The 144179-nt window shown below is 34.9% G+C and overlaps 5 protein-coding genes across 8 annotated transcripts; 3 read left to right on the forward strand and 2 right to left on the reverse strand.

Moving 5' to 3' along the window:
* The first annotated feature begins 18782 nt into the window (after nucleotides 1-18782).
* LOC144443600 (myosin-IIIa-like) lies at nucleotides 18783-43669 on the forward strand. The gene is made up of 30 exons (XM_078133140.1): nucleotides 18783-18948; nucleotides 20271-20336; nucleotides 20891-21021; nucleotides 21962-22064; nucleotides 22930-23032; nucleotides 23493-23649; nucleotides 25008-25113; nucleotides 26783-26905; nucleotides 27696-27804; nucleotides 28111-28230; nucleotides 29125-29225; nucleotides 30162-30248; nucleotides 30461-30526; nucleotides 30830-30946; nucleotides 31768-31879; nucleotides 32417-32484; nucleotides 33089-33151; nucleotides 33970-34089; nucleotides 34593-34678; nucleotides 35085-35180; nucleotides 35902-35993; nucleotides 36682-36846; nucleotides 37145-37284; nucleotides 37917-38101; nucleotides 38371-38460; nucleotides 38765-38882; nucleotides 39049-39096; nucleotides 39540-39659; nucleotides 40329-40439; nucleotides 41624-43669. Exons 1-30 carry the CDS (start codon nucleotides 18838-18840, stop codon nucleotides 41681-41683), a joined length of 3174 nt encoding a protein of 1057 aa, XP_077989266.1. The 5' UTR covers nucleotides 18783-18837; the 3' UTR covers nucleotides 41684-43669.
* LOC144443601 (aldehyde dehydrogenase 1A1-like) lies at nucleotides 42838-56799 on the reverse strand. 2 transcript variants are annotated; one of them, XM_078133141.1, is made up of 14 exons: nucleotides 56634-56799; nucleotides 54415-54526; nucleotides 53812-53916; nucleotides 53016-53156; nucleotides 52655-52781; nucleotides 50197-50387; nucleotides 49338-49451; nucleotides 48896-48998; nucleotides 48244-48428; nucleotides 47829-47993; nucleotides 47033-47190; nucleotides 45987-46061; nucleotides 45508-45547; nucleotides 42838-44884 (listed from the first exon to the last, which is right to left on the reverse strand). In XM_078133141.1, the coding sequence occupies exons 1-14, from the start codon at nucleotides 56693-56695 to the stop codon at nucleotides 44852-44854; spliced, it is 1611 nt and encodes a 536-aa protein (XP_077989267.1). In that variant the 5' UTR covers nucleotides 56696-56799; the 3' UTR covers nucleotides 42838-44851. The 2 variants fall into 2 exon arrangements, with proteins under 2 accessions (XP_077989267.1, XP_077989268.1); XM_078133142.1 differs by lacking the exon at nucleotides 54415-54526.
* Nucleotides 56800-57530: 731 nt separating this feature from the next.
* Nucleotides 57531-63279, reverse strand: LOC144443602 (putative peptidyl-tRNA hydrolase 2). 3 transcript variants are annotated; one of them, XM_078133145.1, is made up of 7 exons: nucleotides 63208-63279; nucleotides 62679-62832; nucleotides 61804-61974; nucleotides 61195-61287; nucleotides 60462-60658; nucleotides 59989-60103; nucleotides 57531-59805 (listed from the first exon to the last, which is right to left on the reverse strand). In XM_078133145.1, the coding sequence occupies exons 3-7, from the start codon at nucleotides 61966-61968 to the stop codon at nucleotides 59719-59721; spliced, it is 657 nt and encodes a 218-aa protein (XP_077989271.1). In that variant the 5' UTR covers nucleotides 61969-61974; nucleotides 62679-62832; nucleotides 63208-63279; the 3' UTR covers nucleotides 57531-59718. The 3 variants fall into 3 exon arrangements, with proteins under 3 accessions (XP_077989271.1, XP_077989269.1, XP_077989270.1); XM_078133143.1 differs by having other exon boundaries at nucleotides 63104-63276; XM_078133144.1 differs by having other exon boundaries at nucleotides 61804-61977; nucleotides 63104-63276.
* A 169-nt stretch (nucleotides 63280-63448) lies between these two features.
* On the forward strand, nucleotides 63449-65209 carry LOC144443727 (zinc finger CCHC domain-containing protein 24-like). Its single transcript, XM_078133270.1, has 3 exons — nucleotides 63449-63610; nucleotides 64186-64317; nucleotides 64701-65209. Exons 1-3 carry the CDS (start codon nucleotides 63596-63598, stop codon nucleotides 64821-64823), a joined length of 270 nt encoding a protein of 89 aa, XP_077989396.1. The 5' UTR covers nucleotides 63449-63595; the 3' UTR covers nucleotides 64824-65209.
* Nucleotides 65210-66061: 852 nt separating this feature from the next.
* LOC144443583 (zinc finger CCHC domain-containing protein 24-like) lies at nucleotides 66062-70531 on the forward strand. Its single transcript, XM_078133122.1, has 3 exons — nucleotides 66062-66208; nucleotides 68432-68593; nucleotides 69346-70531. The coding sequence occupies exons 1-3, from the start codon at nucleotides 66200-66202 to the stop codon at nucleotides 69466-69468; spliced, it is 294 nt and encodes a 97-aa protein (XP_077989248.1). The 5' UTR covers nucleotides 66062-66199; the 3' UTR covers nucleotides 69469-70531.
* The last annotated feature ends 73648 nt before the right edge of the window (nucleotides 70532-144179 follow it).

Below are 144179 nucleotides of genomic sequence, written 5' to 3' on the forward strand. Positions count from 1 at the left end.
TTAAACTATGGGGTTGGAGCTTTCAGATACCGACAAAGAGCTTTAGATACAACGGATTTCGATTTAGTAACACAATCACCCAAGATAGCAACAACATCTTTTCTTGTTGTTTGAACCTCGTACACGTCAACATTAGATCAGCGGTAAAAATCAAAGTGCACAACTAGAATTTGATGATGATAAATAAATACAATGTATACAACTTGCCCACTGCTTTGCACACGACTTCATACACATCGACCATTCTATAGCTTTTATAGATCAAATCACACTCGTGTAATTTTTCGCTTGAAATTTATTAACACGAAATACTTTTGAAAGGTGAAATCTGAAAACTCAATTTTTGTCAGCATACAGAGAATGGCGACTACTAGTGCATTCATGGCTGTACTGGTGTAACTTCATTATAAAGTATAAAACTGGTGTAACTTCATTATAAAGTATAAAATGAGTTTACTTCCCGTTATGTTCAGTCTAGAGGGGAAATCACGATATTAATAGCATATATGTACGAACACTAAAATACATGTAATTAATTTTGGTAAGGAGGAAATATCAAGTTGATTCGTATCTAATTTGATCCAACCCTGATTAATATTTATTGGATTCTTTAGAATGACATAAAAAGACTTTTTAGTGGTCCATGCTGACTTAGCGGTTTTGAAAAAAGCATTATCGTAATAAAGTATCGCCCAAGCTTGATACCGCATTTTAAACTTTTCAATCGATCATCAATACATAGACTAGTAACTTTAACTGCAGCATCTGTTGTGGGCCGTCACAAGAAAAGTCCTGTGGATGTCCCGATCGTACACGTTATCAAATAAAAAAAGCCAAGTACTACCAACGAACCATATGTTACCTTACAACCCGAAAACGACGACGTCGCTATTGCAGTGAACACCACGGTGACAACTCTACCGTTGCAAAAAACTCGGCAACACCAATCTACCTACAGCCCGGTGTTTTTCAGCCAGCCTCTTACAACGGATTTCGATTTAGTAACACAATCACCCAAGATAGCAACAACGTCTTTTCTTGTTGTTTGAACCGCGTTCACGTCAAAATTGGATCAGCGGTAAAAATCAAAGTGCACAACTAGAATTTGATGATGATAAATAAATACAATGTATATAACTTGTCTATTTCTGTACATGGTTTCATCTCTCTCTCACACACACACACACACACACACACACACACACACACACACACACACACATATATATATATATATTTGGTAGTACTGGAACTCTTTCTTGGTTGTAACTCGGAGTTTCACGCATTGTGCGATCATCAGACAACAGCGCATTGGCAGCAATACAAGGCGTATATAAAAACTGTTTGACAGTGAAGAGAAGATATAGTTAAAAAGTGTGACTAATGTGACTTGAATTTATATGTAGTTTAGAAAATAGCATGTAAGTTTAAGCTTTGACTTTATAGCATGGTTAATGGGGTGGCATGTCAAGTTCTTATTGAACTGTAAACTGACACAGGGTGGTGAACCTTGTAATCGATAGGTTCAGTAAATTACGCAAATAGACACTTACATGTATGTACACCGGCTGCCTGTATTAATTTAAAAACAGTTGTATGAGTAGCATGTAAGCCCATGACATTATTTGTTTCACGATGTGGAATTATTTGACAAATAACTATTGTAATGTAGTGTATGAAATTTATGAGAGTATGTCGATTGATTGATTGATTGATCGATTGATCGATTTATTGATTGATGGAGTAATTGAGTGAGTAGGGAATGAGTGAGTGATCACAGGAAAAAGGAACTGTGAGTGTATGTATTTATTTATTTATGTATGTATGTATGTATGTATGTATGTATGTATGTATGTATGTATGTATGTATGTATGTTTCTGTGTCTGTCTGTCTGTCTGTCTGTCTGTCTGTCTGTATGTATGTATGTTTCTTTGTCTGTTTGTCTGTCTGTCTGTCTGTCTGTCTGTCTGTCTGTCTGTCTGTCTGTCTGTCTGTCTGTCTGTCTGTGTGTGTGTGTGTGTAACTGACCGCCCATCGATCGTTGTTTCATGTTAAACTTGCATTTTTCAACCTATAATGAGTCAACGATACCTACATTAATGTCACAATGTTTTCAAAATATATAGCTATAGCTATTTAGTTACACATGTAAAATAAACCTAAAAGGCCTTGGAACACCCTAGGTGCCTGTATAATACGTTAGATATGAAATGCTTCATTGGTTACATTTGCCCGCTATGGCTGATTCTATCTGTTCATCTGCCAGATCCCTATCGATGATACTGAAATACAGCGTTGCCGTAACCCTATTGTGGCTTGTAGGTAAGTAGTTACAACTCATACTTTATCAAGATTTTGTTCCATGAACACATAGTTTATCAGGATTTTGTTCCATGAATGAATGCTAACTAGTCACAATCGGATTCATCAACCATACTGGTAATTACCTTTTTATGTAATTCTGTTTGCCATGTATATTCTACTCTGTACTTCATTATGTAAATAGAACGAGAAGATTTACATCATTTATTTACAAGAGGCAGTAATATCATAAAGAACTACATAACATCCCACATACGTGTAATATAGCCAATAATTATTGTCGTAGATGGCCTTAAATTAGCTTGATCCACTGTCAATGCACCAACTATGACTGTATAAATACCACTTGTAGCGTTGAAAGTACCAATACTTTGGCTATGGTCTATGAATGGTCAATGACTATAATATAATCATGGAAGTGGGTTATACTTCCATGATATAACTAAACTACGCCGCAGCATGTCTCCACTTTGATAAGCAGTCGGCTTTTGGTTTCAAATCATTTTAGTACAGTTATGTTTCAATAGTAATGTTGGCATTCTAATTAGATGAGTGTGAAAGAGGGAAGAGTCCGAAACATTTAATCAGCAGTACTTGAAAGAAACAAATGGGTCATATTGCTCGGAATCTTGAAAATGTGTCTTACCTACTTTACAAAAATACACACATACACTATGCATGGATAGCATTTCACACGCGATTTATCCTAGCATAATGTGAGCATGGGAAATATATTTTGGATTGATTTGATCCCACTATGACTGACAAGTATCATATTTTACAAGATGCATGAATGGTCATGTGTAATATATCTTATGATGACATGCATGTTGCTTTACAAGTCACCGCCTATTTTTATTGATATCTTTTGTGTAAGAGAATATAATTTTTTTTAAAATCTCATTTGTGAAGAAAATATTTCCTGACGGTCTTGTGCAAAACTTGTGATTGTTATAATATTAATTCGTGTGATTTGTTTGTGCATTCTTGTTTATGACCAATTAACAATAGTAAATGGACAGTTTATATATCTTATCTATTTATTTAGTTACTTTTCAAATATGGAACTTCTGTAACAATCAAACATAGTACATACATACATACATACATACATACATACATACATACATACATATTACATACATGCATACATACATACATACATACATACATACATACATACATACATACATACATACATGCACATAGAGAGACAGAGAGACAGCCCAGACATAGAGACAGACAGATAGACAAATAGTTATGTATGTGTGTATGTTCACTCGGAGTTTCACGCATATAATTCCAAATCGAATGTACAATGGAAAAGCAAGCAATCAATTAATGTAGTCATGGGCCCAGACGGTAATTCTGTATAGACAGGTGTCACCAGTGCTCAAGTCAACAGAAAATTAGAACGCATGATTTAATACGTACGTGTATAATCTATAGCGCAGGTGTATTAAATTAACGATTACTAGTTATTGTAATAGGTACAGTATCTAACCCGAGGCAAATTGACGTAAACGATACTTTCTCAAAAACAGTCACGAATTACAAACAGACAAAAGAACCATTACGCGCCATTGAAATTCATCATAACCTGTATTTGCCTTATTTGCAATAGTAAGTTCATATATATATTCACCGTCATTCTGACCTGGTTGCACATATACATACTATGCAAGTATAATAGTAAGTATTGCTTACAGATACATGTAATATAGTTTTTCCTGCGTGAAGACCATAGAGGGTATTTTTCAATTGTACAATGTAAACACGATCCAGAAGTATTATTTTCAGGTAGCATATGGCTACTTATAACTGCTGGTATAAACACATAATCGCATGCGACAGAAGTTTGATTTCACTGCATATGTGTATCCAGTTATAAATGTCCAGGTATATCGTTCAACTGGCACTTACATAAAGTTTAAATGAAAAGGCAGGGAAGTTTCTCGAAAGAAAATGTACTTTTTGTAATATTGTTTACATACATACATACATACGTACGTACGTACGTACGTACATACATACATACATACATACATACATACATACATACATACATAAAAGCATCTGCATTGCTTTAGAAATATTATACTAATACCTAATTCGGGAATCAATTCACAGGTACTTTGAGAATCAATCAATATGATTCAGGTATATCGATTTAATGATATAATCAAAAGGCAAGGATGTTAGAACAGGTGAAAGGTTAATGATCTGGCTTCTCACCTGCCAGGAAGAAATAAAGGTTGTATTTCAAGATGATGCATCGAATCTACTAGTTTTAGGTCAGTTAGTTAGAACACATTAGAATTTATGGGACTTGAATTTGACTTCTAGACTTCCATATTTCTTCCATATATATATATATATATATATATATATATATATATATATATATATATATATATATATATATATATATATATATATATATATATATATATTTATATATATATATATATATATATATATATATTTATATATATATACACACATACTTATATACACACATGCAATATATATATATATATATATATATATATATATATATATATATATATACATATATATACACACACATACAATGTGTATCAGTAAGAAGAAAGTGGGGCCGCGTTGACTTTATAGATAGCTTGAAGCTCTCAGTATCATTAATACGTTTACATACACCCACACTCACACACTATTGACTACGGTAACTGACAACAACAGGGGTCGGAGTCTTTCAGATGTTATTATTGCGCATATAGGCCTATAGCATTCATTAATGGAAATGTGTGTATTTGTATATATCTATACATTTCATCATAGTATGTCCATGCAGGTTACATTGTTAAGAAGTTCGTTTTAGGCATAATCCTTGTAAATTTCACATAACCATATCTTTACACATCTTGTATGCCATTCGTGGCATTTTAGGTCACGGTTCAGTTTGACCTGTTTCTATTATTTATTTGTTGGCAATTTAAGAAGTTGTATTCAAAATTGAACTTTGTCATGTCAGTACCTCTATATATTCAATTTGATACTGCTGCTGCTGAAAGCAAATACGTTGTCACACCTACGTGTCTAACCTTTGGCTATCTTCTCTAATGTCAACATAAATAACTAATCACGTCTAAAGTAAAACATTACGCGTGATACAGAGCTAGAGACGGATTAATGTCAGATTTAACGTAACCCGATCTCCACGTCGTAGGAGGCGTGCATTTTTTATAGTATCAGAAACGACGATGACCCAAATTCATTTTTTCTAACTAGATAAATGTTAGTGATTTCACATCATCTCGACGTCACATTTTATATTTCGAAAGTGTACATTTTAATTGTTATGGTTTAGTCTCGGGCCATCCGACAACTGTCCCGTAGAAAATGCTGTATTTGTATTGATCTCCACAATAGAAATGTCTTTGTATTTGTAACCTAAGGTTGAACAAATTGTTCTAGATGTAACATAACTTAGGATTTTAAATTTATCCTATACATATCAAATCAAGCGGAAAGTTGGTCAGTCATAGGCCCATGAATGCATTTGTTCATTAATATCCAATTATAAATTCAAAGCACATTCGTATAATTAATTGTAATGTCCTTCCTCAAAAGACAATTACCATTCGGTGAATAACTGAACATTTTCAAGGACAACAAAGATATGTAAACGTAGTAAGTCAAGTAGGAGGTTCTGTTCAAAATTGTAAAAATATCCAGTATAAATAAATGGGTCTTTGTAAACTTATCAAATGCAATGAAGAACAAGGTGTAGGCAACACATCGTATGTAATACTATCAGATTGATGATATACGTGAGCTAGCTTTATGCAGCGATCACATGAGAAAAAGTCGCACTGAAAATAAGAACTTGCGATGTTTGATCAACTAACTTGATGGTCGCACCATTCATCAAATGGTAATGTTCCTGTGACAACAGCCATTGCAATGAATGATGAATGGTATCAAATGTCTAACCGGTCATTGCCCATCTTTGCATACAAAACGCATGCGTCATCGATTAGTAGTGGTCATAAGGGAATGGTTATCTTCATTAACTGAGTACCAAATTTGGTTTTGATTTCTGCCTAGCTTCGCACCTAATGGGTATGGTTAATGACAGTTGTCAAGTTCAGCATAAGTTGTGCAATAAACCTGGACTTTTAAATTACACATGTAATAATTTGAAATCTTTGTTGCACGTTGTCATGCATGTATATACTTTGGTATAAACCTTATTTTGTTGACTAGATTACTCTGGTTTAATATTTACTCGTTTGTTTTATTACCAATGGAATACTTATTGCAGAAAATTCAATGAAGAAAGGTAGTTTTCTTAGAGGATGCAATAAAGATTGTATTGTATTGTATTGTATTGTATTGTATTGTATTGTATTGTATTGTATTGTATTGTATTGTATTGTATTGTATTGTATTCTATTCTAGTCATATACATGATACAGGTTAAAATATCGTATGAGAAAATTCGAATCGTCCTTAAAGTACAACTATCAGACCAAACCTGCTCAGTGCTAACTGTTTACTTCCAATGGTTTCAATGCCCATCATCTACTCTGAGTGCAATCTTCGAGAGTAAAATCTTGTAAAATGAAGACCTAACTACATACGGCATGATAATGGTCAACTGGTTGTTGTATAGAGTTGCATCCGATATACAGTATTTACTGTATAACCCTGACAGCCCCCGAGTCATCAGTTCAAAAGTTCCCTAATAAAACCACAATTGGCATATTTACAACCCGACATTGATACTATCCCGTGTTGGGAATTCAACATCCAAAACATACTTATACATCATGCCCACGTCTTTGAATAGTTTAGGTCTTTTAGTCAATTTATATGCCGGGTGATAAAAACAATGATACATAAATGATGCCTCGCTAAAACGCGTCAAATAAATATTTGATACGGATTCAAACACGTACTCGTGCTCTTGTATATCTCCTTTATGTTATAACAATGCCACACTTGCAAAAACATTCGTGTTATACTGTTAGTATTAAATGTGCGCATGTGCAAGTATGTTAATGTAATGTTGCTATGTAATAATGTAAGCAATGTTTGCATGTGTACAAATATAGATACACTTTGTGTAATGTTCGCATGTACTGTTATGTCCATAAAATCCCCCATTTGTTTATGTTTGCATGTGTACATATACGTCAATAAAACCCCCCTCGTGTACTGTTAGTATGTGTGTATGTGTCTTTAAAAAACCTCGTGTAATGTTTGTATGTGTACATATGTATATAAAATCATCCTCCCGTGTGAAGTTCGCATGTGTACATATATTATTCTTAATTCCTGGTTATTGGGAATCGATACACACTAATGGTAAATTCTTAAATAGAGTAACATGAACATACCGTCTCTTGAATTATTCCCCACTAGCTAGCCTTCTGCATGTATACGGTTAACACATTTCAAGGATGACACTAACAGGTGATAAAGTAGTTAAATGTCAAAATCGGTGTAAATCATAAGCACCCGGCATTGATCACCTTGTATATGTATTTCCCCAAACGACCAGTTGAGTTTTTTTATTGCCATTTAGTACTTCATAAAAGAAATGAATTATGAAATCAATTTCGTTATACATAAAAAATGAAAGCTTACAAACAACATCTTGTTAAACAACAACGACGACGACGACGACGACGACGACAACAACAACAACAACAACAACAACAACAACAACAACAACAACAACAACATCAACAACAACGACGATGACGACGACGACGACAGCAGCAGCAACAGCAACAACAAAACAACAACGTCTTCGTCGTTGACGCGACGACGACAATAATAACGACATAGCCAACTTGAATGAACAGAATTAATAGAATCGGTGCAAATGATGTAAAAGTATTGGAAAACAAAGACGGTATGTCACGATAATAACCACAATATAACATCTCCATAATGTGAGTTGTAATTAAATACAAACAAACTAACTTTAAAATTTTAGCCTTAGATGTTTTAAGGACCAAACAACACATGAAGCGGAAACCTACAAGAGTTTAGAATCTATGAATCCGTTTTGCAATTACGCAATCCTGGAATTTTGCCAATTATCTCTAGTCTAGAGTATGTTTAGTTTACCATAGATCATGCGCGGTACGGTCGAATTTACCAGCTTGTAAATTCACGCGTATAGCTATTAGGGACATACATACACTCCTTTTTCTGATGAAAAGTCGTGATTTATTTTAGATTCTTGCGATCGATACATCGAATCTTAATTAGTAAAGTTTTCCCCTAAGTTGTACTTTAACATTTCTGGTTCATTTACTACTCCATAAATTATTTGTTTATGTAATAGTAATCTCTGACTCTGGGGGACTCCGAGGAGCAATATCGTGATTTTATCCAAGTTTATATTCTACATTGTAAGTCTCCATGGATGTTATATTTTATAGTCTAGTATCGTATACTATAATTCATTGAGGATGTATAAAGTTCTAGGAACTTGTGAAATTAATGCATATCAATTAATAACTCAGAACAAATACTGGCAAATTAATGTATATACCCTGGTATACAAGCTCATCCTATATCTCAGACACTGACTAATACTAGAAGAGACTAGAATAATCATTGCAATACAACATAAAACCTCACAACCTGCGTTACTGATAAATGAATAGTTATACTTAAAAGTGTTTCTTTCATATGCAACTCTTAACAAATCTTAGTTTTTCTCATTAAACTTCTGTACAGTGCATCATACGAGTGTACAGAGCGGTTGATGCGGTGATGCGGTTGACATATCTCTTAGCTGATCAGACGTCACGTGGCATCATCAAGTTGATAGACGAGTATTATATATTTGTTTAGTTTTCGAATGGATTGCAAATGTAAATGGATTACGGTAACATAGCACGGTTACATTTACTGGTCAATAATTCAAAGACTCTTAAAAGTTTCGAAGTCTTCGTATCAAGAATAGTTTCTAATACCAGTAAATATTTATGACGGATATCACATAAATCATCAAAGATTCAGTAGACACATATAATAAGCCTGCGCCCCTAGGATGGTATATATAAGTACCGACAATACACCACCTATGTTATATCCGTTTTCCCTCGTCTTATGAGATTTCGTGAATGCTGGAAGGTTCACAACATCCTGTAGTTCATTTCTATGCAGTTTGCGAAAGTTACTGATGATTGTAATCCCAGCAGACATATATCCTCTGTCGTCATTGTGAGCAAACGGAAGATTTGTGTCGCTATTAACGTTACTATTTTATAACTCCCTATCTCATGAAAAGGCTGAATACAATTTGTCGTCGTGTACGCCGACAAATTAAGAAAGGAAATCGAAGTGCGTGTCACGATAAGAGGCATGTTGGTCGTAGAATTTACAATGAGGGTTGTACTTTGTTCATTACTCCAAATCGTTTACGTCTGAGTGCTTTATATCATCAACTATGGCATATCGTTCCGATTATTGCCGTTATTGGTTCTGATTCAATGGTTTTATCGTTTATACTCAAGCCCTTCGTTACTGTAGAACATACAACAGGATTAGAATGTGTGAAATAACGGAGCCTTCAGTAATTACAAGGGTTGACCGAGGGAATTGGGGGGGGGGGTCACGTTTTACAAAATCGGTTCGCGGGGAGGGTCATATTTTAGAACAGGGATGGGTCACATTTTACTTTGACTCATTTTAATATCGAACTTTGTATCATTTGTTTTTGGCATCCTACTGCTGCAACTGATTCCACATCGGTTAGGGTTCGGGTTACGTACCGTACTCTGAGAATATATGTATCAATAAAATCGCTGCTGACAGCCATGCACTGAATCAATTGTTAGTTGCGATGTGAGGAGAATAGTGGGTCTGAAAGGAGTAAAATAGGAACTGATGGGTAAGATAGTGGGGATAATGTTGTGGATTGGAAATGCTGACCACGTTCCTGACATGTCGACAGCGTGCATGCCCATCTAGTCTTTGGGAGTTCTGCTCAGAAAATGAAAGATCCAAATACAGGTACTGATTAATGCAGTGCCTTCACACAAATTCCCTGTGGCGGTACGGTAGTAGTGGATACAACCAATACCTTTAAAAATATCAATGTGGTGGCAGCGGTAGGATCACCTCCTTACCATTGATTCTGGGACTGGTGTCCTTTCCCATGTCTGACAAAATTTTAAAACAATTTACGTGTGAAGGGCAAAGACCATATTTCAGAGAAAGGAAATTGTTAATTGGGGAGGGTCACATTTTAGCCCGATGGAATCGAGGGAGGATCAAAATTTACGCAACAGGAAGACATGATATGCCCCCTCTCTGTAATTACTGAATGTTCCCTGCCACTTCTTTGTTATACGATATTCAAATTTTTTTTTATCAAAGCAAGAATGTTCCATCTCTCAACTGGCTGAACCTAAACTGGACCATCAACACAGGATATAATTTTGTATCGTTCTAGAATATTATGATTCTTCGTTAAATCAGTATCGTTCATTGCTAAAAAAATTGCCGGATTTTGAATATGACGAGAGATGATATGATAAAATAGGTTGGTAAAAGCTCATCTACGCAAATGTTTAGTCTAAGTTCTTTAATTGAACTACATTCTGCACCAAGAAATACTAGTAGCTCGCCAAAGCTTTCGCAAAGTATACACGCATGGTCATGACTTCCGAAAATACTGACGAAGCCATGGTGGATACCTGGCGAAAGCTTTGGTTAGCCACTAGTATTTCATGGTGCAAAATGAACTTAAATTATGAACTTAGATAACATAGGTATATTCATAAATATTCATTAATTATTGTTTGCTTAAAATTCTTGCACATTGATTGGACTATTTAGTATTCTTTTGATAATTTCCAAGTGTATATCACGAAGATTAACTTTTTGGGTAGGTGACTACTTATTTACAAAGGTACATACTAGGTTGAAAAGCAATAGTAGATCATATATCCAATAGAAATATGTTTGATAAATATCTCCATACTAAACGAAATCTGGTCCTTTTTTCAGTGTCTGTCAAAGCTTCCCAACACAGCAGTAACCTACTACAAACGCTACTCGACAATTACCCAAAATATTTCATCCGCCCAGTAAACAATGAATCTAGTGTTATCACAGTGGAGCATCGAATGACACCGGTGCAATTAATTGATATGGTAAGATATAGTCCACTCATTTATTTAAATATTCATCTGCTTGTCTGTGTCCCTATAGAGCTGTTTTCATCTACATATATTTGTTTTCTTTTTATTCTATTTTCGTCTTCGTCCATTAATGACTCTAGTTATGAAATAATATGTCCTATAGTCACATTTCTCATCACCAGCTTGGCCCTTTAACTTTGTTGAAATGGGTTCATAGATTTTGATCCTGCCGTGATCCTGGCTGTATCTTGTGTAGACATGGGTTTGGTACTAGCGTTTGGGGAATTTCCTACAGCTATCAATTGCATTATGAATTAAATGTATACGAAATGGAAAATAATTCAGGTTTTACTCAGCTTACTTATGACCCATAAGTTCAAGTAAAATTAATTAAGCGAGTGTGTTCGAAGTTAGTTATAATGCCATAGGGTGAATATCCAGACAATGCACAAGGGAGGAACACGTTATCGGACGCGGCTGGCGCCACCATCTAATGCTGACTAGTACTGATCATTATGTGTAAAACATGAAATACTATTGTGCCCCTACTGTACTATGTGATGTAAAAGTCTATGTACAGGAATTCAAAAATGAGTACATGCAATTTAGGATAAAGGCCCAGGATTTTTGAACAAATGCCATATATAACTGGAACGCAAGAATGGAAATATTCAAACATTCTATAAGCTTATGAAGCACTTCTGCCTTGAGCATAATTTCCTCTTTATGAAAAATGCCCAGTTCTACACAATAGTTTGTATTGCTGACGGTATATTATCCTGCTAGCTAATATCTTGTCCGTGGTTAATTTATACAGTTAATTGAATATACAGTACATGCATGGAGGGATGACAAGAGCCCCTTCCTCGTCATTGTCAACTGATTATTACACACTTCGTTAGCATATTACTATATCCCCCACGTACGCAAGATAATAGTTTAACAATTTCCCAAACACACTGATAGAAACACGTCATCAAAGCCATAAAGCGAATGATGACGAACTTGATGGACCGACACACACTAACACCTTAAATCAAATAAACGAAATGGAATACTTGAGTAACATATGTGTACATAAACCACTTTCTTCTCGTATTTTCGGAAGTTTGTGGATTTATTTACCTTTTTTTAAAATTTGAATTGTACTTAGGATGAAAAGAATCAAGTAATAAAGTTGAAAAGCTGGCTCGAACAGGTAAGTCAAAAATATGTAATTGTAGAATCAAATCCATTATCTGGAGTTCAATCACAGATTGTCTGTGGTTCAATACACATGTAGTAGTACTTTAGCTGCTCTAACCATGATGGTTTTAGCGCCCTCAAAGAAACATGACATGATTGCAAATTTCGGTTGTCGGTTGAAATTTTCGTACGTCTTAGAAGCTCATTGCACCCTATGCCTACCATATATACCCCAAGACTTATGTCCCTTCGACCATGGCTAGGTATAGCTAAAATGTGTCGAAATGTGATGAAGGGGGGGGGGAGGGGGATTCAATAGAGTCAATGTAAACCTACAACAGAGCAAAACAAGCAGAAAGAAGAGTAGGGGAATGCGTGATAGGAGCTATATATGTGACAAAATGTAAATATTTATAGTGTCATCCCAACCAATCGTGTAGTCTAACTGTTAGGTTTTCTGTGCCGATAAATCCAAAAAGAGATCATTTCACTCCAAAAATCGGGAGAGGTTATACCCAATTTGAATCAATGATATAATAATCACATCTTCTCTATGTTTGTACAGAAATGCACTTCTTTTTCTCCCTACAGAAATGGCATGACGATTTTTTAGAGTGGATACCAGAGCAACACGGTAGAATGGAGACAATCCAGATACCAACCAAATCTCTTTGGCAACCAGATATCGTTCTATATGAAAGGTTTTTATGTTTTACAACGTATTTTAAAACTTAAGTGGATTGTGTAGATAGGTTGAATTACATCTTCCTACCTTGTTTCAGAATTTTACAGTACACTGTCAGTGACTGGTCATACAATTTTTCTCTCGGTATGGTCTTATTTAATGTTTTACGAAGATTTTAGAAAGAAACGATTACAATCCGCCTAATTCATATTAATTTCTCTCTCTCTCTCTCTCTCTCTCTCTCTCTCTCTCTCTCTCTCTCTCTCTCTCTCTCTCTCTCTCTCTCTCTCTCTCTCTCTCTCTCTCTCTCTCTCTCATTTCTTACATTAAAGTGTGACAGGTCACTTTGGGCGTCATTACGACACCGATGGTATTGTCAAGCACGATGGTACAGTGACAGCCCTGCAACCATTCCTGATGCAAGCAACTTGTAAAATCGACGCAACGGATTTTCCCTTCGACGAACAGAAATGTAATTTTACATTTGCGTCTTGGAGCTACAGTGGCACCTATATAGACATACAACCAAGCCCTAACAGTGACACGGATCGGTTCTTTACCAATGGTGAATGGATTCTAATTAATATGACTATCGAGAGACATGAAGAGTACTATGTCTGTTGTCCTGCTCCTTTTCCGGATGTGACGTACACAATTCATCTCAAGAGACGATCAACTTTCTACGTGATGAATATCATAATACCGTCATTTCTGGCGTCACTTTTAATTTCTGTTGGCTTTTATCTGCCGTCTAATTCTGGTGAGCGGATTAGCCTATGTATTATGAGTGTTCTATCACAATTCGTATTCCAGACTGTGGTGGCGGAATACATGCCTGTGACAAGTGAGTCCGTTCCTTACCTAGGTAAGAGTAGTGGAAAGATTTAGGGAGTATATACGATATGCAGTTTTCGGATTTTCATGATCTGGATTTTATGCACGTTTGATTCTCAAAAGGTAAACAAAAAAGAAAGTAATTTACAAACGTGTTATCATCGCCGATAAATGCCCTCGATAAGCTCTTTTTTGTCGATCTGCTTTACACATTTTTGTTGTTTTGAAATCGAAAGATTTATCTCAAAAGATTTCGGAACAGACCACAAAGGAAAACAAAGTGTACTCCTAATCGTGACCACCAGGGGGCGTAATTCTCACTCGAGAACTGACACTTCGTATTTGGAACAAAGTCAAAGAGAGCAATTATATATGTTTCCGGACATTCAAGTTACTCGAGGCAAGGGTTGGTCGTGAGGGTCGCTCTTAAGAAGATGAACAGAAGATAAAACCACCTATATGTACCAATTTTTAAAGCCTTCGTCCTCTTACCAACAAAAGATGAGGGTGGGCAAGGGGGTGTTAAATTACAAATTATCAAAAATAAAGTTTCAATTTGTACATTTACAATGAAAAAACACCTAATTTATGAATTACGAAACTAAATTGGACAACATTTTACAATTATTACCGGAAAGTTGATGGAAGGGCATAATTTCAGCATTGTGTATGTAGGTCAGAGACGGGGTATGTGTCTCCCATAGTTTAAACTTTTGAAAGTTTGGGACCAACAGCATGCGCTCTTGCGTTTTATTACGTGTTAAGCTCTGGTCGCACTCGTGATCGTAATAGAAATATTGCTTATTCAATATAACATAGAAAAATGTGAATGTATTACATAGTATAATTTTCGATGCCATACCACTAAGTATCGATACACTGTATGGTGAATATAACAGTGCACGTGTTCAAGTTTAATTATATTCTATTCCATCAACAACAGTATTTCAAGATAAAAAAAAGTCAAGACGACTGTTGGCAGTCTGTGTATACATGTGCGTGTGTACTAACCTGTTCTTAATATTTACTCTCTGTCTAATTCTCGTCTATTCTTTCTTTCTTTTCAGAGAGATACTTCTTACTGGTATTAAGCATGGCAGTACTGTCCATTTTCATCACAGCATTCACACTGACATTGCACTTCCCTGGACCATTATGTCATGATGTCCCGGATTGGGTTAACAGATATGTGACGAAAGTCTTGATCAGAATAGCGTGCACTGAAAATCGGCTGAATGTTAAAGGGAAAAGTGAGAGCATTGGAAAAGACTCTTTTTATAATCTTTATTACAGCAGACTGGCAACAAGTAGTCGGATCGAAAGCGACGGAGAGTATATTAGTGTCAATATAGTTGGACTAAAGCTTGCTGGAGAGGAAGACACTGTCTTGCTTGGTAATGGTGCTGAGTACTACGGTTCAAAACATCGTAGGAAACGTTTGCAAGAATGGCGGGAGTTAGGCAGAATTATCGATAGGTTTTTTCTGGTTGCCTATACCACGATAACTGTTGGTCTCGTTGTGAGCTTCTTGTTATATTTATATGCCAAAGGCAGATGAAAAGATAATATGCTTAATCGGACAATATAAGGACAGTTTTGGTTCTTTTGTTATATTTTCTTTACGATATCGTATTGCTGATGATCTGCACTGATCGTTAATATGTAATTTCTTTGTAATTAAAAGCAAAAATAAAAAAGATAAAAAAATAAGAGCGCACACTTATAAGAAAGATAACGTACAGTTCTAGAGTCCCAGCTAGACATGTTCAGCCTTGACAGAAATATTGCAATATACCAAGAACTGACATCGTAACATCATCTGATTTCCTGACTTTGTTTGTTTGTTTGTTTGTTTGTTTGTCTGTCTGACTTATATATCACTTCAAAAGACATGTAATTCGATTGGTAAGAAATCCCGCATGGCATGGTCACATGTTGTGTAAAAACCTTAAATGGGGGAAAATAGCAAAGATTTGCAAAAATGCACGCTTTTTGAATAATATAGAAATTATACTAATCTTATTGACCATGCCTTAGAAATACTCTTTATCGATCATCTAGAAGCACATACTGTTATGTAGTTCTAGATTTTAATGATAATCGACGTCGACTTTTCAAACAAATAAGAATGTCTACGCCATTCCAGTATTATCCATTCGAATTTAACATTTTAGCAGCCCATATTAACTTATGACACAATGTCCACTTTTATGGTATGATCATGTTGCTTGTAATTGTATATATACCTTACCACATCTTCCTCTATGTAAATATGTGATTCTTTATATATGATGACATATTTTGTAGTTTGTAGTTATTAGTATCCATTGGCATTGCAAAGAAGACTTCAGCTTGCCCTTACTAGTAAACTTGTCTAAATAACCTTATTTTTATAACTCTTATACGTACCTGATTGTCTTCATCCTTTTGATCATATGTACGTGACGCCTTGTCACGGAAAGAGAAAACCCGTGTGTCATCTGCGAATAAAGGAAACAAGTGTGTACATTTATGGTGTTTCGAATTGTGCTTTCTTTCGTAATATAAGGGGATCTCTGTTATATATAGTTTATCATTTAATATATAAGTGTACATGCCAGCCGGTGACTGCGATCAACACTGTATTGATAATATGCATCCAGATATTGATAATATGCAACAGGAAAGAAAACTACCCACTGATATCAAATCGACCACCTGTTGAATACGTCATGATATCGAAGGTGAAATGTTCTTATGTATTCTTTTCAAAGAAACACATAAGAGATGTCATGATAATGGCGTTTGACTTGTGTCATCATAAATCCTATAACATTCTGGTTTTTATTTAACGTGAAAAATTACATTTTAACAATAAATCACAGTACAGTGCAATACACATGGCAATAGGGAACTTGCAAACCCGCCATGTTGAATGTTGCATCATGGGAAATGTGATAATAAATACTTATCAATTAGTATTGTAAACAATGTTGTTAAATTGTTCATAACCACGAATGATCAATTCATATTTAGCTTGACCAGTGTGGGAGGTTTATTTCATCGGTAGCTCCAGATAAGATATTACGGTAACCACGGTTAATCCCATAGTCCTTTGCATCTGAGCATGCTCTATCTGGATTGCAAGTTCCCTATTGGTGATGATAACTAAGAAAATAGCAAACGGCACTATGAGTGAGATCGCAATCGTCCCCAAGGTAAATGTAAATAAAAAAATTATTTTGATACAGACATATTATAACACAGGTTGAATTTTCAAGTCAGAGTCTTGTTTGGTTATTTAATGACTTTTTTTTTATACACTTTGAATTTCCAGCTGCACGTCACAGTGACTGCGGTCTGCTACGGTCAACAGCTGCGATCAACTCTCTATTCAGAATACGTTGAAGCCACGTAATCTAAGCTGTCAGTAAATATTGTTATGGGTTACATTTCCTTCAGCGCAAGGCTCTTGATATTTTAGTAATGTTTACAGTGTAGGGGATAATTGCAACATTCGTAACTCTAGCTACTGTGTCGTCAATATCCTGACTACAAAAGGGTCAAAATACATATAATGCTAATAAAAACCCACCAAAAAAACCAACGCTACAATTATTGCAGCTACTCGGTGTAAATTTATCACTATCAGTGTCTTTGGTAAGTGTAAGTTTATGAAAGTGAGACTTGTGATAAACTCACACAACCACATTAAAAAATGTGTGATGTTCACTGTGAGGACTTCCTGTAAGGTGACTTGATTTCAACTTACATTAGCGGTGTTTGATAAGTTTCACGTGTTTCTCAAGAAGACGTCGATACGTTTGGATAAACGTGTTACCTAGGATACATAATTATAAGCTTTAACAACAGCAAGTAGTTAAATTTGGCAAGAATACAGGAGTATTGCTTAGCCCTATATGCGTGTAAGCTTATTTTTGACAATTTTCGAGTTTGTGACGTATGTTTCTCATGAAGTTTTTACATATAGTCCAATATGCTACACATATCATCATATGCTATTTGAGTCAATAATTGTGAGTTTGTCAAAAAAAATCCATGCAAATTGTAGAACAACAAGTGTTCGCCTAACAGAACGTGACAGACGTAAGTAAGCCCTGTGCTGTGTGCATCTGTCATATCATGATGAAACTTTGAAAGTTCATCTGTGCAAACGTTCAGTCTAAGTTTATGAATTAACTTCGTTTTGCACCATCATTTTCAATGTATCATAATCACCTCATACAAGTTGCTGCTCACCGTGACAAGTCACAGCCTGGGCTTCTACTTTCAGTGAATCATGTGCACATGTCTCCCAGTAAAGTACCTACGGTGGACCCGCCTACTCTCATGACTCTTGTTGGTTCTGCATCTTTCAGCACACAAATATTGTCGTCAACTCACCTGTCAGACGACACCTCACATGTGACCTACGTCATAGCATGACGTCTACACTCGGGTCGTCCAAACTCTTTAGCCAATGACTGAATACATACCAACCCTGTCGATGAATCATATGCATTGTCCAATCATAAAGAGTGACATACGCACAGATGACCTCTATTTGCATATAAAAGGCTCACGATTTCGACCCCACCTCAAATCATCTGCAAGACGACCATAATACTACTGCTCAGCGATATTTAGGCACTGCAGTTGTGTCAACCCTTGTCAAAATGGCTCGACGATCTCTTGGAAAGATAGACGATTTGGCAACATTGGCCAATCTGGATGAAGAAACGCTTTTGGATGAGTTGAGATATCGTTATAGTAAAGACCAGATATACGTGAGTAATATATGGTCTTCAGTTATGAACTTATGGCGTCATGTAAACATAGTGCAATATCGAACAGGTGGTGACTGTACTGTACAGTAGGCTTGGTAAACATAGCACGTCGATCGGTGTCCGTAGAAATGTCTTTTACATCAATTCTGTCTGTCTTTACAGAGCAGAGCGGTTGATAACACGAAGCCCGTAATTTTCAGTTTAATGATAGACACTGTCTATTGTTTGATTATTAAACATTTGATTTATTTTCACTTGTGTTGTAAACTTCCTCATCATGTGTTTAGTAGTGTACTACTGTTATTTATTAGTCCATAGACACTCCACTGTCTATGATATATAGTCTCGGAAAGACTCCGCAGTCATGCCGACCAAATAAATCTGACTCCACGTACTCAAGTCAGAGCTTCCGTGGACTGTTTACTTGTAATCTGCATAGATAGACGAAAGACGAAATTTTTTGCAAATTGATTCTGGCGACTGTGAAATACCTTGATGTACTGCCAACAATGAAATTCAGGTCAGATTGGTGGCTATTTCAAAAATACATAAAAATCTGAATTGTCATTGTGCATAGTTCCAGGCAGGCTTGGCATCACTTTTCCATGAAGTATATTTCTATGACATTTCCAAACTGTGACATCTACCACATAAATGTAGTGTGTACTGTATAGTACTATAATATGGCATATTGAAGTTTGAATGTTTTAGTATGAGTGTAGGAGACTCGTGTGTAGTAATAGCCTCACTTCAAGATAAAAGAAATGTCATTAATGTGTATCAGTACATTGTCAGTGGCAAGGTGTTGCTAAAAATAAGTTAATTATCTACCGATTATCAAAACAATTACTCAAGGTAAAAAGTGGAGGATCGTGTCACTATAAATAGCATGGCTGTGGCTGTGACTCAGTGTATCACACCCTTTCTATTTACATGTATAATGATTGTATGTATACAAAGGTGGCAAAAACACATTTTGGTCTTGTGTTCATTATAATCTCTAGTGATTCAATGATATTATGCAACAAAACTTACAGACTGAAATAAATAACTTTAATAAGCTGAAAAACAAATAATACACAAAATAACATAAGAAATAGGATATGTATATACTTGTTGAAATGACACTAATTCTTTGTTTTTAAGATTTTGTCTCAAATTGAAAATTTTCTGTTTTGAAGTTGAATTGAAGGGATCAAGAACATTAAAACACAACGAAACACAAACTTAGAAATTCAGCAGCCCTGGTTTATATGCATGGTGGTCTGATTTTCCATCAATATATTTTTATTTATCCACAATATATTTCATTGTCATCTCAGACATATGTAGGCGATATCCTGGTTGCTGTGAATCCATTCAAGGATATTGGAATTTATACTAAAAAGGTGAGAAATATTGAATTTTGATTTTTATGTCTTCAAAAAGATATTCACGTATTCAAAAATAGTGGACCTGAAATTGAAAGTAGGAAGATTTTATTTTCTGGGGATTCATTCATTGAGTCCATTACTATTAGAATGCATTCTTCTGATGTAGCGCAATATTGTTTTAGTTAGAGTAAACTTTGTTGCATATTCTTACAAAGACAAGCATTTTGCTTTGGTAATCATCAGCTTAGTGTTTCTGCATTTACATGTACAATCTGTATGTGAGATGATTCCTTTATAGATAATATGGACATTTTATGTTTATTTTATATTACGTTAATATTTCTTTAACCATCAAATCATCCATGTGTATGTGTTTTAATCAAACTTTATTTTATTGTTAATTCAAAAAGACACTAAAAGGTGTTTTATCTGGTCAATTTTGAAGTGGTAGAATGACTGGGGGGGGGGGGGTTTGAACTATTTAGTAATATACATATATTGATACATCTACCTCCACCCAGTGTTGTCATTACATTTTCATGTGCCGTTTGTTTCTTTTTTATTCATAGTTTTCTGACATGTACAGGAATTGTATGAAGAGTGGCAAACCACCACATCTCTTTGCTATTGCGGACTCTGCCTACCAGGCTTTGACTGGCGTGATTCCCAGTAGAGCAAGGAACCAATGTATTGTAATCAGGTAACTTAATATACCACTAATAGTCAACATGGAACTTAAACTTTTGAAACACTACACTATAGTTATAGTGAAAGCAAAACTGAAGCTATCATCCAAACCTGTAGATTGGTTCATTAGACTGATGTTCTGGGTTGGTTAGGTCACAAGATGAGCTGGGACAATGTTAAAGTACTTGACAAGGACCAACATTGGTTTGCACGTTGTGTAAAGGAAGCAGTCTATATATCAGGAAGGCTATTAAAACCTGATCTCAACAGGGGCAGGGGTCGTTTTCAACTTTCACGCATCTGGGATTCCATTCTTTTGTCACATGATTCCATTGATGGCTCATGTGATCAACCCAGAACGTCAGACTGGTGAACAAGTCCATGGGTGAGGGCAAAAGCTTCAGTTTTGTTTTCACTATCGATTGTATGTGCACTATAGTGTCTGAAAAGTTTATATATCTTTGTTGATACAGTAAACTACATAGATGAGCTTGCATCAATATAACACTAATACTGTAAGCTAAGCCTTTCATTTGCTGACAAAGTCTCGAACATTTCTTTTCTGTTGGCAATGAAGTAGTCTAGAGACTAATGGCTATCTGATTTGACATACTGGCACATGACAGTTCAAGCCACATAGTCTCTTGGCTATGAACTAACCACCACCACAAGAAATGTGTTGCAAATGGCAACCAGTACTTTCTGGTATTTGTCATTGCATATGTAAAAACTGAGTAAGGGATGAATTTGCAGGAATAAAATTGACTGAAATTTTTTGACTCTTCATTTGCAAGTAGAATAATAGTATACTATTATCAAACAATATTTTGACCTAACTGAATATTTGAAAAATTGCATTTTTTTTCATTGGTTAATATTTCTGTAATTTGTATTGTTGTTGCATTTTTGCATCTTTGGAAGATATATTTGCATTGTAAACTTACTATTTTCAGTGGTGAAAGTGGTGCTGGGAAGACAGAAAGTACCAAACTAATCATCAAACAACTCGTAGAAATATGTAAAGGAAACAGTCAACTAGAACAACAGATTCTTCAGGTAGTGTTTCATCAGAAGTTGTTAAAATGATTTTATGTTGTATTGGAGGCTATGTTTGGGTGTCTATATGTTTAATATGATTTTGAATAAACAATATTTTCTTGGGAACGTTCATGGTCAAGTGGGCTGACAGGGAAGAGAATATTGACACCTTTTTTATAATCTGCAGTCTTTCATCATATCGGTTGTAGTGTGTGAAATATTTTCTTCTGAGTTTGATTTTTATTTGTGAAAATTACATTTTGTAATTTTTTCATAACTATGATTTATATATCACATATGTTATTTGATTGTTTATAATCATTATTTGACAGACATGTTTGTATAATGAAAAAAATTACATTATGGCCCTAGGTAAATATTTATCGGGTAGTTTGCAAACTTTCATACAAGGCATGTGATATAGTGATTTTGAGTTCAACAAATTGAAAAAATCCACATGGTGATACCTAAACAATTGTGGAATTTGGTAGTATTTGTGATAAGGAGATAAGAGTATTTGCACTACCATAAATGATTTATCTGTATGTGCATCTGAGTAAAATGTTGTATCAACAGTGTTGTATGTTTTGTGCATGGTTTGTGAAGTTCCACTGTGATGGAGTGGGGAGGGGGGGGGATGGGGTGGGGTGGGTGGTGAACCATGTATATTTTTCTATACCATGTAATTCAATTGTGGTTGGGGGGGGGGGGGGGAGTCAGATAGATTTTACCTAATTCCCACCCATAACAACTCTATATAATTCATACTCAGTAACTCATCTATAGAATGTTGTCAAATCGAAGCTAACAGTTTGATTTATGTTAAGTAGTTGTCAAATAAACATTACAATGGTTGGCTCTTTCTTTATTTACCCACATGTAGGTCAACCCACTGTTAGAAGCATTTGGTAATGCACAAACATTGATGAATGACAACTCCAGCAGATTTGGAAAATATATTCAACTGAAGTTCAAAGAGGGCATTTGTAAGTTACTGTCGATGGAAATTGAACAGTTTAATGAATTTAAATTTACAATCAGACAAAATATTTTAGGGAGAGGAAATTAAAAACTTTGGCCTCTACAGTGAACATTTTCTAATCGTTATGGAAATTGTTTACAACATAGACACAATTTTTGCATATATCAATATATAATACAATATCCGTTATTGTATTATTAGCATCTCCAATAAATAAAATATGAATTGTCTGGTGAAGAAGAAGAAGAAAGTGGTTGAACCCATTTCAAAGCTGCTCATGAAGTAGCTCACACTCACCTGTTATATACTGCCTAAAATGTGTGCCATCACCCAGGATGCTAATGTAGACTCTAGGCAGGGCTATTACCAACAAAAAGTATAACTCAAATCAACTGAAAGCCTAGAGTCTAGGCTAACTGGATGCATACATGTAACATTATATTAACCTGTTCTTTGTTTACCAGTGATGGGTGCTAAGATATCAGAATACCTGTTGGAGAAATCAAGGGTAGTGAATCAAAACCCAGGTGAAGAAAACTTTCATATATTTTACTACATGTTAGCTGGTTTATCTTCTGAACAACAGAATGAATACAGACTGAAGAGTGCATCAAATTACAGGTAAGTTGTGTTTAGTTGTCCTGATGACTGTATGATAGATTTTTTAATGATGGCTCATTTACGTATTGCTGTTTTGAAATGTAAATGCAACTACTCTGTTGCATTTGCACCTACCATCTAGATGAAGATGACACAATGCAATGAATTGAAAACACTACCAAAATTTGATTCTTTGCAAAATGGTCCCTTTTCTTTTAAAAAGTCACATAAATGGTCAAAACAGAAAGATACAATGGTGGTGTAAACAACCAAAAATGCAACATTTCCTGAGCATACAAATTTGACCGAAGGAATGACTCCATCAGTGACATACTTACACTGATTGTCTATATGTATGTACTTTTATCACAGTGTTATGTGTTTGCATGTGCAACATCATCATTTTCAAATTGTTCCTCTATAGTGTTGCTGTGTACAGTAATTATTGTGTTATTATGTAAACACTTGAAAGTGCATTAAAAATAGTTTTATGTAAGTAGAATATATGATGAAAAGTAAATATAAATACATGGTATCAATACTGGCACAAGGAGGGGCAATCCCAATCAAATTTAAATAATCTCGTTATAGAGATGTGAGTTAATTAAGGTGAAATGTGAACTTTAGAAATATTTTAATAACCCTTTACCATTTAATGACTATAGGGCTTTTACATACATGTATTATAAATAGTTGTCTACATGTCTTCATGTATGTATGTAGATCATCATAATATGAATACATGGTATCAGTACTTGCACATGGAGGCCACTTCAAACTGGGGGCATTCCCTGTTATGTGATTGACTTCATTCATAATAGAGATATGAGCTAAACTTGAATTGGATTAGAGAGTTAGAACTAATCTGAACAGCGCATCAGTAGATAAACATACTGTATGGTGTCAGTACTGTTAGTACAGCATCCAGGTCAAATCTGAATGAATCACCTCATTAAGAGGTCATCAATGTGTACTGGTAAACTTTAACCAGAGTACAAAGTTTATTTGTGTCTTGATAACCGTCCTACTCTGGTATGCTCTAAAAAATACTATGTCCAGTTTTTCGCAGTTGCCATACTAAGCATCATTATTTATATCATAACAAAGGTAGATATTCTAATGACAAGAAGTGTTATACTAACCTTTTTAAACTGTAAATGCAATACAATTAAATTATTTATTACATGTACACCAGAGAATACTTGCACCCTTGCATTTGCACTCATACTAGTGGTATTTGCACTGCAGTGCAATATACCGAAACATTATAGTTGCATACTTGCTTGCAAATGATATGCAAATCTAGAAAGATCCCCCCCCCCCCCCCCCCCCAGTCATAAATAATGACGGCTTCATTTCTATTACCATCATGTAAACAGGTATCTGTGTGAAGGACCAGCATCTTTGAAATCTAACTTTAACCGTCATAAGACTTACTTTGAGGAATTGTTGAATGCTATGGACTTGGTTGGATTTGAAGAACAGGTAAGATTTGGAATGTTATCATGACTTAATCTCAGCAACCATGAAATAGTTGGAAAGTTTGACATAGTAACCTTGAGGGTAATTAAAACTCTGGTCTCATATTGTCATGAAAGACTTTAGTTGATTCAGTTTCACTTGACTGCACAGCTAAACTATTGCCAAAGGAAATACAAATGGTAATCACCTCCGGAATAATTTGTATTACCTCATACATTCCAGTTTTCTGTCGTCATTTCCTGGAGTAATTCCAGGAAATGGAAGTAACCCAGGTGTTAAGCTGTTGTGTGTTCAGTGATGTAGAGAGTGATTGTAATCATTGGATTCAACTTTGACCCTTCATGTTGTTTTACCTACTAGTGTACAAATAGGAATAGAAATTAAATAGCTTTTGACATAATATAAATAATAATTTCAAGGTTGTTTGAATAAGAAAATGTACAACAGTCACTTATCTGTATGTTGCTATGAACAAAAATTTTATTGTACAGTTGCTATTAGTTCATTCCATCAATTTAATTTTTGATTAACAGAAACTTATTTTCATCATTAAATTATTTGATAGTACATTTGATTTTAGTCTGTTTACACTGTTAAGTGTGAATATCTAGATTAACTGATTTCAATATTAGATTTCCATTACTTTAAAAAAAATTAAGTTGGCTGGAATCATTTCCATTTGTACTACCGGGGTCCTAAATACATGGTTTGACTATATCCATGGACATATATAATTTATCATCCTTGAATAGAAATGTCAGCACTGCATTCATTGAGGTGTTTGATCTGTTTTGGGTCTGGTCAGACTCAGAGAAAACAAACAGCTTCCTGTTTTTAACATGCAGCTAAGAAGTGTAAATCTGTTCCAAGGAGATGTAATCTAAGATTCAAAGACCATGCTCAGCAAATATGTTCCGGATGTTGATATCATTGCAATACAATGCTTTAAGTGAAGGAAAGACATGGAGCTTAGCTTTATACCCTGAGTATGTTAACATCTGCTACAGCTAATGTACTGTAGTATATTATAATACCAAGTATATTTACATGTTTTCTATATATGCTAAACTAAACACAATAGATACTATTGTGAATGATTGAAATGCACTGAGTTTAAATGTGTACAATTACAATACCTTGCTTAAATTACAAACAGTTGTTTTAAGAAACTATTTTGTCACCTTTTGACTTTTCGCCTGTACTTGTACCTGGCAGGTTGTTGACTGACAAATGAGGGCATCTTACCAGTGTAGTTGAATGTAGGCCTGGTTGCAATCATGACTGATATTGTCCTTTCTGTGCATGGTTCATTTTTCCTGAATTTAATTCTGTTTCTAGCCGTAACAGTGATGGGGTTCCAGTATAAAGAAAATCTGATGACAAGATTATATCTGACAGCATGGCAAAGATGGAAAATTGAGTGAAAAAAATGGCTGACTATGAAAAATTTATAAAGATATATTTCAAAGATGTAGGAAATAGGAACGCTAAAGGGCATACCCAAGCAGATGTGACTCAAGTCTGACTTTCTACCCATGATGCTTACTGTATTGTTGACTGAAATGAACATGTTAATTGTTATATATTGAAGTTCAGTTGTTCCTTCTAACTTTCTTGAAAATTCCAGTCAGATGATGAGAATAACAAGACCTAATATATTTGTTTCTTATAGGAACAAACAGACATGTTTACAATTCTCTCTGCTGTTCTCAGTATGGGTAACATAGAATTTGAAGGCAATGAAAATGATGAGGCCTATATCAATGATCAAAATGGTGCTTTACAAACAGTTGCGGTAAGTGAAACTTAGTTTTATTTAAACTTTCACTTCAGTGCTCTACAAACAGTTGCAGTAATTAAACTTAAGCTTAATATGAACTTTCACTTCTTGGATCATATTTATTGATAAAGACAGTAAAATTTTATTATATATAAATTTCAAAACATTGTCTGTATTATTATAATATGTACATGACTCATGGAATATTAAAATACTACTGTAAGAGTATACTGGTTCCAGTTAGTGTAAAATCATTTTTGTACTCAGTGTACTGAATATTCAACCAGTATAATGCTTACATAGCACTCCCAAGTTTTATGTGTAGCTGTAAATATAAATCTAGTAACTTTGATACTACATACCCAGTAGTCTTCTATTTATTAATAATTGTAGATATATTATTAAGCATTGAGACCATCTGGTACTTACTTCAGTTATAGCCTGAAGGTGTAGTATGTGCCTTAGAAATAAAGATTTTAACCTTTTGCTTTGACTACATTTTATATACAGTGTTCAAGAAAACTTAACTTCTCGATTACAATGAAGAAAATAAAATTAGGGTAAAATCATACAAAATTTTGAACTAGAGGTCAAACGATAGAAAAATGAGTCATTTCAGAATCCAATATGGCTGCCGAATAATTTGACAATTTTCTTGAAAACAAGACAGTGAACCCCAAAATTTTTCAAAAAGACCAGGAAAATGTTTTCATGTGACAGAGTTTGATATATAATTTGGTCCCTGAAAAAGGTGCATTTTTTCTTCATTTTTATGTGACGATTCCTGAATGTCTTGTTTCTGCAGAGTTTGCTAGGACTGAATTGCCAAGCTATAAATGATGTGTTAACACACAGTCAGACTGTTACTAAAGGGGAGGTAGTACGAAGAAACTACACCAAAGAAAAAGCAGAAGGTTAGACATATATTACCATCCGGTTGATAGTTGAATCTAGCTATTCAGAAATGAATAGGTTATGACATGGAAGTGTCTGGGTGATACTTCCATGTTATAAATAACAATTCAATACAATGCATTTTGGAGATTCAGTGTTTCATATTGATCATTGGAGGTGATCTTGTCTGACATGTACAATAAATACAAAACAGATTATTGAGAACAATTTCTCATGTTTCATGTGAATACATCATGCAAGAAAATGCTATATCAATTTTTTTGTACATGTAGAGAGATAACAGTTATAATACTGTTACTTTTCAGATTCTCGTGATGCTATGGCTAAAGCTCTCTATGGACGTATGTTTAGTTGGATTGTTAATAAAGTCAATCAATTACTAGCACCAGTAGTAATGATGTCATCCAGTGAAACAGAGGAAATAGGTATGTCTCAGCACCAAATTGTGTTATTGAAGAGAACTTGGAATGGATTTCCCCAAACTTTGTAGGACAACAACAAAAATGGACTGTTGGATGTCACATACACTTTAATCAGCATCATTGCATAGCTTCAAGTATAGTGCCCTCTAGTGTTGGAGTATATGATTCTAATAACTATTGGTATTTCCTTAGCTGAGCAATGTTCTGTTAGAATTTTTCCGGCATAGAGACCAGGAACTCTATGTGGTTCCTCTTGTAAAGGGAGTATGAGGGGGTTTACTGGCTGTTTTGATGTAAATTTTGAATAAAAAAGGGTTTTGGAATATGATTTTCATTCTAGAGGGTGTACAGAAATTACATGATGGTGAAACCCTTAGTATTGTAAAGTCTAATCAAACACATGACTATGATTAGAACTCATTGACATACGAGTGTACGTGTGGCATACTCAAGGTTTTTGCACGAGTGCTTACAGTGTTCTGTGTGGCCATACTTTCACGAGTGCATGAAAGTACAAATACCTTTGAGTATAGACCCACACTGGCACTCACACATGATGACCATGGAGTTCTGTTATTACTACACAATTATGTTTATCCGAAACAACAAATTTCCATAAAAATTATAATGTGCAGTCACATGCTTTTGTGGACAGAGAACAATTGTATGCTTATTTGTATACAGGTACATGTATGCAATAATATTTTCATTTCAGTATTACACTACAATGCAAATACCATAATGCTTACATGCACATGGTACAAGTAATCACATGTAATGAATCATGGTACAAATTGACCTATGAGTATAGCTGTGACTATATCCAGTCTATACAAAGTCAAATTAGGCTGTTTGCTGTAGAAATGATAGATATCATCATTTGATCTGTTATTACAGGAATATTGGATATTTTTGGATTTGAACACTTTGAGAATAACAGCTTTGAACAAGCATGTATCAATCTAGCTAATGAACAACTACAGTTCTTTTTCAATCAGGTTAGTAATTTCTGCTAGCTGATGTTATGAGAGTGTCATAGAGGTTAATATATAGATTGATTATTATTCACCGGTCTCATCTGCAATATTATTTTGAAAAAAATTATCAGTATTCTCCATAGGATAGATTGCAAGGTTGGCAGCCAATTTGCATAATAATTTGCATAATAATTTACATAACATGGTAATTTGCATGATGATTTGCATAATGATCAGCATATAATGCATGTCTTCACCACTGAAACATACATTTACTCTGACATATTCAACACATACACACATGGGCATTGTGATTAGCCATTTCTCTTCATTTGAAAATATTATCATAATATCGTCATTCAAAGATTACTAAAGCTCAAGGATAGTAGAACACTGTTGAAGCATAACAGAAACCTGCCAAGCATGGTGGCCAAGTGGCCATAGGGATGAGGATTGGGTATTTATTTAGGATTTTTATTTTACAAAACAATTTTATCATGGCGTCCTACTTGAAAAATCAATGTGACACAACATATGCCAAGTCTTTGTTGTTTGTAGTTCAATGAATTGCAATAGCAATGTTTGTTATTGTACGCAAACATTTTTACACATTTTTTGTTGTTGCCTTTTTCAATGTATTAAGTGACAAATACAGACTTAGACAATGTTGTTTCACATTGATTTTTCAAGTAGGATGCCATTGTTTGATAAATTAAAAATCCAAAATAAATACCCAATCCTCATCCATATGGCCACTTTAATTGGGTGGCAAGAATGGTGTTATTGCACTGAGTTGTCTCTATCATGGTGACAACACTGAACTATCAATTTCTAAGCAAAATATTACCATCAAATTAAACTTCCTGAAAATTAAAGTCTAAACTATACAATCATCTGTGCAAAGAATTAGTGTCATATTTACTAATATTTATATCATAATTATTGATTTTTAAACAGCACATCTTTATGTTGGAGCAAGAAGAGTATGAAGCAGAAGGTATTGACTGGACCTCTATCCCGTTTGTAAACAACCAACCACTTTTGGTAAGTTCAAAGTATCTACCATTTCTTGTGCCAATATTTGTGTTAGTATTTGAGGGTTGTGTTTTGGATTGTTGTGTATGCAGGGTTCACCACAAAGGTGTGAGTTAAATGTTCAAAGTAAAAGACTTTACATTCCTCAAGACAACCAAATGTATTATATTTTGTCAAGCCATGTTGCATGTTGATAAAAACTTCCATTTCTCCTTTCACAGGACTTATTCCTTGGAAGACCTATTGGTGTCTTTGCCCTGCTGGATGAAGAAAGTCATTTCCCAAGGGTAAATTCTTACTTTGTATGTAAATATTGGGAAAATGGCATGGAAGGGGTTCAGAGTGAGATGTTTTTCATCTACCCCCCCCCAAAAAAAAACAAAAACAAACAACAACAACAACAAACAAAAAAACAAAACAAACAACAACAACAACAACAAAAACAACAACAAAAAACCCAACAAGCAAACAAACAAACCAACAATGTTATTTAACTGAAAGACTGGCATTATTGAAAATGTTGTAAATATTTACTATTTACTTATCGTATGTATGTAACAGCACTTTTATCTTTCTCTTTCATTTCACAGGCCACTGATCATACATTTGTAGAGAAAATGAACAGAAGTTTTGCTGGAAATCATTTCTATGTGAAAGCTAAAAATACAACAAGTAATAACTTTAGTATAGACCACTACGCAGCCAGGGTAAGTCATAATCATTTCTATGTGAAAGCTAAAAATACAACAAGTAATAACTTTAGTATAGACCACTACGCAGCCAGGGTAAGTCATAATCAAATGTTTAAAAAAAAAAACTTTTCTATTCTGTTGTACAACTGAATTTTATATGAGCTTGGCGGTATACGTCTAGTTGAGAACTGTGAGAAAATATGTGAGAAGGCATAGTCATCATAACTTGGCATTTTAAAGATAATTAACTAAACTTGTGTTAACTCTGCCCATTCCATACACATTGTACCTCAAAGCACATGTATACTTAACAAAAACTATTGTTACACTTCAATGACATTGTAATATACATGTACAAAATTTCCTGTCTGAGATATTTATTTTTGTATTATAAAAATCCATAAGCAAACTACAAAATTGAATACTAGTATATTAATTTTGCTTAAATACCACTTTTCGTTTACAAAAAAAAAAACATATACAAATGGGTTAAAGGTGTCAAACTTTACTCAGAGTGCATTCTTTTATGTTTATACATCAAATTACATATATCACAATATTGTTTGGGTATGAAAATACTTTTTCTCAGTTGTGTATAATAAAATTTTTGTGTACAATACAGTGCAATAGACAGAAGAGCTATTTGTTAGGCATTATGAAGCCATCAAATGAGGCTCACTTCAGTAAAAAAATGGCAAAACTATACTTTATAATCTTACTAGCAATAAAGTTGAAAGATATCATTTTCTCACGAATAAGAGAAAGGCTTCTTGTGAAACCCATGTCTATGCAAACTATTCATTAAATAGTGGGTGTACTTCAATATTGTGCTATAGGTGGAATATGATGCCAATGGATTCCTGGAGAAGAACAGAGATTCTCTCCCAAATGGAACAATGCAGTTATTGCAGGAAGGTCGGAATCATCTTCTTAGCACAATATTTAAAGGTGAGAAGAGTTTCTTACTTTTTTTGTTTTGAGTTTGCATAGATTAGATTTGAACTCCTTGCCAAATAGTTTATTAATACCCCAGAGAGTTTGTTTTAAATCAAAATAAGATATGTAATATAATTTCTTTTCTATTAAACTCCAAATAGTGGTGCAAAAGTTACTAACTCATAGATAACACAGCCCCCCAGAAAGTATACAGTTAAATCGAATAAGTGTATTTGCATGTAAATGTGTTTTTAAAAATGAGCAATTTTTTGCATAAGTGCAGGAATTGAGATCAGAAAGGCTGCCAACATCGAATGTCGAGGAGAAAGTAATTAGCAATCAATAAAATATGTGTGTAATTACAAGAGCCTGTGTTACATTCTCTGGACAGCTTTAATGTAGATTTGCCAAATGAAATTCTATAAATGTTTATTCGTACTACGGATAGTATCATATTATGCCTTAGGATATGATGCTTTGCAGTACAATTATCATCTGTTGTTTGATTTTCAAATCTGAAAACACTTGATATTTGTTGTAAATTTGTAGGCACTATCACAAGGACTGGTACATTGGCACTTCAAATGAGAACCAGTAGGGGATTTAGCAGAAGAAAGGTAAAGCATACATTGAATATAGCTGAAATCTCAACTCATTGAGGCATGACGTTATAGATTTGCAGGGATCCATTCTGCTGCAGTTTAAATGTTGGCGCAGTGGTAATTTTTCAAGTTTGAATATTAGTTTTGAAAATATAGAGGGTGTATGTAGGAAGGTTTAATACATGTTAACAAGTATGTGATGTCTGCAAAACTTGTTATATGATATTGTACTCTATAGGACTTTGATCATAAACTGAACAACATCATGTATTGTAATGTTTTCATGAAATTATGGATATAGCCTGTACTTTAACACATTAAGAATATGCGTCATACAGTTTGACAAAGTGATTTGATATTTTACATGCACCATATTAATTTTGTTTAAGAATGGGATATAGAAAATTTTAAGTTTTGATTTTCAAAGGTATATGTATCCAGTAACATGTAATATTGATACAAAATCATACCTCACCAATAAATCAAATGTATTTCCATATATAGTCTATAATTCGTATGTTCATCCATCTCAGCTGTTACTGGTAGTCATCATGTATATTTCTCTCGTTAATCATTTGTCTTTCTGTTATGAATTTCCCCTTTGTTTTATTTGTAACAGAGGACTAAAGAACTCCCAACAAAGGCAGGTCAAAAGAAGTTGACACTGGGTGCTCAATTCAAGGTAAAGACAGTTACATAATAATATGACAGATTTATGTCACTACTGGCCAAAAATGTTCATCAAGTGACTTACACAGGTTAACACACAAGCAGTTCAAAGTTTTGATCTGTTTTGGTGGACGATCCTCATCAGAATGACAAATTCCATAGTTACAACTGGCCACTAGGTGGTACATCCCTACATCATAGTACATGATTACCCAAGAAAGGTCAGGGAGGCTATCAATATCAAACATTACAATCTTAAATCAATGAAGATAGGGCATCAAACTACTTAACATCTACAATTGACTGATTATATCACCACCTAGTGGTCAGCTGTAACTATTGAATTTGTTATGCTGAAAAGGATTGTGGACAAGACATTAAAAGCTCAGTGCTAAAAAGCTTTCTGCTTCTTGTATGTCAAAACTATTCGAAATAGTAAATACATTTTCAAGAAATTAATTTCCACTGAAAACATACAACAACTGTTTTACATGTATTGATATTTTACTGAATGAGATAGTAACAATGAATTACCAGGATACTTGCTGGAAATCACCAAGCATAATGGCAAACATAAATTTAAATAAAAGTGATTTAAACAATTTCATAGATAGTATATTGACAATGTCATGTTTCTCTGAGATACATTTTGTCCTTATTTCTAAAAAAATAATCAACCAATGCTACATGTATAACCCTGGATATTTTGAAAAACAATGATGCAGATAGTTTTCAGGATGTTATTGATAGTTGTCAGGAATTTATGTGTATGATATTTCTGATTGAAGTCATGAATAACTAACTTTAGTGGACAATATATTTTTTTTATAGAATTCTTTAAGTGTCTTAATGGAGAGGATGTCAGCATGTAATCCCCATTTCATACGATGTGTTAAACCCAATACTGCCAAGTCAGCAAATAAATTTGATGATCAGTTTATCCTTGTGCAGGTAGGATGGCAGATATTATTATCACACGAGTCAAGTTGAATGAGTTCAAACACAAAATATGGTTTTGATACTCCAGTCATTCTACATCACAGCAGTTCACATCAACATCATTGGTTCTGCAGTACTTGAAATATGAGTCAAGACATTCGAAGATGACACTATTTTTCTCAACTTTTCATAAATTATGCAGGACAAAGTATCATTCTATTATTCCCAATAATTTTCTTCATTCTTTCTTCATTCATCCCCCCCCCCCCTATTTCTCTTGGCTCAAACAAGGAAAATATTGGGAATTAGTATCTAGTACTGACATATATGCACAGTGGAAATGATAAAGATGTCAGTTTAGACTTTACATAGTCAAAGCAGAATTATCAAATATTGCTTTCATAAAATGTGTGATTTTTAGTGGTTCTAAAAGTGATGTAAACCATTTCATTTTACAACAAAATATTTGAAGAGCAATTATTGTAACCATTGACACGGTTTTATCTCTCTCACAGCTAAGGTATTGTGGAATGCTAGAAACAACACGTATTAGGAAACAAGGCTATGCAATCCGACAACCATTTGCTGACTTTGTTAACAAGTAAGTTATGTTGCCGCATCAAAGTAACTTTGACTTTACAGTGACAGAACAAGAACTGTATGCTGTTGGTAATTGTATAGAAAAAACAATTTGGAAAAAGATTGCATACTTCTTCATATGAATGGATAAAGGAATACTTCCTCCTTTGACTGGATATAGTGACATATTTGGCATTTGCAAAATTAAAATGTTGATAGCATAATTTATTTCCAGACAGGTGTTGCATAAATGACTGAACAGCTTTCTTCCAAAACTACACTTGATACCTAATTTGTGTTCAGATCATGCATATACATTACACAAGTTCATGGAACACAAAGTATCAAGACTCATAGGATATTCTTAAGATGTTTTAATTTGTGTTTAGTAAACTTATAATATCCTAACTTATTTATTACCTTGATAGGTACAAGATTCTTGCCCAAAATCCAAAACTTCCTGCAGATAAGAATGGATGTACAAGAATTCTCAAAGCTGCAGGTCTTCAAAACTGGCAGATTGGGTAAGAAAAATTATGACCGTCTTTGTGCTACAGTATTGCTTTGATAACAAAGTCATTTAATGAAAGAGTGTGCATAGTACTAAACACACAAGAGAAGTCCTAGATCAAATTTGTCTTCTTAGTGCTGTTCTTTCAAAGATGTAAGTCATAAGAAAATGCTGACATTCTACTGTGGATTTGCTGTGATGATAAAGTCTTTCAATAAAAGACTGTACATAGTAACAATTAGTAACAATTGAAAGAAGTTAAATAGGCCATTCCAGAAGGCAAACAGGAAATGAGGATACAGCGCCCTCACTCAAATTGGGGGTATCATCACCTCATTGTTCTGTTTCTGAAGAGCTGTGTCCCTTGGTATTCTGTAGTAGTGTAAACCAGGGATGTTTTTTGTACTATTCAGACATTGAGGAATGCAGCAATTCTCTATGATTAACTGAGTAACCTATACCCTGTATACCCCCAAGGTACACACAGACAGGAAGTAGAGCGCCACCATGGCAAATTTTGGAAAGGCCTATAGTACATCATTATTGTCTTCCTAGGGCTGGTCTTTCAATGATGTATGTCATAGCTGTTAATGCAATAAATACATACATAATAATAATAATAATAATGATTACTGTGTAATGTTCCTAGGCTTGCTAAACTGATTTCTTTTGCTGTGATTTCAACAAACACGGATGATGAACTAAGTAGAATTCTTTCCCATTGTCTGTCATAGGAAAAGCAAAGTATTCCTGAAATATTTCCATGCGGATGAATTAGCACAAAAGATGGAACGTATGGATGAAGCTGCTGTTCATACACAAAGAGGTAGTTTTATAATATTTGACGTCATTTTATTCTACACTGTAAAGTATGTCTTTTGATATTTCTTATATTTGTGAATTCAATTTGTGCTATGTGGAAATTGGTAAAACACATGAGAAGTATAAGATTGGAAAAACATGCGACACATATCAAATATTGATAGAAACACCTGACAAGTATTGAAATGTTAAAAACAATAAAAGATTGTGATTTCAGTTTGTGCTACAAGTAACTCATATTGAAATTGGTAAAACACATCAGAAGTATAAGATTGGAAAAAACATATGACAAGTATCAAATATTGATAGAAACACCTGACAAGTATTAAAATGTTAAAAACAATAAAAGATTGCCATATGTCACGGTTCATTTGAATCAATTTTAGTCAGACGTAAATTTGTTACTTGTGTCATTGTAGAGCAAACTTTAACTCAATCAGATATTACATATTAACAAAATCATCAATGTCACTCAACAGCTGACAGGAATGTAGATAAGGGCCAATACCCAACAGAAACAACTGACTACTTCGCAATGTTTTGCCAGCTACTCACATTTTTTTTTGAACCAGTATATTTACATTTGTGGGCAGATGTCTCATTCACAGATACACATGTATTAAGGCCTACTTTTCCCATTTGACTGGCTACATCCCTGACTGACCTGCGATATTTTCTTTCACTCATTTCAGTTGTTAGAGGCTTCTTAGCAAGGAGGAGGTTTGCCAAAATTAAAGAAGAAGCCAGGAGGAGAGCAAACATAGCTCAAAGTTTCCTAAGAAGTTTAGAGAAACTGACAATCAGTAGCTATCAGAAACAACAACTACTGGTACAGAAAGACTATAACATTCCTAAAGGTAACTTAATTTGTTGGTGTAACATTAGTATGTATATTTTTCACAGACTTTAAACATCTTTTAAGTCTTCGAATGTGACCCCGCTCTCTCTTTTTTAAAAATTGTTCATGGACTTGTAAAAGTTATATATATCATCATGTCAGTGCAGAAAGGTCGTATCTGCCTATACAATTGCATAGCAGATATGACCTTTCTACACTGATGCGACGATATGTTGAGAGAAAAATAATAATTAAAGTGCTTTTTTACTGAAATGGTAAATATAATATAATGTAATATGCCTATATGATTTTCACAGATTTCTTTACAAAGCTCAATAAGAGTGATACTCCAGACCAAGTTTCTACCAATTTACCACCACCACCACTTCCTCCACACGGTATAAATGAAGCTGAATATCAAGACTTAGATTTACCTCAACCACCAAAAGAACCAGAGGTATAGTAATGTGACCAGTCTGTCAAAGAATCTTACTTCTTACAAACTGATATAAATCACTGTTAAGAGTTACAGGAAAATGAGAAGTAATACATCATATTCCAGTTATCGTAAAAAGAAAAGATTGTATAGTTTGGCCACTAGGGGTGCTATTCCACAACAAATTTCGGCCCAATGTATGATCAAGAATACCACTGACATTTACAGTGAAATATTTAGAAAGGATAATTTACATTTATGTTACAGTACTGAATGACTGCTTTTATTCTAAAAGAGCACCCCAACAGAGCACCCCAACAGAATACCCCTACAGAGCACCCCTACAGTGGCTAAACTCAGTCTCTACTCTTTTATTAGCAATGTGAGATATTATTTCTAAATAGAATACTCTAAGTTGTTATTTTTGTTCAGTACAGTCCTGTATAGTGTGAAAGGTTCAGTAGTTGGTCCACTTACATAACCTATTGCTACCCATGGATTAATTGGAGCATGTTACATATTACAATGTATACAGAAACAAGGACAGATCTTTCAGGCTAAATCCTATAGTATTGTTAGTTGTATTATGAGATATTCTTGTCAGTTGAGTTCTTTATTGTATATTTTATAACTACTTATCACTTATCTCATAGTATGATGAAGCTGCAGAAGAGGAGGATATTCTGGAAGATGAGTTTGTAAGAACTAAGAAGAATATGAGGTTTGGACCAGAAGGTACAAAACAAGCCTCTATCCGTTGGTTTAAAGAAACACAGTCAGCCAAACTTAAAGAGACAGGTGGCTTTGCTCACTGGTTTCATGGTGTGATTACAAGAAGGTGAGAGGTCATTTCAGTGAGGTCAGAGGTCATTGTGAGCTGGGTCAGAGGTCATTGTAGGTGAACTCAGAGGGATTATGAACCAGGTCCAAACAAATTTTCCATGTAGGTATAAGTACTTACAAGGAAAAAGTACAATGTACATGCACAGTTTCATAAAGCAGACTGAGAATGATACAGAAAAGACACTGTAGATGAGCAACCAAAATAAACAAAAACTGAATCAATGAATTGAAATTGTAATAATATATCATGTCCTTTGTTTTCAGGGAATCAGAACAGTTACTATGGAATAAACCCATTGGATGTTTCTTAATCCGAGTTAGTGAAAGTAGATTTGGGTATTCCTTGTCTTTTAGGTAAGTAATTACTACAACAATGAAGTAAAGATTCAGTTGCTCTAACTTCTAGCTGATCTTTGTAACTGTAAACTGCTTTTTATTCCATTTTTAATATTCAAGATTTAACTCAAATAACGGAGTTCATTTTCACCTTTCTTCATTCGTGTCGATTTAAAATCTATTGTGCTTTAATAGGTGATTAAAAAGAGTATATGATTGACTTGGAATGAATTAAACTCAATGTTAACGCTCTCAGAATTCCATTATCCGACAGTTTCATCATGATACCAATGTGTAACTTACGTATCTCTTTGTCTTTCAGAGTAAAAGAAAGGTGTAAACATTTCATGATAGATCAGACTCCTAGTGGCAAGTATGTGGTTGTTGGAGAGCCTAGAGTTCATAAGAGTTTAGAACAATTAGTACAGTTTCATAAAAAGGTGAGTTTAGATGCTTACATTGAAAGTGTGTGGTAGTCAAAGTCTTAGTACAGGTATCTATGTACAGACATTTCTTGACCTGTATCACATTTGTACCAGTGACTATAACACAAGCATGCAGGTACATATTGGTATTTACACTGCTGTGATGTATTCTATCTTGCAGACCCCTATCTCGCCATTTGGAGACCTCTTAACTGAGCCATGTGGACAGGTAAGTCATTCTGTACATTCATGTTGTATGGTACCAGTAGTATTAGTTAATAATTTCTATGCGTATAACCTATGTAACCACTGACTACAGCAAGCCAGCTGTCAACTTACTAAGATAGACACAAACTAAAACTATTGTTGTATAGGATATTGTTGTAATTACACTCGTAAACTGGCTTACCACAGTAATGCTGTCAGTACTTTATTTGTCATAATCAAATGTGTTCGTTTGCTATTTGCACCAGTATACATGTATATATCAGCTGTTGCGTGTCCTACATTTTTGTAGCTGTTATGCACTGCCAGAAAGGTTATAATTTGAAAATTCTCATATAAGCAGACATATCCCTAATGTTTTAGTGAATTATAGTTTTTGGCTCTATATTTAATACCTTTGCTGTTTTAGTCCTAAACTTTAAAAATGTTACTTTTTTCCTTTTCTAGCGTGAAGGTGAAGTGGACTATGCAGAGCTCCTTGATGGTTCAATTCGTATGCCACCAAAGAGACCCCCTCCACCAGACAAATCCAGACCTACCTCTAGTGCTAATAGACTCCACCCAAATGTTAGTCAATCTATGTTATAGAATTCAATGAAAATGATAGAAGCAAGCATGAACATTTTTTTCAATTGGTCAAATTGTTGCTGATAATATGCAGTTGTCGTAGTAACACAATGTGCAGTGTTTTTAATAAGGCCCATAAGTAGTTAAAATCGAAGTGTGAGTTCCCCCGTCATTTCATTGGGGTTCCCCACCAACTTACAGTACAGGATGTGAAAGTCTTTGTCAGTTTTACCTGACTTCCACAAGTTTAGCAAAAGGGTTTATCAACCATGATTGTGTGTGTGTAGCCTACGCTGCTATCAAATTGTGAAATATGATATGAAATTAATTGAAACATGATACATGAACACTTTAACTTTGTTTAGGTCCTTCAGCTTTAGCAAAAAATTCATTGTAGTGAATAAAAAAACCTGTGAAAAGTAAATTTAAATCAGTGCTTATTCAGTCAAAATTAGTTGTTTGCTATTGTTTACTATAACCATCTTTCTGAAGTCTTTTGTCAGATTTGCTGACTAATGCTGTTAAATCTCTTCATTGACTCTAGAGGGCAGGCTATGTTGAAATGGTCTATTATGTTCCTTCATACATTGGAATATTTTGTTGGATATTTCTCACACATGAAAGTAATAGAAAAATGTAAACTTAAAGTGTTTGTTTTCGTGCCAACAGCTACAAGTACCTAGTACAAATAGCACGGCCCCACCACTTCCCGACAGAAATAAGAGTCCAAGAGCTGTCAGAAAAGGTCCAGCACCACAACCACCAAGGCCAGGAAGCCAGGTACCTACCACAGCTGGTCAAACGCATTACCTTAGTCTTATTAAAAACCAGGCATGTATATGTGTGGCATAATCACAATGCTTTCCCCATTCTACTCTTGTAAGGCCTTAAAAAAGTTGTTTGGTTCCGGTTACCCGACCCCACCTAGTTTTCACATCAATCCTCACCCTATTTTTACATATTCAAGAAAAAAATAATAAAATTGTGAAAATTGTGAAGTCTTGCAAGAAATAGTGGATGTGGAAACTGGCATCAACTTAAAAAGACAATATAAAACTATTCTAATAATACAGAGACCATATGGAAAAGAACGGAAAACATAACTACCTGAACTACCGGTAGACACTCACATATGAAAAAAAATAAAATAAAGAAATAAAATAAAAAATCTACCTACCCCACCTATTCTAAAATTGAGCGTAATTGGAACCACACAATTTTTTTGTTATTAGGCCTAATACATGTGTACTAATTCTCTTTAGCCATAGACGTTATAGACTCTCTCCAACATCTATGGTTTCACTGATCTAGAAGAGACTGTAGAACGTCTGACCTTAATAAGTGAATTAAATTTTGTGATTGTCGGTCTCAATTGGAAAAATGACAAACAAAAAATTGTTACTGGCAGTCTCAATTGGAAACAGGACAAAGAAATTTTGTAATTGGAGGCCTCAATTAGAAAAAAAAAGACAAAAATGAGAATCTTGCAATAAATAACAGTCTATAAAATTAGTACACATGTATGCATTAAATACATATGCTTAAGTCTTCTTTCAAGTTTCAGTTTCATATTGTGTGCTTTTTACCCAGCTTTTAATGCTAAGCAGCTTGTTATATTGTCAAGTTTAGTGATATACCATCTGGTAGTTGGTGCTCTATAGGGGCGAAAGCTAATTTAAATTTAAATTTAAATTCGGGTTATTAGACTTTGTATGCAGTTGTCACAACAAAAATAAACACAATATTGAAGAATATGACAACTATTATGAAAGTTCAGTTCATAGCCTTTCTAATGCTATGTAACAACCATGTACAAAATTGATATTGAGGACAGTATCTTGCAACAATTAATGTAGACAAGTTAGGTACTACAGAAAAAGGTATCCCACTACCTTAATGTGTTTTACGACAAAAATATTTCAATTGAGTTTCCATTTAATTATATATTTCTTTGTTGTTTATAGCAAGACCAACAGATTTATCAAAGGACTGGAGGAGACATTCATGCTGGCATGAAAAAGTAACCAAGTTGAGGTTTTGAACAACATCACCAACAAAGAGAATTGATGATACTGTAAGATGTAGTTTTGAACAACATCAATGGACAGAGTTTGATGGTATGGTGTGGTATGATTTGAACATCATCATCATCAACAGGACTGGTTAAGAAACCATTTTTAAAGTGAATAATACTGTTACCCACCGTTCTGTAACTATTTATACAACAGGATTATTATTTCATCAAAATGTCCTGGTTTTTTTTATTAGTATATGAAAGACATTATGATTTATAAAATCTATTTGACTGTGAAGTTTACATTTTTATGACTTTACCAATCTCACTTCTTGTACAGAAAGAGTACAAAGAATAATGTATTATGTTGACATTTCTATGGGTGACAGAGGGATGGGGAAGTGCATTAATTGTGGTAAAAAAAACAACAACAGAACTTTCGTGAATGGTTTGATCTTTTTCTGCAATGATAATTTGAATGTGCCATAGTAGTTTGCGAGTATACAAAATTGCATTCTAAACATGTGAAATGTCTAGACTATTAACAAATCATAACTTAAATATTAATTCATGTAAACACAACTTAATGTTTTTCTCTAGAGTATTTTGTCAATCACAACTTGAGCATAAAGCTATAAAAATATATTACAAGGGTCGAACAAATATTATATTTTGATTTTTTGACCGCATTTTCATTCTATTTTGGCCACCAAAAGTGTTCACTATAATTACTTTATTTTCAATTTGTATGTCTTGGTAAGATACATTAGGTCACAAAAGACAGTACATACCTCAGAAATTTATCAAGTATATGCAAGTTCAGCATACACATTATAAGATACATAATATAATTATGTATAACATGTTTTTGTAGATTCAACTTAATCCTCTCTCTCTACATATGTGTGCATGTGTGTGTTTGACTGTACAAACAAAACTACAAGCAGTTGAGCAAAACAGGGTTAAATTTAGAAACTTACATAAATGAAAAACAGAATATGTTTTTGTCATGTCAGTGTGTTAAAATGTTTAAGTTAGTTATGCAAACTCTTTGTTATTTAGCTTCTATCAACTTTAGGAGTTATTGACATGAAAACAAAATAAATGTACTGGGCAGTCTAATGAATTATAACCTTGAACAGGTAAATTACATAGTAATGCAGATATGTGTAAAGTAATAAATTGTGCCTTCATTTAGACAAGTGTGGTGAACAGAAACATATAAACTTTTTTAATGAAATGAGATTACTGGAAACTTAACAGTTTCGAACATTGAACTTTGATGTAAATACACACAATTAATCATATTTCATATTTCACATTTGATATTCACAATTTGGTATACATTTTGTAGAAAAGAATTTCATTCCTTGTTTATTACCAAAGTGTTGATTTCTTGCAAAGTCCAATGATATATAATGTCACTAAGACTAAAACTTTTAGAATGAAATATACTATGGTCAGAAAATGCTACAAGTGCCTTGTCATCACCATGATGGTTTTTGAAGATGGAATTCAGTGATCAAAGTGCTGATTTCTTGCAAAGTCCAGTGATGTATTTATAATGTCACTCTCTGATTGTGTGAGAATGTACTATGGTCAGTATATGCTACAGTGCCTTGTCTTCACTATTGTTTTTGAAGACAACGTTTAGAGCACATTTTAAATATAATAGATGTATTTTTATTAGAAAAGAAGCAGAGACTATTATATATATAGCAAATGCATATCACACCAGAAGCTTTTCCCACACTTTCTGATCATTTAGTATGTAAGGTATGCCATGCTGGGGCGCCCTCACACATTGATGAGGATGGAACAACATGATGACATACATGTATCTTAGTCTACTGGTCATTATGTAATGATGTATTTCTCTTAACCAAGAATGGATTTTTATTTTGTCATTATTTTACTATCAGATTATGACAATCAAGACTATGAATATAGAGTATTAATATGTACATGTTGTTTGATCAATAAAATATTATATTTGCATACAATCTACACCTAATTGTGAATACTTGGGCATTTGTTATATAGTGGGAGAAATTATTTTCATCAGAATGAATATCTATCATTTTATTGAAAGACTTCAAACCCGATATCATGAATATCTATCACTGTTTACTGAAAGACTACCAGGCCCATATCATGAATATCTATCATTGTTTAATTGAAGACTACCAGGCCCATAACATGAATATCCATCATTGTTTAATGAAAGACTACCAGGCCCATAACATGAATATCCATCATTGTTTAATGGAAGACTACAAGCCCTATATCATGAATATCTATCATTGTTCAATGAAAGACTACCAGGCCCATATCATGAATATCTATCATTGTTCAATGAAAGACTACCAGGCCCATATCATGAATATCTATCATTGTTTAATGAAAGACTACAATTTACAATGACAAAATCTTCTATGTCTTATGACATGATATGTTGTATTTTCAAGGCTATACTTTTGAAAGCTTCATTTTCATATACAATCATGAATGGTAATTTGTTTACAAAACATTGAACACATAAACACCATGTCAACAATCACCCTAACTAAAATCATAACCCATATCCAGAATATAAAACAAATAGTGATAAAATACAATTAAAAATGTTAAAGTCAACACTCGCTTGTCGAGCAAAGTTCCCATTTTTAACATAGGACTCTGTTTACATAACAAGAGTTGGCATTCATATTTACCTCTTTTCAGCTCGTAGCTAATAATGATGTCATGATATAAAAAATGACTGATGGCATTTTAATCATAACAGTTATATAAGAATTATTACCTTGATAATGAAAAAATTCTAACATCCGAACAATTTATATTGAATCACTCATAAAACTGTAATGGTCATGTTTGAAAGGAAGGGCCATAATCTATGCAACAGACTGCTCTATTCTAATAATTATGTTTTTGATTTCAGCTTTTAGTGTCTGAGCTGTCTTGACATTTTTTTATCCTAAATTTTCATAAACAATAATTTTCTCCTAACATGTTGAAATTTTAATTTCCTACTTTAGAATGTTATATAAGCTAATTAAATCTTGCTTTCATGATATTATAGATGACACGATACAATTTCTGTAAAATTCATTCGATTGCTTCTGAATATTGACAGGACAGTAAACTGTGGATATTCTCATTGTTGTCATACAACACTTCAACATGTCTTCTGTGGAAGTCTTATGGTCACCTGAGAAAGAGAATGACATCATCTCAACACATGTACGAGTTTAATTAGGTTAGTCAAAGGGAAACAAAGACAATGATGTCATAGATTTCCTAAACTTTCAGTACTGTTGGGCTTTAAAAATAGCCCATAGAAGGGTTAATCCCAAAATGTCAGCGATCTATCATTCTATTGGACTAGACAGTACATGTTATCTCAAGAAGTTTTTTAGGAACAATGACCATTACATTTCAATGCCTAGTCAGACAATAAAAAGTTTTGATCGAACAAAGAATTTTTTAATAGTATCAGTAAACTGTGAATGTCATGCAAAAACCTTTAAATTAGTAAAACCATTGTACAATTTCTATTGTTAAAATTTAATCAAATCATAACGTTCTTCACAAGTTCTTGCATACTGTAAGTCAACTCTTAGAGGTTAATCTCTCATATATCTGATTCAGCAAATAAATCAGTAAATATTTTATTTTCTCAGTATCTATTCCTTGCATTTTGAAATATGTCAAAGTTCAAATACCATTTTTTTGAAAGGTGTATATAAGACCAGAGTGCAGTTCTGTATCCTATCATAACTGTACATTTTATTGAATATAGGGCTGATAAAAAGAGAATAAAATTGTTCTTACCGTCTTGACCTCAGTATATTCTTGGAGTGCATACTCCCCTCTGTAGATAGAAAGATTAAAAGAATTACTGGGTTTAAAGGTTAGATAAGCACCTCTGTAATATATAATATTCTTCCTAACCTATCTTGAAAATTGAGGTCATAATCTGACAATTTCAGCAGAATTATCATAAGGATAATTAGTACTTGAATTCAGTTTCTATGTAAGACTTAGGTTCTGGATAATTGTAAAAATGTTATCTTTTTCAAACAATTATGGCTGCCCAAAGTCAAAGTGATATAGGTAATGAAAGTGATATGGCTTATGCACACTATAGTAGACAATCTTTGTACTAGGTTTGAATGACTGTGCAAGTCTATGTCAGAGATATGATATGGGACAAGCATGCACAGCTAGAAAGAAAAAAACAGAACCCATTCCTAGACTCAGAGTCTCCTAAAACACATACAATTTGTCAGGCTAATAGTTGTAGTACTTACAATTCACGGCCATTACCAGACATCTTGAAACCACCAAATGCTCCCTGAATGGGAATAACACCCCAGATGTTAACCCTGGAAAAAAGAAATAACAAATATTAAAATTAGTCTTTGTAGGTGACATATAGATTTCACCTATGGGTAAATGTATACATGTCTAATATATAGGTTGTGTCTGCAATGGGTAAACAATTATGATACTGGATATGGTGCAAACATTTGGTATTTACAATATGTAACACTCAGTAAAGCAGCTCTACTACTTGCTATGTAACTCATTTCATATCATGTCATATGGTAGTGCACCTACCCGACAGCCTCCACATTGTGCTCTTGAGTTTTGCTATATTTATTTTTCATCTGTGTGTCTTCATTGAAGGGACTCTTGTTGCTACACAGCCTTTGTGAACATTCACTGACTCAAACTATTCTTGGCAGAACTTTGAATCTGGTTTACTTATGCTGCTTTTTGCCTGAACTTTTTATGCAAGTCGTTTGTTCACTTGAATCCACTACCAGTACGAACAGTCTATTGTTCCTAGACTCTTGCATTCATAGTGTCACAATCATGACAATGTTTAGCACTTCATGAGATCTAGACAATTTTTAGACATCTTAAACTTACTAATGTTTCCCAATTGTAACATTGTTAACAGACTGATTACATTTAGAGCAATCCTGTAATGGGTTGAAACTTAAAAGAAACTGAAACAGTGTACTACATCTGATACCAGTATGACTACTATGCCATATTAAGCAGCAAACAGTAAAATTACTTTACTTGGAAGATTACTAATTGATTATATATTATCTTCACAATAGTGGAAACTCATTGTCATGAAATATCGCGGTGAAGTGACTTAGATTGGCAGCAAGATTAGCCCAGAGATTTGTCTTGGTGTCACTATCTCAAGACACTCTCCATACCAATTTGTTGTAGAGAGCTTCTTGAGATAGTAACACCACAACACCACAAGTCTTTGGGCTACAATGAAATTTACACTGACTTGATAATTCCAGAAACAGAATAAAAATTATATTATTACCATACAGTTCCAGCCTGGATGCTGTTAGCAATGGACAGTGCTTTGTCAATATCCTTTGTTATCACTCCAGCAGCCAAACCATATGTTGTAGCATTGGCTCTCTCAACAGCTTCTTCAATTGTCTTGAATTTAAATATCTGCTTGACTGGACCAAAGATCTAATGAAAACAACAAATATCGATAGTTGAAATCTGATACAGGAATCATTACTATACAGTTTAGATCAACTACTTCCCATGCTCCATTTCTAGGAAATGTTTAATTGAAATAATAATCATTTTGTTGATTAAATATCAGAATTTCTCGCATGACCAACACAACAAACTTCAACTATAAATCTATTCAGGCAATATCAAACATAGTTACTGAGAAGACCATTCTTTTTAGTGTTACACACTATCCAAAGTGTTGAAACCTTGACCCTAGTCAAGGTCAAAGGTCAAGGTCTCATTAGAAAGTTGAACATTGACAACATGGGGTATGCATGAATGGTATTACTAAACGTTTGAAGGTAAGAGGTAAAATGAACACTTTTATGACAAATGGCCACCATTTGGCCATAAGTAGAGGTCACAAAATTAAGTCAGGTACATGTACCCTATAGTGTCTGATATATGTGCCAGGTTTGGTTGAAATTGAGCTGTGGGTATCTGAGATCTAGCAATAATCCATAGATGTACAAATTGCATTGATGGACAAACATGGGCCATTCCTTTAGCCTCCTCTGGGCTTTGTTAGTTGGGGCTATAAAGTAAACAATAAGTATATTATTATCTTTTTTAAATTGACATATCACCTCTTCTTTGGCGATGCGCATGTCATCTTTGACATCAGAGAAGACAGTATTCTGGATAAAGTACCCTTTGTCTCCAATACGACCACCTCCACATTCCAATTTAGCGCCCTCTTTCTTGCCACTCTCAATCAGGGCCATGACCCTATCAAACTGCAGCTCACTGACCTGACAAATGAAAATATCATAATGCTGTATGTGTTGATGTATATGTAATGTGTAAAAGGAATTTGTTGAATATTGCTTAATATTAAAAATTTTCACGGAATAATTAACAAATGCCATTTGAAAGTATACAAAGACAGATTTGAAGAAGTCACAATGTCTCACTTTGAGTTAAGCCTCATCAAAGGCATTAATATTTCAGAAAGTAAATCTGTTTATCAGTTGTTGGAAAATAGTCTGCAGCTATACAAACCTGTGGACCAGATTGGTTGTTAGTATCAAAGGGGTCACCTACAGTACGTTTGTTGGCTCGTTCAATAGCTTTTTTCACATACTCATCATAGATGTCTTCATGTACAAATGTTCGTGATCCAGCACAACACACTTGACCCATGTTTGCGAAAATAGCCTCATGACCAATACTGACAGCATAGTCAACTGTAAGAGAAAAAGTAATCAGAGGTGAACAAAGTACTCCCTTGGGTTAGTTTCTAAATATAAGGCCTTTCTGTTATTTATGCAAATGCATAATCAATATTCTTAGTTTATATACCAAAACCTAGTTATGGTGTAAATATTTATTTTTAGCTACAAATATGGCCCCCATTTGGTCAAATTTGCATATCTTGCAAAAGAAAGTGATGTCCATATGTACCACATGACATATAACCTTTGTGCCAGGTTTGAAAGAAATTGGATATTGTATCTGAGAAATGAAATGTTACGGATGCATGGACATATGCACAGAGCCCATTGCAATAGTCTCCCCCCCCCTCCCCCTTCACTGAGGAGGAATAATTTATCCACTTTTCATACAAATAGAAATATGTCAAACAACATGTTTGTTATACTACATACATTATGATAAGCATTGATGATAAAACTTAAAGATGTATAATACTCACTGTCAGCATCAGCAAACACAATTAAGGGACTCTTCCCACCAAGTTCAAGTGTCACTCGTTTTAAGTTGGATTTACCAGATGCTTGTTGGATCAAACGACCAGTCTGTGAAAGCAAAGATTATACAACTATTCTCACATAATAACCATTACAATCTAATGAATTATTCAATCACAGAATTCACTGATCAAACATCAGAATCTTTGACACCACACCACCATGACAAGTTCTCACATAACTGTAACAATTAAAGATTGTTTGTCAATAAGTGTGATAAGGAGAAGACTTCTGGACACATTCAAGCCAGTTTTATTATTGTCCACTACTGATAAAACAATCCTATAAAATATGTCTTGTTGTCTGCAGCCCTATTTGGCTTCTCAACAACATTAGCTGATAATATGACACTACACTACACTTTTCTTTAATTATAACTATTCTTACCACGGTAGATCCAGTGAAGGCTACTTTATCAATGTCCATGTGTTCAGCGATGGCTGCACCAGCTGTAGGACCATAACCAGGTACGATGTTGGCTACACCAGGTGGAAAACCAGCCTTACAGAAAATGAGAATGAAAGAACACAAACACTGAATTAGAATAAGATTATCGATATGGAACTGAATCTGGATGAAGCTGTATGGTTTTCGACTTTGTGAGCTTAGCATTTGAGTAAATGAAACAAGTACGATTCTGGTAATCCAGCCTTTGATTTACTAAAATAGTGAGCGATAGTGGTTCCGATCAAGATAATGTAAATATTGGAAGTCTGAAAAGAATACACTGCAACTTCATGGAACTCTGTCAATAAAACACTGTGATGCCTCCCTACTGAGACTATGTCAATTCAATAGCGTATCACTGAAGCATCAACAATGTTGGGACAATAGTTTTAGTTTGCATCTAGCTTAGCAAACCAAAGGCTCAATTACCAGAGTAATAATTTCAGGACAATTAGGCACTTTCATGACATTTATGTGACCCACATCCGGGCATGCTCAAAGGAATGTGAACAGAATCTCTCCAATGTCTTAGCTAGCCTAGGAAGCCAATAAAAAAGTAATTAAAAAATCTTTGTTCTTGGTAGAATTATTGTCACAATTACTAGGAATACTTCATTTGGACAGCATGCATGTTTGCCATTTGATCATGTAAATTCATTCAGACATGACATCTGATATACTATTAAAATGTCACAAAGGGATCATGAAAGTCATTCATTTAGGAAAATTAACCATTTCATGCTCTAAAACATATATCAACACTTTGGACTGATTTGAGTACACTTATATATATTCCTACCTCTTTGATCAGTTGACCCATATAGATAGCTGTCAATGGTGTTTGTTCTGCTGGTTTTATCACACATGTACATCCACATGCCAGGGCTGGTGCCAGCTTCCAACTAAATAGTACCATTGGAAAGTTCCAAGGAATTATCATGCCACATACTCCAACAGGTTCATGACGTGTGTAGCAGAAAAATGACCCATCTAAAATTAACAAAATATTTGTTTCAAACACTTTTGTTTTTTTGTTATCTTTGTTCATCTCACTTTGTTATTTAGCAGTTTACCATGATGAATGTACATATTTGATCATAGTTAACCATGGTCTACAGACAGTTCACCATGGCCAATCATTGTATGTAGATATTGGACCATAGTCAACCATGATCTACAGACAGTTCACCATGGCCAATCATAGTATGGAGATATTTGACCATAGTCAACCATGGTCTACAGACAGTTCACCATGGCCAATTATAGTATGTAGATATTTGACCATAGTCAACCATGGTCTACAGACAGTTCACCATGGCCAATCATTGTATGTAGATATTTGACCATAGTCAACCATGGTCTACAGACAGTTCACCATGGCCAATCATAGTATGTAGATATTTGACCATAGTCAACCATGGTCTACAGACAGTTCACCATGGCCAATCATAGTATGGAGATATTTGACCATAGTCAACCATGGTCTACAGACAGTTCACCATGGCCAATCATAGTATGTAGATATTTGAACGTAGTCAACCATGGTCTACAGACAGTTCACCATGGCCAATCATAGTATGGAGATATTTGACCATAGTCAACCATGGTCTACAGACAGTTCACCATGGCCAATCATAGTATGTAGATATTTGACCATAGTCAACCATGGTCTACAGACAGTTCACCATGGCCAATCATAGTATGTAGATATTTGACCATACTCAACCAAGGTCTACAGACAGTTCACCATGGCCAATCTTTGTATGTAGATATTTGAACATAGTCAACCAGGGTCTACAGACAGTTCACCATGGCCAATCATAGTATGTAGATATTGGACCATAGTCAACCATGGTCTACAGACAGTTCACCATGGCCAATCATAGTATGGAGATATTTGACCATAGTCAACCATGGTCTACAGACAGTTCACCATGGCCAATCATAGTATGTAGATATTTGAACGTAGTCAACCATGGTCTACAGACAGTTCACCATGGCCAATCATAGTATGGAGATATTTGACCATAGTCAACCATGGTCTACAGACAGTTCACCATGGCCAATCATAGTATGTAGATATTTGACCATAGTCAACCATGGTCTACAGACAGTTCACCATGGCCAATCATAGTATGTAGATATTTGACCATACTCAACCAAGGTCTACAGACAGTTCACCATGGCCAATCTTTGTATGTAGATATTTGAACATAGTCAACCAGGGTCTACAGACAGTTCACCATGGCCAATCATAGTATGTAGATATTGGACCATAGTCAACCATGGTCTACAGACAGTTCACCATGGCCAATCATAGTATGTAGATATTTGAACATAGTCATCAACCATGGTCTACAGACAGTTCACCATGGCCAATCATAGTATGTAGACATTGGAACATAGTCAACCAGGGTCTACAGACAGTTCACCATGGCCAATCATTGTATGTAGATATTTGAACATAGTCAACCATGGCCTACAGACAGTTCACCATGGCTAATCATAGTATGTATATATTTGAACATAGTCATCAACCATGGTCTACAGACAGTTCACCATGGCCAATCATAGTATGTAGATATTTGAACATAGTCATCCATGGTCTACAGACAGTTCACCATGGCCAATCATGGTATGTAGATATTTGAACATAGTCAACCATGGCCTACAGACAGTTCACCATGGCCAATCATAGTATGTAGATATTTGAACATAGTCATCAACCATGGTCTACAGACAGTTCACCATGGCCAATCATAGTATGTAGATATTTGACCATACTCAACCATGGTCTACAGACAGTTCACCATGGCCAATCATAGTATGTAGATATCTGACCATAGTCAACCATGGTCTACAGACAGTTCACCATGGCCAATCATTGTATGTAGATATTTGACCATAGTCAACAATGGTCTACAGACAGTTCACCATGGCCAATCATAGTATGTAGATATTGGACCATAGTCAACCATGGTCTAAAGACAGTTCACCATGGCCAATCATAGTATGTAGATATTTGACCATACTCAATCATGGTTTACAGACAGTTCACCATGACCAATCTTTGTATGTAGATTGGTTAACACTTGTCTACATTTCATTCACCATAGCCAATTTTATGACTGTAGACTTATAAGACAGCCAAATAAAGGCCACGCTGCTTTTGAAAAGTACACCTGACAATCTTAGCGTTCATGAAACTATAAATGTTTGACAAAATACAATATGATAAAAACTAAAACTCGTCTTACCTACAGGGATAGTTTTGCCATGTATTTTATCAGCATATCCAGCGTAATATCTCAACACATCACTTGACCTTTTTATATTCCCCACTGAACTTGTATAGATTTTACCACTATCCAAAGTTTCTAATTTCTGAAACAAGATCATACAGTTTCAAAATCAATTTTGATGACCCATCATTTTGACCCTATGTAAAGTTTCCCAATCTTTGTTGGTTAAAATGAATGAAATATAACTTGGTGTCACATTTGCTGTAACTTAATTGTTCACTGATCTAGCTAAATATTTTACCATTTGTACACAGGATTATTTATTATTAGTTTTCCATGTGTACCATTTTCCTGACATTATGGTGAAAATACTCACAGCAAGGTACTCTAAATCCCTCTCCATTAAATCAGCCAGTTTGTTCAAGAGTCTTCCTCTGGCTGATGCATCCATAGTACGCCATGGTGATCCTGGTTTAAAAGCTTCCCTGGCTGCTTTCACTGCCAAGTCCACATCAGCCTGTTGAAGATAAAAACAACATCCCAGACACTATAAAATTAGGATTCTGTCAATTGACTGTCAATTTAACATTTTAATACCTTACTTTTATTCTGAAAAATGGTTGTAGAATCCATACAGAATAGAAATTTATGTGAGTGTGAGTGTGAGTGTGTGTGAGTGTGAGTGTAAGTGTGTGTTTGTGAGTATGTGAGTATGTGTGTGTGTGTGTGTGTGTGTGTGTGTGTGTGTGTGTGTGTGTGTGTGTGTGTGTGTGAGTGTGTGTGTATGTATGTGTCTGTGTGCACATGCATGTGTGTGTGAGTGAGTGGTTGGGCACGTGCCTGGGTGAGTGAGTTAGTAGGTGAGTGAGTGAGTGAGTGAGTGAATGGGTGGGTAAGTGAGTAGGTGAGCATGTAAGTGAGTGAGTGAGTTAGTGAGTGAGCGCATGTGTGTGACTGAGTGAGTGAGTTTTTGAACATGGACACCTGATATATTTTTGTTATAATCAACCCAGTCCCATTGTCCACAAACAAATAAAACAACCAAGATGGAAAATACTTGACCCCCCGAATACATAAAGCTATACATGTACATGTATATAACATATCATGTTCTTGTATACCACATACTACTAAGTTATCACATTGTACATCACATACCCCTATTTTCTTACCTTGTCACCTTCTTGTACATCACATATCTTTTCCCCAGTGGCAGGATTGATGGTAGGAAATGTCTTTCCACTGACAGAATTCACAAACTCATTGTTGATGAAGATCTGTGGAATTGAAAATAAAGGTGATTACAAAAATGCTATATGTATAAAGTTGGTAAGATAGTTTGTAAAGATTCTAGTAGAGTTGCAACCAGTTAATTAAAATACAAGTATCGATCTATAAACTCTAGTATCAATTACAATTTTGCTGTCTCTATATACATTCATATTTCGGTATCACAATTTCAAGGTTTTTAATATTTGATGTACAAATGTGTACAAAATGTTGAAGAAGTCTGAGAATTCCTTGTTGAGAATATGTACTGTAGTCTATCTATGTGTCAATGTTCAGTGTTGCATAAAACCTCAGTCACATTCAAGAGACAAGAAGGTACCATTTTCAAGACAGTCCACCTGATACATGATGTATCCCACCTGAAGTTACAATAGCTTACTAAGGCGGTACATTTTTGTAAGAAGATTTGTTCAACTTGTGAGACCAAGTTCACAAAGTTTTTTCGAGATTTTTGTCTATTTTGCTAATTTCATATCAATGTTTACCATTTTATTCATGGTCTCTGTATCCATAACTGGTTGGGTGCAAAGTGTGTGTTCTAACATATGAACCTTGGGTAGCAGTTTAACCAGGATAGGTGTCGGAACAGAAGACAACCTGAAGGAAAGTATGGAAAAGCAAAGCAAAGCATTTGCATACTAATCTATGTAAATATGTACTTTAAAATTAGCATCAATGGTACTGTAGCACAACTGAATGAAATGACATCAATTCATTTCACACACTACTTATTATGATCAAGGCAATTTTTGTGATTGTTCTTTTTTGAAAGACAAGATGGACATTCAAGAAAAATATGAATCCACTCTTAATCCCCTGTGCTCCCCCCCCCATCCCATCCAAACCAAACTACACAATCTGTCAACAGCTTTATTTTGAACTCAACTGTTACTGTTATACAGACAGTTTACCATGTGACCCTGCTGCCCTACCTAATAGCATAATTAGTTCAGATGTGTCAATAATCAATAAAGCTGTGCTATATGCAGATACTGAGAACAAAACAGTATAATATTATAGTACAGCGTATGTAATGATTACTAAACTCTAAGTGAAGCTATAGTAGATGTGATATCTATATACAACTGAATATGTAACTAAAATTTGGTCCTTCTACCACTTACGGATGTAAAATAAGAAATAAAATCATTTCACCTTAACAATTTATTAACTACACGTACATGAAGAACACTTTACAAAGAAATGTTGATATGTATGTATTTACTATTAGGGGAGATATATCCATGATGTGTATGTCCATGGACAGATTTAAGTTTTTTCTGATATGCATACATAAGATGTGCATACTATAACATACATAGGTAACTTAGTGTTATGTTTTAACACACTTGCCAATGTGAAGTAGCTAGGCCATCAAGTTCTGCCTACAGTATCGTGTACTTATGTCAAAAATTATGCCGAGTCATGATAAGCAGATCTATTATAGTTCAACTAGCTGCAATATGTCTATTACATTTCTAGGCCATGGACTCATTTGCAAAGTTGACAAACAGTGAAAACACCTTTCTGTTGCACAAATAGCAAATGTGAAAAATAGAATATGTTACATTGTGCTTAATTTGGAATTTCTCAGCTCTCAACTGACAATTATAATTACTACAGATAAATAAATATATTGCAATGGTGGAAGGGGAGGGGCATAAGATATGCAGGATTTAAAAACACATGATATTAAAAGTGAGAAAGTGATAAAGTTTACAGATTAAAAATGTAATTGTTAGATACATATAATGTACTATATGGTGAGCACTTATGTTCATTGACAAACAGTCTACACTACATATATGATATATATATATCACCTTTTTATATGCATTTGTACATGTACATGTAGTCTACTGCAGATTCTTAACAAATTTATAGTTTTGAAATTCTACATTGATTTGGACAAATAATGAAAATAACAGCATATTGAAAAGGGTTAAGGCAGCCTTTGGCTCATACATAATATGAGCCAATTTATGCTGGAAAGGAAGGACAGTCAACATGTCAAGGACTCACAATGTGGCTTCTCAACTTATTGTTATTTACACGGTTTTAACTTTGCTTATGTATGTATGACTCGACACACATATTGATATCTTTGGCAATAATGTATGTAAAACGATTACACAATCGTACGTAGTACCATGGAAGTACCATGGTAGTACGTACGGTACATGTATAACGGTAAAAATATGTAATTGTTCACAAAGATACTAATTATACATGCAGTCTTTTCCCTAACCCGATTACCTATTACTGAGCCATGTATTTATGATCATGGATGTATTATGTACATCCATGGTATGAGGTAGGCACTGCGACGAAAGGTCTTTGACCTCAAATGACGTTTTTGTACACGTCCATGATGTCTGGCGAGTCGTCCTGCTTGCAGACGGAGTAAGTCGAGCGAAACGCGTGCACCGTCTGGAAACAGGAATAGTCTGGCGCAAATTAGTCCAGGACCTAGTCCTGCTTGCTAGCTGACCGTGACGGAGAATTATCATTACGGAATTTAAATTTTGCTGTATAAATAGTCAGAATCGAGTACATTGAAAACTCCTTTTGAAACATGAACAGTTATTCGAGAACAGTCCTAGATCCCCTCTATGATGCACACTATGTGGGTGTGTGCTGAGCAAGCATGTGAGGCGCACACTACTGTGTGTAAACTCAAGCGCCCTTTAAGCGCGCAACTTACCTGGGTGCATTTGACTTCAGGTGCCTCAACCTTATTAGACATCTTGTGAGTACTATGGTCATCAGTTTCTTGCACAACAACTACACCACAACTTGTCAACTGTAACTTGTAAGGAGGAGTTGCAACTTGTTTAGGTACGAGAGCTCGAGAGCAGCTGGCAGCACTGTTTTTCTGACCTTTGACAAAAGATTGTGAACTCTGACCCTTGACACGATTGCTTTACAAACGATTGGTGGCGCATACGGCGGGGGGTGGGGGTTATATGTGGATCACCATCATTTGACCATATGATATGCTCAGAGAGCTCCTGTGAGACTACCATTTAAAGGCAAAAAAAGATAAAAAATTGATTCTGGTCAGGACATTTGTCTAAAATGGTACACATTTTTTTTTAATTCTCAACAAACCTGTCACTCATATCTACTATTTATGGCAGTTACTGTTCTATTTATTTAGTATTTCAGAGCAAATGTGTATGTGGGGCAGATGTCATTTCCTTGCTCATGATTGGCTCTGCAGTTGGCTTCACTGCTTCACTGAAGTAGAAAGGGTTATTTTTGTGTTCGCCCCCTCCCCCTGGATCTGCAGACTGCATGGGCTGAACAAACACAAAACTAGAAAAAAGACAGATGTGAGGGTATTTAAGTGGTGCACGCGCTCGACTAGAAACAATTCTTTTTTTTTTTTTTTGGGGGGGGGGGGGGCTATAATACAATATTCTACCTTCAAGTTCCATCTCCTAATGTTGACTCAATATGCAAGAATGAAATACATTTATTTAGTGTATAAACAAATAAATTTCACTTCCTTGGCAAGAATACAGTAAATTAGACTACACGCAAGTACAACCTTTTGTCTTTTGAAATTGTTTATTGGCAAGTATTGCACATATCCCAAATAAAGTAATAAAAAACCAACACAAAAGTGGAAAATCTCTGAAAATGAAACATGCTTATAAAAAAGTATTTGAAAACTGCTTGCTGTGGTAGATAATGAGTATCTCCTGCTATATACTACTATGGGTACCAAGCTGCAGGCAAATTAAACTATAGTTGTTGTATGTGGTAGATTACACAAGTGGATGATAGCAGTGTCTTGATCATATCATATATGGTTATATGCGGATATAATCACCCTGTAATCAAGATAGTGTAAACATTGAATGAGGTTGAACATGTACCCACTTCAAGATAACTAGCTATTTCTGACACTATCCTGCAAGTGTAATTACATCAGCATCAATAGTTTGTCTATTGACTTGTATGTAATAGAGACACTTGTTTCACTTTGTGGCATAGTTCTGAATGGTAAGATATGACACATAAATGACATAAACGAGCTCTTAGGGCCAGACTTGTCAGTAGATGTGTGGGCACTTAGTTGTTTACATGAGAAACCTGGTGTGTGATAGTTTCTAGAGCTTAGCTCTGTAAAATTGACCACTTATATGTAGCTGTGACAGGTTATTTTCACGTCCGTTATCACATCAATGGAGAGTGATGGACAACCTATAAGTCACCAAGCTCACGTTGTACATCTTGGTTCCAGTGATATCAGCTTGTCCAGTTAATTAAAAGATCTGTTTTCACCACTCTGAATGTCATTTGCATTTTTAAACGTTATTGATTATAAGTGTCTATTAAAATCTAAATCTCACAAACCAATAATTGTAACTTGAAGAATCAAATAGAAATATTTGTACATACTACTACTGCCTACTCCCCATTCAACATCATTTACATCAATTGTACATCATTACTGCATAATCAATAGATAAAAGCATATTCCCAAATTGCCTGTCAAATAAGATATTGCTTTGCCATTTTGAACATGCAAAACGTTACTTTTTTAAACATTATGTTTGATATAAAAGAGAACAGAAGCATGTCCATTTTAAAACTTGTCACCAAGTAGCTCAAACAATTTCCAGTCTCTGTAGGGTGAAATAAGGCAGGTTATACAATATGTTGATTACTAACTTAAGACTCCACAATTAGGATTAAAATTTGACTGAGGAAAATAGTTGTCTGGCACAGCTATAGAATATGATGGTCCAGAACAAAAATGATCCTATGCAACCCTTATGGCTCCACTGATAAAATAACACTAATGTCAGATGGGGCGCCCTCACACATCGGCCAACCCCTACCACCTGTGAGAGGAGGCCGGTGAGGGTGAAACGTCATCACGTATCTTACAGTCTAAGCTAGTGCTAGCCAAATGTATTCCATGTCAAATGAGCCTAGCCTTCCCGGTTAAAAATAATTTGTGTATCGGAACACGAAATAAAGTAACATGTTTACAATTATTTCTTGTATTTAGAGAAGGAAATTATGAAGCTGAACAACCTAAGCAAAAGTCAGAATTAAAACTTTGGCAAGAATGTGTCCTTGCATTGAGCAAAGAATGCCTGGTAGTTTAGGTTCTGCTCATGGCATATATTACAAATTAGTTAGATATTTAAAGTTGCAGAGCAGGGTCAACTTGCAAAGAGAGTCCAGTCTATCACTTTACCAAATATGGCAGTTTGCAAATGAACATACCAAGTATGGAAGTAAGTGAAAGGTACTGATTTGGAAGTCTGTGAATGATCAGTCCAAATAAGGAAGTCTGAGAATAAGCAGTCCAAATATAGAAGTCGGTGAATGACATACCAAATAAGGAAGTTAATGATGACCTTACTAAATAAGGTAAATGATAAATGACCATGCTAAATGCAGATCTTAGAAAATAACAATATTATATATGGAATAAATATAATCAAAGTATCATATCTGTACCAAGTAGGCAAGCAGCTGGAGCAGGCAACCAAATGTGTTGACTAAAATTGAACAGTCTGTCCTTGAACCCACACTTGAGACATCAAGTAAATGAAAGGTACTGTGATGTGAGTTGTTTGGGTTGCCATTTTCATGCCTATATGAAATCTCTTTGCTTTGCCAGCAGTACTTATTTCACTATTCTTTAGTTGCATCCACATGTGAAACAAGGTGACAACCAAACCAGTACATCCAGTATATCTGATGAAACTAATGAAATAATCTCCAAGTGTTCATAACATCAAATTTGATATCTTATATTAATTCTAAAGTAACTTAAGTTCTCCTGTAACTGTATCAACTGTTTGACTCTTTCCCATGATTCCTAGCACTGTGATGGACCCCTCAGGTATCTGTAACAGATGATAAAGATCAAGTTATCATTACATAGCAATGGAAAGGATTTTTTTTACTCTACGGTATGGGGAGGCATGGGATGCATCTTTGAAACTCCTATAATTTTTCATTAAAGTGACTGTCGCAAACTTTTTTGCATTGTATTTTACTGATTGCAGACATAATTATTGTGATCCTACCTGAGTTCTACCAGCATCAGAAACTAAATAGTTTGGTAAACCAAGAGATTTGACTTTGCTTTGTAGATCAAGTAAATGTTGCGTACTCTCTCCTCTCACAACAATTTTAGCAGCCCTGAAAATAGACACAGGTGAACAAATTTAAAGTAGGTGAAATGAGAAAGTTTAAATCTGCTTTAGATGCAACTGGAATGTTGTTTTAAAAAAACAAACTATTTTGTTCAACATAATAGCTTAACCATAATATCCTATACCTTGCTCAGCATTGAATCACATGTACGTGTGTAAAAGATTTGTGTAGCATTACTACTTAGTTAGTAGTACACATCTAGTGAGGCCAACTATGCAACTCATTCCATATTCCTCCTTCTCTACCTACTTTATTTTCACACAATACCAAACAGTAACTAGAACATGGACTTCTAGCTACCATGCTATGTGAATAAAGACTGACAGCTGTGCCATCAACTTACCCATTTTCTTCCCAGTTAAATAATGATTCACCAAACCTAGCTTGGTTATGAAGTAGAAATCTATACATGCCTACTGCAGCATGTGCCACCTGTGCTGCTGCTTTGCCTGCACCCATTTCAAGTTCACAATTCACTACAAAAACCATTTTGTACGCCATGTTTGAAGATCTACTCGGTTCAGCTACAGCAACAAAATCCTATAGGAAATGTTGTGAGAAATGCAAAAGATATGGACATGTACAAATATCAGAATTTTGAAGAAAATAAAGTGTTTCACGTTAGGGTAATAGGCATTTCAGACTGCAAACAGGAAACTGAGAATACAGTGCCCTCCCTCAAATTGGGGGTAACATCACCTCATAGTACCATTGATTTGTCTCTGGGTATTCTGTAGAAGTGTAAATCTGGGATGTTTTTTGTATTGTTCAGACATTGAGGAAAGCAGCAGTGCTCTATGATTAACCAAGTAACCTATACCATGTATACCCCCAAGGTACACACAGACAGGAAGTAGAGTGTCACCAGGGCAAATTTTGGAAAGGCCTATAACAGTCAGACTTATGTACCTTTAGTAAATGTAAATGTCATTTTTGTTTTCATGTAGATTTAAGATATTTAGATAAAATTTACACTATTTCTGTAAGACTCTTCTCCTTTTTGTGTCTTTTCTTCCCACTGTATGTTCCATCACAAAGAGAGGTATAACATGTAAATACAAATATATTGTACTTACATCCACTGGAATATCAATATCTGCTGATTCAGGATTTTCAAATATCCATGACGTTGCCAACTCTGCTGAACTATTGCCAGTGAAGAATAGAGCCTACAAATGAGATAGGTTGTAATAATTACAACTAAAAAGTATACATTTTGAATCACACTGTGTACAAATTCTCAGTTAAAACAAGAGGACTAATGCTAGAATGTGTTCATCATTTCAATAATCATGTTTTCTTATTCAGTATACCAAATCATCTTGTGATTTGAAAAGGAATTGTATTCTGCACTCCTGAGAGATAAATTGTATAATTGAATTACTTAAATGGAAATGACTGGTGAGAAACAATAATTTAAGGTTAATACAAGTTAATACTTTATTTTCAAGGGATTGATTTAAATAAGAGAAATTGTGTGTATTGCCTGGGGTCAATTTTCACTGATTTAGGAAGGTATGTATGGTATGTATAGAGTATTTTATTTTCATGGAAAACCATACCAGTGAAGTGAAAATTGGCTACATGTATTTCACAGTATATCAATGACAATATTCATATCTATAACTAAATGCATATCATACAAGCATTGCATTCAAATTGTGAATTGCAACCACTACACTCACTCTCTCTGCCACATTCCTTGTGATTCCCATGTTGCATAGCAACTGTACAAGACTTTCATCAGCTTTCCAGCCATCAGCTTCACCTCGTTCTTCTTCACCTTCTATTGATTCCCTGGCACCAGGTGGTCTCAGTTGCTCAGGTTCTACATCTTTTTCTTCACTCATCTTTTACTACTTGTAAAACAAAAATTGAGAGTTAAAGATGAGTAAATAACAATCTGAATACTCTCACTGGAGACCTCCTGTCACACCAAAACAGAAGAAGTATTTGCAAAGGTATAGTTGGAAGAACCAGGCTTATACTGCATGACGCATCAAACTTAATTTCAAATAAGCAAATATGGATTTCAAATTTGAAGATTGCAAAACTCACGTAAAGTGAGTGTCGGTACAGGATGGTGGGGAGGAGGGGGGAAGGGCACGCGTGAAATATTTTTTGCTGAAATTCTTCATCTACTATTTGTAAACAAATCAGTTTTGCTGATCGCGGTCATCGTCGTTTGTGAACACAGTTTTGAATATATGATGCTGATGGGGAAGGCAGGCAATCAGCATCTGAATGTAAACATAACATTGCTGTCCATGTACCGCTACTAATCATAGGAATATTCATGTCTGCTGATGAAGTTTCTGAAGTCTGGATGTCAAATGCCTTGTTTTGAGCTTTTATTTAGCGTTCCAAGTTTCATTTGCACTGACAGTATACATTGTGTATAAGAACGTTAATTAACTTTGTTGAGTGCACACCCCAGAATGATTAAACGCTCAAAAAACAATAAATAAATAACGTTATACATTACAGCTAACGGAGTACTAATCCTACTTGCAGATGGAGTAAGTCGGGACTCGATTCTGCAGGAACGATGAGTCCTTACCTTTTATCGTATACGAGAGACAGATATGCCAAATGGTACGGTGCCGCCAGATTGCAAAACGTTGTCGACTCAAGATATCATAGGCATGGGCGCTGACATATTGGACGATTGCATTGTGGGTATATTCCAATTCCGGTATACATACGAGCTCACTCTGAAAATGTTAAGTGCAATATTTGTTACTCGTAAATGTTTTTGTTTGCAGTTTCTCAAACAGAGAATTATAGGGTTGAAGGTTAGATATAAGATGCACATCTGTCAGGCAAATTGTCAAAAAAATTCGCCCTCTGATCCAAAGTTAATCAGGATACTGAAGTTAAAGCATGACTTTAACAATTAACATATAACAGGACACTTCGGGCTATAAACAAAGTCCAAAAAACTGATGTTCGCTCAAATTAACCCATTAAAATGGCGAGACGTACTGTACATAAAGTGATAGTGTGAATACAACGAGTTTCAGAGGTAAAACTAACGAGGACAGGTCAACTGAAATTGCGACCGATGATTACAACAGTACATTAAACACCTCATCTGATAATAGCGGTTCGGTTCATGAAAAGCAATCACCGTGACAACATAACTACTGTAGTATGCAACAAGACAGCAGGGCATACAGCCTCCACCCACCAAGGAAATCAGCTGACATGCCAAAACATCGAAATGGTTCTAGAATATTCTGCAGAATTATATATATAGCAACTGACGGAATGACGGGGTTTTTCTCCGAGTTATTTCTGTCAGCTGACACCATTTGACACAATATAAGAAGCAAAGGTCGAGAACAGCGATGCATTCAGCACTGAGGACTGGAGGCAGCAAAGCAAAACGAGAAAAAACTCGAAACTGTGTTATAGGACAAACACATCTTGACTTATCCAGTAGAAATCTGAGTACAGATCGACGCTTTGGAGACCATGGATTCAGAATTGGTAAGGAATGTAGTTTTATTTCTCAGTGGTCTTTGATTCAATAGAAAGTGAATCGTGTATAAGTCCAGTTTTGTTCCAGGACCAGTAACTCGTGATCGTAGGCAGAAAACTTTCGCACGAAAGGATTTTTGTAGGAAAAAAAATATACCCCTTTTTGTACAGTGGGCACGGTGATGACTGATCTCATGAGTGCTTTTTTCAAAACATATTTAAATGGCCGCTAAGTAATGTTTACTGTCAGTCGAACAGTTTGCGATTCAGATTGTCTTCATAAGGTCTACAAAATATTTCGTTTGACATTTAGACGCGTTGGTACATTTTTCAACATTGTACGATTCTCTAGATACGATACCTAGGTAACAGAAGTCACACTCTTGCTGGTTTGAAATTATCAGCTTTAGAGCTGCCGGAATTCAAAGCGAAAATAATTTATAGTACAACGTTCCCTTCTAGGAATTACAATTACCTGTACTTGTTTATTTGTAAATGGGTTCCGTTTTATTCATTTCTGTGAAGGAACGACTCTTTTGATAAGTAATGACAACTCTTTCTCTTTTGATATGATCAAACTATAGGGAGTAAACAGACGATGTTTTGGTGAATATCAATGTACGAAGTGCAATCGTAAGTGGATGAGTGCAAACAGTTGGAAAGACGCTGGTCAACGATGTCAAAGCTGTAATACCGTAGTATTAGCACACAAACAGGTATCTAGACTCAGTGTATCCTATTGCAAGTTTGGCCATGGTTAAGTTACACATAAAAAATCGTCATTGTACCCAAATTATCGGTCATTTCAGATAAACTATTTTACTCCAAAGTTAGATTAAATATATTTTGTATATTTCATATTTTGTTAATGTTGTTTTAATTGCAATGGATGGAATTAATTGAATCTATTAGAATAAATTCTTTGTCGGAGTGATTGCTGCACTATCGTTTACTTCAAAGTGTTATTGTTAATTTAGTAACTTCTACTGTCAAATTCACTCTCCGACTTTAACCGATCTCAAGGTCACGACTTCGGGGTTGGGGTTGGAGTTCGAGTAAAACATGTTTACATCATCTCTCTTTACGTGTCTCTCAACAGAAACCATTGGAAAAACCCGAGGAATTAGCTGTAGGTGATAGAAAGAAGGAACATCCACAACACCTGTGTATGAAATGCCAGAGTTTGGGTCATCCATGTACAGACGGCCACACATTTTACTAACTTTACAAAACATGTTGAAATCCCAAACGTGTTCTTACTGAAAGAGTTCGCCACGTCAATTTGACATTATAGATGAAATAGTCAATACTTTTTCAGCATTGTTAATGTTTAGAATTGCCAAACACATCAGACATCTATTGTACAGTTCTTCATTTAAGATCTGATGCTAGTTACCTTTATCATATAGCTTTGGATCTAGGTTTGGAATAATTTGTCACTTTGAGGTAAATTTAATTGTGTAAATCAAGTAAATAAACCCACTGAAAACTAGAAACTATCCGAATTTTCAAAAGCAGCCACTTCTACTTGGATATCGGATATCTCTGTGTAATTTACTGAAATATTGAGAATTGATTTTTTTCGTTGTATCTTAATATGTATTAATAAAGACAATAAAAAGAATCGTATGTCTTATAACATGTATTGTTATTCATTTTTGTAATTGATGGAATATCCTATTTTATAATAATTAAAAGTAACATTTCCAGACTAGTTCCAAATATATTCAGTTTCCTTTCCAATAAAATGCAATCGAATAGCAAATACATCATTACTATGAAACTCCTCTAAACAGTAAATCAGATCTTGATCATGAGTAATCTCATATCTCATGCAAATGACCCAATGTATAAGGCATCACGCAAAGACCTTCAAGTGTTCCCTTACTGTTGACAACGGTGATCAATATAGCACTAGCTACAGTATAATTGATTACTTTCTTAATACTTAAACACCTCAGTGTTGGTTTCTGTTCGTTTGCATTTTACTTGTGTCATTCTACACCTGTGTTGGATCTCAGTCTTACTTTCACTTCATCGACTGTCATCTGAAGACGAACGGAAGTTCATGCATTTACCAGTATAGTTAATCTCAGAGTACAACAAGAATAACCCAGACTCTAGATCTATCTCCTAATATACCATCTCATCATCCATAGATTTTATTTTCAGAAAGTATAAGGAAGAAGGGCCAAATAGGGTAGTAATTGACCCGTGATATAAAAGTTTGCAGAGAAAAAACCCACAAGGTTGTATTATCATTGATTGGTCTATGATTTATTATTAAAATGATAACTTAAACTTGTTAATGAAGCAGCTTTCGGTTTATATGAGAATTAAGTGCCTTAGTCTAGATAACCACTCTATGTACCCTCATTATTCTCTGTAAATCAGCTTGTAATTTACCCAGAATTGATCAGGTGTGACCCTTCAACTTATAACGTAATACAAGTTGTTTCCGGTTATACCCCCAGCATACAATGTAGGTATTTAGTATAGATATTACAGAACACCATCAACAACGTTAACACCGTCTATCACCAACTATAAACAGTTGACGTTCAAAGGGGACATCTATACTTGGTAGTATCATTCATCATGGCGTCGGTATGTTAAATACTACGTATATATTTATTTTATCTGCTTTCACAAATTCTTGAGTCCATATTTCCTATCCATTTCTTAACCCTGGCAAAGCAACGTTTGCAGGGTCATAGTGACTTATACTGATATTATACACCAAAACGAAAGTAACCTTAAGCTTGTGATAGTTTATTAATTATCAATGCTTGTTAAAATTAAGACACTTATAATCTTAAAGAACCAATTTCATTGTCTAAATTCAATATATTTGACATAATTTTCTGTTCCTTGACAAACAATATGCGATAATTGTGTGATAACACCATTTGTAAGCCAAGCTTCATCGAGTATTTAAATTAACATAAATCAATCAATACATTAAACCCTAATATGTACCCTTAAGTTACATATTTTAAAAGTAAAACAATAATGTATGAAAGTATGAAATCCCTGTCTTATTAGCTTAGTATTTTGAAATGATAGTTATTAGAAAACAAAACGAAAGAAGACGAGGTAAATTGTAGAATGATTATACAACTCTATCATTTGTAATTTACAGTAAACTCTAATAATGGAGATTAGAGAAGATTTATAAATGACACTGAGTATACAATATGAATTGCAATTATATCTTCTTTCGAATTCTACGAAAAATACATGTAAATAGACATATATACTATTGTTGATTTACACTTCGTCGAAACATTGGAGGGAGTAATTCCTAGAAATGGTTTGCTATTTTAGGGTCGTTCAATTAGTCATGAGTAAATTTATCATGTTTAAAATGAAACAGATATGACCATCATGGCGTCGGTATGTTAAATACTACGTATATATTTATTCTATCTGCTTTCACGAATTCTTGAGTCCATATTTCGTATCCATTTCTTAACCCTGGCAAAGCAACGTTTGCAGGGTCATAGTGACTTATACTGATATTGTACACCGAAACGAAAGTAAACTTAAGCTTGTGATAGTTTATTGATTATGGATGCTTATTAAAAAAATATCTTAATTAAGACACCATCCATTAAAGAATCCATTTCATTGTCTAAATTCAATACATTTGACATAAATTTCTGTTCCTTGACAACCAATATGCGATAATTGTGTGATAACACCTTTTGTAAGCTAAACTTCATCGAGGATTTAAATTAACATAAAGCAATAAATACATTAAACCCTAATATGTACCCTTAAATTAGATATCCTCCCTCCCTCCCTCCCCCCTCTCTCTCTCTCTCTCTCTCTCTCTCTCTCGACTCTCTCTCTCTCTCTCTCTCTCTCTCTCTCTCTCTCTCTCTCTCTCTCTCTCTCTCTCTCTCTCTCTCTCTCTCTCTCTCTCTCTCTCTCTCTCTCTCTCTCTCTAAAAGTAAGAAAAATAAGTATGCCGTTGTCTTATTAGCTTAGCATTTTGCAATGATTGTTATTAGAAAAAAAACGAAAAAACAACCTTAGGTAAACTGTAGAATGAATATACATTGTATATTTGTAATTTACTGTAACAGTAAACACTATTAATGGAGATTTAAATTTTTTTTATAAATGACACTGATTATACAAACAATATGTAATATATATAATCATATATTCTTTTGATTTCGAATTCTAGGAAAAATGCATGTAAATAGAAATACTATTGTTGATTTACACTTCGTCGAAACATTGCAGGGAGTAATTCCTAGAAATGGTTTGCTATTTTAGGGTCGTTCAATTAGTCATGTGTAAATTTATCATGTTTAAAATGAAACAGATATGACCATACAATAGGGAACTTGCAATCCAGACTGAGCATGCTCAGACGCAAAGGACTATGGGATTATCTGTGGTTATCGTAATACCTAATCAGGAGCTACTGATAAAATTAACCTCCCACAATTGTCAGGGTAATTATGAATTGATTATTTGTGGTTACAAACAATGTATCAACAATGTTTACAATACTAATTGATTAGTATTTATTATCACATTTCTCATGATGCAACATTCAACATGGCGGGTTTGCAAGTTCCCTATTGATTGTTATTGTTAACGGGTGGATAACAATATTTCGTTCACAGGTATGTATTATATAAAAATACAGTGGGCATACAACGCAGGGTGTCACTCACCAATGGTATTATTATAACAGGTGATGTATAATTTATGTAACTAGGTCACTGTTTCCCGGAAGACAATTTGAAAGTCAAGGAATTCAGAGCAAAGTGATTGTTGAATTCCCTTACCATCGTTCTTAATCTCCTTCAGAGAAAGCAAGGCAAAGGTTTGACCCCATACCAAGGTCACAGACGATGTTTTGGTGAATACAGGTGTCCACAGTGTAATCGTCATTGGATGAGTGCCAATAGCTGGGCTGATTCAGGACAAGAGTGCCAAACATGTAAAATAAACGTGTACCCCGAGAAACAGGTGAGAACAAAGACAGTCTCTTATATGAATGAATCATAAAATGGTATATTACATACCTAATTAGGGTTGATGGTATTGTTTTCTTCCAGACATAGATTACCATGTTACCTTTCAATATCGGGCATAAGATGATGGTCATTGCCCTTATTTATCATGAAGAAATGCTTGGTCACCAGGTATTTCCTGTGAAATAAAACCATTTTAGCCAAATTTTAACATAGTAAGAATTCATACATTTGCTGTCGATGCTTTATTACCGTCTGTCTGTCTGTCTGTCTGTCTGTCTGTCTGTCTGTCTGTCTGTCTGTCTGTCTGTCTGTCTGTCTGTCTGTCTGTCTGTCTCGCGGTATCGGCGTCTGCTGTCTAATCATGCGAGTCTGTGTGAATGTCTGTCAAATATGTATTCCTTTTCCAAATTTTGACAACGAAAGAAATTTTTAATTGCTTCGCATTGACGCGCCAGATCTACGTTCGGACGATTTGAGACGTGGACAGTTCAACAAGAAAGTTGTGTTCAATGAAAATGGTTGTACTGAGTCATTTGCAGGATCTTCCTGAACTATCGCAATCATATTTTGAGAAAACTACCCACACCAACAACTCTTGGCACAGACATTTACATGTAAACCATGATTCAGACGAAAACGATATCAATTCCACACTTTAGAATTAGCTCCATCGACTTTGACGTAAGCATTGGCCTAAATTGATGATTCAAAATCCAGGTAATACCTTTGATTTATTTGTTACAGCGCCCTCTGGAGAAACCAGATGACCTAGATGTTGGGGATAATAATAAGGAACACCCAAGAGAGCTCTGTGAGAAATGTAAAAGGCTGGGTAGGCCTTGTACTAAAAGATCATATTACCACTGAGTAAAATAAGTCGGAGGAAAGCTAAACAAGAAGCTAAGAGTGTCATAAGACGAACTGCGTGACTTATATTGCTAATGTAAAATATATACGGAGAGGTTTGTAGAATAGTTGTGTACGTAATACGTTCCTGTCATTTCACTGGTTCGGCACAAATGATAGTTTAATATCTACATGTATATACCACCACTCATATTTTCGTTTTCTGGAAAAGATGCATCATCGTAAACCACACCCTCTTTTATGGCACCCCGTCCAAGACACACATGTTCGTTATTTCGCAGTCTCGCGGAAGAAATAACAGCTCTGGTTTGCGAGAATGGAAAAGATGTTGTGGGGCTCCTCACTACTGACTCCATAGTCTTAATATTTTTTTTTGAATAAATTCAAACAGGGATATACTAGCAACGAATATACATTCTAGAATAAATATTAATACTGGAAAAAATCTTTCAACACTTCTTCAAGTGGCATATCGTTGTCATGGTGCAGATACAGTGTCAGCGATGCCGATGTTCAGTGATTGTACTTTTTCAATTCTTTGAATGATTAGGTCCGTCACTTGGAATGTATGGGTGGTACAATCGGCGTAATCATGTTATTTCAAGTTTAGCAAACAGTGCGCCCCCATGCGGAGGATATCGGCCTAAAGTGGAAGTCAGTGACCCATCATGCATTTACACTGTGTGATCACGACCTTTACTTGTAATACACCTAGGTCCATTGTTTGACCTGATCATATTCATTGAATGCCAGACTTACGCCATCTTTCATAGAATTGTTTATTATCAATGTTCACGAAATGTGATTCCTGAATCAAAAATGTATTGTAACAGAATATGTTTCCTATACATTTTATTGTAAAATTATAGTAGTACTAGTTAATAAAAAAATATGAACTTCTGCGTATTATGTGTTAGTTCAAATTTTATACACCAATACAGTTTATTGGATCCGTTAACAGTCATATTATATGTGATGAGTTATTGTAACCTGTACTCTTTTGAGTAACATTTTATTGAAAAAAAAGGGCTGGGGAGGAAAGAAAACGACAAATGAGCAGAGAGACTGAGACTGAGAGAGAGAGAGAGAGAGAGAGAGAGAGAGAGAGAGAGAGAGAGAGAGAGAGAGAGAGAGAGAGAGAGAGAGAGAGAGAGAGAGAGAGAGAGAGAGAGAGTGAGTGAGTGAGAGAGAGAGAGTGTGTGTGTTGTTGGCTAGTAATTGTAAAACATGTCATCGTATCGCGGACCGTATTCCTTTATCTAAAAATCACACCTACTTTGATTAAGCATCGAAAGGTTAACTAGATTTACAACAAGACTCTTTCATGAACCTTCCTCAGTAAATCAGTGAGCCTCTGTCCGCTCGTCACGTGTGCAACATTTTGAGAGATCTTTAATCCTCATTTTTAACCGTCGACATTAGCGAGAATTCCCTGTGCCTCAAGTATCAAGCGTAAGTTGACTCTTACAGAGCTAAGTAGATGGATTAAATGTGAAATATGATTTAGAGTCCTACGGGACCGTGTTTATCTGCACAGGCGCCAAAAATATCAGTTTCTTGCATCTTCATAACCTGTTTTACTAATCACATCTTTCAGACGAATCTCGGGTTTAATCCTTAACATTCACATGACATTTGTATCATTAAACTGCTTTATTTTCAACAAGCGTTGACGTGCATGCACAGAAACTCCATGTACAGCGACTACGACTACTTTCACTTAACGTTTTAAACGTGATTTACTCTAAATGCATTGAGTAAGAATCACTTTATGGCCCAAACGATATGTTAATGAGAGCTTCAACCTCACAGTATTTTCATGGCTAGAGCTGGAAAAGCAACACAGCGTTTGTAGCGCTTCTTGAGCACATAGTCACTGCTCTATTCATTGAATATGAACGTACAGCTCAACTCAAACGAGATACTAAAAGATTTAACAATTGGCAGGGTTTTCTAAAATAACTTAAAAGGAAAAAAAAAAACGTTTCGCTACTGTACTTTGCGAAGAAAAAGCCAACGAATGTCATACACTTTCTTCAATAATGACATTCAATGATAAAACGGGTCAAATATAATGTACTTTTAGGTTTACAGTGGAAATAAAGGAACCGACTTTTAACAGCTTTGGATTGTTGAATGATCGAAAGAGTTTTGGATTAAATTTAATATTTAGAACACATGTAAGACGGTAAACTGAAGTCTTCATTTGATCAACTGAGATTTTGAGAAGATACTCTACGACACAGGTACGTAATTACAAGCTTTCCTTTACTGACGATTTGTGTAATTTAACTGAAGATGTCGGTTTTTCAAATAGCTGTAATAAGTGAAACATGGCTTTGGCATACCAGACATCCACGTACATGCAGTCCAGTCATTGAGTTATGACTTGACAGTTAAGGTATGGAATCGGGAAATGTTCAAAGAAAAAAAGTCGTTAATACGTCTTATCAGAAAGCGGTACATTATTTCTTATAAGGCTTTATATTGTATAATTGTCGATTTCATTTTATTATGCTATTGAAATTGACTACTGAGACAAATTGTTTAATTACACTATTCAGAATGTCGGTGTCTATTTTTGTAACACTAGTTCTGCTATGGGTCGTTGAACTTAATCAATGGTCCGGCCTCAGAAGTGATAAACAACGTATCTTCGATTACTGATATAGATTTAGTATGACGTAGCTAGTGTATCAATATACAATATATTTGGTTACCATAGCTTGCATCAATTAGTGATATACTGAATAGACACAGACAAGACTGTTCGGGGTAGTAATTCCATAAGTTTCAATGCGATACATTATATCTTGTAACTTGAATGCAATTCGTAGAACAGGAATTGTAATACTGTAACAGTAGTTCATAATACAAATGTTAACAAGGTACGAGTGAAATAAATTGTACATATAGATATATGAAAATATAATTTTAAAAAAGGTCCTAAGTAAAGGACCTTTTTTAATTTCACCGTTATGAATTCATGTGGCCTCAATATTTTTCCATTGCGATGAACTCAGGCAATGAGGAGACTGAGATACTTAATGTTTCAAACAAACAAAGTAAGGAGGTATTTTCTTAAGTTTATTTAATTTCCTCTTAAACAACACAGTTTGATATGATGTGAAGAAGAGATTTGCAAACTAGGCGGTGCCTCTTTTGAGTATAACATTTAATTTCCCCTTTTCTTTGCCACGTTTCCGACGATATTCAAGAGATCATTGAACTTGAAGGTTTGATGGAATTGTAATCTTTTTGTGTATTATATGGCGTATTTCTGAATGTAGAGTAGTAATGAGTTGCCTTTATTACCCAATTTAAACGAGTTCATTAATTGATAATTTAGGGGAAGTTTAATAAACGATTTTTATATTGAACATGTGTGTGTGTGTGCACATTAAATTTCAGAATTAACATAATATGCCACGGTATTGGTTGTAATGGGCTCTACCAGATGCACACAAAATGATATTGGGGAATTTACAGTCCAAACCATGAACACATACTTTACCACAACGAGCAAAAAACCCCAAAAAGACATTTCAGATACTAGATGTATTTTGCTTAATAAGTCTACGTTTTTATAATATATACTGATCTCATCACTTTGAAATTCGATGTTGAAGATTTTTTGAATTAATTCATTAGGCGACTCGATGTGCTAGCTTCCTGTCATAAATATACCGGAAACAAGCAGGCTGCATGAAAACTGACGATTTATCGCCGCTTGACAAAAATTCTATAGTATAATTCTTGTCTTTGTATGATTGCCTTAATTTGTCGAACTGTGTTACAATATGAACTTATGACGATATGGAGAAATACTAACACTCGTATGAGAGTAGTTTTCTATCATTTTTTTCACAGACCGATGCTAAACTGCTTCTATGCGGAGAAATACTGAGAATAACTAGGGAAAAGAAACATACACGTATTGTGTTGTCCTTTTCGAACACAACTACCGGGACACAGTCTTTAGTACACCAACATACAAGAACTCGATTTACTGGAACACGCGATCAATCTACAGTCAAAATGTAATACTCAATGCAGGATTTAACGTAATAGACCTTTCTCTATACTATCCATGCATTGGTATTCACTTGAAACCATTGTAATAGAAGGTGCAGAAACTGGGAATTTCAAAAATGAACATACTGTCTTCACTCATTCTCACTAGCCACGATATATTTTTGTCCTACTGAAGCAGGGGGGGGGGGGTGCCTCTTGTAAAGTGCCCTAAAGAGTCCAATGGCTTACGAAGACTTTTTTCATTGAATATGACAAGCAATACACGATAAGTTTCAATTGTTCCTATAGGGGCAAGTACTTGTATACAGGGAAATACTATTAGATTCCTACCAGACTAATTATCAAAATAAAACCCAAGGCAAACTTGGCTATATTGATAACCATATATCCAATTGTCATTGAATATTAATGACCTTTTCGGAATCGAAATCAAAAAAATTCTGGATGTAAAAGTAATTTCCCTTTCGTCGTAATAGCAAATTTTAGTTTGGTTCATAAATTATGAAGACACTAAGTAGGCTTACTCCATGGTTTCTTAATTGAATTCACATTAAAAGTAGCAAAGTGTGTGTTTGACCGATTTCAGTGAAGTTCATTTTAACACACAGCGTGTCGTTTTTTGACGTTCCTAAATTGCGCGGTTTCTCCAAATCTATTTTCTTTTTCATGCCCTAAGTATTCATGTGCTCGCCTAGAGATCATACTCTATCTCACAATTCAATATTTTAACAATGAACTCAACATATGGATACACCTTGTGGATAACTTTTCCTATTGAATGCCACTGTTACAGTAATAAAATCAAAGTATAGGAAACTATATAGTGTTGAAGACAATACATCCCCCGGCAAGACACTCGAATTCACACACTGTAAATGATCGGTGCATCAGGAAAGACATCCTTAATTCTAACACAGACGATCGTTATCCTACACGTTTCACCTATTCCAACGTGCTGTCTATGGCGCATTAGGTAATACTTTTTACACGGCTAAATGTATTTACCTATTACCGTTTGACATTTATTCATTTACACTTGTTAAATTTGAATGGAGAACGTGCTAAATTTCAAACACGCCAACAGGTCTTTAAGTGGCAGATTTCAATAATGGGAATGGTAGCACCAATTAGCAACTGAAATTTGTACGTGCAGGGAAATGCATTTACATGATGAATTATTGGTAGATGTAGTATAATAATAGCACATTACTAAGAATATGTTCTACTACTTATTGTATATGTTCTACTACTTATTGAGGAATAGAACATACCTAGATACATACATACATACATTCATACATACATACATACATACATACATGCATACATGCATGCATGCATGCATGCATGCATACATACATACATACATACATACATACATACATACATACATACATACATACATACATACATACCCTTCATTTTGATAAAGACGGATGTGTGATTGCCAGAGTCATCATCAGCTTGATAAAACATAACTTATTAATATAGTAATAACCGGAATTCCTTGTCACAAGTACAGCACGTGTGCTTATAAGTGGACAATCCATCTACAGTTACTTTCAAAACACGTTGTCGTGAATATCAATCTAAATATATATATCATGAAAACATGTCAACTTATTCATCGCCTAGCATTGCAGGTATATTGAATTTCATCTAACCGTATACTTTTCCGGTAGAAAAACTAAATAAAATCCCGGGCGTTGTTTATATATATTAATGTAAGTATGCCTATGGTATCGTGTTGCTCCATAGACATGCTTGTGATAGATTATGTAAGCACTATATGTCTTGTCACGTATTTTTAGTTTATGTATTTCTGTTGAAATAACGACAACTGTGTATCCACACACCTTTTTCGTCATTTATTTTACTATCTATTTTCTTTATGATAACTCATTACTTTTTTCTAATGTGTAACCAGTAGAACAAACTGGGCATATTTGGTAGTCCGGAGGCCTAGAAACATCTTTTAACTACATAAGTAATCACATGACTCTTTCTTGAAATTTAATATTCAAAACAAATGTCACTGAACACAAGCCTAACATGTGCAGATACGTTTTTATAGCAACCACTTGTGCTAGTCCATCGACTTTACACGTAGATTGACAGGCAGACATTGACAAAGACGGATAGAACGATGTCCATTGGTTTGGACCTGGCTACAAATCGACCCTGAGTTGTCGATCTTGAGCACATGATGAAATGCAGTGTATAATCTTTTACAGGTTGTTACTACATTCAGCACCACCCCTTTAAAATCTTCCATAAACTATACTGATAATTCGCCATGATAAGTCCAGCCACCCGCCACCTACCAACTCATGTATGTATGTATGTATGTATGTATGTATGTATGTATGTATGTATGTATGTATGTATGTATGCATGTATGTATGCATGCATGTATGTATGTATGTATGTATGTATGTATGTATGTATGTATGTATGTATGTATGTATGTGTGTGTGTGTGTGTGTGTGTGCGTATGCATGCATGCATGCATGCATGCATGCATGCATGTATGCATGTATGTATGTATGTATGTATGCATGTATGTATGTATGTATGTATGTATGTATGTATGTATGTATGTATGTATGTATGTATGTATGCATGCATGTATGTATGTATGTATATGTATATGTGCGTGCGTGCGTGCGTGCGAAATGTAATGATTATAAATATACCATGTCAACACTATATTTAAAAAAGAATAACTTATAGCAGCGTTACACAGCAGTACAGAAATGAAAAGGGCGTGTTAACTGTAACGGCATAATGGTAATAACATATTTACCATTCATGCATGCATTGCGATAGGTGTTGTGGGCAATGTTCCAAGTCATGTCTGCAGTGAAGATATCATAGCAACATATCTCGATGCAGATATATTGTTTTCAGAAGTACAATCTCAAGCTAAGCGTTTTTTAATGAACTTTACGTTATTCCCAGAGTAATTTGACGACACTGGACTAAGTAAGCAGAAGACGGATAAAGCAGAAGGTAGGTAAAATGTTTGACACTGAGGAGTCTAGGAAGTCTAGATTGTCAATTAGTGGATAGCCTTTGTACTACCAGCCTTTAATTTAGTGGAAAGACCGCATAGCACGAGTGACATTCCAACTACATTGTGCGATTTCTAAGGAAATATAAAACTGTCAACTAAGCTTTGTGTCAAATGATTTATATCCCAATCACTAGAATTGCAGCGTGTTTTCCATAAAAACAGAATAATATGGAAAAAAGAGCTATCTATTTTCGAACTTTTTTTCTGCGGGTTTTACAAAAACATAACTCAATAGCATAATTGAATATAATACGTATTCGACGCAGATGGCAATATTTGTCACGAATATGTCTATATGTAAATATTGACTTTACTTCATATGTTTTAACATTAAACTCTGTTATTACCGAAACAAGTCTTAAGCTTTTAGAAACCCATTTTCTAATATGATAGTTAACACTGAATCCGACACAATAGCCCTTTTGTCTACCATTGCTAGCGAGTATGAAATTATAGTTTGTCGATCATAAGATTAGAAGAGTTACAATGGTTATTGTTTGACATGTCCCATCAATCATTAGAAAATTTCTGAAAGATATAACAAATAAAACGACAATAAAATTTCAAGACTACCATGGTATTAGTTTCCTTTAGTAAGACACGTCCACGTAACTGGATTTATCGTAATTCTAATAACTGCTACAATATTTGTTCATGGTATTTGTATGTCTGAATATCTTATAATACAACCACTTCTCAGATGTCAACTTCCAACCTTCTGTTTTAAGCATTCATGACTCGAAACTACGTGTTTTCACGTGTTTTTTGTCAATAGTATTTCCCATCGAGAGAACATTATCTTTTTTACTGCAATACAATAGTTGAATTGATCGCTTCTCAGCCCTTCATGGGAGTTGAATTCAAATATACAGTAAATTACGCTACAAGATTATTCATGGTTTTATGCCTTATTTCAAAGATATTGATGTGATAAATTGTACATAGAAATGAACATTATTTGCGATGTTTAGCGAATAAAACAAAATTCATTACATATGTAGATGCTTGAATGGCTATTACATAAAAGATACTCGGCATACACACTATACAAAAGACTAAGATAATCAAAATGATCAAAATTATTCATCACATATGTAAAATATGTTTGCATGTGTAATGCATGAAACGTATTTGTCATTCATACCAGTTGACAGCAATCAAATTATTCATGATATGCTTATATTTTGCATACACATCATTTTGCATGCTGGTATGTTGCATGAAAGATATTTGGCACGCAAACTTTACAAAAGAATTAAAATTACTCATGGCATGTACATGCTGGTATTTGGCATGAACAATATTCAGAATGCATACAGTTCATAGGAATCAAACGTATTTCACAACACCGAATTACCTTATTCGGATACGAAAGGATTATAATTGCTACACACGTTTAAATGGTAGGTTAAGGAAAATATGGAGTGATGCAACATAATATTAAACATTGTAAAAGTCTTCCTCAATTGAATAATGATAAATTTAGAGATTTAAAAGACTGAAAAAACAGGGTAAAACATAAAATATAATGGCAGCTTTCAAATGTTGATCAATCTTTGTCATGAAATGATACTGGTATGTGAACTAGTTATGAATTGTTTAACCATAATGCTCCACCACTCCTTGTAAACAATTAACTACTTGTTCCCATGACATTGTAGTTAAACATATTCCATTTTACTTTCTTAAGAGTGAAAGAACAACCAGAGTGCTTCCAAAATATATGCTAAACACGAATGTTGTGTAAGCTAGGTTCTTAAAACCAAGACAACGGCACGGTTATGTTAGTATTTTACCAGTGAGATACCTTTACAGGAATAGATATCACTTACATGTATTTCAATGAACACATTCGATGTACATTTGTACCATATATCTTACTATGCACAGTACTGTTCAGTTCAAACACTATTGCTATGTTTCCTACAATGGAACATATACACGATTTACGACTGACAATTAATCTACTCATTCGGAATGAATTTACTATTTTATGAGAATGTCGATGAATTATTTACCTTTTACAAAATAAAAGAAAACAGTTTTTTTAATAAAGTGAAGTGAATGTAAACGATACAATTGTGTTCGCTTCAATGTACTTTTTGTTCAATGGACCTTCATCTGTATAAACTATCTGAGCAATCAGAAATGAGAATATAAGAAAACTTCGTATCTTTTGTCGTTTTCTTATGAAAAAGTGTACTCAGGGTACTACAATACATGGCTTTATGAGCCTACTATGCCACAGACAGGTTTCAGCATCATTGCTACTCCATGCAGGTAATCTGTCACCAAGTAACACATAATATGAGAGTGTACCCACAAGGATGGAGACATACGATGGTTTTGCGCATGTATATTCGCAACCTTTGCTCGTCTGCGTATATTAAGATAGGTTTTCTGCTGATATTGAATTATTCAAGGTCAGTAATCAAAGAAAGCTTATACGTTAACACATTACATTTAAGTAGTATTTACTATTATTAAGAAATATGTATTTACTTATTAAGATTGACTTTGTATAAAGTAAATTACTTCGGTAAAAAATCATTCGCGGAAACGAAAGGCACAGTAGAGACAATTTTACAAATACAGCAGCAAGGCACGCGATCTATTATTGGTGAAAATGTTGCATACTGATCATGTGACATGAAAAAAATTCAATTTCACAACAGGATTCACTCTATTAGTACAAACATGTCACTCATATACACTAATAGGGTTAATGTCAGTGAAAACCTGTCATTTACAAGTACATCATTGTGATGAGGTAAAGACATATGAAGATATGAAACAGCTAGCATCAGCATTCCCATTTTGTCTGTCAGAGTTTCAGAAACACTATATAATGATGTATGTATGTATGTATGTATGTATGTATGTATGTATGTATGTATGTGTGTGTGTGTGTTTGTGTGTGTATGTATGTATGTATGTATGTATGTATGTATGTATGTATGTATGTATGTATGTATGTATGTATGTATGTAGTTCGGTGAGGGATTGAGTTGTAGGGTTTAAGGATAGGGAAGACATACAATTTCAAACAATTAAGTACAAATGAAATTTTTACTATAACTTAGGCAGTGCATTAACCTTTTAGCTGCCCATTACAAAATCGTTCATATTCTCATCGTTTTTATTTTGGGAAGCCTGTACTTTGACCTGACCTAGATCTAAATAACTATATATTTTGACAAAATATAACTATTTAGGGAAATAATTCAATCTTCTGTCAGCTTCTACACAATTTAGTTAATGCATGACTGATTATCACAGGTATGTCAAATCGTCAATTGTCAGCAGCTTTTATCAAACACTTTCTATGCCAACAAACACTATACGCCAGAATACAATTACAATCACGGAACATGAAACAAGACGTCATTTCGCTCAACAAACTTTTACTAATACTGCCACATCTAATCGTCTGGCTCAACAAAAATCTTATAAACAGAGATATTTATCGAGCGTGACGATAACATGTAGCATTGTTAGTAAGATTTTGTTGAGCGAGGAAGACAATAAAATGTAGCAGTGTCTGTAAAAGTTTTTAAGAACCAGCGGCATTTTGTTTCAGGTTTCAGGGTTTTCATTGTTTAGTAAAAAAAATTAATGACACAAAGGTTTTGAAATAGAAATGTGCATAAATATTTATGTGAACTATTATGGATAATACCGTTTGAATTCTGTTTGCTTTCTAGGTATTGTATTTTTTACATTGTCTTAAATTTTGAATCTAGAATTTGATGTCAAGTTTATTGTAAATAGTTTGTATGGTAAACGTGATGTCAACGTAGACTAGTAATTATATTTTTTTAGGCACAATGACATCCGATCAATGAAAGTTCCTTGTTTTAAAACTGAGAATTTTAGAGAAATTCTAGTTTTAACAGATTCGAATTCTTGTCATTTGATATTTCACTTGTCATTACAAACCAGTATTGAAGATTGTTAATATTCAGATTGAAAACCATTAGCATGAGCTACGCGTGAACAAGTTTAATAATGAGAATCTTGTATCTGGGTGTCTGTTTGTCATTGTATAAAGTGTGTTTCCATTGATCTTGTATTGTAACTACTTTTTGGCGGTTGTCTTTTATTTCTACGTCTATATTTTGAGGGCCCACGTTTATAGTTGTTCGTCACCTGTGTAGACTGCCTGACTAATGTAAAATGTAAATAAATAAACACATAAATAATCACATAAATAAATAACTAACTAAACAAATAAATAAATAAATAAATAAATAAATAAATAAATAAATAAATAAATAAATAAATAAGTAAATAAACTGCTTTTGATCATCCAGTGGCCGTTGGGTAAATTTGCAGGATGCATAGTGTCCTTTATAGATACGCAAATGTTGTTATTCTATTGCCACTGGGTAAATATTATATATGGAACTGGTATAGCCGTATGGGGATTCGTAATTGAATCACATTGACTTGATGTAAGATAACCCATACATCTATCTCTAAGTGACTGATTGAAAAGCGTCGAAAGAAGTCCCATCTTGATTATATTCAGAACTGATTTTGAAGATATAGAACAAACATATTTCTATGTATGTAAGCATCAATCAACCATAAAGGAACACTAAACTATGTCTATAATACTCAAAAAATGATCTGATTTCGATACTCGGAGGCCAAAGTCAAGATTAAATTTAATGGTAATAGTTAGCTTTAGGATAACAAAATAAATCGTTTGTAATGTTGCATATTCTGCATCATCTTTGAAAAAAAGTTTGAAAGATATCAGCCACGTTTAAATAATACAAAGGGTTTGATGCAGAAGATATTGATTGAATTTTAAAACTTGACCTTTAAAATGAATGCCAAGGTCAAATCTACCAGTATTGTATGGTCATAACTGTAGGTGGTGTGCATCTAAAATCCATTGTAATAGCTCCCGTGGTGTTTTGCCTTTTAGGGACCAACATACGGAGGGGTTACATGGTAAATAACATAATTACACCATTTTATTAAGTAATTCAACCCCGGAATTGAACGCCCAATATACTGACATTACATGGGCTTGAAAATGTCGATAATGCTTGTGCGATGTTAAGACTTGGCAAATGAATACCATGGGAACCATAATATAATGCACACCACGGTAACTGTGCAAATGTAGTGTTATCTCTTCTTGGACATATATATATATATATATATATATATATATATATATATATATATATATATATATATATATATATATATATATATATATATATATATATATATATATATATAAGTATGATACAGTATACCAATGATTACCAAAACACAGGCGAGCGATTATTTTAATGCGATAATGTACATCGTAATATCTTTGTACGTTTATTCAACATTCGGTGTGTTGTTTAAAGTTATTCAAAGTATTTGATTCTGGAATCGTCACCATTTCTCTTATGTCCAATCAATCAATCAATCAATCAATCAATCAATCAACCAATCAATCAATCAATCAAGCAATCAAGCAAACGGTCACGATGTGTGTTGAACATAATGTACAATGTATGGAACACATGGTATTTGGCAATTGAATGAATCTATACAGCAAAGTGATTATTGGACTGTTAGATGCGTTGTGTCTTATCCCTCTCTGAGTGGCGAGCTACATGATGTTATAATATACCTAGTGATAATGCTGTGCCATGATTCGCTAGAATCAGTCACGTGATAGGAAAATAGAATGACTATTTCCCTAGGGAAATAGTTCCATCAACTTTTACATGGTCACGTGACCACCGCGCATTCACAGCAGGTCAAAATGGCAGCTTCTGACGATGTCGTCTGCCACCGCGAGTTCACAGCATGAGGTATATTATAAAACACATATTGCCTGGCCTATATTCGGGCTATAGCACCCGTTCATTACCCCCTCGTGACTGTGAGTTACCAGAATCACATGCTATTTCCCTCGGCCTTTGGCCTCGTGAAATAGCATGTGATTCTGGTAACTCACAGTCCCTCGGGTGTAATAAACGGGTGCTATAGCCCTCATGGCCAGGCAATATGTGTTCAATATGACGCGACACAGCGAATCTTGTAAATCTTACAGACTAAGCGACTACACACGTAAACTAGTTTTGGTGCAAGGAATGAGGTACGCGTGACAGGAAAAGGAAATTATGAGTTACTTTATGTTTTCAAATAACAAATTCTGTAACTGATAGGGTAGGGTGTATGTATTTCTTTGTCGTCACACTCTTATTTAACAAGTTAAATACTGTATAATTACTTTCTGAAGAATGTGTCATTTGTTTCACGTAACAAGTAGACCGACAAGTAAGCCTATTCTACAACGTTAATGCCAGAAGCTCTAGTATCACAATCAATACAATAGGCTCTGTGCTCAAGTCATTATCTTTGGCATCATCCCGGTCATCTCATTTTTAATCCTTTCTAAAAGATAGAAGTTATAGTTATCTGTAACCCTCATGTTCCTTATAGTTTACACATAGTATATGCCCCCAGGTCCCTTTGGCCGAGTTATCCAAGTTCTATATACATACATATTCCTTGAACGCTCTATCATAAATTTAAAATCCAAAATTTTGATATATATATATTAAGAAAAATGATATTGATTAGAAGGATAAATTCTTCAAATATCTGAACAAATCGACTTCAAATGAAGATCCATCGACCCTTCAACTAAGGCAAGTTGTTAAATAAAAATTCCATTAGTCGACTCCGGGCTTTGAACCAGACAATGCCATACGCTACTGAATCTTTAGATGCATGTCGTTTTTAGAAATGCACTTTATTCGTCCTTTGACTTGACCGACGCTGTTGAAGAGTGGACATTTTAGGTTGGGAAATGACCTTAATACGAGACATCAAGCTGAAATCGTGACTTTCAAAAATGAATATTTCATTTTAAAAGAATTGGAAGTTAGAAGCAATATAATACCCACATCGCAAATGTAGCTATAAAGATAATCACAAATTCTTCAATTCTAGCAATTAATATGAATTCAACCGAATTTGTATGTTTGATATATATACGGACTACGTGGATTATCCAGTCTGAACAGTGTAACCATAGTTACCAAGGGAATAAGCTTTAAGCCCACTGCCATTATTTAGCTTTTAGCGTCCGATTACATGGAACGGTATATGCTAAATTTCAAACGCTGAACCCACAAAATACGAACTATTTTGATATGCCTGCAAACATTTCCCTACGATACCGAATCCGGATACTCCGGTATGTCGATACGACGGCGTATAGTTTTGGCAATAACTCTGTCATCTGGTCATGTCGCATTGAAATCCAGGCTAAGCTGATCCTTATAGTAAGATGAATTGTGCAATCTGCATATCATCTTTGGAATACAGGTTGAAGTGAATCTTACAATAAAAGAATTTGCGCAATATTTCGATTGGATCTGGTATCATGTTTCAGACACTGTTGATATCACTTTTAAACATATTCGATTTATACCACACCGGCCAGTTCATAACAGTCAACTCAGTAATCCTTTAAGATAGAGATTTCACACCTATCTTCTAAGGCCATCAACGGTCTAATCGAAACCGTCTTATTGATTTCCACTGAGACTTGCGATGAAGTTTGAGTATCGCATATCGTAAAATTTATGCCATATTGACAAATCTGGTTGGAGATTACTTGTCGACAAAAATTTACAACATGCTATGATTTAGTCTTAGGTGTTAGTAAAGGATTTCTTTTAAGAGAACTACACCTTCACTTAGTCGGATGATGGATTTAGATGTTTCCTGAAAATCACTGTTTTGAATAAATTGTTAACGATAACTTACTGGTCAGTAAAATCTAGAATCCACTACATACTTTTAGTGTAGGATGACTTCATAGCTGTAATGAGAAGATACGAAACACCCGAGAATGATCAAACGATCAATAACACTAACACTAACACTACCTCGAAAAAAAACCCAATTAACAAGCGAAATCTAATATTTAATAAGTGTATATATACCGGTATATATATATATATATATATATATATATATATATATATATATATATATATATATATATATATATATATATATATATATATATATATATATAAACTATATATATATATATATATATATATATATATATATATATATATATATATATATATATATATATATATATATATATATATATATATAATTAGTCAAAAGGTTGAGAAGAGAAGGGTATCATACACATCGCTGACATTTATCCAAACTTTCAAGCGATTTCAATATTGGAGGTCGATGAATAACGACATGAAGTCTACTTCTTATTTTCAAGATTTCCATTAGATCAATTTTGACCTGGAATTTATGCATTCTCTTTACTGGTGAGCTTTTACACACATATCGGGATTCAATCAACATTTTCCAATATTCGCAACTGAAGGCTTCCAAGGATTATCAGTATAAGAATTTTGAAGTCGATTACTCCATAATCCATTGTAAGAGATAAGCAGTTATGGGAAATGAACATGCTATGAAATGAACATGTCGTCCAACTTGTCTGTCTTCAAGATAACCTTGCAATTGCGTCATACAGATATGTTCTTTCTGAGGATTGTCTTAGTACAGCAGAGGAATTGTGTTTAAGTTAAAACTTTAATGTTGATTATAGAATCAGAGTGAGGATAATATTGATAGTACTGTACTTTAAAAGATGAAATCAAGGTGCTGGTTTGACATATTTCTGAGATTCCCTTTACACAATTATGTATTTCAATAGCCCTTGTACACCCTGGACACACCTGTTCTTTATCTAGCTTGTTCTGGTAACAATTGCAACGTACTATTTTAGCAAGAACCCCCCTCCCCCCAGCCATAATTAGAATACTCTACGCAGCAAGTTACATCACATCTGTTATAAACTCTTGTAGTCACTGGGGCTGAATGTGTTACATTTACATAATAACTTAATACAATAGTCTGGCGTAATGTAATCACTCGCATTTGCGACCACTCAGCTTAGATGGACATTCTCAAAACTCAATAACAGATTGAAATTGCTACTAGAACAATCTAGATAAAGAACGAGAGAAGCAGTAGTTTTTTGTTAACGTTAACCTCAAAACAATCAATGTCTGCAAAGGACGTTAGTTTCTTTTTGAGTATGGTGATATTATAAACGTAATGGATATATATCTTGAGGAAAGACGATGTATGCAAAAAAAGATAGCAAGATCTCGTGAAACTCGGGTACTTCATGTTACGTTGTGCATATTATAGAATATAAAAAGTGTTGGTTTGGTTTGCTTTTTATAAAAACCAGCTTGTTTTTTTCTAGGTAAGGTATTAGTAAACGCTGCACTGTTAGGCCAGGTATCCCCATTTGTACGCATTACTCAACATTACAATCCTGACGACATGGGTGCCGACGAGTCTGTTAAAATACAACTTGCAACGTAAAGATAGAGTGTGATTTTCCGGAACGATATTTTTTATTCAGTCAATGGACACCCTACCGGCATGTATGTGTAGGTAAGTATGGTAAATGTTTTATAAGCCATGGAGTAGTTTAAAACGTCTCATTTTACGTTTCGTTCTCATTTTAATGGCTTGGATATTAGCTCATAACACCTAACAAATTATAGAGATGCAATCGTACGTGTTCTATTACATTCTGTGCGCCTGACCCGATGTAGACCTAATGCAAGTTTATGTATTTTCCACAAATTGCATCAAACCCTCGATTAACTGCTCTATGGACAAGTATATATCACTTTTTATCATTGGAAACGATGAACTCTATATGGCAGTTGGAATCAAACGATTGATTTTCACGATTTGGATTAAACGTCGAGATATACATGGCATGAAACTATTTAATAATGAACCATAATCATGTCTATGTAAAACGACAACTAAAATAACATACCGCTTTTATTGTCCACACCTAAACATCTAAGATTGGAAAACAGTTTACTAGTTCTGAAACGATCTAACTTTGATCGCGATCTACTTCATGCTTTATTGTACAGTGTCATAGTTTGGTATGTATACGTCACACTTAAAAAAAGAAGAATACCTACATGTTAGCATAATGTCGCCATATACATATACACAGTACTTAGCTGATTGCAAGTAGAATTAGAAAAGGAGTCGACGTAAAATAGCAATGGACTGTCATAACCTTCTGTCCGCAAGGTGAACATTCACATTTTTAGTTTGGGTGATGGTCTTGGCTTATACGGTCAACACATGTTGAGTTGCATACTCCATATCAGTTACTTGTAGTCACTAAAAGTATATATTGTACTACAACGGAGGTCTTTACTCTGAGCCTCAGGTTCATTTAAAGTCATTGAGGTTACATTTCTTGTGATGCAGAAGTATGTGATCCTCGATGGAATAGTTCAAGTCGTAGATTGCAATATGAATTCTGTCCGTATTTCCCCGATCAATTACCATATCGCCAAAATCTCATTGAACCTTTCAGCACTGCACGTTCAAAGAGCAAACTCCTAACCTGAATTGTCTGATCTGTTTGCAATAGATGCACTTTGGAAGTTCGGCAATAGGTAGTTCTTTGAAATAGATATAATCTTGGTAACCATTTCGTTTTTATTTGTACAGTCGTAGTGTATCGCGTTGGATATATTACCACTGTGTGCATACGGAGAGCATCGTGCGAACTATACGAGGCAAAATGTCTATTGTATATAGAACGAAGGTTTCAAATACTTGGGTTTTGACCACTGAGCTGTGAGTATCTCACCTGGCTCTGACTTTGGAGTGAGGCCGTGAGGCCGAACTCAGGGCTTTGATAAATAAAGTCTATGTTCCAGTTATGGAACATACATAATCAATATGAAGTTTATTCTTTTACTACAATACTGGCTGATCTAAAGTGAAGACAGCACCATTAAAGTGATACTGGTATAAGATACACCATATACTAGACTCAAAGCACTACTCTATAAGGCCACTGAAACTTAATTTTTGTTAAACCTAACCACCCACGCTTTGATTTTTTTTAAAAAAAAGTTCCATTTGTTTGAATGCGTCTAAACTATGCGCATCACAGGGTGGTATCAACTACCCCATCCACTTTACGTTGCTATTTGTACTCGTAAAAGAGAGAGACAACAGTGTGAAATAATAGCAATAGTGACAACATGCATTGCCGCCATGTTCAAGTTTGCGATTGAGATTGTCAACGATTTCCTAGCTGGTAAAATATCAGAACACTATTACAGAATGATACAATTACAGAAGTTGATACTTTAAGCTTAAGGGCATTGTACTTTCACCATCAAATGAACCGAATGAAAGTACGCAAGACCACAGAATGTACCTCTGGTTTATCAAGTCCTCTGTGTGTTCCTATTTGATTGTTGAAAGAATCGCAACGGTGACGCACATTTAAATTGGTTTCCCTCGGCAGTAATTGGAATCAGAAAGGGTAGGTACTTGAACGCCACCTCTTCAGATTAACAGCATTTACAGACCTTTTTATACGAATACATCAAGGAAATGAAGCCGACACGTTGTCAAGGAGACAGCTACATCGAACTGTTAAAATTTGATACCCATGCTGTGAAACTATCAATAATTCGTTACTATGTTCGCTGCGAGTAAACACATCGTAATCGTTGGATTGGATGATCTGTCTCTAAGCTTCCCTTGCCGTTATGACACCCTAAGGGGGTTAGCCAATTCAAAACAGTTAGCCACGCGAACAGTGTCATGTATGTATGTATGTATGTATGTATGTATGTATGTATGTATGTATGTATGTATGTATGTATGTATGTATGTATGTATGTATGTGGATGTGTGTATGGGGTTAGAGATGGGAGTTGGGGGATCTGTGTGTGGGCATATGGTTGCAGGCATCGAACTAAAATGGAGTCCAAATTTTGCTTGTGAAACAGAAGTGCAATTTTCAACACACGCTCATCAGATTCTTCAAAGTGTGTAGGACGGTAGAAATGTACATTTCTATTCTCCTTAGAGCACGAATTCGCTGAATCGAAATAAGCAAATTTAAAAATCCCATATCATAAGATGACTTAAAGATTTAATTACGATATGCCAACGATAATACCTTCAGGCAGAGATTTTTGTCTTTGGATTCAAATCGGATTCCTTATTATCCAATTTAATTAGAATCTTTTAATTTCGGAAGTCACACCATCAACCCTAAAGCATTATAATGCAATGAATTATAGGAAATACTAAATTGCAAAATAACACCTGCTGATTTTCAAAGTAAAGCCTCATTGGTGAACACCGAGTAAGATATATAAAGATAATGTCGTAACTCGAAGGATGTAGGACAGAATAAGAAATTCCTAAAACGTATCATCTCATTGATATGCAATTCATAACATGTGATATTAACTAAAACTGGGAAGAGAAAATCAATATCATTTAAACATTGAATGTAATAACATGAATCAAAGAAAGCAAAATCTCGGAGGCACACGATGATTATTTTCAAAGATTGCAGATAAAGTAGATATACTTATCCATATCAAGGATCACTATTTCTGGCTTGTTTTCTACAATCTGCACTTTAAAACTGTTAGGCAAAAAGAAAATTGCACCACAATTATCCAAGAGCAGATATTATACGACTAAACGTGGTTAGAATTTGGAAATAAATTGAATAGGAAATTATCGTAGATACGAAATCCGAAGATATACTATTGTTAATGATAGAAATGATGGGAGAGTTGACTAAGATGGAAAGAAAGAAAGCAGGTAGATCAGGTAGCTGGTTAGTTTTATACATGTATGTGTACAAAATAGATTCATACATATATCAATAGAAGTGATAGAAGATCATTGATTGTCTTCAATGATGATTATATTCACACAAGTTCCCCTTTTTCGCAGTAATTAAAATGCGGATTGACTTTTATCAATTTGACACAAGAAGCTGGATTTATAAGATGTTTTACTTGGTTGGATGGTTTACATGAACACTCGAGTAACTTATTTCAGTATAATGGTGATTGCTGGTACAGCCAATGAGGTACCAGGGGTTTACTCAGCATGTTAGTATACATGTACTATTTTTATCATTGACGTGTTTGTGTATTCTGCCATGTATAAGTTCTACTGAGGGTATAAGTTGTGTCGATGGTGATAGATATACATGCTTCAGTAAGTCGAATATTACAAGCCATGCAGCTAACACATTTTAATATTTCTTCAAGATGAAGCAAGTAGAATGGAGTTTGACATTTGACACAGACTATGATTATTACTGATCTGATTACATATTGCATAGGCATTTTCTGCTCCTGCAATACACCTCATTAAACTCGACAGGTGTTCTAAACATACAAAGTGGTAAATTTTTGAACATTAATTAGTGTTACTCTTTTGACCTTGTGATACAGACACAACTATTGACCATTCAGTTATTTGCATAGAAACAGATGAAATGGATGTGTAAGCTTAAACTTGGACCTTTACTAAGGTTCTCTAAAATATGACACTTTGCCCCAACCCCAAGACTTGTTTTTACAGAATGATAGCCCCACTTCGAAGTTTGATATCATTATGAACAGCTTACAGGAACATTTCCCTTGTCATATACAATCTTTTTACAACACGTGAAGTAAATCAACTGCAACAAAATCATTAAAGTGTCAGTAAACATGCAAATACGGCTTATTTTTGTTTTTTTAAGATGGAAGGTTAATAAAAGCAGAAATATTACATCTCGTCATATTGGCGTAAGGAGTTGAATGGAGTATCCTTACAAATAGCTATATAGCTATACAAGGCGTAATAATGAATTTTGACACACATCTGGTTTCCCACATCTACACTCGGGGACAGACAAGGAACCAAATTACAATAACTCTCCTCTTCGATTATCAATTGTCATGTATGAAATGAAATGAAATGAAATGAAATGAAATGAAATGAAATGAAACGAAATGAAAATTGCTATTTATCGTTGAACTTTAATTGATAAAACAAATCTACTACATTGTTATACTTGGGGATACAATGCGAAGGACATTATATCAAATCCTTGACTCAATAAACTGCAAAACATTGAAAATATGTCAAATGTTTTGTTATAATTCTATTGTATTTACTAACTTTTTACAAATTTTTGAGGTGTTTCTTCTTGAATGTATTGAGTAACAAACATGAACTTGATGTATCTCCTTTTACATTGTATTTCCAAGTAGAAAAATATAGTACGGTTGTTTTATAAATTCAAAAAAAAAAATCATCCAAAATAAATATCCACTTGTCCATATTGCCACTTTAATAAAATGTACTGATTCAATTCAATTTCAAGGAATGTTTTGTGATGACCTTTACCACAGCTGGATCAGATGAAAACGAATACTATTCTGGAATCATTTTACTCAAGGATCTCTTACGAAAATGTAACCATTTCATCATTATCATAGTCCCTGGCAGACTTTTCGTTTTCATACTTGGCTTTAATCCTACTCAATGCTAGAGGGAAGACTTTAAAATCAACCGTGACTCACGAAAGTCGACTATGTTCACACATACATAACGTGTGAAACACAGTTTTAAGCTACCTACGTTCATTAGCCAGAACGATAGTCTCAAGTGTAACCTTATAAAGAGTCAAGCTCTTGGTAAGATTACTTAGTAGTAAAGCGACATTGTCAACATATCTGTCTTAATACTAATCTTATTTAAAGTACAAGTACATGTAGGTCACACACAACTCAATCTTTAGCTTTCTAAATGTCATTCTCCTTCCACGTCGTCCCTTTGTACAATGAATATACCGATCAGCCGTAATGATACATTTGGCCCCTTTTATTTTTGTGAATATTTGGATATTTTATACTCCAAGGGACATCTATACCCAGAATTCATCTCCGAAATTGATGCTACTAGGAAAAATCTATAATGAATACGTAGTTTCTAGAACTCCAGGCGTCCATCTTGTCACTAACCTATTGACACTTATTCTGATCAATTCCTGTTACACGTTTATTGAAAAGCTACATATCCCCATTAACCAAAGTTTTAAAAAGTACAAGCTGTTTTTATCTAGTACATATATTGTGTAGCACAGCGACAGCAACATAAACAAAAAAATGTGTTACATATTTTGGTTGCTGCTACCACAACAATACCCCTGTAGTTGTCATTAATGTTAGAAATATATTAATGTGACCGTTGGATACATTGCAACTTAAGGTCCAATCATGATAAATCAGAGTGTACATTAAAAGGGGGTCCCTGGATTGGCGAAAATGTACAAGAAACTGTTTAGTCAGTCGTAAAGGCAATTAAGAATGTTCACTGCAGGTAAACCTCCATATTATTACCAGTTAAAGTAACAGGTGAATAAGATGTAACTCGTGGCCCACCATATCTCAGTGACAGCTTCACATTTCAATACATATAGATTTAAATACTGTAACACTGAATACTCTGCTTATTACTTGTCAAATCTTTTCTATGCAAGTGGTTATCTGCCTCGTTTACACTTGAATATACTTTAATCCAACAATGTAATTGGATCTTTTCTCCTCTCTATAACAAAGGCCGTCAATGGAAACGCCTAGAAGAATATATTTTTTCATGAAACTTTAGACACACTTTCGTAAAATTCAAATTATATAAGTTGTGAATAGACATGCCGTCATCAATGTTACCAAGGAAAACCTTCATATTTACCCTCAGTGTGATGTGGCAAGGAAATTCCTATAAGAATAGAATTAGAATGCAATTGGAATTTGAAATATGAATGTAGTTTAACCGAACATGATAATATTCAAGCAACAAGTGAAAATACTTAATTATCAGATACACATTTCCCAAATATATATGCATTTAATAATCAGTATGCACAATGTCGCTATATAACTAAATACCTAAAAAGAAAATCCTCGGTACTACACAAGCATTAACCCTTGGCATACCTATATTTTGTTGTAATGTAGAACTAGAAACAGAATTATCCATAGGTATTACAACAAAATAATCTGTGGAAAGATGTCTCTTTCATAAGCTTCGAGAACACTTTGGGATCATATTGTAATTAAGAAACATTTGAAACACGACCATTTCAATTAGAAGTTGTCTGAGCACAGAGGCAACTGTCTCTGGCTTAAGTAAAATTACAACTATGTGTGCTCCTTAAAAGCTAGGATAACAACTTAGTAAATAGAAAGGAAGAACAAATCTCACATCTGAACATCTACAGAGAGTGATCTACAATCCTATGTACTGGCAGGCTGAAAGCTAGCATGCTGGAGGCTTTTATGTCACAATGGAACATGTGTTAATTTGTAAAATGCCGATGGAAACTAAACATGTAGGAATTGTATATGAATATGCACGATTTTCACAATCAAGATTATATATATATATATATATATATATATATATATATATATATATATATATATATATATATATATATATATATATATATATATATATATATATATATATATATATATATATATATATAATGAAAGAAGACAAGTCTGATATTACAATATGGATTTACACTACGAACCGCTTCACCTGAACTAATAAGTAAATGCAGGCACGCTGACAAATTCCTACTCAATAACACGTAAACTTTGTTTACAATTTTTGTGTACACACAACCGTCAATGAACACACATAAGTTCTGTACATAAAGCAGAATGTAAAGCCAACGACTGCTATTGCATCCTACTATTACATCCGACGATCCTTCTGGTGAAACGGTCTGTAGTGTATATCCATAATGTGATATCAAACTCGTCTTCTTTCATTTTATGTATGATAGCCCTCCAAGGTGATTGAGCACTCTACTTGGCGAAAGAAGAATGGAACTCTATGTATATGTATATGTATTATGTATATGTATATATATAATTTAAATGCATATCTCACCATGACACAAAAAACGTCAACATAATTACTACCATTATTACTGCAAAATGACGTTCAAAATTAAAATACAAAGAAAATGGTCAAATCGAAACACAGCGAATGCCATGAACATAACTATTGTCAGGCTGTACTATTGATCTGACACGGTTTACTAAATTCTCATTTCTTAATTAAGGGTAGCGAACTTTGCCTTGATAAAAGCAATGACAGCTCCAAAGACCGAATATGTCGTTAATTAGATTTTATCCCATTATACTCATATGTCTATTTTAGTGATTAGTGGGAATCCCCCTGACAATCAGCGTGTAATGGGAGATAAGTGGTTGTTCGTAGTTCTCTATGGAATGCTAGTTAGAGTACTTGTACATTTCACTTTTACAACACTTAATAGTCAGTCCAGATGTGTACACCATGGTGACCTTTGACTTTGCATAACCATTTGCAAAATTGCTAGCCTAACCCATTTCACTTGCACACATGTACGACAGTTATTGATAGAAAAGTAGTGTCAATATTCATTATCAAACTTCATGATCATTGATGAAGAATTGGAAGTCAATAAATTACATTTGATTTAAAACGTCAGATGCTATTGTGAGCAAAAGAAAGCATAGCATTACGGCATAACTCAAGCGTGGATATAAAAGATCAACCAACATAGTAAAGGTAAGGCCAAAACATGTTCAGATAACCTGACCGACCCTAGTTAAGCAGTCGACTCTATAAACATTTACAAAACATTTATAACAAAATGAAATTCTTCGTCTTCTTGACCGTCATGTACGTCTGTTTTCTTTCCCAAGTGATGCCTGTACATATGATCAAACTATCATAGAAGGGGTATTCTGACCGACATTGTCGTTTGGTTTTTCGAAGCAATATTCTTTTCGAAAACAATTAAAAAGATAAAGTAAAATAAAATCCGATACACCTACCCTATTTTCTAAAGCCATGTTATCGGAAACACACAGATATTTCTCTCTCTTCTCTCTCTCTCTCTCTCTCTCTCTCTCTCTCTCTCTCTCTCTCTCTCTCTCTCTCTCTCTCTCTCTCTCTCTCTCTCTCTCTCTCTCTCTCTCTCTGTACCTACCTAGTACCTATCCACCAACCCATTCAACCATCCACCTACCTACACCTACCTACCTTATGAACGTATGGTTTACCTTTCCATTTTTAAAATAACAATTTTCTAGACTTAGAGTGCTTGACGTTCACGGTCGCTGTAATGCGAAACCTATGGAGATTCGACTATGACGAAGCAATCGAATGCAATGTATAGACGCCGTTCGATTCATTGATAGATGACTGTATTGTACTTTACAATAGAGTCGACGAACAGCCATTCAATGCCAGTCACGGGCACTGCTAATAGGGTCCCCAACTGGCAGTCTGATGTTTGTATTCCAATTAATAGTGCAGCAATACACGCTGTTTACTGTTGGTAGACTTTCTTATGGCCTATCTTCACAATACAAAGAGCGTGATGTATAAAAATGTTGAAGAAGGATAGATTTATATATAACTATTGGGATGGAGGTATTATAGCGAAGGGAGTTTGATAGTTCAAATGGGCGAATTGATTTGGCTAGATAGGCTAATGGTAACACATCTTCACGTAATAAACAACACAGGCTTGCAAATGTTTACCCTTTTTGTAAAACGTCATAAAAACAATCTCTATTTTCCGACAAATGACATTGACTGATAGGTCAAGGCACTTTAAGTAAAAACCTACAATGAATGATACGTAAAAACAACACACTGTTATCAATCTGGACTATAGATATGGGTAAAGGTCTAAGATTGGTTAATGCTCTTATGACGTAATTGAACAGATCAAACATGTTACATGTTACATGTCAAAAGTTCAATCCAATTTAAATCTGACATCTCTCTCCAACGTATATGATGTCATATATACTTAGGTGTGTGTGTGTGTGTGTGTGTGTGTGTGTGTGTGTGAACTTATGTCTTCTAAATGCTTGAGACCAAAAAACGTATATTCAATTAAGCAGCATAATGTTGTTGTTGTTGTTGTTGTTGTTGTTGTTGTAGTTGTTGTTGTTGCTGTTGTTGTTGTTGTTTTTGTTGTTTTTGTTGTTGCTGTTGTTGTTTTCCCCACAATGGTTTTTGTTACGAATTGAAAAGTAAACTATAGGTACTAATAGTGCACACGCATATGAAATGTTGCATTATTTGCTGTTTCACCTGACAGTAATGTTGATTTGTGTTCACAGTGAGATAAAATGTATCATCTTTTATGCGTGCACGCTATCAGTCTGTGTATTTCGTTTTGTGTAATGCACAACAAAAAACCTTGTGCGATTCGTACAAAATATCGTACCACCTATTACTAATTGAATCTCTAGTCACTCTGTCTTGGACATATACTAGCAATATTCATAGCTTTTTGCGAACTTAGAGTTAAACTAATGTACTAATTTAAAGAATATACAACAATGGCTCGGGGATAAATGTATCCGTAGACGTCAGTAAAGTCGGAAATACATTGTACTTATAGTAAGATTTTAATCCCGGTGGTCAGATATTCTGCTATCCTCTTCTAAGCTAGACACGGTCAACTGTTATTTTGCTTGGTATTGTCGCAAAACGGTGTTATCATATATGACTTTTATATTTAGTGTCCCAATCGAATGGTTAAAATTCAACTGTAAACCATTCAAAATCTGTATACAACCAAATATTCCAATCGAAATATAAAGCAATCGCTTTGTTCACTGCTAAGCTGCACTCAAAAATACAATGAATTCATGGCTCTACTTTATGATAATTGCATAGATGAACACAGGGTTGGGTTGATACATAGGCAATTTTTTCTTACTGTCATGGTAAAAATATAAATGTGTGAGCGAGCACAGTAGTACCTCAAATACTGTTATCAGTGTTACATTGCATTGTTTACATCTTTAGCTTACATGAGCGTTAGAAATACAGGTCTAAGAAGTCTAATCTATTCTTGTTATCATATCACACCATCGAAATCGCAAGGTACATTCAATCGTAGTATACTAAACAAGGTAGATACATGAACGTTATCTATTTGACACAAGTTCTCCCTGTGGTATTTATGTCACATTCGTGTTAACAGCAACTTACATAATTTAACGACTACAACGGGGTGACTTTATCTTGTGATTATCTCATACGACACATGCACCATGCAAAGCGTCATCTGTCCGATTAACATTGCTATAAATCTACAGACGTGATGGATGTTTAATTCTATAGAAGTGTTATCATAATTACTATGAATAACCATATATCAAATTATTACATGGAAATAATAATTATTACATGTGGACTGGTTATCATTATATGCACAAATATCACCAATTAAAGACCAGCTCTTACCCGCATTATAATGGTACTGTCCAGTAAGTACAGAATGTTAACACTCGTGAATCAACATCGTATGAAGAGATATGGTATATTCAACATAGGGATGTGGAGTTAACGTCTACATGCATCGCTGGTTCTTTTACAGTAAAACGCTTTTATATCACACACCATTGAGCAACAACGGTCAAGTACATGTTCAGGTTCAATGCAATCACCAGGTTAGTTATTAACACTGTCTATTCCTTTAAAAGCTTTTCAAGGATTATTGAACTGTATCATGGACAGGTTTACCACGCTACTGCACCGTTATGCGACGATTTACAAACGTATTGTTTATGGTATGGGCATTTGTAGCCAGAAACAAACCTGGCCGTATCAAATATACACGACAGGCTCTGTTACACTAAATATTTCATATGTTATGCGCAATACATAATTGGAGGAGCATATATTTAAAAAAAAAACCAACATTTTAGGGCGTTTTGGACAGGGACTTTAAGCTTACGATCTTATTTTAATACACACTTACAAGCCCTTCCCAGCCAGGATCAAAGCATTCTAATAAAAACATGACATAACAATCAACATATTACACTAGGTCTTACTGTGTCACGACAAACGTAATGGTAGACAAACTCGTACATGAAAAATTTAGACATTGTAGTCAGTCGGAAGGTAACCGGTCATACAGGGCAAAAAACTGACTAAATGACAATATAAAACATGTTATCAGTTAAACTGATGTAGTGGTGAATTTCCTGAAAGCTGTTTGTGAAATAATTACAAACTTTAGTACATTGTTACATTGCGATTTTAAGATCTGAAGTGTATTAATCCTTAAAGTCAACAATTGTTCAAATATGCACTAATATAAGCAAATCATTTGCAGTTTGTACTAGTTCAGTCACTATGTTTGCGTATACAATCGAGTCAACATTTTGACAGGCATAATATCAGACACAATATTTTACCTGTGGCTTTGATTGTTCGCCATAAACTATGAAATCAACTGATCTTCATATTATACAATCTAACCTCTTTTTTTAAATCCGTGATCGGAAGCTAGCCGCGTATTGCTAATTTCCTGCGTAATAGCTCTATTATCAATAAAGTGACGTAACATGCCATGTGACCCTACCGAGGAACAACGTATCATAGCCTCGTAAGGATTTAAACTTCAATAACACATGTGACGCAAAAAAGGGGATGGAAAAAGCGAAGTCTTGGTTTATTTCCACAATGTTTAGTAATTTGGAGTTGTGATAACGGTATAATTGTGATATTATAGTGATTCAATAGTTTACAGTGGCTATATGGATGAGAAATGGATATATATTTTGGACTTGTAAAAAAACTTAACTTAAAATAACTTTGCAATGTGTTTTCTATTTCTCAAAAACAATGTGAAACAACATACACCAAGTCCGTATTTGTAAATTGATAAATACAGAACGTTAAAAGAGACCTTAAAAGTTTTTTTTATTGTATGTGTAGAAAGTGATTTATAAAATATAAACTGGGAAAACGTCATCAGTAACTTCCTGCTAGTCTGCACATGCGCCTGTTGCTTCATCATACATTGAACATCGCCATGCATATTTATACTCATGGGAAATCTTCGAGAATTGCAAGGGAACTGATGTACATTTACTAGTATCCTGGCAATAGATCTGAAAACGCCGCTTCCCACTTAAATTGTATATCTATAATTGAGACTTTCATCACAAGGAAAACACGTGATTATTGTTATCAATGACTCAAGCAAGTAACTCTATTACTTTATTTCTGTGCTGAGATGTTCATTCAAAAACTATTTCGAGCAAACTTTATATTCAAACATGTTAGTTCTATTATACCGTGTATTTATCGATTTCAACCTTTCTCTAAAATTTAAAATAGCGTACATTTAAAATCTAATCGAAACGTAGATAATTTGCGAACATTGAAATATTTTTCATGCTTTTTAAAAAGCTCATAATTTACGATAACGTTCGGATATTGAGGTCGGCAAAAGGTCATGCGCCAGTGGCGTTTGGAAAACGGGATGTAAAGACAATTTCAGCAAGTTTCATATATTACTCCATTATGTGTTATTGGACACTTGCAATTAGTTATCAATGGTTTATGTACAGAATTGTATACAATTTAAAGCTTGCATTATTACAATTTTGCCTAAATTCAATATCATTAATTATGCAAATGGCCATTAAAATCAAAAGGTATATTAACAAGATTTATGGGCACTTACTCTATGTGTTCGTCGATTTGTGTAAAAATTCTTTCGAATTAGCTTAATCACATAATTATACAAGTAATGCATTGAAACTAAAAGGTACATCAACGCGTTTCATAGTGTACATGTGCCTTGTTATCATCGATGTGTGTACCAAATTATATTGAATTTGAAGTTTGTATTCTTAAGATATAGCCTACCTAACAAACACAATCAATTATGCAAGTTACATAATCTTCATTTGATAGTTACCAAACGCTAACTAGTTCTATCCGTTACCATAAGCAACTTTCATTAGAATTGATGCTGCAGTTTTTGAGATATCGTGTTCAAAGACAGGCAGACAGACAGACAGACAGACAGACATATACATAATACATGTATAGCCCTTCCGTACGGATGGTAGATTGAAGTGAATATTAAGTTAACACGATCTTATAGTCAGTATTTCATCGAATCGTTCAACACATCACTTAACATTGGTGATACGATGAATGACATCATTGAGATCAACATAGAGTCGAGTGTTGACGACAAGAAGATTGTGTAACCTGAGAAATCTAGTTTACCAATCTCTAAAACAGATTACCAATCATGTTACAACAACCGCCTATCAGTACTTACACATAAGACTTATTTTACTTTAATTTACTTTACTTTGCTTTGCTTTGCTTTGTTTTGCTTTACTTTACTTTACTTTACTTTACTTTACTTTACTTTACTTTATGTACAACCAATGCCTGTTCAAAACTTTGACAGTATACTCTCAGTGGAGGTTTGGTTCCATTGGCTATTCGACATCACCTCTTTTCCTCTACTGAACGTAATTTCAAATACTTCATTCAACTTATATATTTGACTACTAGGGTAAATGATGTTCAAATTCAGTAAGGCTAGAGGAATATGGTATTCTGACTTGATCTTGTCTGTCTGTCTGTCTGTCTGTCTGTCTGTCTGTCTGTCTGTCTGTCTGTCTGTCTGTCTGTCTGTCTGTCATGTTTTTCGTCAACTTGATGTCAAAATTGCTTGGCAAATTGTAGGCAACTGGGATGCTACTCTAGTGGGACATTGTTTAAAGAAAAAGTCCAGTGAAATCTATTTCTGTCTTTAGTAAATTACTGCTATTAACCTACATATGGTATTGGGTGATAGAATAGAACCTTGGTAACTTATTCAACGTGTAAAGAAACCCGACTACACTCTCCTGTGTTCCGCCATTTTGGGGATTTCTGCAAAGCATTATGGGATAAACCTTCTAGATTAACTTCCATGGTATCAAGATTAATAATGAATCAAGGCAAGACGATCACATTATTGATATGTAAATTGTATCTAAAATGTGTGTTTTGGAAAGAAAAAGCTTTAAAAAATCACCAGATTGGCCTGGTACTGGTAAGGATGGATTTCAGTTGGAAATGTTTGCAGTTGAAGATGGTTTGATTCTTTTTATGCCAAGCCTGTATACATTTTACAGAGATACAGCTCAAAATCTCTGGACAGATTAGTCAATATTTTATGGGTATTTTACTACTGACGTCAACAGATGCAATTCTTAAAGGCATAGTGATCTAGTTTTCACTTTGGAAATTAGGTATAAACACGTGATTTTGGGTCAATTGTCTTGCAATCAGAAATGCCTGTCGGCTGGATGATATTTGAAAGAGGATATTCATTAGACGAATGTGTGTAGATGGAAAATTGTAACGGAAGATGATCCGAGTTGTATGTGCACATAAGGTCTTGAACCGTGCACTGTGATCATAGAACGTCTATCGCAACCTATAACAGCTTTGATGTCTGTAATATATCCCTAGTGGGGGTGTTGATGCAAGATGATCTGACGTTGATGATATAGAAAACCCCAGAGGTTTTGATCAGAAGACATGAAACACAACGTTACAGATTAGAGTCATATTTCTTTTTTGAATATTTAATTGACGTATTTTGTATGGCAAAAATGACCTGATCAACCAAGCTACACAATGTTTATCTGAACATTATGACAAACAATGGACAGACATTGCACGGGTTTGTAAAAGTCAAAAGTTCTTATTTTTGACAACGAAGTGAAACGCACACAATGTTTCTAAACACCAGGAAGTCTACTGTCATAAACTTTGACTGAGTAAATATAAGAAGACATTACTCTAGTATAAAATATAACTCTTATACCGGCATACAGAATGTCAATGCCGGTATAATATATCATTAGTATATTTCTTGACAAAATGAAAGAAATTAATTTCATGACAGCTTGCGTGACAGATGACATGAATAACATGAATGTTAAATATTATGATTATCCAATATTTACGGGCAGTTACAATCTACATGCACATGCACATGCACATGCATATGCACATGCACATGCACATGCACATGCACATAAATGAATCATAACAACACACCCCTTTCATTACCAATGTACGACTTCAAACATTCAAAAGAAACCCCGTTACATTTCCAAAAGTATGATCTGATATATGGCAGGTAGGATCTTAAGAATTACTTGCAGTTGGAATTTAGCAATGACTGCAATGCCGTAGAAGTAATTTGAGTTACCTTCCATTATCATTATATCTTAAACCCTAGACAGTCACAAAATCACACTTATACGACTGTTCCATACTATCGAAGTTTACTCCATATTGCTCATGACAATCCGTGTTTGCCTGGCTCTGAAGGGTAAAAATCCATGTTTTTTATTTTATTTTACAACCTGCTTATTATCTTATCTAAGCTAATCTGGAATACTGTCAGACTGGCGTTAACAGCACCGTAAGTTATAAGCATGACGTGCTTGCCACGCTCTTTAAGAAACTTTGGAATAACATGCCATAAAGTATTCAATCCAAGTCTCGCGTTTTACCAATATCTTGACGGAAATTACTTGGTTAATATATCAAACTATATTCTTTTACATAATGACGAACAAGGTCATATATGCGATCAACTGTTAATGCATCTCCATGCTATTTCAGATATATTTAGTAAATGCCATTAAAGAAAGGGCAACGATTGAAAATTTCTCACACTTCCAATTACCAACCTAGAATTAGAACATTTAGAATTTAAAAATATAAGTAAATGCATAATATAAAGAATAATTAATAGTTACAGAAGCAAACTAAGCAATATTCCAAATAACTGCAATGGGTAATATTTTGGAGGTAAACTTAAAAAGTGTAGTCTTGCAGCTACTTACAAGCATCTTGCTATGGAAACTACAAATCAATGATCAACTTTCGAATGATGTTGATGGGTAAGAAAATAGCTTTCTAAGTTTTACTTTTAAAGTTTTTGTGAATCAAAACGTTTTCACACACAGATATACCAATATATAAAGTATATGTATACATATGTGTTAAACATCTCCCAATGCTCAGTGAATAAATAGAAAATTAGTTAGCCTATATTGATTTTCTTTAAACGGAAAAACCAGCCCCCTCCTCTGCTTATAAAATTAGTTGTTGTGTTAACACACTTCACTTTTCCAAGGGTCTACTTGGACTAAGACGAAATGAGTGTTCAATATCATTTATTTCTTCCTTTGCACTTATATTGTTGCAATTTTGAGCGCGTCGCCAGCGACGTCTGTAGGATAATATTAACTGTATTGATTACAAATACCAATGTGTCTGTTGTAACACAATCTGATAATATCACCTATGATTTGAAATATTATCATGTCATATCTATATATTATATCTAGCAATAACTTATGCTTGGCTAATAAGTATTTCTTTAGCTGAGAGTTATTGATGGCTGTTGATATTTTCAGACTTCTAAGATAACCCTAGAATTAGACACATTTTTCAGATATTTCTGCAGGAATGAAAAATTATGTTTCTATATATGATAAATGTCACGCATGTATCTGGATAAATTGTAAACCAGACACTTTGGTATTCGTTATTTGGGGTGAACAATATCACCCAGCACATGAAGCCCATATCAATTCCCAGAACAGTTACTGTTAATGAAACAGACTGAGTTATATTATATCTTATAGGATAAAGAATATATCAATATGTACACATACCAAGGCTTCGTAGGTTTACTAAAATCGCTTCACTCACTAAGGATCGAAAGATGTCATCAACATGAACTAGAGGAATTCTGACATAGATAAAATATTTTGTCACCCTGCATAGAAAAGAATGAATATCTAAATGACAATTTCTATGTTTGACATCCTAAGATAATACCTTAAAGGCTGAATCAGAGGTATATATTTGGATAAAGACGCCGTAGAAAATTCTAATAGACCATGGTAGCATACTATATCTTGCGGCATACAGTTTGGAAGTTTTGATATATAAAATGCTTAAAAGAAATTTCTCAAGCCTAATATATGTAATTTATATAGATATAACACAAATACATGTGAATACTAATTCCACGTCTAGTATATACAGTCCTCTTTACCAGAAACGTGGTTACACAAATATAACAACTTGATTAAAATTCCTGTACAACAATGTTACGGTAGTGGAAATCAGTACATGGTCTACATACAAGAAATACCTATATACACAATCACATTCGACACTGTAGTCGGGAGAGCATCCATCATTTTGTAAATAGTGTGTGTTTTTAGAATTGGAATGCAACCTGATGTTAATTGGTTTCTTTGATATTTCATGTATCTATCTCTATGGAAATAATAGGAACATTTCGGGCACAGTCATAGATATACGAACAGTAGGATAGTATATCTTTCTCCATTTCGCCTTACTTTTATTACCACATTTAAAGACCAGAAATGTAACGCGAACTGATAGATACTTTCACGTAACAGAGACCCGGACAAGTGATTTTTCTTTCACTTGTGTTCATACCAAAAGTAGCCTGGGAATACCAATCCTGGATATGATGATTGAGTGATGTAAGTGAAATTACAGCATTACTTGATAATATAATAGAAATGAAAACAGGATGTAGGATGTCGTGATGAGAAGTGAGAAGTGATTACATACAAGTCGTGCTAGTTGACAGACACCAACGATTTCATGATATCGAAAATAAGGACCTTTACAGTCACTACCATAAAACTACGTGACCCCATACGCATTTTTCTACTCGACAGATACTTCTCAACTGATGCAGCATACGGTTAGGTTTACAGTTATAGCCTTCTTGACATCTTTAGTAATCTTCAAAATATCTCAGATGCTATACCAATGAAATGTTACTTGATGTAGATAACTAACACACTTTGTATTATCGATATGTCTGCGATGGACATGTTATAAGTTCTCATTTCATTGCCGTGTGATACATTTCTTCATATAATCCACCACATATAGACCGACAACCCTCTTATTTCATAGTGACAAATGTGTTTATTACATGTTTGAAATATTCCATATGACATTGTATGGTAACGAGGCAAACGTGAATAAAAAATATGGAATAGTCGAAAAGTGATAATCCTGTAACAATTGACATGGCGCAATTTACCATTTTGTTTCAAACCGTGGGTACAGCACACAGTGACTTACAATGAACTGTGGTAGATACAGCAGCTGTTAGTTTTCAGTAATGTCACTCATACTCTAATTTCAGAAAGTGCTTTCGACGAAAGCAGTAGTCTATCAATAACGGGACTTGTTTTGAAACTGTTTATACACTCCGTTTATTTCCTACAATTGAAATATAGTATGGTGTATTGCTTTTACAGTATCGATCTGATGGCACTGTCCAATTCTGACAAGATGTGGCGAAATATTGATTACTAGGAAAATATTTTTTACCATGCCAAGACTCCATTCCAATAGAAGTGTGTGAATGGAGAAACACATTTAACATATATCGACCTTGAAATGTCTCCTGGGCCCTGGCAGGAAAAAATACCCTAGTCGTAGATTAATTTGCAAAGCTGAGCGGACTACCGTTGACTAATTTCCGTAAGCCCATGTTCACCCTGACTGACGATGGCTATCTGTGATGACGTTTGAGCACACATAACAAGTTACATGAAACGGCTTCCACCTCATTATACAAACTTAGATTATACACGGTGTACTATATATATACTCATCAACAATAATTGATGACAATATCAATTCCCATAATTGCAATCAGTTTAATTGAGTGTTAAATGTTATCTTCCACATCAACATGCCTTCGGAATATAAAAAGATAAGGGTCAACCGAATACATATTTTAGCAATATCACCATTATATATTTATGCTCATAACCTAATGCCATTAATCTCATTTTATAGTTTTAATTAATGTAAATTTACGTTTTAAAATAGCTATGTAATTGCTTTTATGACAAAACAAAAAGGCGTAAATGGTCAATATTTGTGTGACTGAACTGCAGTTTATGCAAATTACTTTACTGAAACAATATACTTTCTATTGTTGTAAGTCATTGTGCCTATTAAGGTGTCCAAAATTAAGCAAACACACACAGTGGAGGTTGGCGAACACTACCTCATACTGTTTAGATATCTACGGAAATTCATCTAATACACACATCTAAGCAACTGCGCGAAACATATTAATATGGCACCGAGCCATCGACATGAACAGATCTTTATGGTATTTGGATATTAGAATAATGATGCTTTGTTTCTGGTGTCTTGCATAAATGCATATTTAGGTTGCTGCCCTATAATGAATACAATGTACATTCCACTAGTAATCGCAGCATGTCTGAATCAATAAACCAGGAAGCTCAGTTGTAATAAGCTGTAAACGTATCTACTCAGTCGGAGGTAAAGTGGAAAGTATTACATAAGAATAGTCAACCGAACAATTCATTATATATATATACTTAGTCTGTTGTGACATTGTTAATGTAAACAGATAAACTAAATCAATTTTAGATGTTAATTGTATATTTATATGTTGTACCTGCATATACAGTTTATTGGAAAAGGGACAAATTAATTTAAAAACAGATGGCAAACAGGTTATCATATGTACCTGGTAACAATCATGAAGCTGGACATGTCAGTTTGTTATAAATTTGTTCAAGTACATCAACCACGTAGAGTTCATTTAACAACAAATGTAAGAATGTATATTTAGAAAGTTGTCCAGATTCAATTAAACATTGTGGACGGAATTCCTGTCCATGTCAAAATTGATAAGACAAAGTCTATATTATTGATAACATGTTGCAATATATTACGTATCTGTAATGGTATTAATATGACGATAAACAGCTAGCACTAGTAGAAAAAATAGTACAGTTTACGACACTTTCCGTACTATAGTTCAGATTGAGTTCAATTCTGTACTTTTATGCTGATGAGGTGGACGTTTCTGTACTTTCCCATTAGCGCCTGTCTAATCGGATTATACTCGATCTGAAAAATAGTTCAGATTGCGAGTCGGAAGTGATTTGAATACATTTGCATTTAGTTCAGAATATATTCATGAGTTCACCCCCATAACCGGGCAGTAAACAAATGAATATTCAAATCTACCGTGCTTGCAATCAATACGTACATAAACGCTATACGTGTAGCTAGTGTATTCGATACATATGTATGTATATAAGCAGGCTTATGATATGAACTACATGGTTAGGACGTACGTAGATTGTAATATCACAGGGCTCATTTTGAAATAAATGTTCGTAGTACGCCTTTTCATTATGCACTACATACCGCCACCACTAAACGTGTTTCACATTTCTACGCGTTTGATGCATAGTAATACAGATTTAGATGACATGACAATCGTTTCCAATAATAGTTTAAAATTGGGCCACAAATATTGCTAGTGTATGGAGCTTCTTAACAAACCTGACCGGCCAATAGCGTCAACAAACTCACAGTAGAGACGTGCTGACAGATTTGAGTCTGTGGACATTATTTCTAGCTAAGTAAAATTGAGTGACTATTGGGAATATTATATGGCATCCATGTCGTCCATGTCGTCTATAGTTTCTGACTGACCGTGTTATGTACAACGTAACGCTGAACGAAATACGGTCCATCAGGAATTAACTAGACTAACCTCTATGGGAATAGTATTCTTGTCCATGTGTCGTTTATAGAACAATTAAGTGTTAGGGTGGGATCTTCACAGTAATAAACAAGCCTTTAGAAGAACAACAGGTATTCACGCCTCAAATATCTTGGGCATCATCCAAATTACGATCATGAGCACCAAAGTAAAGGAAATACTTAATGACGTTCGGCATGCAGAACCCCCCCCCCCGGGCCCGTACCTATGGGTACATGCCCGGCATCCATGTAACTGTTATATCACTCTACGTGACGATTCTGAGGGCCCTCATCTCTTATTCTCTTGTTTTATTTCAATTATACTCATAACTCCTGTTTTTATAGTATAACTGTACAATTGGCTTCGATCAGTGCATTCCAGATTTTCATGAGTCATGAGTGCACATTGCACAGATATCTGCAGAATACTTAAAAGGATTATGGGTAATGTATGCATATGCGGGAAAAACAAACTGCTGTAAGGAGCATAGTCTCGCTGCCAGACTCGAGACTATCGTCCCTAATAAGTTTACCGAGCGGCGCAGCCGCGAGAATAGAGGGGGACTGGTCCCGCTCTTCTCGCGGCTGCGCCGCTCGGTAAACAGATTAGGGACGATAGTCTCGAGTCTGGCAGCGAGACTATAAGGAGCACTGACTTTGCCCTCATATCTTCATCCCATTTTGCACTGAAGAAGTTTCACATGGCTCTCATATTTCATATATACTCTTTCTAAATATATGGTGATGCAACATGAGTAAAAATAACTGGGGTTAACTAAGTTTGGTAGTCAATATAGCAGGTTTACCATCAAACTGACGCAAAATTTGTTTCAAATTTGTCTAGTAAAAACCGTTGGCCCAGTTGTCGATTAGGCTTACAAGTTACACAAAGCATGATAAGACACTGTGAATGGTGCAAATAAACAACGTGCGAAATGCCAAATACCAAATGCAAACAATACAAGCGAACAAAAGGGCCTGTATGCACTCTAATAGCCCGATATTTTGCCTAAAATCAGGCTCACATGTGCGAACGGTGTGTTTTTGACGTACCTAGTAGGCAGTGATGTAGATAATAGCCGGTTACCGGTCACAACGCCCAGCTATAACTTATAAGTATAACAGTTGTGGGACCGGCTTAGGAAAGTACTCAAACCTGACGATCATTGAACAAATTCTAAGGTTGGAAAATTAAATATGAGTTGCCCGGGAGTTCTAATAGCAAGTAAAATACCCAAAGTGTAAACAAAAAGATAAATTAATTCATAATTATTTGGAAAACATTAGACGATTACGCAGTAAAACAAGACTGGCCACGCTATCGCTAGCGAAAGCCTTCGAACTAGTTTCATAACGACCGGACGTTGAAGGAAGCGCGAAGCGAAGTGTGAGGTCAATGTGACGTCTCATGATGATGTATGATGCATCAACATGACGTTTACGTAGAGTTGCACTAAATGTTTTCTAAACTTCAGTGGAAAGAATTTTTGTCGATCAGACACTGACTATGTTTAAATTCTTAAAACATCTGAGAAAACTGAAGAGGGGAAGCAAAATGTGACACTGACAGACAAGCCAGACGTACGGCACATGTACAGAAGGCGAGGCACACCCTCTGATGCAAACTGGACAATTATCGTGCGTGTCACGTATAAGGCATCAGATGTAATACATGTAGCTAACCAAATATTCTTGTACTGCAGTCTTTCTTGTAACAGGTATTGGAAATTGTCAGAAACCTGATGATTTTATGACTGAATAAGTTTCGATACGGAGACGAGAGAGAGGGGGAGACGGGAGAGAGAGAGAGAGAGAGAGAGAGAGAGAGAGAGAGAGAGAGAGAGAGAGAGAGAGAGAGAGAGAGAGAGAGAGAGAGAGAGAGAGAGAGAGAGAGAGAGAGAGAGAGAGAGAGAGAGAGAGAGAGAGAGAGAGAGAGAGAGAGCGGAGACCAAACTAGAGTCGGTACTCACCCCACCACGACATATGCATTTTTGTGATTTTGAAACGATAAAGAATGTTAATATGGATATTGGGACGATTGGAAATCGGACGATGTGAATCGTAATCGAATATCTCAGACCATCCACAATATATGTCGTGTTGACTTAGGCGATCCCAGAAACCATTCTTAGTTTACCCCTTTCACATATATTATCAACCATGCTAATGTTTTGAAACAAATCTCGATTAACAGGTAATTTAGCGCTTGAAAGATGGCGACGTCCATACCCCCCCCCCCCCGGCTGCACATATTTTAATATGCAATTATACATTACCCCCTCCCCATACACGTCAGAGAAGTACAGTATGGTACACTATATGACACACTGTAAGCTAACAGTGGAAATCAACTTCAGTGTCCATACATATCAGACATAGAGATTTCTTTACAAATGGATGTGGGCTCATTGGGCTGTAACCTGTACTTGGAAAAACTTAACCAGCAGAGTTTTCTTTTTGAATCCTATGTCTTGACAGAAACGGCACCCCCTTCGATAACTAGTGGGGAGGGTGTGTCCCCCTCCCACAGTAGGCAATTGTTTGAAAAATAAGGACATGTAGGAGGCCATTTAGCGGCATAATATTTCAAACCATACACATTATTGGAAGCCATAAAGTACTTGAAAATTGTCTTCAATACCCAAATTGTACTCTCATTAAATTATTTTACAACTGTATTACCTACGCTTTAACTAATACATAGATATTTTGGCAGACACACACATTCGTTTGGCCATTGGCTGCCTAATAATTAAATGTGTGGTAGGTAAATGAAGTGAACAATTTTGCAAAGTACAAGGTAAACGATTGCTCCTGTGGTTTGAATGTTCAACAAAGTCTCCACACAGAGAGATAGAGCAAGAGAGAAGGAGACATACGGCGACGAGAGAGAGAGAGAGAGAGAGAGAGAGAGAGAGAGAGAGAGAGAGAGAGAGAGAGAGAGAGAGAGAGAGAGAGAGAGAGAGAGAGAGAGAGAGAGAGAGAGGCATACACTTATACAAATGTAAATTTACTTGGTAAACAACTGCTCCTGAGGTTTAATTTTGGTTCAAATCATGAGCAGAATATTCGGGGGCCCTTTCAGACCATCACAATTGTCATGCCCCCCTCCCTTTGAACCTCAATTTTGTTCATGCCCCCCCCGTAAATTCTGACTCCAGCATAATTTCAAGTTTATTCCGAGCTCGGTATTACAGGCATTCGACTAGAGTCTTTATACCTCAAAGATATACAACAGTCCATTTCTGTACAAGGCATATCAGAAACCAAACATTTGCAGTGTGGAGTGTCACAAAACCCTGTGCTTGGTCCACTCTTACACGCGTATGCTGTCTATACACATCACCACTTGGAAAGCTAATCCGACATCAAAATCTCAATATGCAACAACATGCAGACGACAACCAGATTTACCAATATATTTCCCCAATCACATACGTCAACTACAGTAACTAAGATGGAAACTGTTGCACATGATATTAAACGACCCAAAATAAGCTAGTTTAATGATGGCAAAACCGAGGTCCTCCTTATCACGTCTCAGTTCAACAGGCTTCCTCGTCTCATGAACCACATCAACATGGGATCGTCTTCTGTGCAGTTAGTGGATTCAGCATGTACCATTTGTGTAACAATTGATGACCATTATAACCTCAAGAAGCACATCTCGTTGACATGTAGATCAGTTCTTTTTCACCCCCGAACAATAGGTCGCATCATTGACAGTGGAGGGGGCCCCTCCACTGTCTATGGAAACTGTTGCACATGATATTAAACGACCCAAAATAAGCTAGTTTAATGATGGCAAAACCGAGGTCCTCCTTATCACGTCTCAGTTCAACAGGCTTCCTCGTCTCATGAACCACATCAACATGGGATCGTCTTCTGTGCAGTTAGTGGATTCAGCATGTACCATTTGTGTAACAATTGATGACCGTTATAACCTCAAGAAGCACATCTCGTTGACATGTAGATCAGTTCTTTTTCACCCCCGAACAATAGGTCGCATCATTGACAGTGGAGGGGGCCCCTCCACTGTCTATGGTCGCATACGCCAGTATCTTACAAACGGAGTTTGTCAGAACCTTGGTCATGCACTTATATCATCGATACCTGACTACTGAATGGCCCTTCTGTATGGGCTGCCAGCTAAAAACATTGTCCCTCTTGAACATGCCCAAAATACAGCAGCTAGGATTGTGTCAGGTACAAAGAAAACAGATGACGTCACATCGGTTCTTTCAATAACACAGTTTAGTTAGAAATCACACTGGCGTCAAGTGCAGTTACATAATATACCAGTAGGTAGGGCCTACATGTACATGTAGTCTCAGGTCACTACATTGTGGTCTGAGATGTAGTTTACACCACTATGACCTAAGAACTTGAACCAGGGCTGAGGAGAAGTGGTCTGAGGTTAAAGTTTTGCAGCTCTCGTTCAGCAATCTCAAAACATTTCAGCCTACTTCCCGTAATGAACACTTGTCAAGCATTTTTGTAGCTCCCATACTCAAAGACTACATATATGTTTATATACGACTCAAAATATAACACTGAAATTTACTTTGAACACGTTCAGTTTCAGTAGACCTATTAAAACCCAAAATCTCCACTGTATAATTTAATATCGGTAATAGTTTACAGTCAAAAACTTTTAAATTTAGTTTTGACTAGGAGGTCCCCAAGTTTTGCAAGTTGACTCATGACCGCAATCATTGCTTTACTCGCTTGAGCTGCAAGCGCTAAATACCATAGACCACTGCTTGACATAATCACGCCTAGATATTCATAAAAAGCGAACAACGTCGAGTTTATGACCACCAATAACCACTTTTCAATTTTCTTAAGAATTTCATCTCTTAGTAAATACAATAATTTTAGTTTTGACATACATGTAATTTACTTTCAAAAGACAATGTTAGAAACCCCTACCCCATTGATTCCTGTGGGAACATGCCTTTCGTGAAGAAAAAATGGTTACATAACATGTCTACAAGAATTGTTGGAGAATGTCTATGTAGAATGCCACACTGATCCCATATCCACACCTTGAGTTTTATTTTTATTGTTCTTCAATGATCTCCTTCAAAGTAATAGTCTGGATGCCAATATGGTTTCTAACTAAACCACGTCTAGCCAAAAGCCCCTCAAATAGCACAAAAAGTTGTTCACCCAATCAGTGAAACCTAAATGTTTTGGTGATGTAAACAGTATATAAGTAGCATCATGAGCTGACAAATATACCACATTTGAACATTACTGTCCCAATAAACACTAACTTTATGAGGGACTGTGTTATTGGTTAGAGTTTTGTGATTTATTAACAAAGACATGATGTTAATGACTGTGTGGGTGGCTGTAAATGAATTTTAAATTGCATCTCATGCATTTCAAGACTTCTAGAGTAACGACTCTGACTATACTTTGAGTGGAGGTATAAATGGTAATGATACAGTATAGGAACTAGACTATCAAAGTAATTACCTTGTCCAAAAGACTACAGTCGGATATTAATCTCACCATTAATGCCTGAATTTATGTCTATCAAGGTGGATCTGATAAGATCATGGAAATCGAGAAACTTTCATCACTTTGGACTTGAGCATTGAATACATTTGTGAAGTACTCAGACCATGATTCATGTTTTTTTTTAGAGATTAATTCCACTAGATCGTCCACTAAATCGTCCACGAAAACAAATACATTCTATCATTCCACCATGTCACTCAACAACGCGCATCGAATTCTATCACTTGAATTTCCGTTATTTAGTCGTCTGAAGATCGTAACGGCCTCCGTACCATAACTTGTGTACTTTGTGTAAATACAGCTCTACTTCTCAGTATTGAGCACTTTTCCTTCAGTTTATGACTTACCTCTTATATATATATATATATATATATATATATATATATATATATATATATATATATATATATATATATATATATATATATATATATATTACCATTGCTCGGTTGACGGCAACGCGGTCAAAGATATCGGGTTCTTTGCACAATACACGTGTATATAGAAATGATGTCCCTTAAATTTCCCCTCTTTTCATTCTTGCTCTTTTCAACTACAATATAGATTTTGATAATTTCCATAGGTCTCACGAGATATACTCTTCAAGGAAAAACAAGTTCGTGTCGGAGTTTGACACGAGAATAGTCTGTGCTTGGAGTAATTATACTGTCAGTATAATTTCTCAAAGGTATGTGTTATCGTGGAAGTTTAAACATTATTTATACTTTAATGGTGTTATAGATTTTGACCCAAGCTATGCATGCCACGGTCACAAGCTATATTGCGTCAGATCGATTTGCCAAACAAGTTTGCCAGAATTAACGCATCCCATCAAACCATGGACCCTCCACAAAGGTGGAGTGTCTATGGTCAAACAAATGACAGGTCGCAGAAACTATGGTCATGGAAGTATGAACGTCGTTTATACTTGTACGCCGTGACATACAATGAGCGCAGTGCCATGATTGACCGGATTATTCAGTGTCGACAATCCCAGTTAATATAATCCCAAAGGCAAACTTGTTTTATTTACCACCTTGCCAAGCAACACAGGGTGGTGGCGAGGCGAAGTTGTAATGTACTGTCGCTTTGATATTCACGATTTTGGAAAGGAAATAGATAACATCGGGTTAGATCTTGAGAGTAAATAAGAAGAAAAGAAGAGTTAATTTGAAATCAGTGATAAACGAGTTGTCTATTTTTAAGAAACTAAATATAAGGAAAGCTATGGGTCCTGATAACATATGTGGTAGGTTACTGAATGTCTATGCATCGCAGTTAGCTAGTGTTTCCAGTAGATTGTTCAATTGGTCGTACAATGATCATACGATATCAACCATTTGGAAAACATCTACCATCTGTCCGGTCCCTAAGAACTTCCAAGGCATCGTCCTGTAGCACTGACTTCCATTGTGATGAAATGCTTCGAGCGTATTTTACTTTGTCAAAACCCACAAAAACATTCACACCTTGACCCATACCAATTTACATATTAAAGTAATAGAGGTACTGATAATGCAACTCTCACATTACTTCACGATGCGTATACACATCTTGAAAAACCAAGTTCATTTGTAAGACTATTGGTTATTGATTTTTCATCAGTCGTTAACAGAAGTCAACCAAACATGATGGCTCATAAACTTAGTTATTTAAACGTTAACCCCAAACTCATCCTCTGGATAATGGATTTTCTTGTCAACCTTTCCCAGTTTGTTCGCTACCAAAAATTAAGTTCAGCCTTCCATTCAACATTTAGGGGTGCCTCACAGAGCACGATACTCTCACACAAACTATTTACACTTTACACAAATGACTGCTCATCAGGTACCGATACAAATCCACTTATCAAATATTCTGATAACTCTGCATTAGTTGACCTGTCAAATTCTGACCGTACTTATTTCGATGAAGTTGATAGGTTTGTTACTTGGTGTAAAGAAAACTACTTGGACGAAAGGTCGACTTTAGGAAGAACCCTAAAGTAGTGCCCGACCTTTTTATTGACAATGTTAAAGTTGAACAGGTGACTAAATATATATATATATATATATATATATATATATATATATATATATATATATATATATATATATATATATATATATATATATATATATATATATATATATAGGAACAGTCTTGGATAATAAATCAAATGTTAAGGCCAACACAGATTTCATTAACAAGAAATGTCAATCTAGAGTTTACTGTCTACAACAATTGAGGGGCCTAAAATTTTGTAAATGCCAAGGTATTACAGACATTCTATCGGAGTTTTGAGTCGGTTTAACATTTTCTTTTTTGTGCTGGTTTGGTAGTCTAGGGACTAGCTACAAGAGTGTCTTGAACAAAATTGTAAATGTGTTTAGTAAAGTATTGAGTGAAAAGTAGACTAATTTGAATGAAATGTTTACATCTCGTGTACAAAACAAAGCTGGGAAAATGGTAAATGACAAAGGCCACATTATGTCCCAACACTTTGAACTCCTGCCATCAGGGAGACGATTTCGTGTCCCTAAATTCAGAACAGTCAGAACCAAATCAAGTTTTGTGCCCACTTCAACTAAATTTTAAACCAAACTAAATAATTCTATTTCAAAGACATCTGCTCTGCATTCCAGATTGGAAGAACCGCGTTTTTTTATTGTCTTTTTTAAGTTGATGACCATTTCTGGCAAGACTTCACTCACAATTTTCTCGATTTTACTGATTTTTCTTCTTTATTAAAAAGGTTTAGGGTCGGCACCGGATTTCTAGAATGGAAGCGTTTGGGGAGTTATGTGTGATTTATTTGTTGAGAAAGGTTCAAAGACAATAAATATCGCCATAAGGTGGCACTTGCCGTTCCAGTGAGGAACGACTAGTGCCACCACGGTAGTACTCGACAATTCGATGGACCACGGCCAAGTCCGCCATTCACAATTTCCAAATCACTTGAAATAAAGCAATCTGGCAAAACTCGCCCATGTGCATTTACAATCTTGTCGCAACTAATTCTAGTAGGTAAAACCATAGACTCTCCACCCTGTCTATGGTAAAACCTAGTCGCATTCATAACTTTCATCGAGGGTAAGGTAATTTTAGTCATCAACTTCTATAAAGTCCAAAATGAAACGATAAAACATGTACATTTTGGAAATTATCCCATGTATAATGCCAGATTATAAAGTGACAAAGAGTGGTTCATCTGAGTGGATAGCTTAACCTCTTGACGATTTATAAACAATGGGAAATAGGCAGCTATCTTGATGTTCATTTTAACCTATTTTCCCGGAGAATATTTTCAGAACTGGTATCCAAATTACCAAGATCACGTTTTTCATATTTACTGATATGCCGCTTTAGTTATGGCCGGTTTTGTGGGATGTTTTGCGTGCACAATGTAAACCACAGACAAAGCATGTAAACTTCTACTTGCCGCACAACCCGTCTATTTCAGGCTTGGCCTCTTACCACTCTTGGAGGAATTGTACTGACTCCTCCAAGACCACGTCTGACACAGTGGCCTGAAACCCATAGTCTATCGCGAGTATATTGTCTACCCTTCAAGAGACACACATTCTCTGCCAGTCACCCTTTTAAAAATACGCTTGTTAAACGTCTGCTCCTGGAGTTAAATTTGGTTCAACTCATGAGCAAAATATTTGTACGTGACTCCGGGCCCCTTTCAGACAATCCGAATTTTCACGCACGTCCCAATTCGTTTTTTTCCCGTGACAACAATTTTTCTCCTGAGCCTCCCCCTACCCTAATCTAGTTCCTGACGACCGTATTCCAATTTTACACTACATCTTTACATATTACGTATAGTCAATGTCATTACTCTCGTTGCCGATGTGTTGGCAATTATATACATGTATATATATAATATCCATAATCACAACATATTTCCTGCTCAAAGAAGAACTGTTTCAGCTTATTCCATTTCGATATAAACAGACAGAGAGTCCAGGGATAAAATACCCATGTACTACTCCTTATATTACTGGCTAGGTAATGTCAACCGTAAAATAATCCAAGCACCAGCGTCCCTAAAATCCGTGAAACAGTGTCGATATTACAGTATTTTGCTGACACTTATTACTTTCTGTAACTGGTCTATATTTGTGATATCATGGTAAATATGCTTGGAATTTATGGCCTAACAAACCAGACATTACGTAGATTTGAATATTGAAGAAAATCAAAAACAAAAACAAGGCCATGGCCATGGCCGGTCAGGTACTGATATTAGTACTTTAGACATCAGTGGGGGTCACACTTGGTCATTGAAACTATATTGACCGACCAAAATTCTAAACATCACGGATAAATAATTTCATATCGAAATGTATGTACGGAGATTCAGGTTTTTAGACCACGTGGCTTTGACATGACATCATCAGCTAAATTTGCAATACGAAAGTAACGTAAAACATGGATGTATCTAGTAGGGAGCAAAGTCCGCATGTCTGTATGGATGTTTGAAGATTTACTATCGGTATATGGGAGGCATAGAGGGAAATATTTGAATAGCGTTATTTAACGTTACATAATTCATAACTGACTACTAAACTACCGTCAAGAGGATTGTTTTTGCTTCCATTTATCTGTATTAATTTTTTTTAAAGGCAGTGATGGTGACTGCCAATGCCGGTAGTGAAAATATGGCCCGCACATTCTGAAGATTTTTGTATCATACAAGTTCAATGTTGTAGCTGAGAATGTGATTTATATTTATAACTCAGTAGAATGGGTACCGGTACTGATGCGAGGGATGTGAACCAACCTTTGTGTTGCGTGCTTTTTAATATCACCGTGTGTGTGTGTGTGTTGTTTGTTTGTTTGTTTGTAATGTAGATTCGTCGTTGATATACTGCTACTAGATCAGACCGTGGGTTATACTTCCATGATCAGAACATGACCAGACACAACTCTCCACGGCACCATTTTGGTTTTACAACTTTGATTACTTTGTTTTGAATAGCTTTTGTCAAGTTCTTGACTTTCCTGATATGACAATAAAGCAAGGGCGGTGAAATATTATTATAGTAGTCCTTCAAAAAACAAGACAATTTTGAAACTTTTAGTGGAAAATGTTAGTGAAGACACAGTTTACCCGCATAAATTAACTAACAAAAGACAAAAGAAATGTACACATGGTTCATTTTCTAGGTGTCGACCTCATGAATATGCACCAAGATTTAGAACCGAGTCAGCTTTAAATGCGTTCACACCTCCAAATCTGGTCTGGACAATATTGTCTGGGCTTAGTCACCCTTTTATGCGGACTACAGAGCGGCCCTGGTGCGGACTATTTCTGCCACCTATTAATGCCTGAAAGTCAAGTGGCATATGCTGAGGTTGTGTACAACCAGCAACCCATAACATTTTAGCAATCTACAGTTCTACCTCAGTATGGCTATTAGCCATGCTAGGTAGTTACTATAATGATTAATATAATGGTTGTCTTGGTAAAAGTTGTCGACCCCCCCCCCAAAAAAAAAAGAAGAAAAAAAAAAGAAAAAAAGAAAAAAAAAGATCAACAAAACATTCTATGATATTGAAAGCGCTCCTGGCATGTAATTCCATAGAACAGTTTCCTGTAGGGAATGGCAGCGATTTCATTCAAACTCAAAGACAGAGATGTTGCTAACCAACGTGAACAGCCATAAAAAATTGTATGTGAATGAGTATGACTCTGAGATCCCGCTAACGGTTTCATTGTTGTCGGTCTAACCAGAGACACTGGAGAACTTCACTGTCTATGATCTAATCGTATTGCTCAGTGTGAAAACCGTGCAAAGCGTTACTATTTTGGCGTTGTATTTTCGCACATTTTTGGTTCACAAGGGTCCAATAATTTAAGCTTGAGTTAGGAAATAGGCCTATTAAAAAAATTGTGTTGTTCCGATTAGGCAAAATAAATAAATAGGTGGGGTAGGTAGATTTATTTTTATTCATGTGCGAGTGTCTAATTCTGGTTTTCCATTTTTTCCAAATGATCTCTGTGTTATTGGCTTCTTTCCATTAGATGTACAACCATTACAGATTGGAGGAACAGTTTTATATTGTCTTTTTAAGTTGATGTCAGTTTCTGCATCCACTATGTCTCGTGAGACTTCACAATTGTTGCGATTTTGTTAGTTTTTCAAGAACACGTAAAAAAAAAGTTAAGGGTCGGCAGTGAAAAACTAGGTGGGTCGGGTAACAGAAACCAAACAGTTATTTTTTAGGCCTAAGGCATAACGTAGCATATAAATCTACCCAACCTGCGCGAGCAAGATCTGCATCGGTCAATGTAATATTTACATGGTCTATTACAATTTGGTAAAGTGTACCATTGTATATGCTTGTGCGAGACGTAAAAAACATCATGCCGTCTAATTGTACGAAACGATTTAGTCACTATGGTTTTGAAGTCAGTGAGATAATGTTTGTGAAGTACCCGGTATCGTGATGTTATCGCTTGTATAGAATAACCATCACTGAGGCAAAATCTCACTTTTATCATCATTCATTTTTTAAAGTCTTCAATCATGCCAATTAAAAATATGGATACTGCAGTCATTTATGTGACTTTTTTTCCAAAAATGTTTATCGTGCATCTCGATTATATTTTTTTTCGTCTTCGTAACATCTTTTTTTTTTATTGTGCCAAAAGTAGTAGCTACCACATATAGAACAGTGGAAAAATACCGAATGAGACTCAGAAATGTAAAATCATTTACTTCAATGTCCAAATCAAATGCGGACATCAGAAAATGATGCATGCACGTTGTGATGGACTCGTGATTAGCTCTAGTCCAGATGCCAATTGGTATCTAACTAAACCATAGACAATAGAGAGGGTCCTCTCTATTTTCTATGACTAAACCAAGTTTAGTGAGTGGAGGTGTAAATGGTAACGATACTGTTTAGGAACACGGTGATAGGAACTAGACGAGATTAGCACTGACAACACACGCTCCGCGAACTCCAGCAAAGAGGCCTGGTGGGGTATATAGAGACTTGTCAGAGTTGTCGGAGCTACTGTTCATGTACATATAAGTTCCACGTATTCTCAATTTATTTCGTGCTGGATAGAAAACAGTCAGTATAGTCCTTGTGTTCTCCAGTGTATAGCCGATGGATTGGATAGTGAGAGTCATGATATGTGTGATACATTGTAGTTTATACACCAGAACTGAATTTTAGACTGATCCCGTCGGCATCTTCAGAGAAAGCATCAAGCGGGTACCACAATAAACTGAAAACGTAACGACTATAAGCATAACTATAAGTTTTAATTTACATGGAACTACGGTCATATTTGATAAGCTTATCCCCCACTTCCACATATGGTCTCATACCCCTTGGTCAGCGAAAAGCCAATCATGTTCATGTCCGGACATACGAGTTATAAATGGGGCGGTCATATGGGTTAAGTTAGGGTGGAATATAATATATGGAAAAAGTCTGATTGATACTGGCTGTGATGGGTAGTAGAGCATTTTTTAATTGTCAAAAACAGGGTTGGGGGCCGAATGATATGATTCAAAACGTCATGACTTTCTGGTATATCTTTGTTGTCATGGTGTGTTTCCAGTTGAGGATGGCTGTCTTTGACTGGCTACAACAGTAAGTGACTGATTTTGAAAGCAAAGAAAGTGGAAGAACATTGGTGTTAGTTAAAAAACTATTGTTATTAAAGATATACAAGTAAACGCAGCAAAACAATTGAGAGTCGGTACGGAAAGGAACAGATGACCACAGGAAGGTGTTCAGCTGTTCTTCATTGTTCTTTGCAATTTGACGACCGGGCGATCACATACTAGTAGTTGTCAGTGTTTTCGCTAAAGCAAAATACACGGAGATGGTTCAAAATCACTTGACTATCATTTCACTCTTATTTAAATCTACAAATATCTCATTAATATTTTCTCCCAGCTTACTTCAAACTATATGACATTTTCCATGAAAAAAAGGTGCGTATAGCCTTTCTGAGTTGAAATCCGAGGTTTAAATCCTGATATCTGAAAATTCCCAATCAACCCAGATTACATTGAATAAAAAATAAGTCTAACAAACAATTTATGATTTTTCAGTCCCGAAACTTGCTATTATCCATACACTGTATACAAAGCTAAATACACGGTGATTGGTGTATCGCACTCCTTGACTGAGTGGGTCGGAAAAAAAATAGGTAGACTCACTTGTCATAAATCGATTTATAAATCCACAAAGGCACTGTGACAACTAAAGCAGTCCCTTTACAGCCCATTTTTCTTTAGAAATAAATAGGCTAAAACAATACTGAATGACAGGCAGTCCAAGGTATGCGAAACCATAAGCGAGCGCGTACTCACGATGCTAGATTAACACACTATTTTACCTGCGCATTGAAGACGCACAGTAAAAAGACCAGTTTTCAACATTAATGCAGGAAATACAAAGCTAACAATTCAAAATTGTATAAAATGTAAGAAAACAAAAAACAGGCGACAGTCAGAGCATGCATGAACTTCGATTTACAATACCATTATTAAGTTCTTGCATTTTGGGGCTAATGAAGTCATAGAGACTAGAGTGGGCGAGTTTCATCACAGTTAGTATAATCAATGGCACCGTGATAATTCTGACTTTCACTTGAAACTGGACCAGAACAGTCTAGGTCGGACGAGTCGTCATCATCAATTCAAAGGCGACGTAACCAAATATACACCGTGAATTCATCTTGGATCGCACCGAGTTGAACAATCATGTCTGTCATTGTAGAATGTAGACCTTTACGCTGTTTGACCGACTATTGAAGTATAACCCACATAGGTGATATTTCATTGACCTACATGGAAATGCTTGTAAATACTTTTTGCAAGTAGTAGTAGCTCAGACCACTCTAGTATTTTAGTGGTCTGAGGTAGTAGTAAGAGTTTTTGCTAACGTTTACATGCTAGCGTAGTTGTACATGTACGTATACATGTCAGTTCGTATGTACATGTACATTAAATGTAGCTCTCATCATATCATACACTGTACATGTGTGTAACCCTTTTCTTTTGCACCCTCCCCCTCCGCCTTCATGTGGTCAAACACAGACAACTAACTAACTAAATAGTGTTACTGTTAGTTTTCTGTGGGTCAAACAATTAGTGTACACGCCTTGAATCACATGCAGGCGAGATAGATTTGAATATTCATTTGTTTACTGCCCGGTTATGGGGGTGAACTCATGAATATATTCTGAACTAAATGCAAATGTATTCAAATCACTTCCGACTCGCAATCTGAACTATTTTTCAGATCGAGTATAATCCGATTAGACAGGCGCTAATGGGAAAGTACAGAAACGTCCACCTCATCAGCATAAAAGTACAGAATTGAACTCAATCTGAACTATAGTACGGAAAGTGTCGTAAACTGTACTATTTTTTCTACTAGTGTAGTTGGCAGTTGTTTCCATCCTGCAAGACACTCGACAACTTGGTTAAATAGCTAAACACCTAGACAAATATCAGCATAACATAATGTAATTCTCCTGAAAGGATTACAAATTATGAAGTGTACTTCTATCAGTGGATATAATCATATTACTGTATTACACCTTTCATCTTGGGTAACAAACACTATTTCCAAAATAAATACTTTTTTACAAGGACTAGTGAAAGGGTTGATTTATAGTAATGTTTATATGAATAGAGATTTGTTATTTTGTTTCGATGATATTCAACATATCAAATGAAGGAACTAATGGATATTTACATTTACATTAGTACTTCATTGTTTGTTCCAAAAGATTAATTGTATGAGAAATGTTATTAGTGACCTAAATCCATTACGTAGGGGCATAATTTTTGTTAGGAATATTGTAATCGCTATGGGTCAACATTGTGTTTTCATGCACGTAATCATTAACCCACATTAAGACATTTTTAGAACATTAGGTAAATCTCTTTCGGGAAAAATGTTAGGATAAATTGTCTACTGAACTGAAAAGACTATTGTATTTCCAACATTTCCGCTGTTTATAACGTTTTTATGAAATGCATGCAATTTGCTATAAATTCCACTTAAAAGTAATTTTAGCAATTTGCAATTTTAGTGACCTAACTTTAGTAGAATCTACATTGTAAAGAATAATTTGAGTCTACGTTACATTCAAAATCAATTGTTTGGAGCTAACGTAGAGTAATGTGTTTTTTCATAAAATCTTTTTAAATGGACACGGAGAGTTTTTTATGTGATGATCGCTGTATTTTAATTCACCCAAATAGAGTTGGCTTATTCTTTTGATGGAATATACTCACTGTAAAATTGCTAGCTTAGCATCCTACTGACTGTATACATTATTTTCAAAAGTCCTCTTTTGATCACCAAACGAATTGTAATGCAGACTAGAGAAGCCTTTACAATCACCATAGATTAATGAAGATGCTCATCCGTACATGTGGTGAATGAAGGTGAACATTATATGCGACTTTAGGTTGGTTAAACGCACAGACAAGAGACGACCCTACTTCAATTATCTTCAAGACATTTTGCATACAAAAGAAAAACTGGAGAAAACACACTAATCTTCCCCTACACTCTGCAACAAGCATTTTGTTGTGTTCGCATGGGTAATCCAAAATATGCATTACTAGAAATTGACATCATAGTGCCTTTCACTTCATTATGTTCGTTTCATTTACTCAAGAGAACTACATACGTACATTCATTGAGGGGATTCATACACATGTCATGTTATGTCACTGTCAAGGTATACTTTATGCAGAACCATTGTAATCCCTAGCGCTAGACACATATTTGAAGTATATTACTATGAATAGAGAGACTTTCAGGAATGGTATTACCTCAACGGACTAAGTTTCTTCTTCATCATCACCACAAAAGTAATACTCGATGTATGTCGTATATGAGGCTCGTAGATATGGAGCTACTGAGGAAAAGAGAACAACCTTGATTAAGTAATGAAGAGGAAAATATAAACATGACACTTAATATCTTAGTTGTAAGACTTTCTTGTAAAACAATACTCTTGTTTATGGTGGTTATTATATACACCTGCTTGGTTCTGCAATAACCATCATGGCTGCGAGTACAGTGCACTTGGTACAATCGATACACACCTTTCTTTCTTGGCCATAATCGTTATGCCTTCCATCGCACTGCTCACTATTCAATCTAACGATCCAACTTATTACATATTGGTATAAGTGAAATTATTACTCAAAAATTTAATTGAACTGGTTTCAATTATATACCGTTCAGATGAAATGAAATCTTATAACGACCCGCTCAGGAAATGGAGAAAATTGACAAACCTTTTCTATTATGTAAAATGATATGTATATACTTGTCATACCATTAAACGAATACTTTGAGTTTGTTTAAAGAAGTAGTGTAACTTAGTCTTTTCACAATTCAGACACATGTGGTTGAATTGCGTTACAAATTTTGCTGATTACAAATTCCATAAGTGACCGCTATTAACAACGCAAACGAATTTTAGTGGGGGTATGCTTTTCAATGACATTGCACATTAGACGACTTTGTTGTGTGTGAAAACATTACTTTTGAATATCATATCTGTGCTTGATATCATTTTGACCATTTTAATAGAAGAATGAAATGCACTATGTTTATAAAATTATACTTTTTATAGCTGCCATATTTTTTGTCAATATGTATTAATAATTTTATGATGGATGTAAAACATGTTTACAATATCCCATACTATTTCGCCTTTGCTGAACTTATAATGACTAATGACATTTTTTAAATTACAGTATCATTTTTAAAGTATTAATTTTGAATATTTCATTATTGCCGTATTAATAATTCAATAGATATTAAACTAATTAGTTTAACACACATAATGCTAGTCCATTCACTCTCTATGGAAATATCATCTTCAAATCTTTCAATAATATGCATCTGGACCCATGTTGGTGTTTGATATATCGCAGATTGCATCATTGAACGATTCTATCAAATGCTTGTATCATTATTGAGATACATCATATATTTATCAAATATTAAAGTAACGATATTAATACTAAATGCAGTATTTACTGATAGTTGTTTCGAATTTCATGAACATGTCGGAAACATACAAAGTCGAAGTGATTATGAACAATCATACCAACAGTGACTATATGACAGTACTTAGCTATTGTTTCATAATATTTCACTAAGTTTCGGTAACGACATGTGAATAATATGATTTTACTCACAAAGCGTAAGAATTTTTAACTGTCGTTTTTAAGAACAAATTTCAAAGGCAGACCTGTTAAAAATGTAAAGTCACTCGTATAACGTTGTTTCTATATCCCTTATTTGACCTTTCCCCATGGGACAACGACTGACCAGTTTTAGAGCTAATAACTTCATATTTCTTTGGCAAATATTGTTTGGCCCTTTATGTTGTAGTCGTTGAGATGCACTATGACAACTAAACGTCAGATTCAATAAACCAAATGAAATATCATGTTGTCATGATATATTGATATTCAAAATATAAAGCATGTATAAGTTCGAGGTTACTTCTTATGAATATATTAACTAATTAATTTGTTTTTGTGATTTGACATGACTGGAAATTCGCACTCCTACACAGGAGCATGAACATTCCGTTATCTGGCAAATACAAACACTGGCTTATAAACTGCTCCTGGATAATTTCAAATGGACAGGTGTGGATTTGCTGAAAACGCACCCACTCGTCTCCCAATTCGAAAGTTATCATTTATTTAAGGCTCTGACATTTCACAAAACATGGTTTAGGAACTTGTCGTTTAAGAATAAATTGTTCGTATGGATTTTAAAATCAAATTCTAGGCGCGTAATGTTAGTATTTACGTTTGAAAATGCCACCCTTAGAACTCTCTAATTTTTTAATGAACAATGGTTTGTGTCTTTGTGTCCTGCAAGTTATAGTCACGCGAGGATTCGTACTTCAACACAAATGCCATGTCAAAACAATTATACTTAAGTGTGCAAGACACGCCAAACACAGTACTAGTACAAAGCATTCCAAAGTTTTCTAACGGGTTTTCAAGCTATTCACATATACATTTGCAATGACGGAAAATGTTATCTGTGAGAGTTTTCTAAAGACTAATGAGTCGAGTCTTTTTATCGGGATTTCGGCGCCATGGTAACGGATACGTACATCCGTTGAATTTGTATATCAGTATTTACGTAGGGAAATTATATGTTTCGCGTGATAAATTGCCGTTCTCGTAACGAAATGTCTCGTCTACGTACGCGGATGAATTATATACTTGCATAAAAATGCATTTGTCAGAAGTGTTATCCTACTAGAGTTATGGTTATCAAAATAAAACACCTCTTTACTTATTGGTATAAAGAGAAATTGGGAATGTATTGTTAAAAGAAATGTGATGTTCAACACCATAGCTATTTCACGTGAAAATGTCCATTCATTCACTAATGATTATGGATTGAATAATGTGCATTAATATATAACAGTTGACTACTCCTTTAGGAATTTACGCCTCAAAAGTACAGAATAAAAGTGTGTGGTTGATCCACTCATTCAGACATTTGACGAAAGATCGTAAGGTATAAATTTAACTCACTTGAAGTAAGTTGATTTAAAGTCAATGAATTCCTAAGTGGTCGGTGTCACTTTTCAAAATTGGACTGCTGCGCGCAGGGTTAATCAACCAATCATCGTTCGTATCGAGAAAATGAAATCCGGGTGGAAAGGTCGACTCCCTGGAGACTGCGTGGAAAATGTACGCATATTTTCAGATCATTTCGGACGTCAGAATATAGAAGAAGCTGCAGTCTTGGAGTCTGAGCTGGGAATTATCAAAGACATCAAGCGATTGCTGAGTGTCTGTGTCAGGTATTTAGGTAAGCTACGTTTAATTAGAGGGTATGAACAAACTATTATTCATCAAGGTATCTTACTACTAGTCCTACAAATTTACCTAAAAAGGTTGCATCAATTTGTTTCAAAAGCGTACTCAAGTAAAAATAGTGCGCTCGAAACGAAGTTACAGTTACCGTAGTTCAGCAATTAATGTAATGTTCTTAAGATTCTTAAGGGGGTCATAAATATACCATTGTTTACCGTACCACGATAATTTTGTTAACCGTAATATAAAATACATTTGATGAACAAAAGTAATTATTGTGTCGATGTTGAAATTCTGTGAGTAGAATCTTTAACCTTGCTGTGAAAATGTTGAAGCAGGTATACGTTGCCAATGTTTCGATGTCGTACATATACATGCACTTTGTACATTGAAGTTATTTGTAAACTCAAATAATAACAATATGTTTACAAGTTACTGGTATATCATTGTATTGTTATTGGTGTTAATCAACGGACAGAAACACACCAGCAAGGTATTACAAAATATAACATTTGCAAATGAAAATAGTCCATTGCGAGAAAAAGAGATAATATGGAGTTTGTACTCGTGCATGCAAGTCAGTTAGCTTTACTTAACGTGTATTAATTTGAGTCACGTATGTGTAATAGTAATGAATTGTGCATTTAAAGAGTTCACGGGAGGGGTTAAAAAAGAGTGTCACCTTTAATAGACATGTAGCTTCACAACTGCTCAACGACAAGTGAATAACCATTTTCCATACAACTCGAGGTTAAATTCATGTCATTTCTCCAACTTGTAATGAAATGTAATGAAACTACTGTTTAGTGGCTTTAATGACACGCAGGGCATTATAAGCTAATTATTTAGTATAGATTTAATAAGTGTCATTTCGTTGAAGGGTTTCTAAAAATTCAATTGAAATAAATGGTGTTGTGACCTTCTATGTCAAAATGCAATTTCCACACTTCTTGTTTCTTGTTTCTACGACTCAGAATTATATGCATGATGCGTATTTCAGGATTGAATAGACCGATATAGTCGTATAACGCTCTATATGTTGTACCATCGCCTTTAATGTGACTATTATATTTGAAATATATGAATATCGTTAAGGAGATATCTTAGTTTCAAATCACGAGAACTAAGGTATTGAATTTTTCAGACATGCAGGAAAGGTTTTGCAGTTCTTACACTACGTACCATACATTGGCTCATCTTACTTTAGCATGGTGAAAACTACTTTGCACTGCCCCACAATTATGAAATGAATATTACAAAAACATAATTTATTTATTTATATTCGAATTATAAATGTGATATTTCTGTTTCTGTCAAATCATTGAATGTACCTAGATATAGCATGAAACATGTACGCATAAAATTGTTGCAAAATGTCGGAAACAAGCATACAGAAAAAGAACTACTGCAAATTTACATAGTTATAGTGAGAATATTAATAATGAGAAGATTACACATTACGTGGGTTACTGAATGCGAGAATAGGTAGGAAAGATAACAAATATATATAATTTATGTATTTTTGTGATATACAAATGGACAATTATAGCACGTGAAAAAGTTGGAATTCCTTAGTGCTTTATTATCAGCCCCGTTTTCCCGCAAGTCGAGATGAGATGTAATGTAGTATGCGTATTTACTCCATCTATCAAACTCTTTTTGTTATAGAGGCAACTATTATATGATGAAATCCCACAATGTATTACTGTCAGACTCGTTTTTTTTTAAATTCTATCTTTAAATTCTTTTCTTGTAATGTAAAACAATCCTTGGGCCATATCATTATGCATTAAAACGAATTCAAATCAATTTAATTTAGTATAGTTGAATTCGACACCATGCATAATGTATATGTTTAATAATGATATGTCTTATGATAGTTACAAATTATATTTGTTACAGCAAATTAATTAGATTTCCCATATGTATATATACAAATATTAATGTGCTAAGAGTGATAATGTTTTTTTTAAAAATATGATGTATTGTAAAAGTGAGTATGGATTAAAAACTGGTGTAAATATGTTACATTTAACGCTTCAATTGACAATTTACCACAAAATGAGGGTTAAATAATGTTTTGTTGAAATTTCAAGCGGCCATACGAGAACCCCAGGGCGCATGGTGTTCAACGATTGTGTACTTTGGTTTAGAGATCTCATTCCAGTATAACCAACAAACAAATTCTTCTTTCAAGAGAGACGAAAACATGACCTTCAACCTCATTGTCCCATTGGGATGATAGTGATCTCAACACAGTAGTTGTACCACTCTCTGAAGACCAGTATCGTATTATGACCTCCTTTCTGCACAATATTCCCCTCATATGACATTTTCACATCTTGATAAACATCGCCATTGATTTTGTTATTGACGAACAAAATACAAAAATATACTAATTTGCTGATGTATAGTTGCGAGGCCAAAATGGAAGAGTTCTGGCTTCCGATAGTTATATAAGATATAACATTTTTTTCATGGTGTGTCGTTTTATGGAAGTATGGTGTAACTCCTCTTATTTATCTACATTAAAACCTGTGAAATAGACCACTTTTTCCATGACGAGATACACCCACTAAAATATGGTCAATAACATAAACAAAGATTGCAAATCATGAAGCTAAGATTATGTCGGATATTGTATATACTTAGTTCTCAATTTGTTACAGACGAGAAGACGTCACAAACCATTTATCTCGCTACCTAAACCACATGATATGTATATTAAGTGACATCTGCCGATTATCAGGATATGTACAGTATAACAAAACCGAGCCCGACAAATGTTTTCCCTTCTTCAAAACTACTTAACCTATGTTAAGTAGACATATTGGAGTTCACATACAGCTTTTCGAAGTCATTTCTACTAATGACTTTCTTTACAAAGAAATGACTTATAGATATGTACTCATTAGTAGAAAAGAGCCGTTAGGTAGAGCAGTGTATGCAACAAAAATATTCATAGTATTATAAACTTTGGGTAGAAATCTGCCTGTCATCATTCTTTATTTGATGCACGTTTTATCACAGTGACAGAAAATGTTGTGAATTGAAACTTCAACAACAAACTTGCATCGCAAACTATATCTACATGTAAATGATGTACATTCAGTCTGACCTATTCGTACAATATTAGCAATGCTGTTAAATCTTTTGGCGATTTTGAATAGCCAAACTAAACCGCCCTTGAAACAGCACAAACGTCAATGGCAAGTTTATCCCAATTATGGCATATCTAGTTTTGTACACTGTGCATCTGAAGGTTACAGGGATAATTATTCTTTTTACAATCTCAATTCTGACAAAATAATAGGGTATGGGCAAGGTAAATTCACTTTAGATTGATATGATTTGTAGACAGATTAGACAGTAATGTCACGGTAAATCTCAATAATGATGTCTGTGATATCTGCATTCTAACCAATTAGTAAAGGACTAGAGATGTACATCCCGGCTTTCAATCGCAAACCGTATTTGCATGGTAAGTTTGTGAAGCCTCGGGAGAAATATACTTTACCTTGATTTTAATGATCTTCAAACACCCAGGGTAGAGAATCGAATGTCACATTATACTAAAGTCGTACGATGTAAGGGGAGATTTGACTGACCGGGCGTTTAAAGAAGTGAGCATTCTGCTTTTGTTAAATGCGGTGAAAAGACATGTCTATTGATCGTAAGGATATGCACAACCTCTCACATGACAATTACTAAACGGAGAATGGTTTGGCCGCATGAAGTCGTACGTTTTGATCAATCAAACATCAACGTTTACTTCCAAAAGTTGTTGCCGAATGAGTTGTGACATGTATATAAACCAAGTGAATAGATTATGCAATTTCTGCAAATTGTAAAAACGACATCCATAGTGTTCAATGTTAATTTGAATTGGTACGGTACGAATCAACGCAAGTGTTTGTGACATTACAGAAATATGCTAAACAAGCAAGACTGAAAAATATAGCAATAACAAACGCTACAATATTATTGCTTCATTGTGTACATTTATTATTCCGTGAGACATACACCTGCAATACTTCCTATATTTGTTATCTGTACACCTGAAAAGTCATAATCACACTATAAAAATCAGACTGTGTCACATCATGTGAAGGACTATTTAGTCGATAAATGAGCAATTAATATTCTTCTTGGTAAGCAAATACTTGTTCAATGTAATGGTTTGTTGTTTAAGTTGACAGGTTGTTACTCTCAAACGAACGAATAAACAAACAACCACACAAACAAATAGATAGATAGATAGATAGATAGATAGATAGATAGATAGATAGATAGATAGATAGATAGATAGATAGATAGAATGATAGAAATCCAGTGATGTCGATTATTTCAGTATTACCTGACCGAATAACCAACCCCTCCTCAAAAAACTATAACATTTTATAAACCGAAATAACGAACACCGAAAATGCAAACTGACAATGGCCTACTGAAGGGAATATATAAATGCCCTATGAGAAGTGAAGGCAATTAGTTGTTATTAACCTTAAAGGCTTGTCATTCCAGCAAGCTAATCCGCTCAACCAAATTAATGTTACATATTATGATAAATAGTCACCGTATAGCGAAAAGTGTTTAAGGACATTGGAACATTTATAAAAAAAATAATCTTAGGCAATTTCCAACATCACAATACATTTTCATATTTATCAGAGCCATATAAAGACTTTTGTAATAATTTATGTAATAGGTAGGTAGATAGGTCAGTATAAATGAAAGGATAAACACTATATCTTAAGCATAAACTATAGCTGTAACTGGGACATTTTTTTTACTAACATTGGTCAAATACTTTATTAAAAGACATTGCATCTAGATCTGTTAATTCGTGGCCAATATTATCTGCAGGTAGTGTAGTGACAAGTGTAAAGATTGAACAACAGCTTGGTTTTCAATCTGTCATCATAATAAAAGTGCATTAGTTGTAACTGGAGTATCATTATTCAATCGGACAACCTCTATTCACTGAAAATAGTATTAAAAGCAATACTTTGACATGTTAATCAGTGGTCAATCTTATACATAGGTAGTACAACAACCCGTGGTCGTCGTTGATGGCGCAGAATTTAGGGTATGGACCCTACAATCAATTTCGTTTGGTCATTATACCATATCATGTATACAGCTACAAAAATACGTTTAACTACATTCAAGTGATGCAATACTGTTCAGGGTGTACTTATATATTCGAGTAAATTTTCCGATTGCTGCAAGTGCAATTTTAAAATAATTGAATCAGTGTTATGCAACATTTACAGTTCGTGGTACGGCTCAAAAATAATAGGAATATTTATGAGTTAAGTGAGATGTCTGAGAAATTTAATCCAACACAACTCCATTCTTACCAATTATGTAGATTAACAAGATGTGACATTTTCCCCTTAAGGACATGAAGCCTAGGTGAATTGTACTTAGTATCTACTTACGCTATGATTCAAAACCATACATATTAATTACCCTATCTTGCATAATGATAAATGATGTTTGGCAATTCGACAATAACTCAAAATTCTACCTGAAGAATGAGTTCTAATTTGCACATCTTGACAAATACAATGGAATATTGCACAGTAATGTTAGACGATATACCTAACTGCACGGACACTATGACTGGCTTCAATAAACATTACATTTAACAGTTATAATTTTAGCACAACTTCATTATGGTCCATTGGTGCTATGGGCATTGTAAAATGTGTTTTAGTATTTGTGCGTGTAAACGACTGAAAGTGGAAAATCCCTGAACACGTTACATTTATTTGCATTTGATGGCGATGTTACAGTATGTGTTACACCGGCATCATTCTCTTTGGAGATTTTTTTGTGTTTTGAATTTGTTATTCATTTCAAGGGCCCTTGGGAGGTCACTAACACTCGGGAAAACAAGTTGATCACATTTTTCTTCCCAAATTAGAAATGAAAAGAACAAATTAAAAACACTTGATGATTTTGAGACGAAGAATTCTCCCAGGGGACTAGTGCCCGTCTAATTATGTGTCGTTGTGGGAAATAATGAATTGGGTGAAAGATGCATATTAGTGACAAAATAGTAATCTTGTCTGAACGACTTAAACTAAAACACACGCATGGCTATCACAATCTAATGTTTGACGAGGATATTCCTTTCACTGTCTAGAAACGACTTTGTCTATTGAAGGATGACCCTACTCTTGGCATGTAAATATGGATAAAGTATGAATTTGATTATAAAATCTGATGTCGAAAACAGATGGATCGATTGCAAAGCTCCTAAGTGGCTTGCAAAGAAAGTTTCTCTTGGTTTCTATTTGGGAAAGTACTCAAGATAAAATGGTCAAATTGATGATATGGAAATGGTACGATATTTGTTAAGGATATTCAAGGGATGTAAGTCCAATAACAAGTTAGTTCAAACATTCGAAGACAGGTACAAAAACATGATAACTGTAGACAGCTAATAAATAAAAACAGGTCATGATTTTGGATTTGAGATAACACCGATATGATTATGGTAAATCGTAACCTCTTCTATGCCTAGCATTCATGAAACAATACACTGCGACACTAGCGAATGACTTTCTTACAGTAAGAACACGACCCTAATTGATTGGTAAACTTAGATGTGCTGCTACGCCATCGGCGCTATTTTCTCATCAACTTGCTAGATTTGTTTCTTACATCAATGAATAGCAAAGCATCTGAACGTTTCTAAAACAGTAAATGAAAATCAAAGAATCGTCTTTCTCAAATTGCAACTGTAATCAATATATTACTGTTTAAAATTATGTACTGCTCACATAGCTATAGATGTATCAAGTAACCATTCTGTGCATGTAATCATAAGCAATACAAAACATAATTCACAAATAGTTTCAAACCACTACTAATTATAAGTCCTATGAATTCCTCCAGTCTTATCAGCTATCACTTCAGAAAGTAACTCGTCTAAATTGTTGTATCAACAGATGTTATATATTCCTAATGTCTGCAATGTTTTCTTCAAATCCGAGAACCAACAAATGTTAGCACTTATGATTAGTTTTTGTTTTGCCATGGTCCACCAATGAGTTGTGCTATTCTGTTATGCTAGTTATATCCTATAACAAATTTTACAAGTTCAGTGATATCGTTGACAAGTCCAATGACACCTATTCGTCAATGCATGCACGCCACTCTTAAAAGGTGTAACAACAAACTTAATGTATGTATGCCGCTCAGGAAAGATTAGAACATATGCTCTCATCATTTAAGGATGGTTCCACCAGCGGCAAGTATGGTACGGTTCCTTATAATGGTGCGTCTTGCAAGGATTTGCACTTATCCAACTACTTGCATTTATGAAATAATTAACAATATTAACATGCTTATTTCAATTTGCCTTAGTGCTTGCGATGATATATTTACAGCACAGGTTATATCGACATTTACGCATACGCCTTAAACAGCATGGGAAGACAGATGAGACGTAATATAGACAGACATGAAATAATATCAAATATGTTTACAAAAAAACAGGCCGATATTTTGCGTGTATACAATATAATCATTATGTCACCGTACGTAAGAGAGGTTTTGATATGAACTTCGGAAAACATTGGGCGAAAAAGCCCTTAGAAGTTTTAGTCAAAATGACTTTAAGTTGAGAGTCGTGTGCAGACTAGTAAAACATTTTATCGATAGGCTCTTTGATCTTATTAGTATTCCCCTGGCTTCATTGTGTATACTACTGTACCTTAACTTCGGAGAGGTCATTAGACCTATTATAATACAAGTGTAGGACAAAGTACTATGAATAACAGAATACTTTGTGTATGCCGTATGTAGATGCGACCTTTGGGTCTCTGTGTAAGGTTGGTTTTAATTCACATAACAAACTATTGAACCTTGAGAGTCAGGGTTTAGGTCTCTACATCTTTGTCAGTAAAAAAGTACCTTTTGGTCGATTTCTCTAAATATAAAACATTTAAGAAAGCGAAAGAAGAATACGTTTTAATGAAACCATTTTCCACATAGAAAACAAATGGAAATGAAAGTAACACAACAAATGCCATCAACTTGTGGCTAATCAGAAAACCCTTTTCATGTTAATAATACTTCAATTGCAAGCAGGCACTCTTTTAAGGCGTAAATGCGTTAACCAAACGTTCTCTGTCAGTCACAATCTCTTGTAGCTCCATATGGGAATTAAAGATTGATAAGAAGGGACAGTAGCTCTTTGTATCTACTACAAATTGAAAGAAATATGAATTACACATTCCACTTTGAGTACATCATGGAATTGGTTTGACCTTTGACATGACTCAGCTTAACTTCTCATGAATAATTTACAAACGTCGAGAATTACAATATATCTTTACTTTCAGAACTGTTGTATATATTGGGGTTAAGAGAGATAACCCTTTACCTTTAAAAGTAATTCCCTCCCATTTACGATGTGCAATGTCAGTATATGCACATGATAAATAGTTATGATTCACTACAAATTGAAGAAAATATTTGAGGCTTTATGAGTGAGAATGATGTCATTCCTTCCCAGTAAATATTTGACGCAAGCATGCATTGCAATTTCTAGTGAAACAACAAATATTTTCAAAGAGAATTGCAAATACTCGAGTGATAACCTTATTTACAGCACATGGTTCGACAAGATAATGTATGATGATTGGATAAACAATACATGAAGCTTAATGTATACTGTGTTGCAATAATTTCACTTTTTAGCAGATAACAATTTGAAATTCTATTGATGAATGATATATGAATGATATTGCAATAATTCATTAAGAGTTCTGTAAAGATAAAGTACTTTGATTATCCCTATCCCTTCATGAGATCTATACAAAGACATGCATCATCCATTTATTTTATTAAGTCTTTTTCAAGAATAAATACAGTGCAGGATATTTTAAAAATTCAAGGCATGTATCCAATCTATTTGATAAGTATAATTTTGACAAGAAAAATAATCAACCAAAACGAAAACAAGTTGGTTTTTAGGACACAGATATCCACTGTTTAAGAACATTAAGGATGAAATGAATGAACTGCACTGAAATATATATGTTCTTACATACTTTTATTAAGTTCCTGTCATTGGTTTGTTTTACTGCCTACATTGTGATCGAATACCATCAGAATCAGGAGTACGTTCGTTGTCTGCTCCTAAAGGCAAGGCCGAGATGATGCGATGAAAACCCCTATGCGGCTGAATTTGCATCGATATCTAAAATTGATTTGGCGGACACTTGCCAATACTCCAGTATAATAATAAACTACCAAAGTTAATGGGAACAGTTGATTTGAACACATATGCTTAAAGCCTACTGGTAATTCATTACTCTTATCAAATGAGAGGAATTTTGTAAATGATAACAATATTAGTATTGCAAGCAGTGAAAAGATTCTCGATATCAGTATATTTCCCTCAAACTTATTATGCCACAAGAGAAGACACTGTGCCCTTTAATAACGAATATATTTAGTGATGGGAATTATGTGTGAGCTGCATAAATACGATTGCTCAATGTTTATTTAACAAGGCTTCGTCGAAGACAACACACACACACACACACACACACACACACACAGATATATATATATATATATATATATATATATATATATATATATATATATATATATATATATATATATATATATATATATATGGGCATTTTACACATCATTCACATTGGATTCAAGTTATTCTATATCTGAATGAGAACGGGTGGACAGCATAGTATTCCTTTTCTTTGAACTGTTCCTAGTACACCCAACCCCTGCAATCTCCTGTGACATGGAGTGCTGTATTACAACAGAAAAGAATACCGAGGTGTCAACTAATGACTACAACGTCGGTAGTCAATATTTCATTACAAACACTGAGAACGTTTATATTTTCTTTGTAATGTAGAGCTCTTGGTTAAGTTTCTACATCAAATGTTCTTCAGGGACTATTTTGAAACTCCATCCTTGGTACCGGAATATTTGAACTTATGAAAGTTTTAAACTTCTGGAAGTTAACATGCCTCAAATATGTTCTTTTGGTAACGGTTTCTTTCAATCTGTTCTACTGTAAAAGTAGTTATGTGAGAGTCCTTCGTTGAATCATTATTTGATATTCATTAGCCCTTAATGGGCACCGCCCGGAGGGGGAGTATATTAGGTTCCGTTCGTTCGTGCGTCCGACCATCCATACGCACGTGTGTGCGAGAGTTCATCCTCTTATCTCTGACATTCAAGAAACTGATTTCAACCAAACCTGGCACAAAGGTAACATTCTATCAAGTGAGACATATGCACGTGTCTTGGGATATTTCGGGGAAAATTCAATTTATTTTCTTCTTCATTCGTAGAGTGATTCTTTTCATCTTAAACGTTCTAATTAACATTTTATCTTTGGAATTTTCAACTTCGTATTTTTTGGTAAATTGTACAGGGTACCCTTGCCCACCCTCAACGAATGCACGAAATTATCCTGTTGATGCTCAGCTTGTCAGAGCACTCAGGAGACGTTGATTCTACTTCTACATTTGACATCTCTCTTTCTCTCTTTCCCCCCCCCCCCTCTCTCTCTCTCTCTCTCTCTCTCTCTCTCTCTCTCTCTCTCTCTCTCTCTCTCTCTCTCTCTCAACATTATGAAATAATGTATATATCATCTACCGAAACATAGGAAATAATTTAATGTTGTTACTTGTATAATTGGAGACACTTAGTAGGACAAAGGCACATTAGATAGACTTTCATTTAAAAAGTGAAACCAACGCACACATCAACTTTACCTTAAACGTTTCAGCATTGATATACAGATTTGTCCATTAATGGAGTCTGAGCCAAAGTGTTCGATTCAAATCTAGTTCATGCGTAGCATTTAATTGCACTGTTGTTTGTGACGGCGTACAGATTCATACCCTTCGTTCTTTCTGAGTGCCGTTTGATGTTTTATGGAGGGCGATTACGAAATTAAACGTTAAATAAATAATCTTGAGTCGAGAAGGGATTACAATATACGTAAATATGATATAAAATAATCATAACTTTTACATTATGTTGTAGTTTTGTTGTAATATGAATGTTAAACGTCAACGATTGAATGTGAACAGATGCAGACTTTGAACATTCTTTAAAATAAGGAGTGTATGTGTATCCGACAGGGCACGATACTCGATTTTTTATCTGCATTTCGGATCCACGTATCTGTCATTATCATTTCGCTGACTCATTCATTACCCATAATTTCTGAGATATGTGCATTTAAACTGGAAAATCGTGGGAGGTGGTTTTTCTATATATAGTCACGGTACAAGGTTTTAGTATAATTCTGTATTCATTATCTTGGTCTACTTATGGAATCAGACAACTTGCAATGTTTGTTTCCTGTGAAATGGAACAGATATCACTTAAAACACAATTTACTGTAACAAATGTTATAAATATGTACATGTATGTAATCAATAAAAATGAATTTGACCCTGACGACTGAAAATAATTGAACATATCAATAAACGCTGAGAAAAGTATTGTACATGATTTTTGAATTCTTGTTAAAGTATATAGAGAAGATCATGAATTTGTGTTACAAAACTGGCCCTAGTTTCACTGACATGATCAGATTGCAAAATACAGTGATATGGTTGTATGACGAGTATAATGCGTAATCCTTTGTCTATTTAACTTGATGCTCGTGTTTCCATACCATGTAGGGGACTTTAAGGATCATCTTGACTGTTTCGTCAATATGATTTTGCTTATCTTTTAAAGGAAACTAAAACTAAAGTATTCGGGTGCAGGAACTTGAGTTAAATCCTCATGTAACAAAAAAAAACATGACTATGCAGTGGAACATCAACGTATGAAACTATTAATTAAAAAACCTGGTATTTGTGAATTTGGCCACTGCGTAGAGCATGACCCAGTTGACGGCACAAACAACAAGAAATACAGACGGAGCCAATATATATAGCACCTCAGTTGTGCTCTTTTGGGACTAAAGTTATTATATCTAGAATAAATAATAATAACGATAATGATTACAACTACTACTACTACTACTACTCCTCCTCCTCCTCCTCCTACTACTACTACTACTACTAATAATAATAATAAAAAGCCTGTGTTTGTGAAGTAAACACTTCGACTTCAGTCTTTGAAAAAAAGTTGTTGTGTGGTCCAATGGGACAGTTGGAACTATATGTAAATATCAAATCCGGAGAGTACAATATCAAGGGCCTAATTGAAAATACGTCCGTTTGCTTTTGAACACTGACAACTAGTGTTTGAATAACATCCCCAAGGACAGAGCTAGCTATTAAATTGCACGTTCAAAGCCACCCGCACCATTATAAAATGCAGGAATTTGAACTTGACCCACGGACGTCAGAATGCATAATATGTGTACGCAAAACTATACGCCGAATAGTTTTGGCGCTGAAATCTGGCAGCTTCAATAACACGATATATTCAGTGCTTAATCGTAAGAAATGTACGTTTGTATGCTTGCAGTGCATCCACCAGGGCTGATCTTAATAAGATCAACCATACCACTCTCTATACTGCTTATTCATTGTTTGTTTTCCTAAAGTGTCTTTAATTTTTTATCTTTACATGACTAGTTCATCTTTATTGGTCCACATCTTTATTAACCAAAGTAAGTTAACCATAAATGACTAGCTTTGTATTCTGTCATTTCCTTGGCCTCTACAGAATTATGTTGGCAAGTGCGTGTGAAATCCTGGCTTATCCACACAATAAAGACGATAAATAATAAATTTTCAATACAAATCGTTATGGAAAGTGTGAGTCATGACTTTGCTGTTAGTAAGCAATTTTCCACAAGCCTTCGATCAAGTGGTATCATCAAAATGATAATGGGTGCATGCTGAAGACTGAGATACAGACTTTTACTTGATGACTTTTCTGTACAAGTTGACGGCAGGGTACAATTACAAGTGCTACTTCTATTTTTGTCATTTAGAGTTCTGAGTATAAGTATCGGATAAGTGGTTTAGAAGCAAACTATCCAACTTCACGTCATCATGTGTTCCAGCATATCAAGTTGTGATTGACTTATACGTTATGACATATAATCAATGTATTTTTGAAGAATGAGGCCACGCGATGGAATTATCAATACATATGTACCCTCATCAATGTGAATGCAGTTTATTTAATTTTGTCCACTTTTCTTAAAATGTTGCTGGTGTTCAGATACAACTCTATTGACGATGGTACAAAGACGTTGAAATTTGAGAGATAAAAACAACTGCTAGTCAATTAATTCATCCATTCGCTCACATTCAGGTATGTGAAGTGTTATATTTCGTAGAGCATAGGTTATCAACAGAAATCTTTGCCGAGAAGGAGTCGTGATATATGTGTATCTTGAGTCAGTAACTATACACTTGAAAAGACTTTAAAGCTAGGTCATACATGTCTCCATGACTATTGCTATGCAGACGTATGTAGCCCTGTGTAGTGTTTAAATATGCATATACAAAAACAGATTACCTGGCCTACTACAGGTCGCTCAGCTTGGCTCTTTGCCACCTGATCACTTTGAACCGAGTATAAAGGGTTAATACCTAAAGCTATCTAACTTTTTTTGAACTACTGTTGATTTATGCCAACCAGAAAATTATTCACAATAATGATAGTTTGATATTAGGGCTTTCAAATACTATGCCTAAAATTCTTTACCATTAATATTGCTGGCACGGACCTACGATGCCACAGCAGCCCTTTATACTTTCTCAACGCAATGATGATCATGCAATCCATTGCAACCTCTACATCACGTTGGAATTAAATCATTCGTATGTCAAGCTCTATCCTACCATACCAGTATCCCATTCTTATGGCTTCATTGGGTGGGGCACGACAGTGGTAAAAATCTACGACTTGCTAATAGACTGCAGCTAGCGAACGGCAGCGACAAGGCTCTGATCGGCAAACTAACAGATTCTAAAGCAGCTACCGTAAGCGCGCTCGACCACCATGATTCCACATGGATTGAATAACATATCTAATTATAATCAGCGATGGACAATGTTAAGTTCTATGTTGCACTCAAGCTCTATGTTTCACCTATACTATAATGCTGGGTAGGCATTTCATATAATTAGTATATTAGCGTTTTGTTCGATGATCCCTTAGTTGAAAGTAAGATATCGATTCGTCATGTGAATACGTTTTCTTCCTAGACAACAGATCAATAAGCACACCACTTTAGCATTTTTTGGGTAAATAATCGAAACAAATGTCAAGTAGCTAGCAGCCTGATTGATATTATTCAAGTAAAACAGGTATTGAAATTGAAGTTAGGCGAACAAAATGCATGCCCATAGCAGAATGTTTCATTTCAGGAAATTTGCAAAGACGGGTTTCACTTTAAAAGTCAAACACTCGGGGCTAATCGAACTTCAATTTACTTTGTAAAAGGCATGGAGTAGTCGCTAGATTAAAATGTCGACAATATTTCCTTGTTTCACTCAAGCCGCTTTTGTCTGATTTGCCTTTTATATGTGAACTACTTGACTTGACGTATATGTGAACTACATTGATTATATGAAAATGTACAGTTTTGGGAGCACAATGTTAACATTTAACTTTGTACATAGAATTCATACTCAATCATTTGTCCTGTGTTTAAGTCGAAGGAATGATTTTCCCGTACGGCACAACTAATCGTTGGATAATAGGGGTGTATGTCCTAATTATACATCGAGTAAGATGTATTTGATATTGTACGGGAAAAAGAGAACCAGTTATAATTCTTTTCAGAAAGTATGTGTACGAAGGTGACATTATCGGCGGGAAAATGACACCTGATAGTGAGTTAGGCACAATGTTAGTAAGGGCTTTCTCACATTGTCTTGCTATGTTAAACCTACACTAGCTGCAATACAAATGGAACATGTTTTCATCAAGTAATTAAAAAGATATATTTAGAAAAATTGGCCAACTCCTTATAAAAAGACATTGCATCTTTTAATTCGTGGTAAATAGTATCCGTAGGTAGTGTAGCGACAAGTTTACATCTTGAGCAAAAGCACATTCAAAACCTGTCACCGTGTGAAACTGCACTAGGTGTACCAATTGTCTATCAGACAACCACAACATATTCACCAAAAACTGTCTGAAATATTATTAGTAATTAGACAGTGTACATGTTAGTGGTTGATCATAAGAAGTACAGTAACACCTACTGATAGGTTGAAATAGCGGATGCCTATGAGGGCGCTGATTTTACAATGTGGACAAACAAATCAATTTGCTTTGATTTCATCATTGTTATACAATATCATGTATACAACTACAAACAATACGTTTACCCACAGGTGAAGAAATACTCTTTACAAGGTGTACAATATTACGAGTAGTAAGTTTTTGTATGTAACACAACATTATCAGGAACACGTTCAAGTTGTAGCTACTGTTTCATACAAATAAAAAAGGGTATTATGCAGACTGGCCAATCTTTAAACCTCTACGGCACAATTAGATTATTAACTTAGACTGAAATTATGGTTCTTATACACATGGATGTTAAATGCCTAAAGTATAAAGAAAGGGAAACGGACAGTAATTATTTCTTTGTGAAAATCTCCTTGACTCTTAACTTATTGCATGTCAGTACTTGGACAGGTGTCTGAAGGCATGCAAGTCAACGTTCGGTGACGCTCCAAAAGGTCATTGGTATCAACACATCAACAGCATCACGTCAGTATGCCAGAGTAATGCTTTTCTTGTATGAATATCAAGTTACGAGTGAGCATACTCAAACACATCTGGAATCGAAGAAAGGCGCCTTTGACGTGGTCGATACATCATCGATTGATATTCAACAGACTATAATTTTATCCTGTATTCTGTAATGTGAGATCTGGCTTATATTCTCTTTCCTGAACAGACATCATAAATTCTTAATTAAAAACAAATCAAACAAGGAGAAGCAATTTCAACATATTAATATGCTTCATTTTGTGTCAATACAGTACAGACATAGAAAATCGATAAGAAATATTATAATCATGATTCTCAGTGACTACTGGAAGTGGTGTAAAGATGTAAATGGAAAGCAAATGGGAAGGTGAGATGGATCGATAGTAGGTGCAGAGAAGATAAAATGAACACTCGAGGCTTACAGTGGATGTAATAAATGACTTGATAGTGGTTGCAGAATAATCAGGAATTTAGAGCTTTAATAAGAAAACTGTGTATATGTGAGTGTCGCAACAAATAGATTGCGATTAATTTGAGCAAATCCTTTCCAGGATCACTTGAGGCCATATAGATGAATACGACTTCATTACACTCAATATTTTACACCAGGCTCACTTGTAGATGATGACGGCTAGATTTCAAATGATACATTTCTCTCTTATTTTATGACTAAAATATAAAGCTGCCACTTTCTATATATATGAAGTAAAGATAGAAATGTAGTACTATATATCTTGTTGGATGAGACAGAAAGCTATTCGCTTTAATGGCTGTATCTGGCCATAAAAAGGAACGAATCTTGCTTTACAACTTTTCTCATAACGTATTTTTATCGAACATTTGAATGTATTTTATTCCTCTTTCATAGACATCTGGATTTTGTAAAACAAACACAAGCACTAAAAGCCTACACTGGGGATCAGTTCCAAAGTTTGCTATTTCATTGTTTGCTCGTAAAGAGAATCATAGGCGATGAAGTTCGGTACATGTTTTATGCTGTCAAACTATAAAGTATAATTATTGTTAGTTATTTCTGCATATAAAGTATGAAATATTGAGCCATTTCATAATATCAGTATGGGATTGTCTCCCAATTATAAAAAAAATAGTAAGACGTACTATAGTAACCACTAATGTATTCAGTATGCCTCCCACGAGATATCTGAACTGGTATACACATACTTTTTTATATTGATGTTTTAATATAATCAGGCGAATGAAGGAGGAAGACACATTATTGATGCCCTGTACTATTTACTTGTAGTATTAACTGGTACTGATGTTAAATGTGTTATTTAAAAAAATAAGCTGCGATTCATTTTAAACGAACCCACATTAATATAGCTTACCAGAAAATATTAACCCGAATTCAATCAATCAATCAAAAGAATTTGTATAGCGTCATAATCCAATACGGCGTACTGTTCTATGGCGCTGAACAGGAACAATAGTAGATCAAGAAAGTTCTTGCAAACAGATGTGTCTGATGTCCTTCTTGAATTTATCAACGGTATACTGTTCCATGAGACTGGCGCTGCTCGCGAGAACGCACGCTCACCGTACGACATGAGTCTGTTTGTTTACTTTCTGGATATCTGGTCAACACAACGTACGTATCTAATTTGTGCCAGTTAACGACTAGCATTTCACAAGTTTAATTTGCGTTATGGTCAGACTGACACAATTACTGAAACTGGATACCAATCATAACAATACAGACTGGCCAGCTGATTACCGTATTAAGAGGTAACACCCCACGATACATCGTTTCATCGAAGCTATTCGCTATACATGTATACCACTACTTGGGGTAACATCTGCAAAAAAATAGCTATCTCGAATATTGCATAGTATGTAACGTAATTTGGAAATGCGATTTGTTTTCTTGCACGTCTCTATGAAATTAATATGTTATCATTAGTTACTTATCTTGACAGACCGGTCTGAATAGCTGTTAAAATACTGTACCATATGGTACAGATGTAATGACGTGATGGTTGGCATTCATACAATAGCTATTCATTTATCCCGGATCAAAGGACAAGCAATATACCTATGTTATAGTGTTGTTATCTACGCAAAACGTT

This window comes from Glandiceps talaboti, chromosome 12 (assembly GCF_964340395.1).
Source record: "Glandiceps talaboti chromosome 12, keGlaTala1.1, whole genome shotgun sequence".
In the NCBI taxonomy this organism is placed as follows: Eukaryota; Metazoa; Hemichordata; class Enteropneusta; family Spengelidae; genus Glandiceps; species Glandiceps talaboti.

Excerpts from the sequence above, each read along its gene's own strand:
- LOC144443600 (XM_078133140.1), top strand. The coding sequence starts at position 18,838 with ATGGCTCGACGATCTCTTGGAAAGATAGACGATTTGGCAACATTGGCC. Across the intron at positions 26,906-27,695 it reads GTGCTTTACAAACAGTTGCG|AGTTTGCTAGGACTGAATTG; the intron begins GTAAGTGAAACT and ends TTGTTTCTGCAG. Across the intron at positions 39,097-39,539 it reads TAACTGAGCCATGTGGACAG|CGTGAAGGTGAAGTGGACTA; the intron begins GTAAGTCATTCT and ends TTCCTTTTCTAG.
- LOC144443601 (XM_078133141.1), bottom strand. The coding sequence starts at position 56,695 with ATGACCATAGTACTCACAAGATGTCTAATAAGGTTGAGGCACCTGAAG. Across the intron at positions 52,782-53,015 it reads GGGATTTAGAGTACCTTGCT|AAATTAGAAACTTTGGATAG; the intron begins GTGAGTATTTTC and ends ATCTTGTTTCAG. Across the intron at positions 47,191-47,828 it reads TGCGCATCGCCAAAGAAGAG|ATCTTTGGTCCAGTCAAGCA; the intron begins GTGATATGTCAA and ends TGTTTTCATTAG.
- LOC144443602 (XM_078133145.1), bottom strand. The coding sequence starts at position 61,968 with ATGAGTGAAGAAAAAGATGTAGAACCTGAGCAACTGAGACCACCTGGT. Across the intron at positions 61,288-61,803 it reads CAAGGAATGTGGCAGAGAGA|GCTCTATTCTTCACTGGCAA; the intron begins GTGAGTGTAGTG and ends TCTCATTTGTAG. Across the intron at positions 60,104-60,461 it reads TTTAACTGGGAAGAAAATGG|GGCTGCTAAAATTGTTGTGA; the intron begins GTAAGTTGATGG and ends GTCTATTTTCAG.
- LOC144443727 (XM_078133270.1), top strand. Across the intron at positions 64,318-64,700 it reads TAGTATTAGCACACAAACAG|AAACCATTGGAAAAACCCGA; the intron begins GTATCTAGACTC and ends GTCTCTCAACAG.
- LOC144443583 (XM_078133122.1), top strand. Across the intron at positions 68,594-69,345 it reads ACGTGTACCCCGAGAAACAG|CGCCCTCTGGAGAAACCAGA; the intron begins GTGAGAACAAAG and ends TATTTGTTACAG.